The following is a 121,896-nucleotide window of genomic DNA, read 5'->3' on the forward strand; positions in this document are numbered from 1 at the left end:
TCCCCTTGGGTACTATCATGTGCCATTTACAACCCTTGAAGAGCGTCAACCGTGCGAAAACAGTTGCCTACACAATTTAAGTATGGGTTCTTAAGTAAGTGACTTAAGTGGAGGTGTGCTTAAAGGAAGCTGGTGACACCTACACTACCACCTTAAATAGAGAGCCAACTTAAGTGGTCACTTAAGGTACTAGTGTAGACCCAGAATAAGACTATACTCGCCCGACCCCTTCTTCAACGCACGAAACTCACACTGATAACTCATAGGCGCGCCTGCTACGTTAGGCAATCATCACTCTCCATTAGCGAGTTATTTGCCGTCAAAGTTCGCAAAAAATTCATCTCGGAGGTTTTCGGATTCGGCGAATGTTGTTCGGATCAAACGTGTTTGGATTAGTAGTACTCCACTGCAAATTCTTTTCTTAATGAGATATAAATTGAAAAGCTAGCGGTGTAGGAAGACTGCAAAAAATGTCGCATGCCCGCGAAAAATTAAAGAGCTACATGATGCGAATTGCCCTGAGCTAAAAAAATTTTCGGGCATCCTTCTCGGAAATGATTGCAAGGGAGAAGGCAAAAAAAAAGTTAAGGGACCCAAATGGGATCCCTGGAGAAGATTAATGTCGTGCACCCGAGAATGAGCAAACAAACTCGACGCCCTGCAATGTAAAAAAAATCCTTTTTTTATTACGCAAGCATATATATATTTTTTTTCGAGTTTCAAGGATATTTGCGCTCTCTAAACGATTCACTCACGGCACTGAGGAAAAGATTCCTCTTAAAAACGGGGCTAACTTGAGCAAATGACATGATAGTACATGTCTCGAAAGGCGAGAAAAGAATTGAGAGGACCAGTACCGCGAAAGCTACAGTTAAACAGACCCGTAACCAGTGGCGTAGCCAGAGGGGGGGATTCAAATTTTATAAACACATTTATAAACACAATTTATAAACAAAATCATTTTCCTTCATAAAAGAAAACAAAATATTGACAAAACAGGAATTTACAAAATATTGCTTTAACAAATGAAGTTATTTCGATTATGAAAAGTGTAAAATTAGTGTGAAACCCTCTACTCGTACCCATTTTCTCAAAATTTTCCCCCCTTGTTTTGGACCCCTCCCCAACGGAATTCCTGGCTACGCCACTGCCCGAAACATTTTCTAAAGCAAATTAACATTTGTATAGAGACGAAAAGGGGTTTGCACTCCAATGGCATCCTTGTAAAAAAATATTTGCGATATATTTATTTTACTTACACAGCTTTGTAAATTGGGAGATCACTTTAACAGCAAACGCAATCATTATTATACGAAACTAATATATTAGCTCGTCTTTTAAGAGAAATTGAAAATCTCTGAGGAAGCGGAACATTTACTGTAACTTTTCTGTATAAAATTTATCAAAATAACACATTCAAGGTGGTAGTACGTAAATACTTTAATTAGATATCACATAATTTAAGTAAAATGGCGAAAAGTAACGGAATTAAGGTACAAAATAAAAGATGGTTGATTGAAGAATGATATTATTCAAAATAAATTGACGAATTTAAATACGGTAAAATCTACATATATGGTCAAAGATTAATAATAAAGTACTCTATATTTTAAGGTGTATTGGTGTTGTATCATTGTAGGCATATTGGGTACATAAATTTAAAATTTTTTTATGTATTGAGTGTTGGAATTTGGCACTATGTACGTATACAAGATAGAAAATTTTGATAAAATTGATATATTTAAATGATTTCACCTGATGACAAGTCATTACCTACTTACATTCTACAGATTCCTTTTATTTTATTTGGCTGAATATTTTCTATTTTTTTGCACTAAGAAAGACATTATGATCAATTTTAAAAATTGATTACGGAATGTTTCTAATATTAGACAGTTAGTCTCAACCCCGAAGGAAAATCATTCGCAGATGGAATTTACCTTCCGGAAAACGGCCTTCCTCCCGTCAACATAATCCTTAAGTCAATCCCCCAACCCAGCTCTTCAAAGTGCCCTCGCAACACAGCCTCCAGCATCTCCTTGCTCCTGTACAAGGACCACGGAACGGTATTCCCCCAAGTCTAACGCGACGCTCACACTTTCCTTAATTAGAGTTCCAGGGAAGAAGATATTGGTACTTGGAGAATTGTGTATTAATCTTGGGAAGGCGATGGAGACTTCCCTTAAATAGTACCAATGCTCTCGTAGCCTAGTTCACCATTTTTTTAATGTACCTTAATAATAAGTCTTTGAAAAATAAAGAGCACCATATTTTTTCGTTTCCCTATCCTCTGCCTACTTCTCGAACTATTCGCCGCGACAGCATTAAACCTTTCTCAGATACAGATGACGTCACAAACTCATACGGTACCGAGTGTGCCGCTTCTTCTCCGCTTCTCTTCATCTTCGCGCATCGGCCTCACGAGGTTGATTGTTGACCACAGTATTGCGAGAGATCCATTGCCTCAACGGAGGTTTCTCCCTGAACGAGGAAATTACCCAGATCTCTAATGATATCACCAACTCATGAAAAACGGGCGGTTTCTAGTTTCGAGTTTTCTTATTTTACTCTTATAAACGAACGGCTGAGAGGAGAATTATGTTCCTTCGCCTGACTTATTTTCCTTCCATCAGCCTGGCAATTTTCATGAATAGCGATTTAGGATCTGAGTGAACTACCGCATATTTATATGAATAAAATGATTCATCATCATCTCCATACTGCCCAGCTAAATGTTTTTTAAGCTTATTTCTCTTGAAATAACATCAATATTTTTCTCCGTGTTGAACGAGGACACATAAAAATATGTTAAATTATGGACAGCCGTAACAATGAGGTAGCTCTATTTTGAAATCTCTCCTCGAAGAGTAATATTTTTTAATACTATATAATTCATTTAGTAAAATAATAAAATACCTGTGTGCCTATGATTCTCGTAAGCGACAGGTAAATATCAATTAATTCTTAAAGGTTTCATGACAATAATCAGCCAAACGGTACCATTTGGTTGAAGGATGTTTGTCCATAACTAGCGACGTAAAAAGAATAAAACTAAAGTAGAAGTAGAGATAGCTCAAGACCATGATCACTACGATTGTGCTCATCATGGATAACTGAGAGTAAATAATAGGACCCTAGAAGCTAAGGGGTACAAGAGCAATTTTCATAATTTCGGAAATAAGTGCGGATAATGGTTGATGGGGTACACAATATTGCTGAGGCAAAGGGATAGAAGTGAATCACTGTGAATCACTAGCATTCCTTTGCCACAAAAATATTGCGTACCCCCCCAACCATTAACTGTACTTATCTACAAACAAAAAAATTCACTTGTGTCCCAAGGCTCCTTGGTTCCTAATGTATTTCTAAGTTGTATGTAAAATATTTTACCGGGCGTGACCAGGTCAAGCAGCGAGCATTAAATTCAGAGGGAATTGCACTCACGGATATTCCGGGTGCTTTCACGCCAAGCGGTACGGAAGTCGGTGGCCGGAACGTATATTTACGTGGGCCGGCAGTACATGGGCGTGTTTGTATGTATGTACGTACATACACAACTTCCCCCGGCCTGTTATTCCCGACGGATCCGAGTTGCCTTCCTGCTTTCGTCTTCCCAGGCGGCGCTCCGATCCGGTGCGGAGCAAACCGCCGTGTTGGTCCCAGCACGCTTGAGATGAGAACGACAAAGGGAGAGAAGGAGAGATCCCTTCGCATCCAGCAGATGCAAACGGGGGAAACGAGTTCGCTACTCCTTCTTCCTCTTTTCTTGTGTCGCCTTCCTTTTCTTTTTGAGACGGAAAGAAGACGCCTTTCTCTCCCTGGAGAAGTTGTCTCAAACAAAAAATAAAATAGGATGGAGAAGGAGGCAGCAGAACAACTATACCTTACATTGTTGAGCACCACCGAGGAAGACGCAAACACTCACGGCAAAAAAGGAAGTGCACAGATGCACGCACTAGCACAAACAATAAACAAACATTCACGGACGAGGGAGCGTAACCACACGACAACAATAGTGTAAACACGACAACTGCAAATAGCTCCCATGCATAAGAAGATCGTAAAAATACTTTGACTCAAACTACATTCAGTAAAACAGGGCTTGCCAAACTACTAACACCAGGCTTTTCGGGAAAATCAGAATACGTGTCAGTGAATGTAGTAACTAGAGGTTACCAAGAGCCAAACAGGGCCGGATTTACCGTGCGGCAAAATAAGCACGTGCCTAGGGGTTTCGCAGTCCATGGGGGGGGGGGGGGGCTTTAAGGGCGGCAGTTCATTCAATTACAGCAATATGTAATGTTTTTATTTCCAAAGTTATTCTTCTTTTTTGTTGTATGAATTAAGGTTCGACATTATTTTAGGAAATGGCATTCATAAAGTCCTTTAGTTGCATAAAAGTGAAACTGTTTCATGTACTTTTATTCCAATCTGTTTTTCACTAATTGAATTGTCTACATTTTCCCTGCGTAAAAATTCAAGCATGAACTCATGCTGTCAGACATATATCTGTTTATTCCTTTTTTTTCCGAAACTTACCTCATGCGAGTGGCTATGCCTTATCATAAAAATCGGGGAGGGGGGGTTCAAGTGAGGAGGGGCGCTCATTGGAGAGGTACACATAGCGTAACTTTGGGTAAATCCGGCCCTGGAGACAAAAATTGTGCAAACACGCTCCCTAAACTTTGCGCGCCACGATTCCTCAAGCGAATCAAAAGACCAGCGGCAAATGTTGTGGCTAGAGACGTTAATTACCCCGCACTGGATATCAAAAGGAGCAAAACATAAGGAACTACTCTGACAAGCGTTTGGGTAAGCAGCAAGGAGGAAAATTGCACGTTTCCTTCCCGGCACGAGATAATTTTTTAAAACATCTTTCGAGAACACGTTGACGCTGGCATAAATTTAAAAAAATATATATATATCCACGTACCATGCTCCAGTAAAACGACCTCGTTCCTTCTTTGTTCACGGCTCTGAAAAACTCCACGACGATGCAATCATCATCACTCCCACGAAGACGGAGACTTGGAGACGGAGATGTGCGAAAAAAAAAAACAAACTGATTCACCACCGTCAGCGTAAGTACGTTACACTCACACTTGGCAAGACAAAAGTCGTAAACATTTCTCCTTTCAGGTAACGTACCGGTTCGGAGAAGGAGGTGAATGTTAAAAACTCCACAGATTTGTAAAAAAAATATACTTTGAAAAGTGTTTTTCACAAAATTTTCGTCGTGAAGACGTACTAAACGTTACTCCCCTGAGTCATTTATCTGGCTATCTTGATAAAAGTGTTGTTTTAGTCAGAGAAGAAGAGTGCTTACAGGTGGGGAAAAAGTTAAACATCAACCATAGGGAAAAACTTCAGTTTTTTTCGAAGAGTTTACGCGTTCACCAATAATGTTTTTGCACAACTTTCATCGTGGAAGACTTCCAATTTCCTTCGCCGGATATTTTGATAAAGTTCCGTTTCCGCTACAGTAAAAGATGCATAACTACTTAAGGAAATGTAGCAAACTGGAGGATAGTCGTAATAATTACAAAATGAACTAGTCTGGAAGAGTTTTCCCTGATATTATAAAGAAAAAATATTTCACCGACAATAAACTTTAAAAATCACAATTCCTCATCCAGCAGAGCTGACAACGAAAACATTTTCCCTCAAGCAATTTGCCATTCCAAAATTGGGGAAAACTTGAAAAACTTCGCGTTTTTTCGAGGAACCCACACGTTCACTTATGCTGCCTTTGGAAGATTTTCACCGAGGGGAACTACAAAAACGTTCATTAGCTAGATATTGCGATGGAGTACTGTTTTCTTACTAGAATACGATGCACAAACACGATGGGAAAATAAACATCCACCGGCGAAGGAGCGGCAACCACACTACAACAGTGGAGTGAACACAACCACTACAAAAAGGTCTCATACGAAATATAACACCATGAAAATGCTATAAATGTAGCTTAACTCACGAAAACAAATAGCAACACAGACTTCACCAAACTGAAAACACCGGTGTGTATCGGGCGAGTAAGAATACCAGCAAATTTGAAGGTTACCACGCGACAACAATAATGTAAACACGCTCCGTACGCCTAAACGTTCCTAAAAACAAATCAAAAATTCCTGTAGTATGCAACAATTGCCACTAAAGTTTGCTTCACGCACTTCCACCAGCACTATTTTCGTTGATTTCTGTCACTAAAACTAAGATGGAAAGACGAAAAATCCACTCGACGATCTATAATGGGTGGACCAGTTTTCCTTCCCGCAAGAACACCCAGCGGGGAGAGACCGCTAACTCCAGCGGTGTTCCCAGCCGGAGGGTTCTGAGCACACTGAAGCGAGGAGTAAAGAGCAAGGATCCTCCCCTTCTCTCCCTTCAACCCTGCTCAGAGTATGTAACCACCCCCACACCTTACCTTCACCCCCTCCCCCAGTACCACCCCTTATCCCTTTCATCCTACCTCCCCTCCTCACCCTCGCGTACACATATACACCCCTACCCACCCATCCCCTCAGCCTAACACTTCCCCTACCGCGCTGATGATAATCGATATCTTTCCCGAGGTGGGTAAGGGTTCCAGGGAAGAGGGGGAGGGAACAGAGAAGAGCAATAGGGATCTGGGGTTAGGGGAGGTAACAGGGATGACATATAAGGGTAGAGGTGGTGATTCAAGAGAAGATTCCTGTCCCTAATAAACGATATATCCTTTCCGGTATCGATGAAATATACGAAAAACATATGATCGAATATGAAGATTGAATCGAATTTCTATTTTTAAAATCACTAACTTCCAAAGGAACACCCGCATTTTCTAGTGACCATGGTTTTTTAAGCATGTTTAAAAGTAGCTAGTGAAATCGAGGGAACAGTTAATTCGGGGAAAAAGCATTTTAAAAGTATAAACAAATGTTTGTTTTGTAAAAACATTTTATGAATTAAATTTGTTCATAAAATATTTTAACGCCACATATGTTATCATTAACATGAGTTGTAACGTTTTACAATGTTACTATATTACAATGGTGAAACCTATGCACCACAGATGAAAGCAAGCGTTTGCGAAGGTTCACCGGAAAATTATAGATATTTCCCATAATTGTAAAAGACAAAATTGTATACGGAATAGGCAATGAACAAATAACAAAGTAATGAAAATAATAAATATATCAGAGATGATCAATATTCCACGATTTTGCATGCGTAATTGGTGACGAATAAGCACAATAAGTTACAATTTGTATCAAAATTAGTTAAAATTGGGGTAATTTGTTACATTTGACCAAATAGTTTGCTACGGTGGTATCACACGCACGAAAGTTAATAATTTTCATAGCTAAACCGTATGTTATATTTCCCGCGTTTTGGCACCAATAGTTTCCGGTGAAAATTCTACAGCAGAAGAGAGGAAAAGAAGTGAGTAGATAAAAGGTACTTGGGGTAAGGGAAGGTGTAAGAGGTGACATCGAGGTGGTGGTTCAAGGGAACATTCCTGCCCCTACGAAACGATATATCCTTCCCGGTGTCGATGAAATCAAAACATATGACCGAGGATGACAATTTAGTCGAGTTTTGATTTTTAGGAGGCTAATTTCCCGAGGAACATGTAAGTTAGGTCTGTGCATTGGTCTTCGATATGATTAAAAAATGTTGTGTAATCGATGATAGTTCGGCCAAAGGATTCCAATTGTTTAAACAATTTAAAATTTTATTCTAAATAAATCTTTATTCATAAGAAAAATCATTATCATAATTTCATTATATTTGAAATAAAAATAATTACATCCAGAATTCAGGAAATTTGGGGATGAATATTTAAAAGGTTTAATCAATTTTTTCTACCCTGCCCTACAATTGTTAAAATTAATTTGATAGATATAAAGACACGTTTTTGCGAATTTCCTCTAAAAATTATAAATGTTTCCCAAAATCATTTTTGATAAATCAATTTTTTTTATCCTACCAATTTTTATAACAACTTCAGATTTCAAATATGAAAACAGGCGTTCGCACAGACACGATGAGGCAATGGAATTGCGCGTCACCAAAGCTACACCTTCCGCGGCGAAGGAAAAAAATATGCTGCTCTCTTTTCTATCTCTACGCAAACACATCGCCGAAGATTGCAAAAAATTGTGAGTTTAAAAGACTCACTTGGAATAAAACGAGAATTCCTACGCATCATTTTTATTTTTATGAAGATATTCGTCTCTGAGGAGTTGCGAACTAGAATCGCCTCAAATTTGGAAAGCATACTAGGAATGGTTGATTTGAAAAAAAAGGATAAAATAGATGGCCAAAATATGTAACTTCCTAAACGTGTCCGCTTTTTCAAAGACGTAGTTATTAGTCTTAAATGAAATTTGTGGTGAAATTCTATACTTTCAACATAGGTTTCAATCGTTTAAATTATTTATTGATAGCCATGTATATTTATCATATTATATATTATATATAATATGATAAATATACATTATATATTATACAGCGTAATTAAAATCCACTTACTCATTTTTAACTGTCTGGTATTCCTTTTTAAGGTTTCTTGGTTGGAAATCTATTTCTTATACCACTCCTTTTAAAAGATGTGGTATAAGTAGTGGTTATCTAACCGAGAAACCTGGAAGGCGTAATGCCTTTCGATCAGCGCATGTGGTATTCAAATTTTGATCTTTTGTTACTAAAATGTTACCTTGACTCAAATGTAACGATCTTTAGTTTAGATCACAAGTAAAATATTTCTTTTGATGTATCGATTGTAAGTAAAAATAACCAAATATATAACCGTTTTCAGTAATTCGATTACTTTTACTCTGTCACATCGCATCACGGAATATCTCCATACATTTTGATAAACAATGGCGATGAACATGATTGAGATGCAACACAGTTATCTTTTGGGTGATTGGAAAGCGATTCTACCGAAAATGATAACATTCACTGGTGGCAAGCTAACTACTGAAAATTTTCGGGGAATGTACGGAAGAATTTTAAGTCACTGGGTCAGCTTTATTCAGACTGATACAACACACGCAAGCCTCAATAATGAAGTCGATACGGAGAATACAGGGAATTGAAAACCTATGCATAAAAGAGAGACGAAAATTTGATACCAGGAAGGGGAATATTATCGGAGAAAAATAAAATACGGAGTTGAAAAATTGGAAGGCTAAAATATCGGTCAAAAATGGCTATAATCATCACTCAGGCTGTCTTTCCCTGAAATCAATCCGGCAGCTCTTGCAATATGGTATAGGGTATTTTTTTGAAAATCGACATTACTGTATGTACTTATTTTTTTACCAACTTTAATCTAAAAAAAGAAAATTCTCCGTAGCTAGAATAGTACATTCTTAAACATTAAAAAATCCTTAGTTATTTATAACAGAGGCAGAACATGTTTAATTGAAAAAGTCAGATGATTTTATGAGTTATCATACATTCAAGCTATAAAAGTTGGAGCAGTGGAAGTTAGACCGTAATCACATCCATTAGGTACCGAGATCTGCTTAGTGATGACCAGTCAGACATTTTGCAAGGTGCGTAACCTTAGTAATATTTACAGCGAAAGATCCCACAGTCATGACGGTTACGTTCATAGATGCCATACTACGCGACATGAGTCAAAGTAGTGCACTGTAAATTTTGATTCGAGGCGTTGGGAACGCATGGCGAATTTTAAGGATGTAGGTTAGCGACTGCGAGGTACAAAAAATAATATCCGCATAAGTTAAAAAAAAAACAAGCTTTTCCATTGTTCAATACAACCATCGAGGTCTTAAAAAATCAATTTAATGATACAGAGAAGGAAGATGATATAATCGTTCAGTTTTTAACCGAACACTTCTTCCGGAAATTTAAGCCAATATTAGCGCCATTTTCATCATATGATCGCTATTTGACTGAACGAAGAACTGCACACGAAACTGCACGAATTTACATAGAAAAGCTTGGTAAAACGTCTGTTTTTCCTCAATTTCGAAGATAAATGAACCATGTATCGTAATGACTGCACATATTCATCCTTAACTCAGATCATACCCAAAAAATTAAGTCAATTTCACCATGGAAAAAGATTTATGACGAAATGGAAAATCCCGATGGTCAGCGGTAACGCATGTCCGGAAGGTACTGAGCCTCTTTACATGCTACATAATATCCCAGTAATAAGTCACAATTCACACCTCCCTTTTTTATTTCCATTCCTATCCTAAAAGCATTTTGCACATGCGTAGAGGATCAGAACGGAAAGGTATTGCTGCAGAAATTCTTCCCGGGTTCTCCATCGCGTCAGCTTTTCCATGGACGAAGATTCGATGTCGAAACCTCAATTAAATGCTCATCTGCCCTGATGAAGATGCGTGAGTCGGGAATCGAAACGTGGGCTAAAAAGAACGCGATGGAGAACCCGAGGATAATTCCTGCCGCTAAATCGCCGCAAAAGCCCACGATCCTTACTCGACTGCTTTCTCCTTTGAATCCGATCGGAAAGCAATGCTCGGCTAAGCTTGATTGTTACGTCATCGACAGGCGTCAGGAATGGCGAGGAAAATGGGATGAGTAAATACTTGAGGAACTGTTAATTTAGGCACAAAGTCGGATGACGTCAAATGTTTAGCGAAATACGGGAATTGTTTTCAAATTCAATTGGTGACCGCCTCCTGCGCCAGAGTATCGGCTCACTTCCAAGGGTTCACTTCCACAGGAACGGTTCATTTCTATCCATCTATCGTTGTTGCCTCAAGCAATGAATAGCTCAATGAACGATTCATTCGATGATCCAAAAGATATCCGAATACGATAATTTTATTCGGAAATACTATACATCCGCCATTAGGTAAATGGAATGGAAAAATTTAGGCCTTAAAGCCAGATTATAGAGAAAATCAACAAATATAATTAATAAAACGAACAACTTGATTCACATCATTAGAAGCATTAGGTTCAAAGATAACTTAGCTAGGACTGAACGCTAGGTATCATTCCTCTGAAGAAGTACGACAAACGGCTGCACATAATTGAAATTGAGTGGAACAGTTTCTTAGCCGCATCGATATTTACTTACCTCCCTATCATATGCACGCTTTTTTCATCCCAAGGAGTCTTCTTCCACTATCCACGATTACATCTAACAAAACACGGTTGCGAAGCGCAAGAAAAACAATTGATGCGACACTGCTCGTCCCAACGGTTGACGCTTTTTTTCGATGCGATTTTCTCGATTGTTAAAAATTCGACCAGACCTCACGCTAATTTCCGAGAAAACATATTCCATTCCAAACAGATTCCATTGATTATTCTATACAAACAATTTATTACTAGCAAGCAATTAAAATCTTTGGCCGACATTAAAAGAAAAGTGAAAGAATGGTTAATAAGTGAAACTGTAAACTTGTATTTTCCTTAATTTAATCTGAAATGTACAAATAATATTAAATTTTCATATTTTTGTTTCAAAGCTCCTAAAACGTTTTGTGCCATTTTATTGTTTTTTTATGTCAATGAAGTTGTAACTTGTACTGTTACTTTTGTAATAAATGCTATGCTTTCGATGTTGGCACTATGTAGGATAAATGGAACCTTCTGACAAGCCATATGGCTTAGAAGGAGCAAGTTTGTACATGCTAATAAAGCCAATCTAATATTTACCATTTTCCATGAAATCGGAGATTAGAGGGAGGAAAACTGGGGGAAAGCTTAGCGATAGCACCCTCTGGACCGCGGCGCTCGGCTACCTTACCCTCTCTGTCACCACTCCTCGGCGTGCGTCGAGTGTTTATTCCCATGGAGACCGTCATCCACCCCCACCTCCTCCCCTCTTCCGATCAGATCTTTCCTACACTTTTCTGATCCTTTCCCCAGGCAGGAAACGATCAAAGGATCAAGTTTGCTCCGGCATACTCATCGCGGGGAAAACTTAATTATCCCTGATAAATACGACCGTTCGAAGCGAAACCAGATAAGAGGTGGAGGACGTAATCCACTTCGAAACTGAGCATTTTATCATGTCTCAAGATATCTGGAGCGAAAAAAAACGAGGATGGAACTCGAGAGTTCTCCAAGATTAATCGGGAAACGAGAAAAACCTATCCAACGCAGCGGTGAAATGATATCATTCCGGAAATCTCGTTCAATTTTTTCCAGTTCTTTTCCGCAAAATTCAAACTGTTATCATTTCCAAATTCACCTTTTTATTGTCTAAAAATAAAAATAGTTTTTTTTTGTTTAATTTACCTCGAAATAATACGCTACGCCTCCATATTCGTATTCGCGAGATGGAAATTTTGAAGAAAAGAAATTCCTAACTAAAATGACCAACAGCCCGAGGACGTCAACTGCGCCCATTCTTTGTCGTCAGAGTAAACAACAACCATCCTAATAACTACGAGAAATATTTTTATCTCCTAGCATGACGTCGGGGTTGATGCAGGGAGCCGGTCATGTATGTAGGCTTCGGATGGCATTCGATCAAACTGGGTTGGATGTAACTGTTTTCTAGTAAAAGTATTGATGTGAAATTTCCCGTGCAACAAGGATATACAGGGTTTTTCTGGAGGAATCTGTAATACTTCAGGTGGTGGTCGGGTAAGCAATTTTAACACTAGCACGCCCGAACAATCCTTACACCCTATTGGGCCCGAGTGGGTCAATTTGACCCAATATGACCATGTTTGCAGGTTATACTCAAAATACTCAATTCATTCCCACTTTATTTATTAATATTGCTTATAAAGCATTCGGTAGGGTAGTAGAAAATTTAATTTGACATAAAATATTTAAATTTTAGTTGCTTAACAATCTCTATGGTGTTATGGAAACTAGCTTCCACAAATTTGTGAATACCTATCACTTTTCCTCCGATGGGTTTGGGAGGTACAAAGAATTTCAATGGCATCAGGTTAAAAAAAAATTACAGTAACAATTTGACAAAAAATCAGTCTAAAACACACCGTTATATTGAATACAATGGAAAATTAGAAAGGCTTCAAATGGATTTGATAGTCTGGGTCAAAATGAGCCATCCGGACACGGCAGGCACAAGTGATGAGAAAAAATAGAAAAAATAATAATATTAGGCCTAACTTTTGCACGGTGGTAAACCACATAAAATAATTAAAAGCCATGAAATATGAGTCTAAAATTTTTCTTTCTTTCAAAATAATCAACATAAATATTTCCTATTGGGTCAAATTGACCCAGTCGGGCATTCTAGTGTTAAGCATTTTTGTCCATAAACATAGGGCCTCGACCAGGCCCGAGCTGGATCCCTTCTTAGAGTAGAATAGAATAGAATAGAATTTTATTGTTCGAGGACTAGTGTCCAATGGAACAGGATTACAATTTAACTTTTTTTTTAGTTCTGGTGCTGCAAATGGACAAATGGATAGCTCTTCTCGACAAACTCTTAGGGAGGTGGAAGGCCATAGGCAGAGGGTGCCAGCACTATTCAGGGGTAGGACTACCGGGTGTGTGTCTGGGGGTGTGGAATATAATAAATAAATTCTCAAATTTTAATCCTTACCCTCTTGAGATTGAATCGAATCTCACCAGATTGAATTATATTAATTTTACTCATTACTATATTAACTCAAGGCGGTTGTGTGTGTATTCTGTTGAATGCCTCGCCGGAATTTCTGGTTTTATTGTGTTCACTAGTCCCAGCCTACTGGCTGTCTCCAGTGTGTTCCAGGAAAATTCGTTTCTGGTGTGTTTTTTCGTTGTATCATTTTAGTATTTCTAGTGGTGTGATTATTTAGGGGGAGGGGATATGATTTGGGAGGAATGCAGAGTTAGGAGTTCGGTGTTTAAAAGATGAATTTGGTGTATAGTTCCAGAGGTTGGCAATTTTTTCATTTTCTGTACGGCTGAGGAATTTCTTGAATTGTGTTAGATTTTCTTTTAAATCTTGGAGAATAGGTGTTATGTGAAGGTCCTTGCGTAAGTCCTTAATTCTTATAAGCCATGGAGCGCCAACTATTTTCCTTAGGAGGACGTTTTCACTTTTCTGGATTTTTGTGAGGTGTGTCTTCGAAGCCATCAGCCAGACCGGAGAAGGGTATGTCAGAAAAAGGTTTCAGCATGGTTTTATAACGCTGTTAAATGAGACATCATTGAAATAAAGTTAACCGCTTAATTTTGGTATTCTGACTGTAAAATTTGTCAGTTTCGGAACGAGAGGGCACCAAAGGTTTCCAGGCTTGAGGTCGCACCGGGATAGGTCCCGGCGGCCCAGCGAGGGCCTGCTATCAACTCCTTAGTTACAGAGCTATGGCAACCCAAAATTTGCTTTGGATGCGCTTTGCAGTTACCATGGAAATGGTTTTTCTTCGGTATCCAGCCTCTTCGACATTTACTCTAATACTTAGTATTTTTAAAGATATCAAATAATTAAGATCGGATGAAAATTCGCGATCATAATTTTCTGAAATAATTGATTTTTAAAAGGAATGAGATTGCGCATTCGCATCGCTGATACTCGCTCAAAGCTTTCTTTTAATTAAGCTCGAAGATAAACTTTTTCAGGCCAACTCTAATTATTTTACTTTCTTAAATATCCTAAGGGTTAAATAAAATGTTGAAAAGGCTGGATACCCAAAAAATCATTTTTTTATGGTAACTGCAAGGTGCATCCAAGGAAATGTTTGCGTTGCCGAAGTTCAGTAACTAAGGAATTTCGACCTCATGTTTGAGGACAAAAAATTCTTAAAAGTCCACCCCCCCCCCCTACAATCTCCTGAAGTATTGCAAATTCCTCCTGAAACATCCTGAATATTAAGCCTGAATGATACGATCATTTTTTTTGTCATTTTCGAGTAATCACTCGATCACATCGATCATTCGAATATGATCGTCGGGGACAATAGGGTAGTTTCCTTCATAAAAGAAAACGAAAGGCATTGATTGCGATTCGTTACCCACCATTACTGTATTCATAATATACAAATTATTTCGTTTTAGAAATACCGGTTTAGACGAATGGCAATGGTCCATTTTTATTCTCATTTGAAAAGGGCCAGATTGGCGCCCATGCGATTCCACTCCACGTGACGTCACAGGGACCTAGTTTCTATAGGAGAAGATAGGAGTTATACATCGTCTGAGGTTACCAATGCATGCATGAGGCGCAGAGCTCAGGGAAACATGTCTTAATAATCACTTATTAAAACTGGCTAAGGTCGGAAAGTTTTCTTCATTTGATAAGGTATTAATAATCCTTATTTAAGCCAAGCGCTACCAGCCAGCAGGGTACTCAGCTACCCGCTAGCAGCCTGCGTCGTATCAGCGCTCAATTCGCCTCAAGGTCACAGCGGGAACCAGAAATACGTCACACGGAGAGATTTCCCGGCATTCATACTTACGCGTCGCGTTTTCGCGCGCTTGAAAATTTTCACTTTTCATTTAAACGCGGAAAATAGATATCGTCATTTAAAAATCTAAAATCGTGAAATACGTACTCCATGAGTAATAATCTTTCGATTTAGGCAAAAAAGATTATAGGAAACCACTTTAAATCATTTTAAGTCATTTTAAGTCATTTAAAAATCTGAAAGCGTGAAATACGTACTCTGGGAGTAATAATCTTTCGATTTAGACAATAAAAAAAAATAATAGGAAACCACCCTATCAACGACCCTTACACTTGACAAATAGCAAAACTCGGCCGTTAAACGGTGATTGTGGGCAAGGTCGCTAAACACGGGCACCGTCTCCAGGTTAAACACAGAGTTCTCAGTTCCTTGAATATGGTGCCCGAGTCAGTTCCCGAAACTGTGGAGGCTATGGAGATATTTACCCGGCTGGTAGACCGAGGGCAGCTCCTGAAAACGATTCGCCGGGAAAGCACCGAATCATATTCTACTTTACATGAAGAAAACATCAAAAAATTTGACTTTCCACACATTATAAATGTTGAATTTTATAAGCATCTTCGATGGATTCCATGGGGACAAATTTACTTTTACTTAACTATTGTTTCATGCTTATACTGCTGACATCTACACCCACCTGAAAGTGAATTTCAATATTCAGGACTTTTGACTACATTCAAGCTCATTCGGAGGTCATAGTAGTAAATTAACCATATAAGTGAATTTCGATGAAAAGTGTAAAAAGTTTCGAAAAAGCGACCTATAGAAAGTATTTCGCATTCATTGTTTATAACTTATGAACATTCTTCGCAACTTCATTTTCTGAGGTTCATGAAACGTTTTATTCCAAAGATCTTGAGGGGAGATCATAAATCAAGAATTCTAAAATAAAAAAAAAGACCGTCCCTCAGAAATAAAGTATAACTTACATAATAACCAGAAAGAATCAGGCAATACTCAATACGTTTGATGGTTTCATTTCGATATCCAAGTAGATGTAAATGATAAAATTGATGGGATACTCAAATGAGGGACGGCAGCTTGAATTTATTCAGAGACTCTGAGAACAAATTTTACTTATTATGAATAGGGTGGTTTTCTATTATTTTTTATTTCCTCCTGGAGTACGTATTTCACGTTTTCAGATTTTTAAATGACGATATCTATTTTTCGCGATTAACTGAAAAGTGAAAATTTTCAAGCGCGCGAAAACGCGACGGCTAAGTATGAATGCTGGGAAAACTCCGCGTGACGTCGTTGTGGTTCCCGCTGCCGCAAGTGAAGTAACCTTGGGGCGAGGCTTTGAGCGCTGATACGACGCAGGATGCTAGCAGGTAGCAGAGTACCATTCTAGCTGGTAGCGCTTGGCTTAAATAAGGATTATTAATACCTTATCAAACGAGGAAAACTTTCCGACCTTAGGCAGTTTTAATAGGTGATTTAGAGCTCCGTGCCTCATGCATGCATTGGTAATCTCAGACGATGTAAAACTCCTATTTACTCGTATAGGAACTAGGTCCCTGTGACGTCACGTGGAGTGGCATCGCACAGGCGCCAATCTGGCCTTTTTCAAATGAGGATAAAATTGACCATTGCCATTCGTCTAAACCGTGATTTCTAAAACCAAATAAGTATTTTATGATGAATACACTAATGGTGAGTAACAATTCGCAATTAATGCCTTTCGTTTTCTTTGATGAAGGAAACTACCCTATTCCCTCGGGGGAGCGTGGTAGTCTAGTGTGTAGAGCGCTTGGCAGCTGATCGAGAGTTCAAATCCCGAGTGAAGCCTTCAGACGCTTTCAAATCAAATCCTCGAAGTACGAGGTGGCTCAGTGAAAGGAACTGCCCCCCCCCCCCCCCCCACCATCCTAAATGTGTGAAGGTCGCAAACTTGTGCCTTAGTTCTGGGTGAGCTCTACCCTCCCATATCAAACCCAACCTTCGGGTTGAATTAACGAGTAAGTATATCATCTCAAAAAAGTTCTATATTATCTTAAATGGTTAATAAGGTCATTGATATCATGCTCCACAAGACAGTTTGTCAACACTGATTTGAATAACGTTAAAACTCGGAAAAGTATTTTTTTTTTACTTTTAAAAACACAAATCGATATAACAAAAAAACACTTGTTTAAATTTGTACACAAGTCTGTACTTGATCGGAAAACAACCCAGCCAGCACGAGGTAGTGAAGTATCGAAGTTTGGATTCGTTGGGGATATCGCGGGAGGGCTTTCGGATGCATAAGTGAAAAGACGCTCTACTACGCACACTGGAGATCGAATCATGAAAAAGCGAAAAGGAACTGTGTTCCAGCGCAAAATAATAAAATCCGATAAATTTTTAAAATGTCCAAAGGTTAGCTGTGCGATTCGTCAAAAACTGCTAAAAGCGATCGGAGCTTTGTAAAGATTTCCCAGAAGCCAATGGACAATCGGAGGCTACGTGCTAGTCTAAGATTGTTTCAGTAATTAAGAATAAATTTTATTTTGTTTTTATTTTATTTTAATAAAGTGGTACACAAACAGCAAGACTCCCAATTTATAGTTCACTAATAACAACTAATATTAAATAATTAAATAAATAATTATAAATTACAAATTTAAATAAAACAAAAACGAAAACAACAAACATTTATCCAGCTATATAGTCTTTCATGAGTTAAATAAGTTGATGCCAGGTGAGTTAAATATTAAATTGTTAGAGAAAACGGATCAATATCACCCGGGAGATTATTTATTGGAAAATATTAGGAAAAATTCTATGGGATAGAGAGCGCTTAATTACACATAGCCTGGGTTTAGGAATGTGGAGTAAAGAGGTAGATCGGGTGTGGCGGGAAGGTACTCTGATGTTCAGGGCATTATATCATAAATATCTTTAAGAGCGACCAGGAGAACATCATTTTATAATCCTCCCTATATCTCTAGCTCCAAAAGAAACGATTAAGAAAGAGAGATATTTTTCACGACCAAAAGGTATAAGAATTGGTTTTTCCCCCTACAAAGAGGTTGAATGAATTCTTGGTGAGACTCAGTGGTTAAACATCTCCAACGGGTACCTTCTAGTCTTTAAAACAAAAAAAACACAGGCTAGTGTCCTTAAACCCCCTTCGCCTCTATTGAGGCGGCTTGAAGGGGCAAATGTAGATGTATTGATTGGCTCTGCTAAATGTAAATTTAACGTTCATATTCAGCAAGGCAAAATTCAGCCACCCAAGAAAAATATCTGCCAGGAAAATTCACTACTTGAGGATAAACTTCCACAGGTCTTGTGGTTTTTACCACACTTCCGGTGACCTGCATTCGGGAAGGAGCTAGGTACTCGTTAAAAAACCATTACCGAGTGTTCCCACCGCAAAGCTTTAGTCATAAGGGTATCTAGCCCTCTGGACTTAAAACCTATGCTTGAAAAGAAGTAAGCTCGTAAAATGAAAGGCACGAAGACAATTTTTGTTCAAAATTAGCGCACTTACAAAAAAATTATTCTTCTTCGAGTACTTACGACCACCGTTTCCATACTTCCAACGATTTTTATTCTCCGAGATGATATTTTTTCCTTTAACTTTCTACTCTTGTACTGCTTTTTAAAGCTTATAATTTCTCAGTATTATTTAACCCATGTTTCTTCGCGGTAAGCCCTTTGTTCAACACTAACCTTTTGTGCATGATTTATTCAGCAATATTAGCTTTCTTGTCTTGTTAACTTGAATGACAGTTTTGAGTTGCATTGAGCGACGTATGCTTGGTGGAAGAGAACACCGCCTGCACAAATATTTAAGAGTTATTATTTTATCGTTTATTTTTAAAGCCATCCGGACTACACTAGTGAGGGTAGCCGATGGAGAATCTGTAAGAGCATTTGCTGAGGTGTGAGGTAAGGTTGTCTACTATGACCGTTGCTTTTGAACGTGTCCGCTGAGGATATGGTAAGAGAGACCTGGGATGAGTTGGAAGCAGATAGGCTCAAGATAAAGTAGGCGTGCAAAAGTTGAATAGGTAGAGCAATTCAACTATTTGGGCAGCACGCTAGAGGAAAACCTATACATCAGTAAGGTTATGAGGAAGAGAATGCGTTAGAAAAGGAGGCGTTCATGAACAGGAATGAGATTGTGAGAGACAGTGGCGCAGCGAGGGGGGTTTTAGGGGTTAAAACCCCCCCAGATCTCAGAGAAATATTTAAATTTAAACCATTTTACTTAATTTGATTGATATTACTAATAGAATAGTGTAAGGATAAATAAAATATCCCTCAGAAAGCCGTAAAACTCACCATTTTGAACCGTTTATCTTAAAATTCCGCTACCTATTTATTAATCTCGCACCTACCGCTTATCCTGGTGGGTATTCCATACCCCCACACACCCCGGTAGTATTTTTTGCACCTCAACCCCCCCCCCCCCCCCTCCCAGCCTTAATTTCTGGCTGCGCTCCTGGTGAGAGAAATGTTATGCAACGGTTGAAAGAAAAGTCAAAGGAAGGGTGGAGTGTAGCATTTTACGGTGCGGGAAGGTGGGCACTTAGGAAGGTGGGTGAGAGACGACTGGAGGCGTTCCACATGTGGGTCTCGAGGAGAATGGAGGTGAAGGAGACGGTGAAGAGGAAGAGCGACGCAGTGCCGGACATGGTGAGTGAGGATAGGAAGCTTCTAGATGAGATACGGAGGAGACAGAAGATATGAATGGAGGAAGTATTTAGCGGGGAGGGGATGTTGAAGACAGTGTTAGAGGGTAGAATGTTGGGCAAACGAGGCAGAGAAAAGTGGATAATAGGAATTTTAGATAGAATGAGAGGGAGTAGGGCACATTGTGAATTGACGAGAATGGAGATTACCAGAATGCTTCTCATATAATAAACCATGAGGCCTACCTTAACCAGTAAAATGCATGTCCCGCGACTAGGCTTCCGCTTCCGCCCAAGCCGTACGGTAGTCTTGTGCGAATTCGCAGGAAACGATATTACTTTATTCACTGTATCCAAACTTATGACATTTGATGTTCAACGAGTCATCCCGGCCCCCCCCCCCCCCCCCATAGTTACGTCATTGATCCGGAGCATCATGCAAGTAAATGGCCCAGGTAAAGTTTAAACGCCACTTTTTTGTATTTGTGCCACTGTTTGGAACTCTGGAATCAGAAACACGAACATTATAGCATTTCGTTTTCTCAAGGAAATAATTTGCGCTACCGATTTCAAGGAATTTCCACTATTTGAAGGAAATGCAAGCGACAAATAAATCTGTATTACCAACAACAGTTTTAAAAAATTACCATAAAACAATAAATAGCACCATTTGAGGGTTAAAAAATATGATGTAGCAACAGATTGTGAATTTCAAGGAAATGGAAAACAAATTTTTCATGAAAACCTGTTATTCTTTGAACAAGTATTATGCGTATTTGTTCAACGTATAACAGGCTTCCATAGGCAAAAAAAATTGCTATAAGTATCTCCATTTCCTTATTCCTCTGTCTTACATATTCAACTGTCTTCAATTATTCGCAAAAATATCTGCATTGGGGACATTATTCCCCATTTTTTTCTGTCCCAGACCACCGTGCGGATATGGCGGAGATATGTCAGAGATTACCCGATATCTACTTGGGTGCTTTGTGGAGTGCACTTCAATTACAGCACTTTGTCTGTCGGATGGGACGTTAACCCGCTCAATAGGCCCTTTCCGTTAAAAGTAGGCTGATACCGACGCGTGTCTCTTCTTCCTTCCTCCCCAACGACTTAAAGTCTAAATCACACCATCACTTTTTACGTCCCTCAGAATGATAGCTCCAGCGATAGGTTTTCAGGGACCAAAAGAGTGATCGCTCGACCAAACATTTTTGAATCACACGGTCATTCCCACAGTCACTTAATTCATCGCTTTTTCCATCACTTTCCATAAATTACAACTGTTGTTCAATTAGGAACCAAGCGACGCGTTACAATCGCTGTCATCGGATGTCCGTTCTGATTGGTTGAAAGACGGTAACAGCCAAGGGGACTGCATAGAGGTGGTCCAATTCCATCCCATAGAAACGCGATCTGCTTTTTCTCAATATTATGCATTATTATGCTTTTAATAGTGAGGAATAGCATTTTCAAGTTATGAATTTGATAGATTACATCATCTTGTATATAAATTTTGGTTAAAACAGCTAATAATACCCATGGTACTAATATATTAGTATCATAAAATACCTTTATTCCCCGTGAAACTCGGATCACTTTGTCCATCAGCGACACGAGTGGCGAATTTTGTAAATACATTTGAATGCGCGGTGGCAGGCAACACATGTAGAAGCAGACTTGAGGAACCTCTTTTGTGGTATTCGTGGTACCAGCGATGATTTCAGCGACGGAAAAGGACGTGCCGAGAAATGGAAAAAGGGATCGCATCACTATCCCATTGGCCATAGCGAAAAATGTTTGCATGAGACGGTCATATTTTTCACGCCATCATTGGAGCAATAGCTAAAGCGTCCGGAAGGGACGGAAAAAATGATAGTGTGAATCAGGCTCAATCCGCGGTACCCTTGGCGCTTTTTGATTTAAGTTGACTATTACCGACGCCGATGGGCAACGAGGTTTTGGGATCCGTCGCAAAAAGTCTTCAATAATTGCAAGTCTGCAAGGATTGCAATAATATTTACTATTAGATGGAGGATATCGGTCTGAAAGAAGTGTTGCCTTGGATAACCTCGACGACTGTGGCATTACAAACAAAAAAACCCTTGCGGCAGTGTTGTCATGGTGCCGGAACGCCGCGACGTTCCGGCACTGGTCAACGAAAGACAATAGTCAAATTATAATTTCGTCAATTTTGTTGCCTCAAAATTTCTGGTTTATACATTACTAACCAAAAGCAAAAATTTAGTAATAAAATTAAAATAATGACTTGTAATCAAAAACGCACATAGTAATGTTTCACTTGTAAAGAAAGTTAAGAAGAGCGTTCCGGCATTGCAATTTTTGCCTTGACGTCACTGCCTTGCGGCCTTTACACATTCTAGAAAAAATAGAAGAGAACTACGTGGCGCTGATGACCGAATCAAATATCCATCACTCACAATCAGTATGTCTTTTACATAAACTGAAAAAAAAACAAGAATGCGATGTTTTAAAGAATAGTAACAACTTCATCGAATGTTGCCATGTTTCAAGTCAAGCTTAAATATAAACCTGCATTATTTCCACTCGATTGAAAGCGTAACTAAGTTTTCAGGCACAATAAGTGAAGCATCGTCTTTGTGTATATTAAAAGCTTGAAGTTCTTGTTCTACTCCTACAACACGAAATAATAATACAAAATCAAAGCGGTATGCTTTTGCAGGGGTGTAGTGGATAAGGAGCCCAGCCTGCATCATCAACTGGCAATTTGTAACACATATCTTTCGTTTTGAACGATCCGCCAAAAATCTCTCCTTTCTCATCATAGACCAGGTTACTCCGAATGTATTTCAACGATGAATGGTACGCTTCATCTTCCTTTCGCGGTAATACGAACACATCCTCAGCGGAGCAGTATTCTGTGAAAAAATACAATGATATATGTACACACTGAATCAAATGGCAATAAATAGGAAGAGCATGGTTTCTCTCCCTAGACCTTTAGAATCGTGTCAGCTAACTGCACTCTCATTACCAGAAAACCACAACACAAGATCGCATAGCAATCCCAACACAACCACAGAATACGATGAGAATCACTGAATCATCAACAAAACATTGAGATATCAACAACAACTGTGATGCGAATTTCGATTGATTTTCCTTCATTTTCCTTCGATATATGATGTCGATTCATGAAATAGGTATCAACTATGATATCGATTTCAATAAATACATCACGGAAATTACATTACAAGAGATTCGCCATGAGACAAATAAATCAATGTTGGAAAGAAAAGTTTATAGCCGCGCCCACGGTCCCTATGAACTACAAGAACATGGTCAAGCCCATAGAGTTTATATAATGATCACTCCCCTCGAACGACACTATATCGATACTCTACAACCATAGGGACTGTATACAGGATACCCCAATCTATCCCTTAAAGGTTGATGTCTGTTTCCACCTCGGTCGCATTTTCATCGCCTTTCAAAAATGTCCGCGGCGCAGTGATGAGTGCAGCGCGATCCGCTTTTTTTCCTATATTTTGCATTATTATGTCTTTAATTGTGAGAAATAGAATTGAAGAGTTATTGATGGATTTCATACATCGCTTTATGATGAATGAATGTAAATTTCGGTTCACATCCCTAATTTTACTTAAATTTCCCGTGAAATTCGGATCAATGTGTCCGTCAGCGACGCGAGTGGCGCCTACTGTAAACCCATTTAAATGCGCGGCGGGTGGCATCACATTTAGATGCCGTCTTGAGAATCCTCTTTTGTTATATTAGTGAATACGAATTTTAAGAAACGACGTTATTTTGAAGAGGGAAATTCTGGTGTAAAATGCAAATGGATTTAGGGACAAAATCACAAGGGTAATACTGAATAAGTTTTGTACTTTTTCCGTATAAAAAATGCTTTCTGAGAAAAAATGGCAAAACTAGGAACTCTATCCTTGAAGTAGTACATTCCACTCGCAAAAATAAAATTGATGCATGAATGTCACCAATATGATGGTTAATGGATTCCTCAGTAAATAAAGTCAGTATAAAAAGGTTCAAAGGTTAGTGAGTGATGGCTGGTTAAGCCTGGGAAAAACAGAAAAAGGATTGCAGTATATTGCCCACAGAACATCAATAAGGAGTGCTTCTTGTTAAACAATGAAGTCGGCATCAGAAAAATAATTCAATACAACGAGAGTAGCAATATTAATGTAGCTGAATAGTATTTTTTCAAATTTTTACTATTAAGCATATATATATATTATTTTCTTGCATGAATTCATTTATCATGTCCATCAAATACAGGATTTTCTACATGAAAGTTTGACACTAAAATGTTTTGAAATAAGCTCATGAGCTCTATATTATATTGGAATAAATTTGTTCATAATAATGCACGCAATATAGTTGCTCATTTGACCCGTGTTCCTCAACTTTTACTGAAAAAACTTGACTGAGTAGAGTATCAATCTGCACTGACCAAACTGGCCTTTTTGATGTAAAAAATTCAGTACAACAAAGCAGTCTGTATAATTCACTAGTACCAAAGTAAGTCAGTATTTATCACGCGTTTTCTCCTCAGTATTTTTGTCATACATAGTGAATACTGAATTCTAAGATCCACTCCAAGTGCCTTTCCACGCATGGTCATACCCAGAATCCAAACTAGGGAGGGGGGGGGGACTAGCTGTGGTCATTCAATTGGTAACTTTTTTGCACAGAAAAGGTTAATGAAACCGAAATTTTAAGGAAATTATGACAGCAATTTATTAGTTTCTATAATTATTTGCTTGAAAAAATAATTATTTTTATTTTAGTTCCATGTCTTACAATAAAATCATCTTTCTTCAAAAGGAAAATTTGTTCATAACTTTTGTTTTGTACTAAATTTAATTTTGCTTCTAGGGGGGGCAGTAGACTTTTAAATTTTGTTAACCTAACCTCACGGTGGGGAGAAAGAAATTATAGGGATGAAGGAGAAGATGGAAAAGGAGGCAAAATTTTGATTGTGGGTGTGCAAAAGCAATTTTTTATGCTATGGAGCTATTGAATGATAGTTTTTCACCAGCATCAGTCCCAGAAAATTTGAGCAAATAATCGTTCTCGAGGCATTGGAAAAATTTTGTGCAAAAGAGAGCCAGAGCATACGTTTAGCCTAACCAAGTGAACTTCCCACATTTGTCACAGCTCACAAAAATTCAGTGCCTCTTGGAATACTAATTATACTGAAATAATTTTGTATCTCTTGAATGATTTGAAACTATACAGCCCTATTATGGCATTCAACAGATCACCTGACAATCGGTCACTTGCACCCTCTCCTTCCAATAAAAACTCTTCATACCCACCTTGGTCTGGTTTCGTGGACAGCAGCTGTGTTTGGCCATACAAAATTTATGGATGAATCAGTTCCACTGCTTTGCTGGATTCAATTTCATTTTGGTTTCTTGCATCAGACCTTGGTCTTAATCAGGTGTATACTTTCCATTAAAATTATTATTTTTACTCTGATTATCATTGGATATAAGCCATAATTATGAATTTTTCTCTTAAGATTCATACAAAAATTGCCTACAACATCAAGGGAGCCCACAAGTGATTGGATCCACAATATCACATCACCTAAGTATGCAAAGAAAATTGTGCTCTAAAATTTCCAAATTCAATTTACGCAGGATATCTTGATACAGATTTTTTTTTTGCTTCGGTTTAGATTCTTAATTTTAAGCATCAAAAACAAGTGAAACCAGGAAAAAAAGAATGGAAAAAACAAAACACTCTAGTAACATTGTCATATTTACCCCACCCTGGTTTCCTAGCTGTAAGTAATCATGACTCTATGCTGATTGTGAGAAGTAAATGTGGTTTGAAAATGATGTGAAATCTCCAAGAAAAATCTTTGAAACATTATCTCATACAGCAATTATTAGTCTGGACATTCAAGAGTTGACAAGTTCATAGGTAATTTGGCCATTCAAATCCAATTTAGGCATTATATATGGATTGCAAATCCAGGAATCATTGTTTCCTTACTTTCACTTATGTCTTACTATGTATTCAGATATGTACTCGGTGAATACTTAAAAAAAAGACACAATGTTTACAAAATAGCATTTCTCTTTATAACTTTTTATAAGATAACAACAATAATGAATTACACCACTTAAATATACATCTTATGAACTAATAACAAATAGCATCACAATTGATGAAAATTGCCATCTGATAACAAACACAAGTCGATAAAATTAGACCCCAAGTAGGCTAGGTTGGGATATAAGGTACAAAAGAATAGTAAAAATGCATGAAGATCAACTTCATTCCACTCACAGAAACATAATTACACAAACCTAAGAAAAAGTTTACTGCATATAAGTAGAGAGGGCAATTTTTTTACGTGGAAAAAAACCTGCATAGAAAAATGAATATGCAATATATGGTAAGGTAATTTATACTTATTAAAAAAAAATCTCCTCCAAATTTATCTGTGGGAAAATATCTTAGCACTGGAGATGGATTCTCGATAGCACACTGGTATAAATAAAAGTTTTTTCAAACATCCAAAAAATAGCATCAGTGGCAAACACAAATCAACAAAAATCATAACCTTATACCTAAACACAGAAATATCATCAATATGGTCAGACACAATTAAGTCTTCTGGTCTACAGTTTCTCTTCCAAATCAAAAATTTGTTCCACTTGACAATCCGACCGTTTCTGAATCCAATTTTATAACACCCAGAAATCCCGGCAAAGGTTACGTACACCTCATGTCAAATTTATCCACCGATGCAAGACAGTTGTTTGCTCGTACATATGAAGGGCTCCACCTTCATCGCCACTCGAATAATGATGGGTATCAAGCAATGGCCACTTTCATGCACGTCGCATCTGTTATCTCGCCAGTGCACTCTGCGATTGACTAGCTCTTTCTAATCTCTCAAAATGCCTCCTTGCATTACGTATGTTGATCAGCGTGGCAGCTGAGGCTGAAATTAGAGAAAAATTGAAAACTCAATTTTCACATATAAACATAACATTTAAAAAAATGAAAACCAAATGGATTGATCGTTTGAGATATGCCGAAGTTATGAGAAGAGTAGAAGTCTCTCAAAACCTTTGAGAAGAGCAGTGTAAAACAGTTTCCATATTGGGCGACAATACTTCGGCTGCTAGTAAATCATCTCCCATTCCACGTTTTTGAAAGAAATATGGGCAAAGAGCCTGCACTATGGCGGAGTAATGCAAGGATTAGCAGAGTACATTTACGCTCGACAGAGAATACTCGAGTACACTTTCCAGTACGGCAACCGAGTACACTTTCCAGGCTGCCGTAAAATGTGTTAACAGATTCGAGCAAAGCAAATTTGTATGCATATGCTCAAGCAGCTGTGGCTTAGTCTGGGGAGAGCTCTACCCTCACCTACCCAAATGAGAGCCCTGATAAATGGGTTTCGTACTCGGTCGCCATTGGTGGGCTGCCGGTTAGTCATTTCCCATTCCACGTTTTCGACGTAAAAATGGGCAAAGAGCCCACACACTGGCAGAGTAATCGGAAACCTGTGACCAGTAAGGCTACACTCAACAACAAATCGTCGAGTACAGTCAACCTAGCCTCGGCACCCGAGAAATCGTGCCTCACATTTTGCAGCTCCTCAGAATGGTTCAACTGGTAATTATAGATTTTAGCTAAGCACATTTGTAAGCAAACATCCAAGCAGCTGCCAAATCGTCCAAATCCATTCATAGTCAACAGATGAGGATCCAGAGTGGGACCTTAGAAAGGATGCAACACACCACCACCTCGATTATGTAAATGTGACAGCGACGACGGCGATAGATGACCATCACATTCTCCTATCACGTTCCGCTGTATCGTGCGATCATGTAAGCCACCGTCATCGCGTGTATCATATAGGTACGAGTGCACGAGGTTGGTATCATTGAGAAATCTGAAGAGCCAATGAAATACTTCAACACATCTCTGTCCGCGAATGCGTCGTCTGCGGAGTCTTTGAAATAACAAAGCAAATTGAAAGCAAAAAGCAAATGCAGACTAGGGAGCCTGTGACAAGTACATATATGGTCAAGATACAGTGATGCATTTGGAAAAGTACCCAAAGTCACCATAGCAAACACTGTTGAAGCTGAAGTGGAAGCTTATTTATCAGAGATGAATGCACCACCAAATTCCATCCCTGGGAAATACCGGAAGACTTGTATCTCCTACACAAAGCTGAAAGTATTATCGAAGAGGTTTCTTGCCATACCGCCATTCCCTGTGTTCAGTGAAAGACATTTAGTTCTGTTGGAAAAATATGTGAAGTAAAATGCAACAGGCTTTATCCTGACAGAGTGAAGATGCTTTGCTTTCTGAGCAAAAATTTAAAGTCTGTAAAGGGAGACTAAATTTGTGAGGCATTATTGATAATGATAAGACATTATCAATAAAAGATAGATGTTAAAGAAGATAATTTTTTTTAATTTAAACATGAGTGCTAATATTCTTAAGTAATACCTATCATGTAACAACACTTTTCAGGTATGTTCCGTTTTAGCTATTATATTTTAATTACATAGTGATGATATGAAAGATGCTTTTGTCAACTCACTCTTTCACTGAGTAATATTTTTTAAGTGGTTTTCTTGTTGCCTGGAATTAAGTGATATTTTTCTTGGAGCCTATGGCATCAGAATCGATAGAATCGGTATCGGTAGAATCAGAATCGAAATGTCAGAATCGGGATCGATAAAATTTTGGAATCGACCCATCACTAATTATATGTAAAGTATTTTAGCATGTGGATTCTACAAGATCAGTGTTTTTTATTTTGCAATCTTATTTATCAATTAATGCTTTTATTTTGCAATATTGCGCCATTATTTTGTTTAGCTAAGCTTAATTATCCGCCACTGATCTGTCGGCATAAATGCGAAAAGCAAAAGGCTGCATAGAACAGGTCAAAAGAAACAGCTACTATGAGCACCAAGGATCTATGCTGCATGGTAACACGGAGAAATGAAAAAACACTCAGGCTGTGCCTGTCAGATCCATTGCGCCCAACGCAAGGTTAAATGTTTCAATGGAAAAGAAAGATTTTCCTATGGAGGAGAAAAACCCTATGATTTTCCGTAGATACTCATTAGAGTATCTACAAAAATATGACTGAGAGAATGAGAACCAAGGGGGGTCCTTAGAATGATACAACACATGGGAGTTGGGACCAAGTACTACCAGTGATACGCCCACGCACCCACCATGAACGTTATAAGGAATAAGTTAACAGGAATAAGGGGAAGAAAACAAACAAGATCAACAATATACATAAATATATTAGTTCATTTGATTTTCCACTCGCTGTCAGCACAGAACACAGACTGACTCGTACCCCTTAGTCACCAAGTTTTTGTACATTTCTTATATCATTTTCTGTACCTAACTCTGTTTAGAAAAGAAATCACTTGTACCCCTTGGCTTCTCACCCCCACATATGATATCATCATCATCATCATTAGTCAATAATCCTGAGATTGGTGTGATGCAACCCTCCATTCCTCTCCCCTATCCACCAGCCTTTTCATAGCAACGTATTTATTTTACTTCCTTTACAACGTGTCCTATGTAACTCATTCGGGGCAGTCTCTTGCCCTTCTTCCCTTCCACCTGTCCTTTTATGATTGTTTTCATCAGCCCATCATCACCATCATCATTAGTCAACATTCCTACGATCGGTGATATATTAGATTGGGTTTCATAATGGTAAGGCAGAGGTTTCAGAACAGTGCGAAAAAATCGCACAGCTTCCCTGCTGCATTTGCAGGTTTAAGACTCAACCTAGTGCTCATGTGATACAACGTAAGATTCAAAAGACCTTGAGAAATCAGAAAGGTTAGGAAATGGAAGGCAGATATCTTGAAGGGACTAAAAGACTGGAATACCAAGAAAGGTGGGAATCAACACTTGGGAAATCTGAGATATGCAGACAGTAAATGGAGGGTGGGGTATGATAACAATGGAAATAGTGAAGGTGGCAGAGAAGTCTTAATATATGCATAGAGAGCAGAAGGATAAAAATAAATCGGGAATCACTGAGGATATGATAAAGAAGATGGAGGAGAGAAGAAGAAAATTAAAGAGCTTGGACACAAACCTAGGAGGCAGAAAGTAAAGGGAAATATGTAAATAAAAGATTATAGCAGGAAACAAAGAAAGAGAGAGAGCTTTGGAGGAAAACAAATATGAAGAAATGACAAAGTTTCAGAAGGGAGAAAAGGCAAGCATGCTGTACACCAAGGTAAAGTCACTATTGGGCAGAAAAAGAATGCAGGCCTCATCCAAAATAGACTGAAGATGAAAAAAATGATAAAAGTGAAGACGAGGTAAAGAGTAGGTGTAAGGAATGTGTGGAGGATAGTGGTAACAGGCCAGAGATACATAATGAGCATTGAGGAGTAGAGTGAAAAGTAGGAGGATAATCTTAGACTGATGATTTTAGAGACAGAAATCTAGAGAGCCCTTCACGGTATGAAGGCAAGGAAAGTGGTGGGAGTTGAAAAAATTCCATTTCGGCTTATTAAGAATTTAATGAAGACTGGGAGGAAAAGATTTTTTGAACTAGTCTGTATGATCTATGAGAAGGGGTCCTGGCCTGAAGATTTTGTGAGGACAGTACTATATTCACTTTATGTCTGCGGGTGAGCATTCGTGAGAGCCCGGACACTCTCGGATGGCTTCGCTGATAGAGGAGGGGTAGTACCGAGAGAGAGAGGAGGAGCAAACTTAATGTTGCCAAATGTACATAGCCGCCATTGTCAGCTACCGTGCTGATTGAGGCACCATTGGTGAAAGGCATACTTTGTCACATACGAGGAGAATGCATGATGTTTGGCAACACTGTTCCACTAGGAAAGTCACAATGTTAACTCGACGGAGGTCTGATAGTGACTCACTGAGGCCACGCCTACTGTTTGCTGATTGGCAAAGGCAAAGTCTCATGTCGAGAAACTTTCCCTCCCCTCGTCTCCACTTCCTTTGAACACACCAGCTCACCCACAGAGATAAAATGAACAGAGTGTAATTCCACTAAAAAGAAAGAAGAAAGCTGTCAAAACGAGGAGACTTTAAGATTATTATGAAGCCTAAAATTACAAGTGGTAGAAGTGGGACTGAAGATTATGAATAGATGGATAGAGGCGAGGGCAAATTATTATTTGGGGTGATGACTAGTTTGGTTTCAACAAAGGAAAGTCAACCCATGAAGCAATAGTGGTAATGAAGATCCTAATGGAGAGGAACCTAGAATATAACCAGGATGTCTACGCTTGTTCCATGAATTTTGAAAATGTATCCCTTAGAGTGGACTGGGAGAAGTTAATGGATCTAAAAATAGGAACAGAATGGGGAAATAGACAACTCATTTGTAATCTTTACAAAGCCAGACTCAAAAAATGAGGGTAATCAAAGAAGAATTGAGGTAGGGAAAGATTGGGTGAGGTGTGAGGCAAGGCTGTCCTCAATCCCATTGCTTTTTAATGTGTATGCTGAAGAGATGGTAAGAGAAGCATGGGATGAATTGAAAGTTTTACGTGGTTTGTGAAGAGAGTACATGGGGGGATTGCTGTTTATATCAGTGAGGTTTGTGGATGCTCAGGCATTGATCAGCCAGTTGGCAAAAGGGTAGCTTGCACTGGTAGATGTGTTAGACAAAAATGTGAGGAATTCGGCAAAAGGAACACAAGAAGATAAGTTTTGTAAAGCATCAGGAGTTGTGAATGTCAAGCTCAATGTAAAAGTAGTAGGTCTCAAATGTCAGCAGGAGGAGCAGTTCAGCTATTTGGCTGCACTTGGGAAGAAAACATACACCACAGAAAGGACATCAGGAAGAGAACTGCATTGGATAAGGATGCATTTATGAATAGGAAAGAGCTGATGAGAGGATCGTTATCTAATAGTAAAAAGACAAGGCTAATGAAGAGTCTTGTACTCTTAAATCTCTTTCACAGAATTTTCCGACCTCGCCATCAACATTTCGACAAGTAAGGCATTTCCAAAAACACGTCAATTCCTCAAAAGTAACTATGAACCCATCAGATAAGTTTACACATGGTCATACACGAACTTGAGTTTACCGTAGATTTTTTTCGATGTTAATCTCCCATCCTTTTTCAGTATTTTTTAAATACAAATAAATTAGAGCTGCATAAAAATATATGCCATTAGCTGAGGCAGTCCATAGTGAATTCTCGCTGATGAAACTCCCTGAATTGCTCTCAACCATGGATTCCAACGGTAAAGTACTGTCCTTTAATCACATGAACTTAAGGAGACTGTCAGGTTTAAGGAAAAAACAACTTACATGCACTTTTAAATAGTTTCCATGGCTATAGTAAGAGCAGAAGAATGAAAGATGATGAAAAACACATTAAAATTGCTGAAACCTGTGATAAAAATGATATTTGCACCTTTGCGGGAAAACCTCTGAATTCATGTCAAAATTCACCTTAGCATACATTCAAATTTAGCATATCCTTAGCCATACGTATAAATCTGTATGCTTTTTCCTTTTCTCACCACATTCACTCATCAACCAACACTGGCATAGAGAGTGTTAACAGATACACTATGAACAGATGTTTGGATGTCTCAATGTTCTCATTTTACATTCAAAGCAGCTGACATAAGGGTGTCCCAAAAAAACCGAAAGTTTGAAAGTTGAGGGGGCATTTCCATTTTCCTATGCGAATGTATGAAAAAAAATCCCATAAAAATTTTCAGCTCAATCGGACAATATTTGACCCTGCCGAAACGCATTCAAAGTTTGAATTTTTGAGTTTTCCAGATTTCATGCAATGTTGCCTAGCTCTAAGGGTCTTGGGGGATTTAAAATTAGAAACCTCTGTAAGAAAATGCTCTCTTATTATTATACTGTCACAATGCGGATACAAATGCACTGTGAACAACAAGCAATATGAAAAACTAGAGTTTTTGCCACTTTTTTCATGCATTTTCCTATGCCGCTTAACAACTAGTAACAGATGTTGCCTCTGAGCCTCGTCATTTGTCAATTTTTTCTTGACTAGAAAATATTTTATTAATTGAACTCCTCTCTCTGCAGTATCATTAACAACCTTAAGGTGTTGAACTATAGATAGGCCCTTCTGATAGTCTACGTCACTTTCCCATGTGCACGGATCTCGCAACAAAAATGTCGGCGAAATACTAATAATTTTGAAAAACTTCACAGAATTTTTCGATGCGAAGTCAGCGAGAGTCAGCTCACTAATAGGTCGATTAGGCGGAAGAGTAGCCCGAGGTGCGTCATCATCAGACCCCTCATTGTCTCTGATTGCTTCCGCAATGTCTCTTTTCTCGTCGTCAGAAACCATTTCATCGAAGAGGGCCATACAATTCAAGTTTTCGAAAGTTTTAATCATAGATGGTTACAAAACTTGGCCAAAGCTGCTGCGTAGTGAGGGTCTTTCTTCCGACCAAGGACTTTAAGTAGCTCAACATCCATTCTCGGAGCGCTCACTGCCACGGGACAGGTGTGCCAATGTTTCATAAATGCAATTGCAATGAAGCAACGCAATTTGAATAAATTGTCACTGTCATGTGTCGACAAACGCAATTGCTTGCCAAAAATCCACGTTTTAAAAGCGTAGAGCTCCTTGTTCATCCGCCGTGATTAGTCAGTTGGGCCTGGGGGGCGAACTACATACTTCTCTTTCTTGGGAACCACACCACCTTACCACACTATACACAACTCCAAAAGTTCTTTGTAGTCGTCTCGAGGATGGTGGTTCTAAAATAATATGTGGCATAATTTTAAATACAAATCCTGAGGATGGACCTTAAATCACGCTGAACATTCTGACATTTACCATGTACGAACCTGCATCTGAAGAATACAAAATTTGATAATGTCATCTACATTTAAAATATCCTTCAAACAGCCTCTTGTCGTCTTCATTGCTTGGAAGTAATTTCCCATCCCAGTGCACTGCTAAAGGAACTTGAGGGTGAAAGTCTTGCTTGATAAGCCTTACTGTCTCGGTCCTTTTATTCACTCTCATTCTATGTAGATGAGATTTGGAAGATACTGAATGGATTTCATCCCCTTTAAAACCCAATGCAGATGCTGTCGCATTGGCGACAGCCTGGACTATCATACACCCAGCGGCAGAGGACATCTGAGTCCGATCTAGGGAAGCAGTCACAAGGCTGTCGGACATTATACTTACTCTACGGCGCTTTCCGGACCTTGTCCGCATTTCGAATTCTGTAAAAGTAACAAAATGTTATTTCTCCTTTTCTTCCGCCATATTGGTTACCCTTCCCACACCCGGAAAAAATTACCTTGTTCCGAATCCGACGAGCTTGTCGTACTCTCCGCAGACATCTGCCGAACGAGGTCCACTTTCTCATCCAATATTTCCTTTTCTTTCTCATGCCGTTTTTTCCTTAAAAAATCCTCTTCTTGAAGTCTCTTACGGTTTTCTAAACGCTTACACCACTTTATATCAATACCCGCCATATATCCTTTTCAATCAGTTTTCATAGATATGTAAAACAACTTGTCCTCCTCCACAGTAATGTTTGAAAGGGCGTCTTTGCAGCCGATGTCAAACAGACGGTCAAGCACTTTGCTGAATTCCTCTTTTGCGGACACTGACTTCTCACTAGTTTTATTTTTGTCTTTCCCATGGGCACGGTAGTTCTCGTAAGCTGTCAGGAGCTTCTTATTGGCTGCTCAAACCTCCTGCGTAGGAATATTAGACTTTTCCCACACAACAAGTAACTCTTTGATTGCAATCCTTGCTGCATCTGCCGCTGACATTGATCCTGGAGAACAGTGTAGGTTGTAAAAGAAAACTTTGAGAACTTCACGCAGCGTTGGGAGTTTACCATTGCCGGGCAAATTTTTGGACTCATTACCCACCAACCACGCACTTGTCGCACTTAGCACAACCGGCGTACCCTTCGACTTCACGCTCATTCTGGCCACCGCCGAAACAGCCTCGACCTCGAAACACACGACAATACCTCACGTTCTCAGTCAGTGCACAACACTAAACTCCACGAGTGACTGATAGACTAAGCCGGGATACTTTTAACATAAACAGAGCGATGTTCCGAAAGCGCATAACTCGAATCTCAACGCGACACGGCGGGGCAATATGCACTCGACTAGCGCCTGGCGGCCGAAACGGCGAGCGGGACTTGTAAACACACCGAGTTGTGGCTATGAAGCTCATTTTGACTCAAGTGTTGCTGTCAACGACTATAGAGCTAGAGGAGATGGTTTGAACTTAAAATTGGTTGTTTTTTTAACACTCGAGCCTCCTGCAGGGTAGGCAACATTGCATGAAATTTGGAATACTCAAAAATTCAAACTTTGAATGCGTTTCAGCAGGGTCAAATATTGTCCGATTGAGCTGAAAATTTTTATGGGATGTTTTTTCATGCATTCGCATAGGAAAATGGAAATGCCCCCTCAACTTTCAAACTTTCGGTTTTTTTGGGACACCTTAAGCTGACATGCATGAGTCATAAAAGAATGATGCTCAGGAGCTTGTGAATCAAAGAATCAGTTCAGGATTCTACGAAATTCAAGGAAAAGAAGAGTTTCAAGGAAGAGCTCAAGACAAGAATTCAAGGAAATGAGTTGGAGAAGTCTCAGCTTAGTATTTCAAACAATGAGTGAATCAGAGCTGCATTAATCAGTAAACTGGTCGCCTGATTAAAATGCATGACATATCAAATTGGTCAGAACTCATAAAGAATGTACAAGTTCTGCCCCAGAATTAGTTAAATTTTATTATGATACCATTATATAATTAGCATTGTAAATAATAATTTGAATGCAAGTAGTGACTGGAGTGGGCTCATAAAGTAACAACTTTTGCAGACATATCTGTTGCAAAGATAAGGTTTTATTTAAGCACAACACAAAAAGAGAGTTGAAAAAAGTAAGTAAACTTTTTCTTTGAGGACATCCATTTCAGGAAAACTTCACCCAACAAGTTAAGATAGTTTGAAGTTACCAATTCAAATGCCGTAACGAAAGTCCTAAGATTATGCTTCTCGTTGAATATCACCAAGCATTTATAATTTGAAATACAGTACACTACAGGATAAAATCCAATCAATTTTAGAAAAAAGTCAACTTACGTATTGATGGGTCAGACATGATGACCATAACATAGGTGTTAGATGTGAAGACATCAATAAAAGCTGCAAAATTTGAGTTTCTAACCTCCATACTTTGGAACTGGGCAGCCAGTTTGCTAGGGACAAAAAAAAAAGAGTCATAAAATCAAACATGTAGTATTCAACCGGTCTTTTCATCAGATGATACATTTCATTGGACATTTTAATGGTATGATTAAAAGCTTATATTGCAGTATCCTTCTACTACACTCCATTCACCACAAAATATATCAGACACATTATACCCAAAGAGGTGATGATACATTTACAATGAATAGTTTGCAGCATGACATAGTGATTGCTTTATGTTTTATAAAAAAAGAAAAATCATGCCAACTTCAATTGACCAGTTTCCTAGATGACTGAAACCATCTAGTAGAGATACAGGCCCACATCCTTCCGCCTCACTGACTCAGCATATTTATGGTGTTGCATTTCCTCTATGCCAAATGATGTCACTCATTAACGAAAACAGTGGATTGAAGTTACCCTTGTGATGCTCAAAATGTTTTTATTTTCAACAGATACCCATAAATGCAACATGAAAAAAGGTGAATGATATGATAAAATGGAAAACCAGGGTCAAATTCTAACACGAGGAAATGTAAAACTTCCCAAACAAAAATGTAAGGAAATAAACTATAAACTAACCACTCACACACAAAAGCATAAGCCACATTTTTTAATTACAGTGAATAATACATAGCTAATAACTGGCTATAGCCAGGGACACTACGCTTTACAAACTGTAGGGACCATACTGTATTTATTCAGCCTTCCATGTGAAATGGGTACAACAGAACCTTGCATTTACCTACCTGCAACTAAGCTTAAATTGCTTGATTATGTTGCTGACTTTTTCAAAACGATGTACATCTCTGTGGGCAAGGCGCTGGCAGTGAGAGATTACAAGGAAAGTAGCTCGCTCAAAAAGCAGCACTTCATCGGCATCGATTATATCTGCGAACTCTTGAAGGCTTTGCTCCAATTCTTTGACATTAGGAATTAACATATACACAATTGACGACCATGCCTATCAAATGAATAGAAAAATGGAACAAGAAATATTAACAATGACACAGATCACAATTTTACAAGAGAAAATGAAGAGAATGTTGGATCAAAAACAAGATATACGATACCCTGTACAAAGTCTCATCCCAAATGGATGTTCTAAAACAGGTACATTCTAGAGGTTTGGATAGTCTTTTGAGATCTTCTTCCCGTTCTCTAAATATCTACAAAAAAAATGAAAGACCATGTTATAAATATATGAAATAATTACACAATTCCCGTGAAGCAACTGACACACAATTTAACTCCAATAACACCAAAAGTTTTTTTCAACCGAGTTTTCAATTTTCAACGGCAACTTCATGAATGACTTAGTATGTGCATTATTGTAATCCCACCGAGGATATGTCAACAACAAGAATGTTTTTAAGGAAAATTACCAAATCTCTTTGGTCCTCTTGTACAAGATCCATTTTATGAACTAGGCAGAACACTTTGGCATCAGGGGAGTTTTGGAGAATTGCCTCCAAACAGCTTTGATAGTAATGCATGTCTTTATCTAACTCACGGCTCTCCACATCGAAAACATATATTAACACTTCTACATTTCTGAAGATGTTATCCCTTTGACTAGCAAAGTAATTTTCCATGAACGCTTCTTGCCTATATAATGAGACAAAAAATTGATGATTATACGGAATAGCAAGAAGCAGGTTTAGTTATAACTAATAAAGGCACGTAAACATAACTTACCCTCCACAGTCCCATAAATTGAGAACGAGATTCCCGAGAAACCGAACATGCGAGTGTTCAACATCAACTGCAAGAAAAACAGGCATATAAATCTATATGACAGTTTTTATTCATACATATTAAAGTTCAAGAAATGATACATACTAGTTGCTCCTAATCGACGGGTATCTCTAGCAATATAATTAGCAAAAATAATGGATCTCATACTGGTCTTGCCAGACCCACTCTTGCCCATAAGAAGAACCTGAAAGAAAATAAACGCCATAACTCAGAAAAATAACAAATATAGAGATGAAGTACAATTGATTCTCTTTTAAATCAATACTAAGGAATCAAATATAGCTTGAAAAGAAAATAAATAATAATAGTCTAGTAACAAAATACACTAGACTGCTAAACATCATTCGACACTTACAAGTTTAGCTGCACCTAAAAATTAGGTCTTACTAGGCTTACCTTTTTCTTCATGATTGCAGCTTGATATTCAGACTCAATAATGAGAAAATATTAGACAACCAGGGCGTAAGTTCACCATACAAAGCACGTGAGCGTGCGTAATCTTATGATAACCACCCCCGGACCCTGCCTATGCCAACAACTGCAGGCGACAATATAAAATTTTAATGGAAGGTAGATTTGAAATATCCTGAGACTGTCATACTAAAAAGTAAAAACGTTGATTATTTATGGCATAAGGTGCATTACCTTGCTTTCCGTCAAACGTCAAAACTCAAGTATAAAATAAAAGTTTATTACGAAAAAAAGAAGAGCAAAATGCGCATTTTAACATTCATTTTATGCGCAACTGGCCTGAAGGAAAATATTCGTGTCGTTGACGTTCGAGAAAAGCAAACCAAAAAAGGAAACCGAACTTTGGCTGCCTGCAGAGCCAAGATTGGAAGGGCTATACTTCCACACTATCTTTAGATGGTGCTCGTACGAAGTCATACGGCATCGTATTCCAGGATGGCCACGTAAAGATTGAAGACTGGAGTAGACGTCAATTGGGTGGATAATTGTTGTGGTATAGAGATTAATCCTTAGGTAAGTGAGAGGAAAACTTATCAATGTTATGCACCGCTCAAAAATACCAGCCAGTTAAAGCATTAATTTTAGTTAGTAATTTAATGTCTGTGCTCATCCATGCTTGAAGGAAAAACTCACTCGGAAATCGACTCTAGAATAGTCAAAGCTATATGCTTACTTGCTTCATTGTCGTTGTTGTTACTATGATGTTATTTAATCGGCTGATTCCATCTGCCCACAAGAAATATAGTTCTGAACGCTAGCTTAGGATTTGAATTTTTGTGATATCGCCGAATATATTCTTCTCCTTGAAGAACAACTGGTTGAGAATTATAATTATTGCAGAACGTCACAGAAAGTGACAGTGACATTGTCATCAATGTGACATTTGCTATCTCTCGTGATTTTAATGGCTAAACTCTTATTTTTTGAATACACATGTGCCCTTGGCAGGGAGACTAGTCTTCCACGACACACGAAGTCACCTTTGGGTATTTGCCAAATTTTTGTCTCTCCTAAAATGGCATTTTAATCGGGCATGAGATATGAATGGTCCGTTCAGTTTACCCTCTCTGTCAGTAGATTAAACATTTTCATTGTTTCCAATGTCAACCCATTTCGGTGTTATAATTTTTGATCTTGTATGTATTTTTATTGGCTTTCTTCATAATCGAATTGTGAATTATGAAGGTCATCTCAGGATATTGAGGTCCGCCTTATTGGAGGATCTGATTGTTATGTGACGTTCGTAGAATTTTTTGGTATTTATGATTTTCAATTTCTTCTTCTTCATGTTATTTTTTTCTTGAGAAGTGTGGTGTTTTTAGAAATAAGTTCCCTCTACGTAGAATAATTATGTTTCCTAAAACTTATTTGAGTTCAAAATAAGTGATACACAGCTCATGAGCATGTGATATCTTACGTGCTTTTTCAAAGCTAAGATTCACTTGTAGTGGATAGATTCGCATAGTGTATACAATTAATGTGATATTCTATCCACAGGTATGGCTGAAAGTGAAAATGTGCAATCACCATCTAAAGCAGAGCTTAAGAAGCGATTGACTGCAATGCAGTATCATGTCACTCAAGAAAAAGGCACAGAAAGGTATTTAATTCTTCTTCATGTCATATAGTAGAGCTTCAACAATCCACCTAAATGGACAGGAAATTCAAAATAAATTATCTATGGCGATGCATAATATCAGCATTATTTTTTGTAAGTGTTTACTTTGGTTTCTGCGTCAGCCTTTCTTCCATCTATCCATTGAATAGCTAGCTGTTTATGGGTGGGGAAGAGCAGAAAATGCAGAATAGGAGAACATTTGGGGGGACAAATGCAGTGATGAAAGTATTTGTGACTATTTATACTTAAAAAATTTCAGGATGGTGGTTAATTATGAAGTAGTCAAATAATTTTTAGGCAGTGAATTATTTACTGTTTTTAACTCTTACTCGAAGTTGATATCATGACGTAAACTTGGTCGGTATATTTTTTCATCTTTCTTTTTGCCGTCTTTAAGTTGCCTTGTGTGCTAGAAAAATGTACTGACCTGAGACTGTGAAGGACTTTGAATCTTATTACATATTTTGATTTTCATCTCGATTATCTGAGTACTTGAAATGGTTTAAGTCTTTTAGTTAAAATCCTGAGTCAGGTAATTATTACCTACTTTCTTTAGTTCTAATGGCTATGGCAGCTCAATTGATAATCATTTCTATCTTGTTTTCTGAGTCATCGCATATTGGACATCTTAGTTTAGGCTTTGAGCGCTCACTGGAATACTATGTTTTGTATTACCACCATTTTCTTTTATCTGATAAACCATGGTCCTTATATACTGGTTGCTAATCTCCCTACATATTCCGGCTCGGGAGTGTTGCCTGAGATTCCGCTTTCACCCCTCAAATGCCTCCCCTCAAACACAAATCTGGGCATAGTGCACTGCCACTAGGGGAAATATGGAACTAACTGCGCTGTCGGCGGCAGTATATGCTTTCGACAGCGCAGTTAGTTCCATATTTCCCCTAGTGGCAGCGCACTGTGCCCAGAGTTGTGTTTGAGGGGAGGGGTTTGAGGGGTAAAAGCAGAATCTCAGGCAACAATACCGAGCCGAAGATTAGCAACCAGTATATAAGGGACATGTGATACCATTGGTAGCTACCATGTGATAAACATTGGTAGTAAGTGCTTCTTATCCCTTTTGTTTAATTGGATCCATAAGAGGAAGGATTTGTGGAAGGCAGGTGACATCAGTACATTGGTCCCAACATAACTCGAGGGTCTCTGTTGTAGTGTGGGTATTGTGTTGCGTGACGTGCGTACGATTAGCAAATAATAGCCTTTTCTTGTGTATTTGGGTCCCAGAATAATTATTAAAGGGAAACCCATTGTCCTTTCATTGGTGAATGAGCATAAAATATTTCAATATCTTATATTTCATTTTGATATGAACCTAATTTTTCTTCCTGGGGGCATTGATGCTTAAGTTTCCTATGTCACCTGATACATATGATGGGAGTACATGTTAACCGAAGAGGTTGCTAGATACCTGCCCTCTGCTAATCCTTAGTTTAAGCTATACATAGATGCATTGCCTAGAGAAGCATTGCGTCGGGAAGGTTGAAAGAATTAATTTGGCAGTGGGATGGTGGATGAAATGTGTTGATGAGGAACTTCAATTTTCATCTAGTACATTACATTGCATGCAGTATTAGTGTATTAAAAACTGAAATACAAATAGACACTATCCTCACTTTAATTTTGAATCATTAAGTGAAATTATTAGGTGGGCGTGAGCATGAACAAATTCATGAAATTCAGCCAAAAAATTATATTACTGGTAAAAAAAATTTGGACCTTCACGCACATACCAGGTAAACACTTAAGTTAAAAATGAGGCGATGAATAGGTTTCTTATGTGAGGCTTTTGAACATAAGTGCATTATCTTTATAAAACCATTTTTAGCAAGTGTAGCCACTATAGAAATCTTACTTTTAGTTGATAAATAATATTTTAACAACAAATAATATGGTCATACGTTGGTCTCTGCATACCATGTATCTTTAATAAGGCTGGTTCGGGTCCACTCTATTGCTTCAGCTGTACCAGCCGTTCTACGTCTTGTTTTGTTCGTGAAGTTTGCCCCAAAGTCGAAAATGTGAAGCCACTTTTGAAAACGGGGGAAATTTAAGAATGCCTAGTCTACCCCAAAGTGGATTGGTATTTGACCTATTACTGCTTCTACTTACTTTATCTCACAATATACCTTGCCGAATTTTTCCCTAAAATCCCTATATACAACTGCTTTGCCATTGACATAAAGTCAGGGAAATTTTTAAGAACAGGGCTGCAAATCAGGAAATGTTGGGAAAATCGAATATGGAAGTTATTTAGGAACCTGATTGAATATTTAAACCGTGACGTTTCTATGGGAGCATGCTGATCTAGTGAGTAGACCAATTGGCTGCAGATCAGCAGTGGAACCGAAAGTCTTTTCAGATTGCAGGTTTTGCTTCAGAGGCCAGGTCTATAAGACATAGCTTTTTTTTACCGTGCACCGTCATGAGGAGATGTATTTTGAGAGGATATTAAGAAATTAGAGACCCTGCCGAGATACGAAAGATGCATCCCCAAGATAAGGATAGTTTTCCGAGGTTAGGTATGGGAGAGTCCTGTGCCACCATTAATGCAGTGAGAGCTGCTATAAACAAAACCCTTGGAAGTCGCTGATGCGAGAGAAATGATACTCATTTCCAGAGGGGAGTATCTTAGCTACCGGCAATGGCATGTTACTTTTCATTTAATTGTATGTGTAACTTGTTACATTTGAATGCCTTGTATGATGTGAGGCTCGACATGGTGAAAGTTTTTAATATTAGTAAAATTGGACATTGCAATATTTCCTCTGAGTAGCACGGTGGAAATATTACAATGTCTAATTTTACAAATGTTACATTTGACTTAACGTTACCTTCACGAGTCTGTATCTTTTACATCCTGCAATGCTAAGGGGAGAGGAAGGGAAGGAAGAAATGTAGGGAATACTGCAGCAGTAGTGACCAAGGTGGCTCTTCCAGGCTGAGGATTGGAGAGGATAGGAGAGGAATGTAAGAAAGTCATCAAGGCCACGTGAGCTACCTATAGCGAAACCAGATTCACTGTTCCTAGAGAAAGGAAAGATCATTCTGTTAGAAGGATGATTCAGAGATTTTCTCTTAAGTATATCATTCAGAAATTCTAGGGACTCTTTTTGAAATATTTTTGCTGTTGAACTGACGGGACACTGGATGATGCTAAAAACCATTTATGAAACCCCTCCCCTACTTCCCTGAATTAGTGAAATTTACATGCCTCTGGCTTACTATAAGTTGAACTCTACCCTTGCTTATTCTAACCGTGAGTTAAAGCTTTGAGGTGATGAGTTAGTGAATTAAGCTGCATTGACTGTTATAATGTCTGCAGTTGATATTTCTGCCTTTTGTGAAGGACATAACTATTAATGACACTATAAGAGGTAAATTATATGTAAAAGATCTCCTGATTCCTGGTCAGGGTGTGCTACCAGTTGCAACACCATTGGTTGATGGAAATTTCCAAGGAATTTTTGACTACCTAATTAGCTTTTTGGATTGTTTAGTCTGAAGGGAAGGATATACAGTACACTCCAGATTATCTGGGTTAATGATGGGGATAGGCAGCACAAATAATAGGAAAACATGGATAACCCAAAATTTCTCTTAAATGTCTTGCAATGTTCATAATTTACCTAAAACAAACAATATATTATTATTTATGCAGTTATTCTGTTATTTTAGAGTGCTTCCCGGACTCAATGAGAGCTTTTTTTTTTGTTCGTGATCTTTTTCGTGGCAATAACATGGTTGTACTCATATTATTAATGCTCGATGTAAGGCCTGGTTTCGAAAACCACACATTCGCGGCTGTGTGATTACGGTTACTGAAAAGTGGTTTGCACGAATGCTTCAAAACCAATGCTCCACGTTGGAAACTACACTGTCAGGCATTATGCCACGTAGTCGCGTCTCACACAAAGTGCCCGGGTTGCAACTGCTGAGGGATGTGTATCTGTGATCACGGAGCACGGTAGCACACTGCGAGGCTTGGAAAACAGGAACACACTGCTCCCGTGAATGGAACTAGTGTGCCATCGCTAATGTTTTACGAAGGTGATTCTAACGGAAGTAATAAGCCCGGTGTATCCTAGCATTAATACAGTAATTCCGATGATTTTTTTTTATTAAGATCAAGGAAAAAACTGAGCAAGAGGGTAAATTATGCCCGGATAAACCGTAGCCGGGTAATCAGGAGACTGCTGTATGTGAATAAATGTGATGCTAAGGTAACAAATGTTTATGGGTAAGCGAAGCAAAATGGAAAGTGAAACATTGTTTATACTACGAGGGAACCGAAATTCAAACATTATTTTTTGTCGAAGTTATTTCAGGCATGCACAATGAACATTCATAAAGCAGTCAATGAATTCCTTAAGGGGATAATTTTTTTACATTTTTCGGTGTTGGCTGTAATTAGGTTGAGTGTGATTACATACAGTGCAGAGCATATTTATTTGATGTAGTCCCATCCAAGCAGATCTATAGATCATGTCAGTCAACATACTCTTTTTTTCAGTTGGGTATTCTTTTGTTCGCACTTGTATTAAACTATGTATTTCCCTTTTTAAATGCTTTCGACCGTACATTTTACCTTCAGTTGGGTTATAACAACTGTGATGTGTGTTGTTTTTGGATAGTTGCTCTTCAGCCTTTTTGGTGTCGATCTTTTCTTCTTCTCCAGTTTCCAATCAAAAAAATCAATTCTGATGACTCCCCTCTAAATCAGTTCTGTGCTGAATGTGTTAAGGCCTATAGTAAACTTCTCAGATAAATCCTATCTTAGTTGAGTCTAACATGATTTTTAAAATTTCACTCATGTCTTAATCAAGTAATTTTAAGGAGATGCATACATTTTTATTGCCTCTGGAGGTAATCTATCAGTTACAATTGTTCTATATAGAACAAAAGTCTTTTTACTGATCATCTTTACTGATCATTTTTACTGATCATGCCAGCATGTATCCATTGCCACATTGAATGTCCTTCTTTAACTTGGCATAAGGCAAGCCTAAGACAATCTTGATTCTGACCATGATTCCTGTTCTTATCTTTCTCCTTCCTGTGCATACCCAACTGTCTTCCCTTTGTCATAAAGGTTTTTAGCGTGCAGTATCATGCTAGTTCAGTGGCCAAAATAATTCAAATGAATTTCTGAATTATGTACATAGTATCTCTTGTGTTTGATTGATTCTGTTGAGGGAGTAAGCTTTAAATCCTCACTTTAATGATCCAAATATTGAGGTCGAGAACTTCCTGGATGTGGCATTGACACATTTTCTGACAAGCATTTTGGCTTAATTTCCTGGTTTAACATTGGCTAGTGTGCCAAAGAAAGGGAATGGTGTTGCCAATTGTCTTGTTGGCCTCATGACAAGCTGTGTGACAGAAAAAAAAGCCTGCAGTTGTGTTCAATTTTTATTTTACCTGCCTCTTTTATATTTCATTTGGCTTACCCAATTCAATAACGTTTTTGTTTGATATGTACCATTCTCAGCAATTGAATTGCCAGGCTTTTTACTACAACCACTGTACTTCTTACAATTAGTTAATGTGACAAAGGTTTAACACAACATTTTATTATTATGTGAACCTTCTCGTATTATGCATGAAAAATTTTGCTAGGGTAAGATTGAAAATCGCTAATTTCACCAGTACCCAATTTAAGCATTATATTTAATGTATTTTGCTCAAAAAACTGTATTAAAGTCTCTGAAATTTTCATTTAATCCTCTTTGTCTTACTTTCTCAAAAACTGAAAGATTTTTATTGGTAACTGCTACCACAGTACAGTTTAATTAAAGCCGTTAAGCAAATGGAAAAGTGGATATAGCAAGTTACTATGAGCTTTTCTGGCACTCTATTGTTGGGCATGCTATAACAAGTGTCGTACATGAGCCAATGTTATATTATGAAATGACTTTGATGTTATATCAGGAAATGATTTTGAGAATGTCAGTATCAAGGAAAGAAAACATTTCCATTTTCATGAGACGGAATTGGAGAGAAAGAGGATGTCCATGGCCACAAGTCCTTATTTACGATTCCATTTATAGAAGATTAGAAGTAGATGGAAGGAGATAGTGAGGAGGAAATTGGCTTCCATTTAGTTTTCCATTACATTTCAGTTTAGCCTAATTTAAGGTCCTCTGCTTAAAAAAGATGGATATTCAATTCAATAGTGTATTTTTCGTCATCAAAGAAAACGAAAGTCATTGATTGTGATTCGTTACCCACCATTAGTGTATTCATGATATACCTACAAATTATTTGGTTTTAGAAATCCCAGTTTAGACGAATGGCAATGGCCAATTTTAACCACATTTGAAAAAGGACAGATTGCCACCCATGCGATGCCACTCCACGTAACGTCACAGGGACCTAGTTTCTATACGAGTAGATAGGAGCGACAGCGGGGACCAGAATGACATCACACGTGCTTTTCCCAGCATTCATACTTAGCCTACACGTTTTCGCACACCTGAAATTTTTCACTTTTCATTTGATCGTGAAAAATAGATATCGTCATTTAAAAATCTAAAAGCGTGGAATGCCTACTCCAGGAGTAATAATCTTTCGATTTAGGCAATAAAAAAATAATAGGAAACCACCCTATTATGCATTCAACTCAATTACTATGAGCCTTTCTGGCCATCACGACATGCTATAACAAGTGCCGTACATGAGCCAATTTTAAATCAGGAAATGAAACCTAAAAGCTTGCCAGGAAATGTGTCAATGTCAAGTCCATGAAGTGCTTGACCTCAATAGATGGCTTATTAAATTAAAGAGTTAAAGATTACCCCCTCAACTGCATCAATCAAATGCAAGAGTATAAGATAATAAGTCTGTAATAAATTCAGAAATTTAATTGACTACTTTCTGAATATTTTTGTTTTTTGAACTAGTACGATGCCAGGTGCTGAAAACCATGGTAGAGTGAAGAATGTTGGGAAGTCATCAAGTAACCATTGTTCTTTCCAACTTCTGCTTTAGTTTATGTCGGGGTAGATAAAATTTGGGATGGAAATGTAATTATGTTTTAGCATAATGAAAGTGTAATTCTGAACGATATGGCTAGCTGTTACATCATTACACTCAAGTGTGACTCTTTTTCTAGGTTCTGAGTTTGGTTTTTGTGGACAAAATTTAGGGGTTACATAATCAATTCTTGTAATTCAGTGACAATCGTTAAAATTAAAGATGTGTAGGGGTGCTTTTTGATTACGAAAGTATGGAGATTTAATTCTACAGTAATATGGTTATTGGGACAGATGGAGAGAAGATTGTGGGATAGAAGTATCAGTTGCACTTATTGTAGATATGTGCATTTTAATTATGTATTACATATTTTATGTTACATTCATGTAAACGGTGTTGAATTTTTAGCAATTTGTTTTTGGCTAAAAAAGAGTACTACAATTTTTGGTGGGCAAAATAAATGTGTAACCTGCATGCTGTAGCATAGTCATCTACTGAATCTTCATGGAAAACCTTCCGAGCCATACATCAAAACCAGAAATATATGTTTTAGTACTCAGTCAACCCTTTTGAGGTGGTGGAGTTCTCTCCTTAGGATAACTGCTGGACTGAGCCCCAAGAGATTCATCCGTCCCCTCCGTAGGGAGAATTTTTGTAGGTCATTCGTTAAGAAAGGTCTCGCGGATAATCACACACTCTCAGCACCAACCTTTTTCGACCCTTCCTAGCGAGGACTTTGCATTATCTCGGACTCCGAGGGTAGTTGGGGTCCCTCCTTTCAGGGTTTATAACCCTACCAGCGGCATTGGTTCGCGGTCAATCATGCTATGTTTATATGAATTAGCTGCATGGGTGATTGTTGCTTGCACGTAAATGTCAGAATTGGAATTGAATTCCTCGATTAATTCTGAGAATTGTTAAATTTTGAACAAAGCTGATGTCGTCAATATTGATGCATTTAATGCAGCAACAATTTCCATGTTGATTGTTATACTGAAATCGAGATTTAAGTTAATATTTATCGCAGAATTTTGGTTAAAAATTATAAACGCTGCTCAAACGACAAAGAAATTAATTCTTAGTTTATACTTTTAGAGAGAGGAACAAATATTTATTTCGAAAACTGACTGAAGGAACAATTTAATGACCGCGATCCCTTACCACAAAGAGGATAATATAAGACGAGGGGCCTGGGTACCGGCTCCCAGGTAACGAGGGTATGGCCGAAGTTCTGCATTGTTGGGTCCCAAAACTAAGACCCGCGACCGTCATAAAAGGGGGAGAGGATGGAAATGTATATTTTTGGCATTCTTTTTCCTGCGAAGAATAATCTCCAATGAAAATTTGCTTATTTCTTCTCCCTAGGTTAAGAAACGTCCCGCCGCATATTTTCGTTGTTAGTAGCGAAAGGGTTTACCCTGGGACTCAAATGATTCAAGTCCTTGTGTAACCTGGGCAACAAGTGATGTTCAATCCTAGTTTTTGATTCTGATAAATGGTTGGATGCTACTCATACTACATAATCAATCATGGAAAATTGCTTGTACCAGATAGTCCTCTGCCATTTTACCTCTTCTCACACTCCTATAAATCCAAGGCAAATCTGGGGAGCTGTGTACCTTTAAAAAATTGGAGCGGATATATTGAATGCAGAATAGTCTTATCCTTCCTCTTGGGTTTCATTGAATGGGTTTTCTGTGGCACTGAGCCAAGGTCTCATTGCTGTTGCCAAGAGTGAAGCTTTAAGTCTAGTAACCTTCAGCTTTGTGGTAGTTTTAGCTTGCAGTAGTAGTCCTTGGCTGTCCTAGTTGTACAGTGCTAAAGAATTCTAGCATTATCAAATAACTAAAAGGTATATGTCAAGTACGTGGAACCACCTATCTAATATGCGAATAACTTTTATTTTTCTGACCCAGGGTTTTGACTGGAATATAGGAAGTCAATATCAAGGTGACCATATTCTAGTCGAAACCCTGGGTCAGAGCAATAAAAGTTTTTGTGGAACATTACTAAGTGATTTATTTCACATGTTAATTAAAAGGTATTCTGCCAGTTAGGTTCATTAATTTACCTGAGGTGATTTTGGCAATTTTTAGACTCCCGCGTTAGTGAGATATCATGAGATTTGGTTGGACCCCCTCCTTCTAATCTCATGTGAGATTGTTCAAAATGCGTATTTTCAGTGTAAACACTTTAATCTATGCATCATTGTGTTGGATTTATTATAAAAAACAATTTGTGTAATTATTTTTATTTAAGATTAGTTAAGACAAGTATTAAAGATTGCTAAGATCGTAGTCTAGAATTACATCAGAAAAAAGTTACATTATACTTTCCAGGACCCCCCTACTTCACCCCACGTGAGATTAGTTGAGAATTGGTTTGAACCCCTCTCCCTCTATTAGCCTCACATAATTAAGGGATGGCCACTTAGGGTAGGTTTAGTGGCAAGTATTTTGCAAATCGACCCTATAATCCACACAAGTGAGATCTATCACTTTTTATTCTATCTATAAATCCTAATCTCCTCTTCCTCCATCCTTGGTCACCTGTCATTCTTTCCTATATCGCAGCTTTTAATAACCTCTCAAATTCTGATTAAGTTCTGATTTCAAATCCTGAAGGTGGTGGAGATTTTTCAGAGACAGCGCTATCCTTGTGTGAGTACATTGTCGGGGGTAATTAATGCGCAGCACTATGTCTGTCAGATGAGACCTTAAGCCGTGGTCTCCCTGGCACCTTAGGTTTAAGAGCAAGCAAATGTCAATGCTGGGTTTCTCTCTCCATCCCTCTTTCCCCACCATTCCCGTATGATATGAATGCCCTTTGCTGTCGGTCACCTCCCCCACATACCTATCGTGTCAATAGTGGTCAATCTGAGAGACTGAGAATACCCCAATTTATTTCATTGAAACAATTATTGTTTTAGAAGCTTATTCATTTATTTTATGTGTACGGTAAAACACTCTTATAATGATCACACATGTAACGAAATCCCGCCCATAAAGAGGTGAGTTCCCAGTACCATGGACATTCCTACGATTGCCAGTGTTAATATCCCTGCATGTTAAGAGTACGGATGGAACGGAATACCCACTATTATAAACCATTCTTTGGTCCCTTGGGGAATTGTTACAGACCTGTTGCCAGTAACAGATACGGAAAAAATTCAAGGGGGGGCCCAAATGGTATTTATTGAGCTACCTATGTATACTTTTATCGTAATAAAAAAGAATCAAGTTACGTGCAAAGTTTAAGATAGTTTTGTTTAAACTGTTTATACGCATATGCAAGACAGTGCTATCGTATGATATAAAAAAAGGTACAATTGTGGTTCTGATATGTTCGGCAATGCTGGCAGTTCTGCAAGGGGGGGTGCACACAACCCTGTGCCCTGCCTCCCACCATATGTATTGTATCTATGTATCTGCCACTGTCTGTTGCTTGAAGAAAGAAGATTTACGGAATTTTATGTATCACGTGCGTGCTGTGCGCGCTCCTAGCGGGCTTCCCCCGCTCTTTTCAATGCAGGTCCACAGGGGGATAGGCTGGTTTCTAATTTTAAAATGTAAAAAAAAGGCAGGGTCTTATGTACAAATTTAATTGGAATGTTCATGTACAAATTGAGGTCAGAGGACCTCTTTTAAACACAACATTGGAAGTAATTACACTATCCTCTGTTACACGCACATGATGACTCATACTTACGTATCAACAGGAGACTTGAATGTGGAATCAGCCGCATTTTGATAAAAGTCATTTAAAGAATGCAAGATATTGTTGCAAATGAACAAATGTATCAGTTTGTGCGCCGTTAACGTCAGGAATATTTACCGGTTTTTGTTTTTTTTTTTAATTATTTAAAAATCAATTTTAGGAAACAATAGCAATATTTAGGAAGTAAGATATGCTGTTGCATGTTCTCTGATAAATTCTGTGCATTTTGGTATCTCATTTTTAGAGTTTGGTTGCGCATAAGTTGAGAAAAAGGTATCTATACAGTAGAAATAATATGGAAGATGAATATAACAAAATCCCGTTAATAGCAAAATAGAAAAATGGTCCCCTGAATTTCATTATAAGTGAGTTTTAGTGTTTTTGTATAGGGGAAAATGATATTTTACCTAAATTTCCTTGGAGTGGGTTGTGTTGAAATATTTTGATGACTTGGGAGTCTGGAGACCTGTAGATTCCCAAATGACTGGATGATGCATGAGTGAATTGTCATCTGCCACCACCTACTTGTTTCGTACCCAATATGATTTTTGAGTGCGGAGAGACTTATCCTATTGAATGCTTCTGAGTCTCAACAATGATCTAAAGAGGGAGAGACAATGCAAGGAAATAAATAGAGGCTTTTGCAAAACTTATAAAAAGAAGTATTGCTAATGGTGAGCAGATACATATGTACCATAGCTAATCATTTCAAGGATATGTAGTTTTTCTTTTAGGCATGTCCTCACGCAGTATTCTGATCAATTTGTCAGATTCCATGGCCTGCTCCAATTCCTTCACTGTGCCAGTGGCAGAAAAATAGATGTTTTTGTACTGTAGTCCTCTGTATTCTTACTGTTGTAGCATTATATCGTAAAATCTTGGAGATTGTCCACGTAAGCCCAGACATAGGGAACTCCAATCGTCGGTCACAAGCTGGTTCAGGGAAAAACTCCACAAACAAGAAATCAGCACTCAAGAAATAATTGTCAAAATATTCACGAGTTACTTTCAATCAATTTGAAGTAGAAGTATTCAAAATCAGAATTATTACAGAAAACAACGATGATAACTAATGATCCCATAGGAAACATCACCAAACTAAGTACCAGCTGTATAATTTTTCTAAAATCACCCATGTCAGTCAAGCCATCCGTCCACCTCGGGCGCCCGTGGATCCCATCCAGCATCCCGCTAAGGACTTTTCACGCTAAGTTCTGCGGATAAGTTCGGAGGAATTTCTGGGGGGGGGGGGTACACTAAAAAATGCCACACTGTTATTTCAATAGTGTGACAAAAAGCGTGTGATGTTGCAGTTGTCACTTCAGAATATCTGATGTAATATGTCAAGATAGTCAAAATGTCATAGTTTGCTTTTGCTAATCAGGAGTTCTTTTGTTTGAATAAAAATAGCAATAATGATATTTATATTGCTTGTAATTTTAGGATTCATTCAGGATGTAATTTTACAGATATTTTTTGGGTATTTTTCTATACATTCTTTGTTTTTAGAAGTCGTTCTCTCAGTGTGTGTTATTCTATCATCATTTCTTTTATTTCAATGTGTTAATTCTTAGACAGATTTAATATATGACTTTGTGGAACTCATGGGACAATTTGATTTTCAGGGCATACACCGGTAAATACTACAAGTGCACAGATGCTGGCGTTTACAGCTGTATAGTATGCAAGCAGGAGCTTTTTTCCTCGGATGCAAAATATGATTCAGGATGTGGATGGCCGGCCTTCTCCAAAGTTCTTCAGCAAGGGTTGGTGAAGCTTTCGAAGGACACTACACATGGTGAGTGGGTGTACTCTGTTTGGATTTTTAGGAATGTCTGGTAAGAATAAAAGTGCCTAAGGACTGCGTTCTTCAGGTGAAATTTATGATGGCATACTTTATTTTTTATCGAACAAATTTCTTGCAGAAGGAATTGTCATTTTGTGGGGGGTCCCAGTAAGGTAATTGTGCACTAGAGGGACAGGATGAGTCATCTAGACCCATGCATCATGTTCCAAATCAAATTTTGCTCCTTGTTTTAAATTCCTTATCAGAGATCTCCAACCTATGGCCCACTGGCCATATCCGGCCTGACACATTATTTCATCCCGCCCGCCAAACAAATCCCTGTGTGTTTAGTGTAGAGAAAGAAATCTGATTGAGTTTTATAATAGGGTAGTTACCTTCAGCAAAGAAAACGAAAGGCATTGATTGCGATTCGTTACCCACCATTAGTGCATTCATAATAAACAAATTATTTGGTTTTAGAAATACCAGTTTAGACGAATGGCAAGGGTCAGTTTTATCCTCATTTAATAAAGGCCAGATTGGCGCCCATGCGATGCCACTCCACGTGACGTCACAGGGACCTAGATTCTACACGAGAAGATAGGAGTTATACGTTGTCTGAGATTACCAATGCATGCATGAGGTTGAGCTCAGGGAAACATGTCTTAATAATCACCTATTAAAACTGACTAAGGTCGGAAAGTTTTCTTCATTTGATAAAGTATTAATAATCCTTATTTAAGCCAAGCTCTACCTGCTAGCATGGTACTCAGCTACCTGATAGCATCCTGCGTCCTATTAGCGCTCAGAGCCTCGATCAAGGTCACCTTACAAGGCGGGAGGGGGAAATGCGTCGCACGGACTTCTTCCCATCATTCCTACTTACGCGTCGCGTTTTCGCGCGCTTGAAATTTTTCACTTTTCATTTAATCGCGAAAAATAGATATCGTCATTTAAAAATCTAAAAGCGTGAAATACGTACTCCAGGAGTAATAATCTTTCGATTTAGGCAATAAATAAATAATAGGAAACCACCCTATTGCCTGCAGCAGGATCAGTTTCCAAATTTGATAAATTTTGCATTTAGTTTTGTGTTTGTTTTTGTTAAAACATACGTGTGTGAACTAACGTTTTCCAAAATGAAGTATGTGGAATGTAACTATCGGGAAAATTTGTCTGATGATCACTTAGAATCAATTCTTACAATGTAACCTGGAAACTGATTTTAATGTAATTTTGAAGTCAAAAGACGGTATCATTCGCACACTAATTTGGTTGCTTGAAACTAAAGGCAGGAATCCAATTAGTTTTCACTGATTTTTTCAAACAAGTTATTTTTTTAATTTTTCAACGTTTGTAATCTAATTTTTGAGAAATTTAAATTGCTGGCATTGATTTCCTTAAATCCTTTGGTCTGCGTAAATGTAGGAAATATATAATGTGGCCCTTAAATTGAAAAGTTTGGAGATCCCTGTTATATTCAGTCAGAAATGTTACGATTTTGTGTATTTTAGAAAGAAAATTTCATGAATTTTTTATATGGAAGCCATACATGTCAGTTTTGGCTCACTTTGACCCACTACTCCTCTGTGCATTGAGGTCAGATCTTCTCTCTATTTTCGTTTCAGTCAGACACTGGATATTAATTTACAGATATTGTAAGGTATCAGAATTCGTTTAGATCGGAAGCCTTTTAATTTCATTTGAATGTTATTCTGTCGTAAACAAGCATCTCATTATTTGCTGGTTTCCTAAATAACAAATATTTTTGCATTTCTTCGATTTCAAATAAAAATTGCATTTGTGAGAAGAATATGAGTTATTTTATTTCTATCATAATGGGCGTCACTGTGCATTATCAGAATATATTGCATAGTAGGATATCTTGATGACGTAAGTGGGCATGAAGGTGGAAAAGTTACATAAACAGTCAAAATGATTCATGCCTGTCCTTCTAGATTGTGGTAGAGTCCTCTCCTACTATTAATGACACACTCATGGTTGTGAGGTGAACTCAGTTAAAGTTGATTATTCACCATTTAGCCAGAAACTAGGTTTTCTTCCTCTGATAATTTGCCTTGGTTTGTGAAGCATCTTTTAGATAATTGATTCGCTTTCATGCATTTGCTTAAGAAACATGACCCAGCTTGTCTTGAGAGTATAAACATGTACTTGTTTCACTCGTGCTTCCATTATAATTTTTGCATTTTCCCAATCTCGGCCATTTGTGTTGCTAGAGACAACTTTATTGCAATCCAATATTTTTTGTGAATGATTGCTGATTTGTTTCTTATTGACTTGTTAGTTTCCTCGTTTTTTGATCATTGCCTACTCGCCAAATAGTGCTGAATGCCTACCCCTCCTCCAATGTACATCGTTTACTTAATTAGTGACAACTTTCCTTTTTTTTAGGGGTAATGTTATTGTTTTTATTTTTCCCTGTATTCCTTCAAATGTGGTGATGATGAACAAAAGGGAATTATTAATTTTCCATTGGTGGTCATTATCTTTTGTGTATTCACTTAGGCTTTTGCTATTTGATACTGTGATAACATCTTGGACATCCTAATTTCATGGTATTGCTTAGTAGAAAATAATTTTTTTTTCTCCGTTGAAGTATATCCCTTAGTTTTTGCCAAGAGTTTTCATAATGCTTGGAAATATTAAAGGAAAAAGTACTCCTCTTTAAGGTCCACATTATCCATAATTCTGTGTGCAGCAGAGCATGTATTTGTCCTTTTTTGGGAAACTGTGATACAGGGATGCAAAAAAAATGTATGAAATTGTGATTGCAGTGAAACACACGACCACCATGTCGTACGATGTGCATTTGAAATCAGCTTGCACTCCAAGTTTGTGAGAGGGAACTGCTCCAAAAATATGTTTTTGCTCATTCCATGCATCAAAAAAATAATGTTTGGATTTCATCACAATTCATAAGGAAGCACATTTGTGAATCAGTTTATGTCTCATCTGCTTTCACTGGCAATGCCAGGGCTCTCTACTGAAGTTCTCCATTCAAACTTAATTGGGGCATATTTATCATTATCATCTCTAACTGCGAGTTCTGAGGCATGAGAATCCTTATCATGTTTCACTGAATTTTTTTAATTTTTATGTGAAGTTTTATTTTTTTATGATTATTTTCAAGTTTCTTATGTTTGAGTTAAGCCCATTGTCCTCCCTCCAATGATGGAATCCGTGATTCGGGTGAGAATGCCTTGTTGAATTAATCAATTAAAAAAAACAAAACCTTCTTCTTAATTGGTGAAGGGATTACCAAACTTTGAACTATTCAATGCACATCCATTAGTTGAGGTGATGATGTTGCATCTGTTTCCTGCAAATGCAAAGGGAAAATATCCTCACACTGTTTTAGCATGCAGTACTCAGTTTTGGAGAAATCTATTGTTTTAGCATGTAGTACTCAAGGGGGGAGACCACGTACCTTGCTATGCCTTTTTCAGTGGCATATTATTTCATCCATTTCAGTGGCACATTCAAAATGGCGAATGCATCTTGGAACTGGTAGTGGTTCCTTTAAAAGGGCCTTCGTTTGGCTGTAATTAATTATTTTTCATGTGGTACAGTTGTTGCAGTGATTACCGTCGTTGACTCCCACTGTGGGATCCAGGGTTCATGGTACCATTTACTATGAAGGTGTATTGAAAAGTAAGGTCTCCTGTGACACTATTTCCGAACGCGAGTCGCTAGGTGAAATATAACTACTGCACTGCATTCCGTGGTTCCTCCGCCAAAGTGTGGAACCGCTCACATGACCTTGGGCCACTCAGTCGCTGCATAGCAGTGGGTTAGGATGGAGCTCCCGCTTGGCTCGCCCGCTAGGTTCGAACTACGCTCTGTCATTCGATTTTTGAAAGCAAAAATTTTTCTCCGATAGAAATTCGTCACCAGTGAGTGGAAGTGTATGGTGAGAAGTATATGCGCATCAAAACGTTGGGGAAATGGTGCCAGGAGTATTCTGATGGACTGGAAAACGTCCATGTTGATCAGCAGTTGGCTAGGATGAGTTTGCAGGAATTAACAGCAGCTTGAACTGACAAGATGGTGAGCAATGGCTAGAGAATAACCTGCATAAGGTGAAAGAAGATCTTAAAAAAGAATGGGGCTACCTCTCTGTACAGAATAATGTGTCAAAGGTCCTTGGTTACTATTATGTCGAAGGAAGCTGTCTACAAGAAGAACAATCTTACTCTTTGGCTTTTAGACTTTATTTCACTTTGGGTCTCACAGACATGAGTAACGAAAGACTGCGACCTCTCTCAACTCGTCAACCGCCCGAACAGCACTCTGCCCGGACGTAACACTCGGCAGCGCGCAGGCTGCCCACATGACTCACAGCGCGCAGGCTGCCAACATAACACTACTCACAGCGCGCAGGCTGCCAACATAACAGTTACAACAAGATATCCACCTGGCAGATCCCTAAGCAACTCACCAATGACCACAAGAAAAAGCATGTCCACATGTGTCACATCAAACGATCACCCTACTCAATGAATTCGGTTGGAATATTATCGACCAAACTCCTTATAGCCCGATAGTTGCCCCGAGCAACTACCACTGTTTCCCGCTTTCAAAAACTTCCTTGGGGACAGAAATTCTAGTCAGATGAGGGAGTGCAAGATGTAGTCACCAGTTGGCTTCACAATGTGGTGGGAGAGTGGTATGATGCCGGTAGTATTAAGGTGCTGGTTACAAGGATGAAAAAAATAATTGATCATCGAGGCGATTACTTTGTAGAAAAATAGCTAAATTCTTAGGCTTTCCAATGACGCAGGTAAAGTTTAAAATAAATTGATTTTCCATTTTTTAAGTAATAGGAGACCTTTCTTTTCAATACGCCCTCATATTAACTAGTCACAGAATGATGACGATGAAGACGAAGATAAAATATACTGCCATGATGGAGCCACGAACCCTGGACCCCACTGTTGGAGTCAACTATGCTAACCACTACACCAACTGTGCTACATGGAAGAGGAGAGCCATTTTAGAATAATGTAACACATGTTAAAAGTACTGCATGAAAAATAATTAATTACAGCCAAACTAAGGCCCATTCAATGGAACCACCACCAATTCCAGATGCATTCGCCATTCCGAATGCCATAAAAAATATGGCAACGAAAAAGGCTTAGCAAGATACGTGATCTCCCCTTTGCCAGTTGGGAGAAATCAAAAATGGAGTTGGGAGTCTCAAGGTCACACTTCTTTAACATTGCATGGTCATCACAATATTTCAGTCAGTGTATTCATTTTCCCATACATCTTTCAGATTTGTCTCCTTAATGTTGCTTGGCAGCAAGTACTCTAGTGTGGTAGGTTTTTAGCCCAATTTTGAGGAAATTTGCCAAAAAAATTAGTGCCACTAAATTTCAAATCTTACACCCATAGTACAGGTCGTTAATGTATCAGTAATTATCAAAACTTACAAATAGAGATACAATCAGTTCAGAACATTTGTCCTCACTACACGGTAGCGAAAGTTGTAAGCCAAAATAAGATCAAGTGACTATCAACCGACATCAAGATGACAAGTTTATTACTCTTTTACTCATCGTTCATGGTAATAAGGTGGTAGTACTCACCTTTGTTTACGAACGGTGTATTGGCATTAGAATATTCATTTGTATTCATACAAATGAATGAGTAGCAGGGAAATTGTTGATGTATAGGAGAAAATAACTCTCGGAACCCTGGAAATTGGTCATAGTCTCTTGATCTTATGTTGGCTCACTGTGCAGTGACCAAAAAGCACACCTCCTAATCCTATTTCTATGCACAACATGGACTTTGTTGTTTGGCATAAGTTAGTTTATTTCTTCTTAGTGTTGTTCTCATGGAGGCATCAGCATTTTATTTATTTTAGTGCTTGCTTTTAATGATAAGTTTTCATAAAAATAGTTAAAGAATTGAACGAACCAAATGATCAAATCTTCATGTAAGACTCAACCATTTTCTGCGAATTTAAAGAGAATCATGGACGATCTGTGCTGTGTATTCGAAATTTGAATAATTGATATCTCTTCTGTCATCGAATATCGAATAGTGTAAAAGCTCATTATTTAAAGTATTCAGTGATTTAACTATTCGAACATCTCATCCCTAGTTTTTACTCAACTTAATTCCTGAATGTGTAAAATTTTGTGAAATTTGACTTACTCATTTATTCCGTGTATATATATAGTGGATGTGGCCCTTCACTCACTAAAACTGTCTAGCTGCCACTGAGTATGTACTGCCGTCAGTAAACTTAGGGTGAACCTAAACATAAGATAGTGGGCATTCAGTTAACATTCGCAGTAGTCATCAGTTATAGGCATCAGATTTTGGCTGAATACTGTGTGATGTCACCTCTTCTTCCCCATTAATATTCCTACTCAATGTTTTATTTTCACATATTTTTTTAATTCATTTGGTTTTAGTCTCAGATTTTAGTCGCTTCAATTGTTGAAAGCCAGTGTAGCATTGTTTAGGTGTATTAAGTCCGCAAAGATATTCAATTGCTGATACCTTGTTATTTTTCTCTTTCTCTTCCCTCTTCTCGGGCTTCTTTTTCAAACCATGTCATTTTTCCCCTCATGAATTGTGACTAATACTATCTTGTGATGCCTCCTTGTGTTTCCAATTTTTGCTCTCGTGTGCATATTTGTTATCTTTGCCGAAAATCTCATTTGTGTGGTTTCCTATTAAATGTATTTCTTTATTCTGGTCAAAAATATTATTGGCTTGATTGTTGATTCTGACCTGTCGTTCTATGTTCTGATCTGTTGGGGCTGATGTGAATCTATTGTGTGTGCACCATTTTAAATCATTTCACAACCTAACTCTCAAATAATTGATTTGTTTTTATTTTATAATCAAAATATTTCACCTAAATTTATTTTATTACCCCATTCCCAATGATGAATTTAACTTGTGCAAAAACATATATATTTATGTTGAAAACTCACAATGTGGTTGATGATAACTTGGCCTAATACTGACTTGCTTATTTGTAATTACTCTTCATAATTTTTTAATGTGTTAATTTTTTGGCGAATCTTTATTTGTACCACCCATGTTTAATTTGAAATCACACTATTTGGTTGATGGTTTCTCGATCTAATTCTTACTTGCTTTTCACCACTTCGGTATTTTAAAAAATTTTAATTCGCATTAATTTTTAATCCACTCTTTGATGAATTTAACGCGCACCACCCATTTTTAATTTTGAAATCACTCTTATTTGGTTTCTTGGTCTAATACGATAACTTGCTCATGCCTTTTTGCTTTGTCTTTTTTTTCCGTCTCTCTTCATCTCTTGCTTGTGGCTTTTGGTCATGTCTCGCATGCTCTTTAACTGTCTCAATTAATGTCTCTAATTCGTATTAAAACAATACCAATCCTCTCCCGACTCACACGGCTGTCCTCCCCCACTCTGCTCTTCGCTTTGCAATCCCCCTGGGCCCATCGTGTTTTTTGCCGCGTTGCGCTCGTTGCGTGCCCCAGTGGGTGCTAACCTGCTCCTGCTGCTGACTGACCGATCGGCAGGGATGGTGCGCACGGAGGTCAGCTGCTCGCAGTGCGGTGCTCACCTCGGCCACGTCTTCAACGACGGACCCCTCCCGACCAGGACGCGCTTCTGCATCAACAGCTCAGCCTTGCACTTCGAGCCCCTCCAGCAGCCCGAACAACAGACGAATGGGACCAAGGAGTAAACAGAAGAAAAACAGTGCTGAGCTGCTGCTACATCCTTGTATACACTTTCTTCACGCAGGCCGAGAGTGAATCACTACTGAGAATTATTTACACCGAGCAAAGGGCATAGATGAGAGTAATTTTTGGGGTGTCAAATGATATTTCTCCTGAAAATGGTTTGACTTCAACATGTGAGGAGTATTGTCACCTAAACATTAGTCTTGCTGGCTTGCTGTGGTGAATGTGCTTCCGGTATTCGATGACTCCTTTTCATTTCATTTTTTTGTTACCATTACAATGACAAAATAGCGATCATGTTATGTTGTTGATTACCTATCAAGAGCTTACATAACCAAGGAAAACCTAAGCATGGGTTTTAAAAATGCTGGTAATGCAGAAATTAGGTGTCTCCCCCAAGGATACCTCCATATCAGTGTAATTTGAGATGCAGATGGTATTATATATTTCTGAAGCTAAGCTTTCAGTGTCAGCTAGCCATAGACATATAGGAGTGATGATGATATTTCATTATTCATCATACCTGATCGCCCTAAAACTAGGATCTTACAGCACTTGGCTCAGAAAAGAAGGTGTAATTTATCAAGGTGCATGTCTGTTGAACTAACAGTAGGAGTGTATTATGAAACTTAAAAAATATCCTGTGTTCGAGTCTTTCTTAAATTCATTGTGTTCTTTTGGTTCCAAAATGTGTTTGGTGTTAGCAGTTCCATTTCCTATCCCAGTAATTAACAAATTTCAAATTTCTGGGCATAAGTCACCTGGAAGTTTCGTAATTGGTCATGCATGGATATGGAATTGGTTATTTTTTTACATATTTAGCACAACTTTACTTTTGATTATTCCTTAAAAAGGTATTCTCTAGTGGGGAGATTTTGGTTTCTTTTAAATATATTTTAAAATAATATTTTGGTGGAAAGGTATGCAAAAAATAAAAGGGCTCTTTTGACTGGATGCTCATTGTACAATCCTCAACGTAGTCTAAAATATGATGCACATGGAAGTGAGACTCGGTATGTTTATTTAACTGTGTGCTGTGTGGATTAATGTGATTAACCCATGAATACGTGATGTGTGCAAGTCCACAAGTGCACATCTGAAAGTTGATGACTTTGAAACAAATATTTTTTTACATCGAAGGATAAATGTAAACTCATTGCATATGTTTAGGGAAATATTTTCATTTTTCTGTGCCATTGTGGCAAACGTCAAAGCTTTTCTCGCAAGAATCTTTACAAATTGTACATAATCAGCATTAACCCAATGTAAATTGTACAAATTGAACTCTTAGCTTTAAACATTTCTCTCCCTATTGCATTCATTCATCCATGAATTCTTTCTGCACCAATTATCATTAGTCGGTATCATCATAACTTTGGTATTGATTGGCCTAAGGAATGGAATTTGGGCAAATAATTTGTCTAAGTACTTCTATTTAAAGTTAAACTCATCGTTTACTTTTATCTCCTCAAATGAGGGTGAGAACTCGATAACTTTGTGGTGCATTTTTTTTGTTTAGTTTGGTGGCTAAGTTTTAAATTATTGCCTTCCCTTTAAATTCTTTTACTCTTGCTGCATAATAAGATTTTATTTGTGCAGTGGTTTCAGCTTTCATGGTTGAAAGTGTGAGCTTGTAGTTTTTATGAAGAAGGCCAGTACTAGTTTGATTTATGTTGAGTATTAATATTATTAAGGAACAAACCTATGATGTAGGAAATTAAATTAATATATATACTTGCATGTACTTGTACAATTTTTTATGAAAAGTTTTTGGGGGTTGGCCCGTGGAATTTGTACTCACTTCGATCATTATATATTTTTATTGGTGGCTGTACTTGTGTCCATTTAGTCTTGATCGTAGTATAAGATTGATTTGATATCAATTTAGTGCATGAAATGCTATTTAGTCAGCTGTAACCACCAAACTCTTTATTTTTGTAAATTCCTTCCGTTAATGGCCCTCCTGACTCGATTTAATACACTTCTTTCTGCTTTCCTTAAAATATTTTTGCTAAAACTATTTAATTTATTCTTGTGGGTCAAATTTGAAACTTATTTATGTATGTACCTGATGCTTCAGGGAAAAATGTGTTATGACAAATGCTCTTATTATGCTCATTGGTCATTCTTGATGGATAAATTTTATTAATATTCTTGTTTACATTGAAGAGGTATCAATGTAAATTTATGGATGAGAAAGTAAATCAAAACAGTGTTGTCTCTTGAATATTTTGAATACAAGGGCAGACCAACATTCATTTTTGAAATTGGCAATGCTCGAAACGGAATGAGATTCTAAACAAAAGTGAAAATTTTCAAATTATCGGGAGAAATTATTTTATTTATATGCTCTCTGGGCCTTAATCTAAGTATTTTGAATGGTGAAAAATTTTGTGCTTCACTATCAAAGGTAATTTATTACAAGTGACTACTTTTATAAACAGTTTTTCTGCTTTTTAAGCCTAGAATTATACAATTGTGAAAAAGTGAAGAGGTGATAATGTGCTCTCAACTCAGATTAACTTATTTTTTTACTGTAGTGGGTAACAATTGTATTCTAAGTTTACTAATTGCTAGTCATGAGCTTCTTATTTTATGTGCTTGTGCATTGTATTTATATTTAACTGTGATTGAGTGATGTATAAAATAATTGACTTTTGTGTGAAATTGTTGTATATTTATTTTGGAACGATTTTGTTTTGTTATTAATACTGATTGTTATTATTTATGTATTTTAATTGTGACCAAATTTTAATAATAGACTGCCTTAAACAACTAATTAATTTGTTTTATTTGTACTCCTGTTGTTTGAGCCCTGGATGGTGGTGTTTACCCTTGTAGGGAAGGATTTTGCCTATACAACTGTGGGATTAATGCTATCATAATAGGATGAAGTCTGTGTTGCTTTGAAAGGCCTCTAGAAACTTAATTTTATTCAAACTATTTTCCTACATTAGACAACATAATAGTAGTAGACAGTAAGAGTCGTATTGCATCGAGTGTTAAAGTGGAATAGTTATTTTGAAAGTGAAGTTGAATTTTAAGTGAAAGTAGTTGATTTTTGATCAGACGAAGGTGCTGCAATTTCAATTTGGGAAGTACTTTTTTGTTTTTGGTGGTTGTTAACATAGGTGTTCTTAAAACTATAAAAACAACATTCAATTCTTAAAAGGAGGCAAAAATAAATCATGGAATACTACATATTTCAAGTGTCTCTTTATTTTCCTGAGGTAACATAATACATAGTAACATAATGAAAGTCACTACAGATTATGTCTTCATTATAGATTATTTTAGCTGTAAAGGTAAAAATTGGCTTCCTCCTCCGTATGAATATCTTATGCTGTACCATAAATCATTAAAGCAACTAATTATTATGTATACATAATTTTCCTTACATCTCTTAAGGGGTTATCTGCTCAAGCTGAATGAGAAATTAACTTGGTATTGAATCGAAAACAATTTTACTCCCTTTGTCAAGCTGGTCTTGGTAAGGCAGAATAAAGTCCTCTCCTGTCAATCTATGCAAGGATTAACAAAAGCTAACCTGTGAGCCTTGATTGTAGAATTCAATGGGGACGATGTCCAGAGGTAATATTTGTCACGTGAGTAGGAACGCTGGCTTTCTTACTGTAAAGCCTCTTGGTGGGTGATGGGCTCTTTAACACGTTGCGTACCGAGGTAAGCTAATGTTTAGAATACAACTTCACCCAATCAAATGTTATGATGCATCAATTCATTATGAATAACGAACAACAACTGAAAACATACTAACGAATACGTATTGTACGCTTTAAAATTATGTTGGTTGATGTGCCTAAATGACGAGAATCTTCGTCATCCGTCCGGAACGTTCGGGAAGAAAATGATGAGAATTCTCGCCATCCATACGCAATGTGTTAAGGGAAAGAAAATTTTAAAAAAAACAGGGTACTAAGTAGAGGGTTTTAAACTAATTTTAACACTTTTCATAATCGAGAAAACTTCATTTGTTGAAGAAATATTTTGTAAATTCATAATTTTTCGATATATTTTTTTACATGAGGGAAAATAATTGTGTTTTTATATTTCGGGGGGGGGGAGGAGGGAGTCCAGACCCTCCCCCTGGCAACGCCAATGCCCTTATCCCCCCACGTGCACTGCTTTATATTGCCAAGGGTTCCCCTTCACTCTAAATAGTCAACAGTCAGTTTGTGGCTAAACAGTCTCTGATAGTAAACAAAAATGGTTCCAAAATTTCCGCCCAGAAAGACTCTTAACCCATTAGTGCCCAAATGATTTTTTTTACAAAAATTTCAATTTTTTAACCTGAATTACTTTATATGAACTCATTGATACTAAATAAATGATTTTTTAAATTTTTTGCATTTTTCAATGTAGAAATATTTACATGCAACTCAAGTTGCTCGTGGGCACTTGAGTGAACTAAATTCAGGATCTTCATTAGTATTGTAATGAGAAAGATACTTTTTTTTAAATGTTACATGTTAGTCATTTTATTCTTTTATATCACTAATTCGGATGCATCATAGATACAATGAGCATAAAATATTAGAGTTACATTTTTTTAAACAGTTTTTACCGGGTGTTTCCACCATGTACAAAATATTTCGTCATTTCTCATGAAATGCAAGAAAACATTCTGGGTGTAAAGAAATATTACATTTTTTGCAAATGTAAACTGTTCTTTTTTTACACTGAGCACATACTTTATACTTCGATGACCCTTTAGTTATCAAATGGTCTAAGTGATCAGTCCTGATTTCCTCAGCCCCCGTATGTGATTGTCTAAAACCACGTCCAGCAGATGGAGATCCAAAATGCCTCATCATGTACAGAGCGCATTCTCGTCGAAACTGTAAATAGTCCATTGTACTCCCCACATGTCGGTGTAACAACCAGCCCTGAACACATGACACGTCTACTGCCCAGGCGAAAAATGGCCACCACCACTTTTTTGTCCTGATGTTCACCCTATACATGGCCAATAGTTGGTCACATAAATCTACTCCTCCCATGAATTTGTTGTACTCTGCAATGGCAAGAGGAATAGGAACAGTAACATTTTTTTTCTCTTTCCTTGAGTAACGGTTTACAACCTTATTTCCTCCCTGGATACAATTTGTCATCATTGTTACCACTGCATTATCGTTCCAGCGAGTAACAAGTATGTCACCATTGGTTCTTTCCTCCATCGTTCCTCTAGCTTCTTTTTTGAATTTATTTTTTTCTGTTAACTCATTTTCTGCATACTTCACTCGATTTTCACGTAGTGTGCCAGTCCCTCCAATTTGCATATCCTTTAAAGTGTACAGTAACTTTTCAGATGTGAAAAGGTTATCGAAGAACAACCTTGAACCTTTTTCTAGTTGACTCTTTTCCAATAAGCCCACAACTACATCACCTCCTTGACCAAGATCAGACTTCGGGATTCGAGTACACAATCCTCCATAGGGCTCTGCGTGAATTATATGGCCATTTGATTCTGCCAGACACCATAGTTTGAACCCAAACCTAATTGGTTTTCCTTTTATAAACTGCTTTGCGCCATGTTTTCCACAATATGGAATTATAGTTTCATCAACACAGCAGTTCATCCTGGGAGGTAATAGCTTAAAATTTCTGTTTAAAAATTGAAATATTGGCCGTATTTTATATAATCTATCAGAAGTATCAAGGTTTGTGTTGTCTGCTAAGTGTAAGTAGCGGAGAATATCATCAAATCTATTCCTTCTCATTGTTTCTCTGACAATAGTGACATTGCAGTCATCATCTGTGTTCCAAAAGAGGCGTTTTCTGGGTAAAAAGTGGTATCCAGAGAATAGCAATATGCCAAGAAATGCATATATCTCTTCACTAGCTACGCTGAATCCATGATTCCCTCTCAAGTTCGCATACATATTTGTTTGTTCTACTATGTGCAACACGAAATCCTCAGAAAAGAAAACCCTAAAGGAATCAAAGGGTGACTGATTGATCGAGAATCTACTCGGAGTTAGAGGGGGGATAAACTCAGGTAATTTAAAATTTAACTCAGTTAAATCGCGCGACCATTTTTTTGTTGAATCTTTTAACTTGCGTTTTTTGGCCATCCTTTTGCACCCTTTGTATGTCGACGGTTGCTCTGACTGCGATTCTTCAGGCAGAGTTTCCCTCGAATGAAGCTGTCCTTCTGCATCCAAAACACGTCGTGGTAGATGCGTTGGATCTCCAGTCACTTCCGCATCTGATTCATCGGAATCTTCATCCGTAATAGCCTCAGCACCTTCCTCCGGTCCAGTTATAATTATTGTCTGCGGCCTGTGTTCGTCACCCTCTTCCTCAAGTATATTTATTATTTCATTTACGGTCAGACGCTGTCGAGACCTGAAAATACATCATTTAAGTTTATATTTACACGGGAAATCGTAAATTCATATGATATAAATAACTTGTTAAATGAACTTACATTTTAAAAGAATGTCTCAATAGACGAACAGTCTCAGCAAGAACAGCCCTCACTGCAAATCACTCGGCACCTACAAATGCTAATAGCAAAAAAGCTAGTTCATAAATGTTATAGACGTTTAAAGCATGGAAATGATCAATATTATGTAAGGTAATGTGGGGAGTATGCGACCCCTAAATAGCATACATCAATTTTAACTAGCTTAGGAAAATTTTCTAGGCTTGCTAAAACATGAGATTCAATGTATAATATGTAGGTGAATCACTGAAAAAATTCTCTCTCTATACGGCGGGGAAAGTGCGCCCCCCCATCTAAACTAAATATAATACCCGAGTTCCAAAATTTAGAGTAAAGCAAGGAAAACCATTCCATAAAGAAGAGGAAACAAGATACAGTTCTTACCTTACACCTCCGATGCGTTTATTCTTAGAGAACTGCGGTGTCGCCTCTCATCAAAACCAACTAAGACTACGAGATGAATGGACGGGTATATTTTCTAAGCATGTGAAACGAGAACTAAAGGGATAATTATTACAAAGTTGTTGGCTCTGGTTCCATTACAATGTATGGAATATGTTGCACTACCGCCACCTGCTTTGAGAACAGAAATACGATCTTCCTCAAGGGAGGTCGCACTTATCCCGCAGTCGCACTTACTCCACCTCACCTTAACATTTAGTAAGTAATACATAAGAAAAACCTTTTTACACCTTGTTGAATGCATGGGAAGAACTGAAACTGGTATTCAATCTTTCAAGGCAAAGGAGACAAATTCTAAGGGAAAGGCAAAAATTAGTACTACTATGTGCCCACGAGCAACTTCAGTTGCATCAAAAGTTTGACCATCAATAAAAAAATTATTTTCTAGCCAAATCACGAAATATTTTACTCAAAGAGAATTACATATTTACTTACCATTTTGGAGTATTCAAATCCAATATGCATTCCGCTGGACAGATGGTATATATTCCCGAGCAGCACAGAGTCAGAAGCACAATTGGCGGCGACGGACCCTAAAAGGGTCGGCGCAGCAAAGCACCGTTATCTCTTTGCTTGGACGCTTTTAAAAAATAACCTAGTTAGAAGAAGGAATAACCCTTAAATAGGGTATTCTCCTGCATATTTGTGAGCTTCCAGGAGGGAAGGAGAATTTTTTTTCCTTGATGCAACTTAAGTTGCTCGTGGGCTTTAATGGGTTAAGGAGACATCCAGTAATTACGTGAGGCGTTCAGGGGAGGGAGGGGGCGGGGTCAAGCCGATTCTCCCCTAATCTCACTTTGGGTAGAGTGGGGGTCCTGGCAAGTATCGCGTAATTTTTTCCCCAAGAAACAGTGTAGCAGTCACTCTTGAGAGCGTGTATGAGTTCCCGTGGACCGAATTAGAATGAGTATTCTTTTATCGACTTCAGTATTTCGCATTTTATTGTTTAATTTTTTCACTCTGATTCTAGACTACGATCTTAATTATCTTAAACACTAGTCTTAACTACTTTGAAATGAAGATAATTCAATATTGTATTTTTTCAATAATTCCAACGCATAGAAGCATAGATTAACGTAGGTATTGACACCGAAAATACGCATTTTGAACAACCGCACGTCGGATTAGAGGGGGAGAGGGTCGAGCCAAATCTCACGATATGTCACTGAGGGGGGAGGTAGGGGTCCAAAAATCGCCAAAATCACCTCGCGTAATTTATGGACAACTATCTCGGCAACATCTATTGATAATGACCACAAAATAACGCATTTTAGATTTTCAACCCCCACAGAATGTCATGGTGTAAGGGTTGATATAGATTTTTTAAATGTTTTGGATCTTATTTTGAGTCATATATGACTCCTTGGCGCAGGTGTTAAATCATTACGTTTACACTGACGCTGATCCACCCTTCACTGGCGCCTTGAGAGCAGGTTTTAAGTGTGAAGAAAGCCGGCGCGGCGTCGCCTTTATCCTGCTTTAAACGAAAGGTTCCTATGAGACAATAGCTTAACCTCCCATACGACGGACGGTAGGGAACAGGCTTTAATTGGAAAACCTCCGGAATCACCGGTGTTTGAACCCAGACACTTTGAATGAGCTGTCAATATACTTACCAACACTAGACCCGATAAGGCTAGACACTTCAGCTGTATACATGGCGTACTACCCACTAGCCCACTAATTCACCCTGATCGACAACGACAGATGATAATCTTTTGTAGAAGGCCAAATGCTATGTCTTAAAACTTATTCACGGAAAAAATATCGATTAAAAAGTCATTCTTGAAAAGTATACGTCAATCCTTTCATCATCCCTAATTTGTATGTAACTAATTACCATTAAAAAGGTATATAAATCGATTGCAGCGAATTTTGCAACGAGTAGAAAACTGCAAATGAATAAAATATGACTAGACGAGCTTATTAGATACCTACATTATACTACAGAAAACATTTAAAACCAACAGAAACCGATTATCGTATTTGCAATAGTGAAATGGTAATGAGTACCTATGTCTCCTTGGCGCCGGTGTTAAATCAGTAGGTTCGTTTTCACTGTCACTGGGTTTTTTTCCGCCCTTCACCGTCGGGTTACCCTCTTGGGCAAATCCCGAACCTTTAAAATTGTAGCCATTCTTAAAACAAGTACGGTAATTCCTTATTTGTGCATGACTCATTATCATTGAAAAGGTATATTAATGAATTGATGCTAATTTAATAGTAGAAAACTGTATTGAATAAAAAAACGATTGAACGAGCTGAAGAAAAAAATTAGATAGAATTATGCTCCAATGGGGACCCAATCATGCATTTCTCACATCAAATTTACCAGAAGTGTTTGTTCACACGTAATATACAAATCAGAAGGGAAAACCGGGGCAAGTACATACTAGTAAATACTCACGGAATAATCATTACATATATCGAAAAAGAATGATGAATTTGCAATAATGAAGTAACTTATCTAATCGAGAACATATGTTTTCCCGCACAAACGAAATATTTGCGGTGCGTGACCAAGGAGTGCAGAAGGAGTTAGGATGGTGGCGATATGTATGGGGGGTCACGGAGGGCGACCCCCCCCCCTTGCTGGACCGTCCACATTATGCCGAATATTACAGAATCACAATTCTAACTTCTTTGTATCATAAGAAGTTAGGTCTTGTATGTGTGTATAAACAGTTTTTTTAAACTTTTCTTTAACTTCGCTCTTGACTTGATTTTTATTTTATTACGATAAAAGTAAAGGTAGGTATCTCTAGATATCTTTTGCGCACCCTTGAAATTTTCGTGAGAAGTAGAAGGCGCCACACACTTTATCCTAAAACTTTTGAAAGTAACTGCACCTTAAGTGGTAGAATACTTTAGTGAAAAAAATATTTCCCCCCGTGCATAGGGAAATACCGCCGCGTGATGAGTCAATGGGAATGATAATGCCTCTTTGATAGCCTTAAATCCTATAGGGCAGATTTTTCCGAGAAATGGAAAGTGGAGGACACAATAGCCGTGGAAGGAGGACTGTACGGCAAAAGTAGAAACTTCATTTTAGGGAGGCCCTGAGGCGATATTGCGTTCATCCTCGTTCTGCTTTACGGCCACATGTCCCGCTGAAATTGAAGGGAGAAAGTGCAGGCGATAAATAGAGACGTCCTTGGCCTACGACGCCTCCAGCGAAGCTATTCTGGTGTTGTCGGCCGTAAGCGTGAAAGCTCACGACACCTTAGCTGCTATCTTTAGGGGTGGATTTTTGGGTGTGGGCGGTATCGAAAATGCATTCATCCGAAGCGCATATTTTTGTGCTTATCATCAGTCAGTAATCAGAAGATTAGTTTGAAGCAGCTCTCCACTCAATTCTCATTTCAACTGATACTTTAACTCTTACATAATCCTTCCGCTTAATATTCTTCATCGCCTTAGATGTCACCTGCTATCACAATTTCTGAAAGTATTTTGTAACTAAAATACTTTTAAGAAGTATTTTGTATGTCTTCAGAATACAGATGAAATCAAAATGCTTATTGATCTAGTCAGCATTTGTCCGCGTATGTTGGTTTTTATACATTATCCTGGCAGACTCTACGGACGGGCAGGAGGGAAGAGGGGCGACCTCAAATGAGTAACTTAGGACAGGTTATAAAGAATGTAAAAGGAAAGAAAAATGGGCGTACCCAGCGAGGGGCAGGGGGTGGGGGGGCAGCTGCCCCCACTACAAGCAAAAATCGCAAGTCTTTAGGAAAAATCAGTACTGAATTGAAACGCAAGTATTCAACAAATTTTCTTTAAACCCACGAAAAATTATTTGTATTAGTATAAGATATGTAACTAAAATAAAACTATTTTTTTCAAGGAAATAATCTCATTAACTAATAAAGCGCTGTATTAATTTTCTTAAAATGCTGCTTTTATTCACCTTTTCCATGCTAAAATGTCACAACTTGGTTCGCCTCCCCCCCCTAGACCATTGCTTGCCTACCCCTCGACAATGGCTTGCCCCCCCCCACCCCCAACCCTAGTTTTGATCCTAGGTACGCCCTTGGAAAGAAATACCTCGTTATGAAAAGGCTTGAGTATAGGAGAGTGGAATTGAAAGCTGCATTAATCAATTAAATGTGCTTAGAATTGTTTACTTATGATGATGATATCGAAATAAAACGTCCGAAGATATTTTGTAATTAAAATGCAATTACGAATTATTTTTTAATTTCAGAATACAATTAATATAAAAAAAAGTTGATCTAGTCCGGTTGTGATGAATGAGCCCGCGTCTGTTGATTTTTTTAGGCCTTATCCCAAAAAGTAAAAGAGAGGTGCTATTTCCCTCTCGTCAGGCCACACCCTGAATATTCAGCGAGCGTACGGTATCCGGTGTAAAAAGACTTAATTTTATACAAAAGAAAGCCGAGTGATTCGTCAAAAACTGCTGCGGGCGAACATAAAGTGTCAGGCAGACGTTGAACGAATTATGCTGGGAGCCGCTAGAGACTCGGATGCTACCCACTAGGCTTAGCTTGCTTGAGTAATTGAGAATAGATATCTTTCAGAGCGACACGTAGAACATCATATTAGAACCCCACTGTACTTCCAGGTCCGACCGAAACGATAAATTAAGAGAGATATTTTCCCGAATGGATCGGTATGGGAATTTGTTTTCTCCCCGATCATTATAGGGATTTAACCCTTCCGTGACTGTGCGGGGTAACTCAGTTACCCCAAATTATGTTAATGTTGAATATTTTTTATTTTTGTTCCTTTGATATTTTTTGTATTTGAGCTGAACCACTATTTTTCTATTTGGGAGACGATTTTATTTTTTTACTTTTAAATTGCTTTTGAAAGCTTCAATTTTTATTGTTGGGGTAGTAACTGAGTTACCCCGCATAGCTGTTGGCGGGAAGAAAAAATACTTGTTTGTTATGTGAGTGCGTGGATAAAAGTTGAATGCAATAAATTTTATTACATTATAACCTCAATAACGACAATATTCTGGATGATTACACCTTTTGTACTATTTTTAATTGTAATTTATGTGCTACTTATTATTTTTATTTTCTTATGAAGTATCCAGGTTCACAATACAATAAATTAATCAATCAACAAATTTTATATTATTACTACAGTAACTTAGGTACCAATAACATATTTCTTTTGTTAATACTGTAATGGTTCAACGTCGGTTGCCCGGATGAAAACCGCGAAAACCACCCATAAATGATAAACCTCATTAAGTTGCCAGTCAGGACGATTTATCGAAAGATTTAATTTAGCATTACAATAAATGCGGGGGATTCCCGTTCGCAGCTTGTTTCGTGGTGAAGAGATCCAAATTGTAGTAAGACGCGTGACGACTCGGCGGCAGGTGAAGGTAGTTAAATAGGTTTCGTAGAAATACCCAAAGAAATGCAAGGACCTTTTCATTCAGCATTCGCACAAATATATTCAAAAATAAGAAACATCTTACATGAAATTTTTAACCTGATGAGTGAAAATGATTGGGTTAGTGATGAATGGATGAAATAATAAATGATTTATGCAATGGGCATTTGAAATTACCATGAAACAATTTTTTAAAAATATCTAACAAAAGCCAAAATGTATGCCGTTAAGAGGACTTATTTCAATTATTAGACTTCGTTACACTTTTTATATCTGGGAAGTAATAAAGTCTGTCCCAATTACACATTTAAGTTCCGTTGCTGACTAAGTCTGAGCATAATGAGAAAAATCACTGAGGCGTCGATGAATTGCACAAGGTACCTTAACAGTGGCGTATTGCTGCATACGGGGACAAGTACTCGGACACAGGGGTGGTATCACTGGGGTCAGGGCAATATAACTTTACGTGACCTGGATGACCACCGGATGACTCCATTCCTTAGTGCCGTGGTTCGGGCTGGACGCAGGCTCGTCTATCTTTGTGCGGCCTCCTATTTTCTCGGAGACGGCAATTTGCGCGGCCTGGCTGCCCCTGGAACCTCCATGGCGACCACCTTTGGATTCCGAAGTTGATCGTCCGAATTGGTTTCCCGTCTTACACCGCTCGCTGCCTTATTTCTTCTGCCTCGTAATTTCACTTTTTCTCTTAGTGCAACCACTTTCTGGATATCGCACAGTCAGTAACACAATTAAGGATTCTCTTTTTTCTTGCGGTGCATTAGGCTTATATACATCTCCGAGGGAAAAGAGGGGGTTCCGACGCACACGCATACACACAAAAAAAATGAAAATAGGGGGATACCTTGGGCATTCGTCATAGCTGACCTTCACTCACACGGACTCGCTCACATCCACTCCACCTTGCATACTTGGGTGAAAAAAGGGAGGGGGAAGATAGGAAACGGGTGAGGATGGTGAACGAGGGGGTGAAGGCCAGGGTTGGGACGGCCGCTACCGTCACAATGCACATATGAGAAATTTAGAGAGACGCGCAGCTGGGAATTAAGGCTTGGGGGGGGGGGTGGTTTAGGCGCAACTAATACTGGGGGTATAGGAGGTATGGAATACCCGCCAGGATAAGCGGGAGATGCTGGGTGCCCTTCCCCACACACTTTTTAAGATAAATGGTGCAAAATTGTGATTTTTACGGCTTTGTGGATGATATTTTAATAATCCTAACACTATTCTATAAGAAATATTAATCCAATTTAGTAAAATGGATTAAACTTGAAACTTTCCCTGAGCTCTCGGGGGTGGGGGGGGGGTTATCCCCCAAACCTCCCCCCTCGCTGCGCCACTGTACAGTTACTATAGAAAAATTTGAAAGATTCCTGCCATTTCGCATAAAATAAATGTAAAAACCTAAATGTTGGCTACAATTTAATTATAAAACAAGATTATATCATTAAAGAAAGAGTCATCGTGTTGAATTACAGGTAAGACTAAATTGCAACACATAATTTATGAATAATAAATGGAGTAATTGAGATACCCCACGCAGTCGTTCGCGTAATTTTTCTAAGCACAGTCACGGAAGGGTTAATAAAACCTTGGCGGAACTTTGTTCGAGCATTACTTTTTTATTTGTTAGCGGCTTGTGTTACCGCCACCCGCCGATTGAGGCAGCTTGCGGGGTTGTAACATATATAGATGCATGGGCGTAACCAGCGAGCGGCAGGAAAGGGCAGTCCCCCCCCCTTGAAGCAAAAATCGCAAATGTCCATAAGTTAAATAATTTTTTTTCTAGCAAATAATTTTTAAACCTAATAAAGAGCTGTGAAAGTTTCCTTAAAATGTTGATTTCATTCACCTTCTCCATGCCTAAATCTTACCTAAAACTTTGTTTTGATCCACCCCCTAGTTTTGATCCTGGGTACGCCCTTGTATAGATGTAGATGCATTAACCCGTTCAAGTGCGTGGCTGAAAAAATGCTCAGATTGATGCACCAACGAAATTAGAACAGGGGCTATTTCCTGGGCGTGCATTCATTTGCGCACTTTTGAGTGTTAGCACGGTATAATTTTGATGGTGAATGTGTTCACACATCTACTCGCGCGGATACACGCAGCGCGTGAACGTTTTTAGAGCCAGGCAGAGCAAACACACACTACGTGGAAATAAAAATTGCGTGGCGTATTGAAAAATATTTATGGCACTGTCCAAAAATAGATAATGTTTTATGAAAGTAGATATTGTAAAATTGTATTTGCATTTCGCATTGAAATGCCTATTTTCCTCAGTATACTTGGCCGTTTTTGAACTGAGATAAAATTTTCAGGAGTGATCCCTATTTTGTATTTAAAATAAAATCGAAATTGATTTTGTGCAGCTCTGGGATTGGGAAAGAAATACCTCCAAAGTGGAGGATATTATAAGTTTTCTCCTTTTTTTGCAGTGGGAATACGCGTCATCTTTCTGGTAATAAGGGTAGGTAGGTATATATTTTGGAGGATACTAACTACAGGTGAGATCACTTGTTCACAGCAATTAGGGTAGAATATCATAATATTTGAATTGCCACCACCTGCAAACATAGATGTGGACTGGCAAAAATTAAATCATAATCCTAATAAATACCCAAGCTATGAAGATATTAAAAAAATATATAATTTTACACTAGAAGCTGTATAAATGATGAAGCATATTCAGTTGTAAGAACTAAAAAAATTGAACCAATAATAATTATAAGTTATTTTTCAATTAATTGTACTCCATTATAGATAGATATCCTGGACAACCCCAGAGGGTAAGTCTGTATCAAGAAAGTTATATAATTTTGATGAAAATTGAACCATCTTAAGGAAAGTGCTAAAATATATTCTTACGTAAGGTTTTGTTAAACTTGAGGTCTATCTAGCTACTTGTAAACTGTGGCAAACTTTTAAAGTTATATTAGCTCTAATTCCATTCTATAATCAAACAAATGATTGTTCGTAGACATTGCTCTGGAGAGTTTTTGTGGACGTTCGAAGGTCATTCTTGTTTTCCAAGCGCAAAGGTTACCTGACGGGTCGTTCATCCTCTGCTTACTGTCACCACGGGCTGTTATCTAGGCTGTAAGAATGATTCCTATCACCTAGGACTTATGCTTGATAATACACATCACGCAAGGTCGTGATGTCGCTGTCTTACCATCTTATGTTCCGTATCTCCTGATGGCCGTCACTTCATACCCTTGAGAGGATATCGGTCAAGCCCCATTCCTTGGGTGAAGTTCTTTTAAAAGGCGATTCCAGGGAATTGCCTCACTGCAGTCAAATATGATCGGAAGCGAGTCCCCATTTATGCGTCCTACTAAGGATTTAAGCCTCAAGAAGACGAAGAAAAAGGGAAGGCACTTCGACCGTCCAGCCAAGGTTAAGACGGGTAGGAAACCTGGAGTCTTTGGTTCGATCCTCCGCCAAGCCGGTCAATACTGCAAATTTACTTCTATTCATGGATTGAAATACATAGTGATGGCTGCCAAGAGAAGGAAATTTGCAGAAAGGTGAGTAATAGTCTTTATCGCAATAAGTACGCCATTAGGCCTGATAACTTTGGTGTTGGTCATTTCTGGCTATTTATTTGTTATTTCTTGTCTCTTGAGTTTGAGTTGAACTATTAATAAAAAAAGCATGTCACTTGAGCGTATTTTACCACACTATCATTCTGTGTGACTTTTTTCTCCAATGTTTAACACTGCATATTAGCATGATTAAATAACAATTCTGATTCATGTTTGTGCAAATAATGGGTAAAATATGCTTGGCAAGTAATCTTTTGAATGCAAAATAAAATTAATACAATGCTGACTTTACCGGCTCGGCACCACTTTCATTTGATATTGAATCGATGGATTATACAGATTAATTATCTAATGCCTATTTTATTAGGGTAAATCCGAGTTAGATTGCGCTGCAGGACAACTAGTTAATCAATCTGGTCTCAAAAAGTCACTCAGACGTCACCTACGCTCACTCAACTATAAATAATTAAATACTGATACCCATTTCTAAAGTGAAGCGAATAAATTGCGTATCTGACCATGAGTTGAACCTGTAGAATTAAGCTCCGTTTACGTACAAAGGAAATGGCGAAGCTTTGAATTTTTTTCTCAGCTCATTCATTTTAGGATGAGATAGCGACTTGGAAGATAAGGTATTTGGATCGAATAAGAGAGTTTATGCACCTCAAAATGCAATATTCATTCATTCATAGTTTTGCGCTTTCCTGATTAAAATACATGGGAGTCAGCAAAATCTGTGGGGCCAGTTATTTCTCAGAGAACCAAAAGAAGTATTCTAATATTCATAGGCGGTATTAACTTAGTTAATTAAACTCACGCATATAATCAAGCGGAGGGCATGCATATTTCAAATTTCAATCTTATTAAAACTGTGAAGTGTTGCGATAGTGTTGGAAATCCTGTAAGAAATTTCAGTTCGTGTTTATGCCATTTTTAAATCTTTCTTGTGATAAATTCAAATTAGAAGTATATTAGTGGACCTAAGTGGGTACAAATGCTTATATTTAAGTCCTAAACGACGTCATTTGAGATGTGACCAGGTGTGTGTACTTTAAAATATGGCTGATGGTGATCACGAAAAAAATCATATTTTTGGCGTAATAGTACGGAAAATAGATGTAGGTACTAGCAGTAATTTGCCATCGCATCCATTGCTACTTTGCTACTCCTGGGGAAATTAATTGGGAAAATGGCACGAAAAGGCAGTATTTTTCTATCATTTTCGCGAAGTTTCAATGAATAAATGGAACTGTGGCTTGAGGTTGATACAACTTAAATTTTAATGTTACGAATAGATGCAAATTGGGTTGTAAACATTCGAAAATTAACAATTAAACCAAACCTCAATTATGTGATTTTCGGTCACAATTGCCGTGAATTTTTATCGTGCATTCGTGCGAATTTCGTGTGTTCTGTTGTGTTATTCATTAATTAATTAAATTTTTTGTTCTCTAAAAACTATGAAAACGACGCAAGGTGGCGTTAATTTTTTTGCCGCTTTGTTACCTTTGTGGTGGGGATCAATATTTTCGCTAGTAACGTATCTATTGTTTACAATATCGAATGCATCGGTCTTTCATTATTGCAGATATTTACTAACTGTTAACAATATCGAATGGATTTGTTTTTCTTTGTTGCTAATATTTATCAACTGATAACAATCAAGGGCGTACCCAGGACCAAGACTAGAGGAGGCAAGCCGTTGTCAATCAAGTTATAACACAGAAAAGTTTAAAGAAACTAACATTTCAAGAAAGTTATGACGGCGCTTTATTAGTTTGTTAAATTTTTTGTTCAAAAATCAAATATTTTTATGCTAATTAAATGCTCTATACTAATATCATTCTTCTTAGGTTTAAAGGAAATTTGTTCAAAACTTTCACTCTGAGCTACATTTACTTTTGCTTCTATGGGGGTGGGGGGGGCAGCTGCCCCCTCATGCCCCCCGCTGGATACGCCCATGAAAACAATGTCGAATTCATTTTGTTTTTCTTTGTTGCGGATATTTATCTACTGATAACGATTTCGAATGTATTTATTTTTGTTTATAATACACGGTCTCAGGCGTTATTTTGTGGAATTGCTTCATTATGGAATAAAATAAAATAACTTTGTTTTATTCCACACTTTATTTTAAATAGCACGACCCGGGTTTCAGCATCTAGTGATATCATCAGGTGATCAATGCTATCATCAGGTGATCAGTGCTATCATCAGGTGATCAGTGCTATCATCAGGTGATCAGCTATCACCTGATGATAGCACTAGATGCTGAAACCCGGGTCGTGCTATTAAATAAAGTATGGAATAAAACAAAGTTATTTTATTCTATTATTTTTGTTTGTTGCGGATTTATCCTGTCTGGTAATACCTGATGATAGCTTTAGATACTGAAACCCGGGTCGTGCTATTTAAAATTAAGTGTGGAATAAAATAAAGGTATTTTATTTTATTCTACAATTTTTGTTTGTCGCGGATTTATCCTGTCGGCAGCACCCTGTGGGCCGTGACGTGCTCGGCGTGCGTGGCTTCCACCGTGATTCTGTCGTTCACGTCGTGGCAGCGCTACAGCAGCAGCCCCACGCTCGTCTCGCTGGAGAGCACCAGCCACCCCGTGTGGAGCGTCCCCTTCCCTGCCGTCACGCTCTGCAATGTCAACAAGGTCCACAAACCGGCAGCCATCGCACTTGCGCAATCCGTCTGGTAATACCTATCTCAGATCATGAAAAAGAATCCTCAGAAGCAAACAACTCCTTCAACTGTTAATCGACCTGATATTTTTAGCATATTGACTCTGCTTCTCACACACTGAAAATAAAAATAATCGTAAATAATAGAAAAACTAATATTCAAGCCAAGAAATTGCGCATCTGGCCATCTTGATCTCCCGGGTTGCGCTCCATTTAAATCTTAAGGCCTGTTTTCACAGTACATTAACACGTACAGGTTAATGTCTAAATGTATGAACGCGAGAATGAACGCCAAAATGCACTGTGTTACCACCCAACTTGTGCGAATGCATGCACAGAAAATAGAACCTGTTCTAATTTGGTTCATGCATTCGTACATGTTCCGTTCCGGTCCACAAAAATCATTCACGCAAACAGACATTAACTCGTACGTGTTAATGTATCGTGTAAACAGGCCTTTAGAGCTAGGATTAGTAGAGGGCGGGTAGCCAATTCAATTTCTAGCAGTGATTGTGATTGAAAGGAAACATCTTCAGGGATAGCATATTTTTGGAAGAAGGAAAGTTAATTAGTGTATACAATGCTGCTCCCTGTCTAACTTTTAAGATAACTGCAATTAATTCACAGATACTTGGCGTTCATATTGAACTTCCGTTTCGCACTTATCTCTTTCCATAAGTAGGCTTAATTTGACCAACTTCAAATATAAATTAATAAATGGATTAAGTTATTGCAAGGTAACAAGGGCGGATTCAGGATTTTGGGGGGGCCACCAGAGTCTGACAGCCAAACGGTTCTTAATTCTAATATAAAAGTTATTGATATGTAAATATTTATAAATTTTATATTAAAATGTACACTTTATCAATAGTTGTATTAAAAATACCGTCTATTTTTTTAACGTCTGGGAGGTGGGCACGTGCCCCCGTTCCCCCTCTCCCCCTAAATATGATAATGCAAAATGCAAGGTTCAATAGCATATTTGTGGTAATAGGGTAGTTTCCTTCATCAAAGAAAACGAAAGGCATTGATTGCGATTCGTTACCAATAATTAGTATTCATAATATACAAATTATTTGGTTTTATAAATCCCAGTTCAGACGAATGGCAATGGTCATTTTTAATCGCATTTGAAAAAGGTCAGATTGGCGCCCATGTGATGCCACTCCACATGACGTCGCAGGGACCTAGTTTCTACACGAGTAAATAGGAGTTTTACATCGTCTGAGATTACCAATGCATGCATGAGGCACAGAGATCAGGGAAACATGTCTTAATAATCACCTATTAAAACTGGCTGTGGTCGGAAAGTTTCCTTCGTTTGATAAGGTATTAATAGTACATAATTAAGCCAAGCGCTACCTGCTAGCAGGGTAGTCTGCTACCTGCTAGCAGCCTGCATCCCAGCAAAGCACATACCCTCGCCCAAGGTCACCTCACTTTGCGGCAGCGGGAACCAGAATGACGTCACACGGGCTTTTCCCGGCATTCATACTTAGCCGTCGCGTTTTCGCGCGCTTGAAATTTTTCACTTTTCATTTCATCGAGAAAAATAGATATCGTCATTTAAAAATCTAAAAATGTGAAATGTGTACTCCAGGAGTAATAATCTATCGATTTAGGCAACAAAAAATAAAAGGAAACCACCCTATTCGATAGCAAAAACGAGTGTGGGTTTTCTTCATGAGCCTCATATGCTAGGAATGGTAGGATGTAGGAATATGGCTATGGTGGGCGGAGATGGGTTAAAAACTAGTATTCCTGGAGTGCAATCTCGCACGTGGAGCTATTTTTAGGAGAGATATTTCATTTAAAAACGTGAGGCGAAGACGTCAGATATCTTGAAACCTAGCGACTCAACAACTTAATAAACTACTCAGGGAAAAATTTTTTCTTTCCAACTGTTTTTGAACCCTTTTGAAACTGTTTTGTAACACCAAAATCTATCATAGAGCTTCTGTGGAACTCATTTCCACTCACTTGTACCAACAATTGGAAATATGAAGACGTTTCTAACTCATTTGTAATCCCCTTACGAACTCCTTTGTAAAGAGTGCGTTCGTGTGGAACTGCTTTCTACACATTTGGAACTCCTTTTGAACGATTCGACTGGATTTCCAGACGTCATCATTCATATTGTAATTGCTGTGTACGGAGAAGATTCATGTGTTACTGCTTTCTACACATTTGGAACTACTTTTGAACGATTCGACAGGATTTCCAGACGTCATCATTCGTATTGTAACTGCTGCGTACGGAGAAGATTCATGTGTAACTGCTTTCCATACGTTTGCATTTCTTGTTGAACGACTCCATGCGATTTAGAGACGTTATCATTTGTTTTGGAACTGTCTTCTACGCGCCAACATACCATGGCCAGGTTCAGTCTGATTCGTTTGGTCGAGAAAACCAAAATTCTTTAATATATGTATATGCAATAGAAATGCATGAGCGGTTTCAGAAATAATAGTAAGTAGGTTAATAAAAACGGAGCTCCCAAATATTCACTCGAATGAGGTTAAATAATAATTATTCTATTTTCCTTGTTGCTTAAATCGTATTTTTGGGGCCGTTTTGAAATGCGACACGGTTATCTTCACTACGTACCGAGAATCTTGGTTGCGTAAATTAAGGTATTCAATAGCAACATCATGGCAAACGTCGTAAATAATGTCGTTTTTTGGCGTTTCCAAGTCTTTCAGACTCCTGTGAGGCGTAATACCAATAGAAACCTGGTCGATCGTTTGAGTCAGGATCACGACTTGAGTAAATTTCTAGAATACGCCCCTCAGTCTGTGTATTATTTATTTTCAGGGACAAACTTGGACTCAACATGGAACACACTTTGCATTACCTGAAGCAGCTACCCCTACTCATTCGGCCGGATAGAGTTAACTTAACCAACGCCCATGAAGTTGCCAAAGCACTTCGCGAAATGGGATACGGACCCGAAGCCCTCATGATGAAAGTACGTATCAACACATTCTCATAAACTTTCACTTTGATTAGTGGTTATTTCTTCGAATAAATTTTTCATTTGAGGTAATACAATAACATTCTTATCAGCGTGCATCATCAACATCTGTTAAGAGTCCTAAGATTGATTTGACGCATCTCTATATTCCTCTCTCATATCCGCTAGCCTTTTTATAACTACGTATTTCTTCTATTTTACATCTTTTATAACCTATGATATGTAACTTATTCGGTGGCGTCCCTTGCCCTTCTTCCCTTCGGCCTGATTTTCTAAGAATTTTTTCATCAGGCCATCATGCCTCATAATATAGCCAGGTTAGTTGTTCCGTCTTCTCATCTAACGATCTGATCGTTGGATCATTCTTCCTCATAGGACGATCCTCCAAGATCGTTAGAAAATAATGGCTTGCCTGGTTTCGCTTATAATAGGCCCCTCTTCGCTTCTATAGCGCTGAGGTGTTTTTCCCCGTCCCGTTCCTTCCGCACCTTTCCTCTCCAAGAGGCGTTGTCGGGCTCCTATCGCGGCGGCGCCTCTTTCCTTTTCCCTTCCTCTCCTCCCCCTCCCCGGGTGATCGGGCGTAGAAGCCACTGGCTTGGTTCCCGGCCCCGGTGCGTTGTACCCTCGAAGGGTTCGCCCTGAACCCTCATACTCTTTGTTAGTTCCGTCTTCTCATTAAGGTTTTTAGGAGACTTCCCTTTGTTCGGTAGCACCGCATTTAGAATGCTTCAACTCTTGACTTCTCTGCACAAGTTGACTTTCAGGCCTCGTTCCCATAGGGAATCGTGTTCCATATGTAGCATCTGATGAATTGCTTCTTCTCTTCTATACTTCTACTCTCAGCTGTAACTAGATTATTCTTTTTGTAGTGTACCCAGTGTAAAAAATATTTTAAAATGCCGTTTAGGAAGTAAGAAAGTACAAAAGAAAATGCAAGGGAAATGAATAGTTAGAAAATCTCATTACAAACTGGTGTCCTTTTATCGCAATTGCAAATTCGCATTTCATTACCAGAATTCGGTAGATGGAAAGAAAAGTTACGAATATGAACAGCTTCCCCATTAAGCCTTTTTCTCGTAAGTTTTAATGGGCAAGTGTGAAAGTTGCCAAAAAGAGAAGTTTTCCCCATCCCCAAATAAAACCACCTCTTAGCGTAGGGCAATCATTCAAAATATGTTACTTCAGATTACCCCAGCTTCTTGAGAGGGTTGGAAGCCCACTTTCTTCTGAGCGAAGTAAACAAGCCTACGATAGCTTTGAATGGAAAATTACTAAGTCGCTATTACTCCCAATAAAGCGACTATATTACGCAAAGTTGAACCAGCAACGAGCGAATCCCGGCGAAAAGTTTTATGACAGTGTTTAATTTTATTGTGCGGATAATATTCAATAAACAATAGAAAAGAGACAAGTTTGAAACAAAAACAAACGAAATAAAATAGATTAACTATTTTATAATCATGACATTATTTGAAACCTACAATTTTTAACAATCGTAGGTCAACGTACAAATATTTATGTACCTACGAGTTGTGTTCAGAAAGTACGGGAATTTTCGTAAAAAATGTTTATTCGTCTACATTTATGTTGTTGCCCTCAAAGCAGTCCCCATTTCATAGCCATTTATTTCACGTTTTGCACATTTTCATCGGTTGTTTATAAGCCTTGGCGTCCGCCATCTTCAACGTCTTCACGGCCATCTTGGAAACGTTTACACCACTCGAATATTCATGTTTTGCTCATTGCATACTTACCTTTCAGCCTTTTTCGGCATTTGAAACACTTTGGTACACTTAATTTCATTTTTATGCATAATTGGATGCAAATCCTTTTATCCATTTCTTTAACAAATGAACATCGCCGACCTCATAAAAATGCATGAAACCTTAGCGGCTGCCACGTACAAAGTAAAAAATGAATACGATACATATCATATATCTGGGGCACGTATGTCAACATAATTAAAAAATAATTTTAACATCGGACATCCAAACCCGATAAATTAAAATGTTCCCGTTATTTTCTGAACACACCTTGTATGCTTATTTTTATATGATTGACGGTCATTCTTCGATGGAGATCTTGCGCTCGTTGCATTCCAGTTGAACCCTCCATGTGAGAGCCTGCTGGTCCGCTGCAGATGGCTTGGAGAAGAGAGAAATTGTACGGATCTGTTCAAGACAATAAAGGCCATGGAAGGATTCTGCTGTTCCTTCAACTACCATGGAGCCAAAGAGCAGCTGCCTTTAAGGTGATTAGGGCTTAATCTCTTAACCATGGTCCTTATATGCTCTTAACACAAATAATTAGCTCCAGCAACGCTCATTTTCTTTTTGTGTCTTCTGTTAAATAAGGTTAAGTTGAGGACATTGCCTAAGAGGCCTAATTGTTAATTTTACTCATGATACCTATTTTATAATATTTTAAGACCATTTGCAATCATACACGGAAAAAAAGATTTGATTAAAACTATCAACTTGGTGTGATAGGGAGTATTTTTGTTAAATATACTTAAACTTTGATGTAAATTATTAAGCACTTGATTTATTTTACCAAACGCTCTTGGTATATTTCATCAAACATTTTGATATTTCATAATTTGATCAATTGTACGAAAGAGTCTGGTAAAAATATCTTAATTAATTCAATACGATTCAGAGTTTGGTACCTTTTATCGAAGTTATGATTAATTTTACGAAGGTGCTTGCTTGTTTGGTAAAAATTGTCAAACTCTGCATTGTTATGTAAATTTGGTTTGATAGAATTTACTAAGTGTTTTGTAACCTATCGAACGGTCTGTCGTTCCTCTTTTGTTTATACCAATACACATTTACAGTTTAAAGATTGTTAAACAGGCCTTACATAAAAGATAGGTTTGTATAAATGAATTTGTTTTCATTATTTGTGATGGCGATAACGTTTTAAATTGTTAACGTTCATTTTTCTGTTTCTTTCTGCTTTAAATTGCAATGTTATCCGTAAGCTGGTGCATCAAAGATAATGATTGAATAGCGTATTATCATGGATATTAGAGCTGTAGGGAGATGTTTGTGTATTTTGACACATTAAAACTTTAATTAGAGGTATTCCTGAAGTATAATCATTCGCGATCATGTTCAATAACATGTGATAAAAGTCATCATATTAGACCCAATTTATGCTAAGGATATCACCCAGCACGTTAAAATCATCTCTACATCGATGTAAAAAGCTTGCAAATAAAGTTTCCTTTCGCATCTGCCCTAGATATTGATAAGGAGTTCCTACGTAATGCAATTGTGTGCATCCAGTATTCCTCTTATGCTTTCAAAGGGAAACTGTACCCCTGTATACAATTGTATAAAAATATAAAACTTTTATACAGGTTAATACAATTTTTTCATTGGGGTAGTCACACCTTATTCACATTTCAAAAAAACGATAACTATTTACAATAATAGTATATTACGACGTTTGTATGAGCTATTGTTATGGCAACCGATTTAGCATTGTTGATAAAGTCCGTTTCTACCACGCGGGGGGCCCACATTCAATGCTTCGTGCAGGCTTTTTTTCTCCACTTTTTTTATTTCTTTTGCAGAAACTTACGTTATACTCTTAATTTTATGATTTTTAATCAGAACAATGTTTTTCTGGGTGTAAAATCTTTCATATGTGCACATTACGTCGGTTTTATTACCCTTTTGATTTTGATAGTTTTTATCGGACTGCTGTGGCCAGTGCGGTAACAATTACCAAACCAGTTTGATAGAATTTTTCTGTGTGCCATATGAACCGAAAAGTTGGATACATTCCATCAGAATTTGATAGTTCTAACTAAACTTTTTTTCCGTTTGTTTGGCAAAATTGAGTTTCTTATTTACTATCTTAACCCTTCTGGCCCACTGTTGAAAGTAGCCAACATCGAATTTGCATGTATTTTCAGCTCTATTGAGTTGAAATTTGAACAGCGTGTCGTTTTATGCTATACATTTAACAAGCCAAAAATGTAGCTGCCGGAATAACTATGGTGAACTTGAAAACACGCATTTTTTTAAATGACGATTTTCAGGTTCGATTTTTCTCAGAGGCAATTATGGATCGGAAAGGAAAATGCCTGTTTTATCATTTGAAATTTACTTTTAAAATTTCGTTATCGAAATTTACTACGGGTTTACAATAAGCGTTTCACAGATGCTAACAAAGTGGACGGTGAGCCGTTAGAGACTCGGAGGCTGTGCGCTAGACTTGCATTACTTGAGCGATTGAGAATAGCTATTTCAGTGAGACACGGAGAAGATCATATTAGAACTTCACTGCACAAAGTGTTTCAAAAAGAATATACTAATTACAAAGTGTTATTTTTTCCAAACTATCGATCTTTTCGCCTCGGCACGGATGATGGAGAAACGAATGCATAGTATGGTTCACATTAAAAGCCGCTAGATGTTAATTGCCTTCTGTTTTGCTTGGTAATAGTCATAAATGCAAAGGAAGGCTGCGCGGTTCTTCAAAACTGCTATCGGCGTACAGAAAGCGTTACCCAGATATTAAGCAAATTAGGCTGGGATCCGCTGGTGACTCGGAGGCTGCGCGCTAGGCTTAGATTGCTTGAACAATTGAAAATGGATATCTTTAAGACCGACACGGAGAACATAATATTAGAGCCCCATTATTTTTCCAGGTGCGACAGAAGTGATAAATTAGGAGAGATATTTTGTCGAAGGGATAGATATTCTAATTCCTTTTTCCCCCGAACCATGAAATACTTTAATAAATGCCAGTCGTAATTTCGTTGGAGCATTACCTTTTTATGTGCAAATGGATGGTGTCCTAACACCCCCTGACTCACGCCTTTCAGGCGGCCTGCGGGGTAGATGTAGACATGCTTGAAATAGCTAATCCGCAGCAGAAATCATTTTGTGTCCTCGAGTTTGCAAAGTTTATGTACCAGTCCAGTGGTGGACCCAGGATAGGGGCAAAGGGGTAAAGTTAGGGTAAACTCCCAGCAGTAGTGGTGGTCCGAAAAAAATTACCATTGTATCTAGTGCAAATTGCATACCAAGGGGTGGGGGGCTGTATCCCCCGTAACCCCCCCATATATCCCCCACTGTGACCACTACTCCCTCCGCATCTCGAAAAGGTGAAGAATCGGATCCGTACTGCCATATTTTTAGTATCCCAAGTAATAATCGTTGCACTATAGCATTAGGAAAACTTACGAAGAATAATAGCACGTACACAAGTGACCATGATCGGCTAAATCCTCCCTCAAAACAATGTTTACAGCATGCGCTCAGTGTATTTCCCGACTCCCGATGACAGTTTAGGCACATATGACGTCACGCTTTGCTTCGGCAAGGCTCGGGTGTCTTCGCGCAGTGGTCGCCTCAGATAAATATTTTTCCATTTTTAAGTCAATTTTTTCATTTCTTTTGATTATGAATGGAGAAACCTGGTTATTTTTGCGAGCAAATGTATCTATTTTACCTCCTCAAAATAGTTTTTACAGCATTCGACGACCCATACAAGTTCCCCATTTGAGTATGGATGTGGTACTGTTCATGTCGATGATGGAGGACATATTGAATATGTGTAATCTGAACTTGAGATGTTCGAAAATATGTATGAATTTTCATATTCGTATATCTTAAAGGTTAATAAATATATACATGCTTTTTGAGACACCCTGTATTTCCAGGCCCGACATAAACAATAAATTAAGGGAGACATTTTGCCGAATGGACCCACAAAAATGCTCCCACAAAATTTTGTGTGGGAAATACCGACAGTACTTGTATCCTGTCGCTTGATATGGTTTAAAAACCTTTTCCGTTTTTCCTCCGAATAATAAAGGACGTTAGGAAAAGGTGGCGAAACTTCTTTAGAGCATTTTCTTTTTATATTTTATGTCCTGACACCCTCTGCCACTTACTGATCGAGGCTGCTAGCAGAGTTTTATATAGATGTACCTCAAGAATCGTTTTCCTACAGCTGGGGTTAGGGGTACACCTCTGCTCGTATCCTGATGTATATGCAATTAGATGCCCGGTGAGTATTGTTGGTGCAGGGTCATCAGGATCTAGGGTATCTGAATGAGCATTCTTGGCGAAGGGACTTCGTAGAATTGTAAAAATATGACACCGTTGACCCGTTCATCTATTAATTTTTCATGAAATATCAGGGCTTCGTGAGGTTTTCCGTTGAATTTACCTGTCTGGACCACATATCACTCGTCAAATACTCCTGCATAAGAGCTATCACTCATACCGCATGTAATTAATCACTCTTTGGGAAGGAAAGATTTCGTGCCTTAAATCAAAGATAAATGACCACCATCAATGTATTTTACAAGTTTTTTTCAATTGACTACGATTATTGAGGTCATCGTGTTTCTCATCAGTTGTATGATTTTTAGTAAATTTTTTATGATTGTACTATGGGAAAGATATTGCTTGCAATAGCGTAAATAAATAATTACCAAAGTAAGTATTATGTTTATGAACACACCGAATGAAATATTGCCTGTTATATTAATGAATTTAGTATTTTTTATGTATACTAGAACCTAATAATAAAGAAAAATATCAACATTATGTGTAGGTAACACCGACAGTACTTGTATCCAGTTGCTTGATATGGTTTAAAAACCCTCAAATGTATGGTAGCATTTACCAATCTTAGAATTGTAGAGCCATAAATGGTATTACATACGTATATCTGAAGAAGTGTCTTCTAGCAGCTGAGATAATAGCAATACCGCTACGTGTATCCTGATATATGTGCAATTTAGGAATATTGACGCTTTCATTGATGCGTCCGGGATCCATTGTGGAACTGATATGGGATGTATGGAATTTATATAAAAACCTGATCAGATCTCCGCCGGAGATAGTGCTACCACCATCGGTCATTATATTCTTGAATAAGATACAGTGGAACTCCGCTAATCCGAACAGCTCCGACACGAACTTTAATTCGAAGAAAATAAACTTTTGTTATTTACAGTACAGTTCTTTTCTTCAGTATTTCGTCCTTAAACACAACACAATGTTTCTTTTATGTTCAAAGTTAAAAATATAGTACACAATATAAATTATAAACTTCGCACTATATTAAATCCGGTATTTAAAATAAAATACAGATTTTGGGAGTGGTGACAGCCGAAAATACGTCGAAGAAGGGTTAGGGCGAGTACAGTCTTGTTCAGTTACGTGGTCTTATGCACCGCATACGCTTGTGACTAGCTCTTCCTTTGCAAACAGGTTTTTTTTACTATTACTATGGCTAATTCGAAAACATCAATTAATTCGAACTGGGTTTGGTCCCTGTTACTTCGAACTGGCGGGAATCCACTGTATTAGCGTCTTTCGTTTCTTGAAGTGACTTAGTTTACGAAATAATAGATAATAGGGTAGTTTCCTTCATCAAAGAAAACGAAAGGCATTGATTGCGATTCGTTAGACACCATTAGTGTATTCAAAATGTACAAATTATTTGGTTTTAGAAATCCCAGTTTATACGAATGTTAACGGTCAATTTTAACCTCATTTGAAAAAGACCAGATTAGCGCCCATGCGATGACACTCAACGTGACGTCACTGGGACCTAGATGCTGTACGAGTAGATAGGAGTTTTACATCGTGTGAGATTACCAATGCATGCATGAGACACAGAGCTCAGGGAAATATTTCTTAATAATCACCTATTAAAATTATGGTCGTAAAGTTTCCTTCGTTTGATAAGGTATTAATAATCCTTATTTAAGCCAAGCGCTACCAGCTAGCAGGGTAGTCTGCTAACTGCTAGCAGGGTACTCTGCTACCTGCTAGCAGCCTGCATCGTAGCGGCGCTCATAGCCTCGCACCAAGGTGGTCTCACACGGTTACAGGCGGAACAAGAATGATGTCACACGGGCTTTTCCCAGCATTCACTCTTAGTCGTCTCGTTTTCGCGCTTGAAAATTTTCACTTCTGATTTAACGCGAGAAATAGATATCGTCGTTTAAAAATCTAAAAGCGTGGAATACGTACTCCAGGAGTAATAATCTTTCGATTTAGGCAATAAAAAAATAGGAAACCACCCTATTGGGAGTACCTGGGTCAAATACAGGGTCTACAGCCAATCAAAGCAGAAAAACTTATGCATAATTCCCAGTTTTCCAGGGAAATTTGACAAAATTCTATGTTAATCTTACATGATTGCTACGATGGATAAGAATTTTAAAACACCCAACATTACTTTAATTCTTTTAAATAATTGAATATTTATGCATGTACAAGGAATAGGTTTGCTAACAGTTAATGTAAAATTAAAATTTAATCAATGCAAGCCACGAAGCTCCTTCGACCTCCTAAGTAGATGTTCACATCACCTGGAATCAATCGCGAAAAATAGATGTCGTCTTTAAAAAATCTTAAAGCGTGAAATAGGTACTCCAGGAGTAATAATCTTACGATTTCGGCAATAGGCTGGTTTCTTATTATTTTTTTATTGCCTAAATCGAAAGATTATTACTCCTGGAGTACCCATTTCACGCTCTTAGATTTTCGAATGACGATATCTATTTTTCGCGATTAAACGAAAAGTGAAAATTTCCAAGCGCGCGAAAACGCGTACGGCTTAGTAGGAATGATGGGAAAAGTCCGTGTGACTTATTTCTGGTTCTCGCTGCCGCCCTGTGAGGTGACCTTGAGGCGAGGCTTGAGCGCTGATACGACGCAGGCTGCTAGCAGCTAGGAGAGATCCCTGCTAGCAGATAGCGCTTGGCTTAAATATGGATTATTTCTACCTTATCAAACGAAAGAAACTTTCCGACCTTACACAATTTTAATAAGTTATTATTAAGACATGTTTCCCTTAGCTCTGTGACTTATGCTTGCATAAGTAATCTCAGACGATGCAAATCCTCTCGTGTAGAAACTAGGCCCCTGTGACGTCACATGGAGTGGAATCGCATGGGCGCCAATCTGGCTTTTTGCAAATGAGGTTAAAATTGACCGTTTAAACTGGGATTTCGAAAAATCAAATAATTTGTATATTATGAAAACCCTAATAGTTGGTAACGAATCGCAATCAATGCATTTCGTTTTCTTTGATCAAAGAAACTACCCTTAAAAAAATGGGAAACCTCCTTATTCGTTGAAACATTTTGAGAAATACTTTTCCTTCGACTCAGCTCAATGATGTCATCACCAACGGAGGGCAGTTTAATGGACGAGGAACCAGAGGACATGGAAGATGACGTCGAATATGACGTCAGTGACGAGCGTCATGGCGGTCATCACAAGTCGTCTCCTCACACAAAGCATGGCATCCGTCGCGTCAGCGGGGCAGGGCAAGACCTTGGGCTATCTGTCATGTTGGATTGCCAACCTCAAAACTACTTCGCCTCAGCTCATTCATTCTACGGAACCAAGGTAATAATGTAACCATGGGATCTGAGTTATGTATTGTTTTGTATATGAACAATGAAAGTCGGCTTTAGATGCACTGGTAATGCAGTGTAAAATATCGCGACCCCATCCTTCGTAATCTTACGATATATTTCTTTACATCTTGACCTCTTGTTTATAAAATATTTTAATATGAACTCTTGGGCTTTCGGTCATTTATAAAAAAACATGTTCCTAGTAGTTAAAATGTTTTTTAAATATTTTTTGCGTAGAAAAATTAAATTTTAATACTTGACCACTTTTGAATTCATTGCACCTCTCATTTTTTAATATGATTAGCCTTGAAAATAAAAAAATATCCGTAGCGTTGGCAAATATGTGTTGCATAAGTGATCTAAACCTCAAGTGTTCATATTAAAATACAACTTCCAATCCCCTCTCCGAAGTTCAAATGGTTCTATTTCAAAGAGAGCGTATTCTAAGTAATCCCAGAATTTTCAATCGAATAATGAATGGCTGCTTCATCTCTAGCAACACTCTCCCGAAGTTCACCCTTCGTTTACCTTCCCGTAAAACTTAGTACTTATGGAACAGGCTTTATAATGTATCAATTGACAATCCGAATCACCCAGATCTTTCGGGCCAATCAGGCGTAGCCTGATTATTGGAACTGTTTATAATTAAATCTCAACATTTTTGTTCTGTGAAACTTATTCATTCATCTGATGACGATGGATGAGTCGCCCGCTGAAATATTGGTGATATTAAACGCATTAAACCAGTGGAAATACCGAAAAGACTTCACGCTAATGTTCAAGTCCTCAACATTTAAGTCTTAAATGTTTGAGTCTTTACTTACACAAATGCATTGCCCCTCAAATTTATCTAGAATTCCCCAAGGAAATGGCACGAATTGGGTGAGAACTCAATTTTCTCGGAAAAGTGAGAGCCTGGCTGTTTTTTTCAGGGTAATTTTGAAAGTGTTTTTAATACTATTGATGGGGATTGATTTGATAAGCCATTTAAGTACCTAACCATTGAATTTTTTGTTGTAATGATTTCTACTTTGCTGTTAATGTACTCTGATTTGAATATTTTTGCAATTATGGACACTTTTCTGTGTAAAACCTTGCCTTGATGCTTAAATATTTTTGTTTGTCTTTGCTGTCAAAATAAATATTGGATAGCAACCCCACTGGAAGAGTGCTCACCTCGGGTTTCTAAATTCATTCTATTTTAGCTGATGCTTATTGTATGCCATGAATTATGTAAATGAATGAAACATTATCATATATTATTATAATCATAATAGAGAGTATGGTGGAAGCTTCGAAGTTTTCAGGGAATATTCTTGTATTATAAGATTGCCGTTGGTATAGAGACTGGGAAATTGTTTTGCTGGTGTGATGTGAGATATCTATTTTTTTAAACAGTTTTCCCGAGGCCGATCATTGTTTTAAAGTGAGAGGACTCATACAAATACAATGCTCCTCGGGATTGATTTGATAACCAATTTAAGTAACCATTTCATTTTTTGTTATAATGATTTCTATTTTGTTTTTACTATGCTCTGATTTGAATATTTTTACAATTATGGACACTTTTCTGAGTGCAAACTAGCCTTGATGCTTAAATATTTTTTATTCATATCTTACCCGCGCGGAAATTCGAGAAAAGTTTAAATATTCTGTTCGCCGGGAAAGTGTAATATCTTACATGAGAAGAGTCTGATTGGGTCTTAGGTTCTCGTTCACGACCCGACTGACTTCCCGGAGACGACGGCCACGGCTGCTTTGGTGTTTTCCCGCCAGGAGGCGTGGATCAGCGTGGCGCCCTCCGTGGTGGAGAGCACAGGCGCCGTGCGAGGCATCGAAGTGTCCCGCAGGCAGTGCCTCTTCGAGGACGAGCTGCAGCTCTCTTCTGCGGAGGCCTACAGCTACCAGACGTGCATCACGGAGTGCAGGGCCAGGAACCTAGCCAAACTCTGCAACTGCCTCCCTTTCTACTATCCACTACTCTGTGAGTTGTGGATAATAGAAATAAATCTATGCATGCATAGTGAGACGCAGTGGCGCAGCAAGGGGGGGCAGTTTTGGGGGATATTTGGGGGGGGAGTGATTTTTAAGTGTTTTTCAAGCATTTTAGATGAGTCATATGATCAACATTAGAACCCCGATAACTCTAATATCGATATATGGACACTCCGGGGAAAATCGACAAGCCTGACACATTTTTACCTCACACCCATAACGAATTTTTTAGGGGGCTCGGGCTCACTCAGGCCCCATGGAGTCGACACCACTGGCAGGTACTAGAATTCCGCATGTGTCTCACCAGGGGCGCGGCTAGGTATTAAGGGGGGGTTTTAAGCGCAATCCAGAAAAAGTTTCAGATAAATGGTTCAAAATGGTAAGTTTTACGACTTTCTGAGGGAAATTTTATTACACCTTACACTATTCCATTAATACTATTAATCCAATTAAGTAAAATGGATTAAACTTTTTCTGACCTCTGGGGGGGTTTTATTAAAAATTTCTCTGACCTCTGGGGGGGTTTATCCCCCAAACCCCCCCCCTCGCTGCGCCACTGCTAGGCAGAACTTCGTTGGAGCATCTCCATTTTATTTGTTCACGGCTGGTGTCCTAACACCCCCAGCCATACGCCTATTGATCTGACTTTGCAGGGTAGTATGTAGAATTGATCATCAGTATCTATTTTTATGTTTCTCAAAAACAACTACATGAATACTCTTTGGTCAACATGAAACTAGCTGTCATGAGCTTGGCAAGCGTTTCGAAAATTCTTGGGTAGCTTTCATTAAAATAAATTTCTGACATTTAAAATTCAGCTTATGATTCATAAAATAATAGTGTCGCCTGTGATGAAATTATATCCGTTAAATAATGGGTTTAAAAGCATTTTTCCCGTATTTGGGCACTCAGGTTTTTATTCGAGGAAGTCTGGCATAATTTTGGTATAAAATAATGGCACCTCTTTTATTTAAGAGATAATACCCATGCTAGTATCTCGTACAAAAGGCTTATGGAGTAAAAATTCTTTTTTTACTAACTATCAACGCATTATAGTTGTTATGGAGACTTAAGTCTTAAGATTTAAGCCATTATAATGAAAGTCTTGTTTCTCTTTCAGATAACCTGAGCACTTGCACTTTGCTAGATGTTCCATGCTTGAGAAAATACAAACGTAAGTATTTTTTATGCTCAAGTCTCATATAATAAATATCGCTATTATCGCTACGCTAAATGTAGCTGCAAAGTTATGACTGATGGACTGAGTAACATGAATTTCCAGCCAAAACTGTGATAGGTGTGTTTATGTGGGTTATGGGACGTAAAAGTAAAAATAAATTCATCGTGACAAAAAATCCGAAAACTCGAAAAAGTCGATTATTTTTCGAAGTATATCGACTTGAACATGGAAGCTTTGTGGGACTCATTTTTTTCGCTATAATCGTTATTTATAAATGTCTCAGGAAAATCATATACCAGTGACGTAAACTAGATTTTTTGCTGATTTTTTAATGTGATTATTCCTTCGACGTATTGCTATTTAGTGTTTATTTTATTTTATTTTTTTATTTCTGATGCTTTTCTTATGGCACTAACTTTGAAAATTTTTTGACCAACTCGCAATAATCGAAGGATAAATTCCTTGAGACGCAAAATAGGTAGTACTAGATTTTTTGCTTGATTTTTTTGCTATCTTGGAATTTCAATACGTTGGTTCAATGCCGAGGAATGAACTATTTTAGATTTTCCATTGTCGAGATAGGCGATTTTTCAATTTAGGATTTCGTGCTTAGTCATATGAATATTTATAATCCGCAGGAAACCTATTGCAACCAATTCGTGTGTTAAGGACGTTTGACACGGGGCACGGAATTGCGCAGGTTAGAGCTGCATTAATTTCTAAAATGGCGTGGAATTGCGCGAATGCATGAACGAAATTAGAACAGGGGCTATTTTGCCGTCTCGCATCCACGCATTCTCGCATGTGTTCTAGCAATTCACCGCTTTACACGACGCAATTTTGATTGCGCCTTCGCATATACGTCAGATTGCGCAATTCCGTGTACCTACCGTGTAAAACGGCCTTTAGTAACATCGCATGGACAGGTGGCGCCGCCCCGCAGCCGGCTTCAGGAAAGGTAACTAACTGTAAGTGCAAAGTCTGCCATCCTGTGATTTTAATGTTCATGAAAGAACGGCTAATAATTTCAAACAGATTACAGATTAATTCGAATGTTGTCTGTACATGTCGCAGGCTCCGAAAAGGAGGCATGATGGCGTATGTGTTTTTTTTTAAGATGTGGTTGCGAGCACGCGTCCTCCTGTCGGCACCCCTGGCTTCGAGAGCGGCTGGGACCAGGGGATGGAGTGCAGCGAGTGCATGCCCGCCTGCACCGAGAGGGCATACGCCATTTCGTCCTCCTTGGTGGCCCCCATTGTGGCCCAGAGGTCCAAATTCGCATCCTCCGACTCCGCATTCACGTAAGTCTCTTACGTGATATTTAGAGTAGATCCAACGGTGTCAGACGAGGTGTCGTGGAACATGTTACGATGGTTAATGAAGCAGGGCCGGCCTTAAGGCGGGGCGACCGGGGCGACCGCCCCGGGCCCCGCGCTTTGGGGGGCCCCGCGTTCGTGAAAAAATTTTATTTTACGTTATAATTTTATGAATAAATATAATTATAAATTTTATTTGTATTATACTATTTTGAACTCAACTGCGTGATGGTATCATAACGGCGTAATTACGAAGTCTGAATTTGGGAGGGGAACACATACTTAGCCAGAGAGTGGTAGGGATTCAAAATTCTCGAGTTTTTGGATGGGGTATAGAGTTTAATATTTTAAGTGAAGGGCCCCGCACTGAAGGTTCGCCCCTAGCCCCGCACCTGCTAGGGCCGGCCCTGTAATGAAGGAAAGATTTTGCATTGTCCACTTAGACATTAAAGTAAGTGCGATGCGTTTCAGCGATACGGCGTCATCATCAGGTACATTCTCCTGATAACCGACCCAAGTTTCGACAATACATTATGTCATTTGCAAAGGTGTCACCTTTGAAAATGACGTAGGATATTGTCGAAACCTGTGTCGGTTATTAAAACTTCTGTGGAACATACAACAGTGTATTTTTTTAATCAATGTTGGTGGTTGTTTTAGGGAATTGCTGCGTAGGTAACATTTTCTTACTCGACGTTTCACTCCTCCCACTGGGAGCGTTTTCAAGAGAATGGGAGGGAAACCGTTCTCGTTCCGAGCTTATATAGGTTTCGTTAACCCATTGTTGACCCGATTTTGAATTTTCACGGATTTTTTTTCCGAATTTTCATTAAGTTACATCACCTGTTAGGCATTGTGATTATGCAATATGTGATTGACTTGAAATAAATATTTCAAATTGTGATCTGGTAAATTTTTCATTTTAAATGTTCGTTCAGAAATCCCCCCTCACCACCTTCCCCTCTTCCCCTTTCTTCCACTCCCCTCTTCCTCCTCCCCACAACACAAAAACGCTTGGCTGAATCGCCCTGTGCGAGCGGCTCTCTGGAGTGTGTTATGAGCGGTGAGGCAGCTCAACAAAAAGACTCGTTTATGTCATCACTAGATGATGACGCAGTAGTTGGTATGGTATGGTATTTGGAGGAGGCGACCGACAGCTGAGGTCATTTGCGCCATGAGGGTAGGGTATGGAAGGAAGGGTGGAGAGAAACCCGGCGTCGGCATTAGGCTGCTCTTAAAGAAAGGCGCCAAGGGGACCACGGCTTAACGTCCCATCCGACGGACGGAGTGTTGCGCTTGAAATGTCCTCCACACAACACTGAAGCAGGGATCGGGCATTCTCTGAAAATTCTCTGCCACTGCCGGGATTTGAACCCGAACCCGCCGGGTGGGAAGCCAACACTCTAGCCACCACACCAACCCGATCCCCCGACGCAGTTGCTGTGACACGCGTGGTACTCGATTAGAAGTCTAAGTAGACATTGCAAAATCTCAATATTAATAATATATACATTTCTTCCAAACATATATACAGTAAATACAGTAAATTATTTACATTCATGGAAGTAAGTTAGTCTATAAGGCATGAAAGCCTGTTGTTAGGCTAACTTCAAAAAACTCTTAAATGCGGAAATAAAAACATGAAGCCAGAAGCAATAATTACCCAATGAAAACATGTCAGATATTTTGTACGAGTAAAAAAATTTCAAAATTTTGTGAATGTACAGTGGCGGAAAAAATTAACGCAAAGCTCGTTGGCGTCTGAGAGCGGCCAGTTCAGGAACCACTTGTCTTCCAAAATTTTGCCCTCGTAATGCTCTCATACAACCGGGAATTTTAAAATCTATGTGCACCCCATACCGGGGAAATCATCATATCCGTCGCATCATGGCAAGGCGCAAAAGATCCAGCTACGAATTCTTCGCCATATTCTCCGAAGTATGCTTCGCCCTCGACTCACCTACAAGGGAATCTACTCTCGTCGGGACATAGAGGACACAGCTGACATATTGGGCATTGAGACTGCCTTAGAACCCAATCGTTCCGGTGTTGTAGTGGGTAAAGTATCATGCTTCGAATCAGAGGTTCCACGGATCAAGTCCCAGTGACGGATAACTTGATGCTGCACACACACACACACACTGTAAACATTTTTCTGATCTTAAAACTTCGCAATACCTACCGATAGGTCCATAGGACGTTGTTATGGGTATTAAATTCTTACGCGCTTATTTATTTGTTGAAATTCAACCACCATATTGCATAACCATTTGGGCAGTTGACAGTGGAGTGAATTTGTGTACAATGTAATGTGTAGTATGAGTGTACAATGAGTAATAATTTGTAATGAACAACACACATTAAATTTAAGCATAATATACAAAATGCACATGCAGACCCTTCATAATAACGATTCAGTATCATCAAAATTTCGTACCCATTTTTTATCAGCCATAAGAATTAACCCTAACAAATAGTTCTGTGAATAAATAACCCAATGACTTCTTTAATTTTATTGGGTGTAGATTAAACAATTTTGCTCCCATATGCGAGAAACAATTTATATACGTAGGTTTCGGCATGGGGATCCAGAAACCTCTACGAAAATTAACAAACTTTTTACTCTCATATAATTGTGGGCTGTATTCACCACGTAAGAAGAACATTATCAGCAATTTATACATAGTACATATATATATCAATGAAATAATGTTTAGTCCAATGAATAAAGGATCTATATTTATCCTTTTCGCTTGAGATTTTGCGTGCGAGAGGTATTTCCATCAAATTCATTGAACTGGCTATATATTGCTTCAAAAGGTCTAAGATTATATTTCCTCGTAACTTTCCCGGCTTATGTGGCTGAATGTCAAATTAAGGAGAATATACCTGCTTGGCTCGTTTGGTTATGGTATCTTTAAAAAAAATTGAACCGGCATATTTTTGTGTTTGTTCCCCATTCTTGATTTAAAAAAAAGCTACTGTTAGCTCTAGAATTGGTCACGTTTATCAATCCACCCTCAACATGGGACAACCTCTTAGGAAAGGTCTTTTTGTGTGAATGGCATAAGGTTATTGAATAGTATTCCCTACGAAATCAGGGATTCATCTTCCTTACTCATATTAAGAAGAAGATATTTTCATTATCTTTGAGCGATTGAGGGTAGATAATTATTTTTAATTTATGTATTATACATAAATTAATGTAATTTTTTGTTGTAATGCATTCACCCGCTTTATGGTACTGTCTTTACTTTGTTCGATTGTTCGAGCTCTGGATACAATGTATTGGTGTTTTTGTTCTTCAATTTGAGTTTGAGTCCAAGAAAAATTGATTCTTCTCTATTCTATTCTAAATTAAGTTGAGCTTCAACATTTGCCTGTACCTCAACACTGGCTATGTTACAATTGATGTTTGAATAACTTACCCAATTACTTCTTTGTAACTCTTTTACGTTGCAGAAAACTGTACAACATGACCAACCGGAGCGTGGTTCACGTCTACTTCAACGACTTCTACTGTATCAAGTACAGGAGAGACGCTGTTATGACCTGGGATGGTTTACTTGGTGGGTAATTGGTAAACTTTTTGCGTGCCACTATGACTATTCATTAGTTAAATAAGACCTTTCAGTATTTTCAGTGAAATTTCAAGTTATATTAAAATCATTATTCCCACTGAAATTCAGTGGAAATATATCGTCTTGTTTGATTAATATGAATAACTTCCACTTCATCGTGCTACATGCTATACCAAGGTATGACTATTTATTTTGCTTACAAAGCATTAAATACGTCTTGTTGCGTAAAAGATCAAGCCATTTATACCGGCGGTTCTATTTTTAGGGATCAGATATTCAAATAGCCTGGGAGGAGGATTATTGAGTTTGTCAATGTCTGTTTCAATTTTCTGGTCGTGTTTTGGACGTGGTACATATAATAGGTAAACGTGTTTACGGAAATGTTCAAGCTAACCGTACTCAACTGATCCTTACTCTTAAGGTATTGTCTATTGTTATCCGCGTGTTATTAACAGTAGGATTTCTAGCTTATAGGATTCACATCTCCTAATAAGAGAGGTTTACCCTCTAGTGTAGTGAAAGAAAGTTGTTTGCGTCAGCTATTTATCTCCGTAATGAAATTACGATTGATTTTTTTAAGTGGGTTAAATTTTTCCAGTGAATTTTGAAGCTTGTGCCTCTCAGATTATTCCTACGATATAATTAGCCATTCCGAGGATAATTCGAGGCTTGAAACCTTGTCCTTGCTATCGATCCATACCCCGTCGTAAAATCTTCAAAAAACAAATGATTTATTTCCTTCTCTCTGAAGAAACGACGCGAGGCACGAAAGCCTGAAACGCGACACGCAGAGCTTCTTTCGAAAGAGGAATATTTCATTTCCAACGAGTTAACAGAAATCTAGAGTGATGATACAACAAATGTAGACAGTGTACTAGTGTTACCTCAATGAGGTAGACAATTTCTCCAAATTATCAAGATAGCCTTTAATAGAAAATGTTAATGATCTCACGCTTCATAAATTTCACTTTACATGCCACCTTCCCTCAGGAACACATCAAATATCTACTGAAGTTAGAACTCTACGAATTATAATACAACAAAATTTAATAAATGAACATTTAATAACTTATTTAAGCTAGATTAATAAGCTTTTAAGAAGTTATTCAACCATTTTTCCATAGAGGGTCCAAAATTTTAATAAGCTCACGCTTCAAAAAATTTCACCAAGCATACATCCTTCCCGCGCAAATACACAAAATTTGCAACTAATTTAGAATTTTTCCTTTTATATAAATACCAAATTAAATTTATTAGCACGCTATTCCTTATAAGTTACTCGAACATTGTAAATTTTGATTTTTTCCCAGCGTATGGATTAAAGGAATTCTCGGGTGTCCCACCGGGTTTGGTTTTTTGTAATTGGTCCCAACGTTTCGACGGCTGAGTCTACCCTTAAAGACGATCGCAGACTCAGCCGCCGAAGCGTTGGGAACAAAAACCACACCCGATAGAAAACCCGAGAATTACTCGAACAATCTTCCCGTAGAGATCCAAATTTTAAAATCCAAGTTATCTCACATTTCAAAATTTTCACTCGATATAAACCTTCTCACGGAAACACTCGAAATTTTAAACGAAATTAAGATTCTTCAAATTTTATATAAACGCCAAATTTAATTGATGAGCACCTATATGAGCACCCAAAAAAATTACTAAAATATTCTTCCCGTAGAGAATCTAAATTTTAATAATCTCACCCTTCATAAATTTCACTTTTTAACAAACCTATCCACGGAAACACACGAAATTCGCACCGAAGTTAGAACTCTCAGAGAAGTTAGAGGTGTCTTCCTTCTCCACCCTCATAACCCTTGTATTAATATCTTGCATACTACCCTGCAAGCCGCCTCAAAGGGCGGGGGATGGTATGACACTGGCCGTTGACAAATAAAAAGGAAATTCTTTTATAAAGTTCCACCTGGCATTTACTAAATTCCTGTAGTCTCTCCGAAAATTGTTTTATCGCCAGCATTTTTAATACTTCTTATTCTTTCTCCTGCAAACCTTTATCCTTCTTTCCTTCATTAGAGCCGTTTCTATTAATTTTTCTATGTGAAGGTTGTACAACACCACTGACAAGAAGCAACGTTGCCTATTTCGCTTTCCAATCCTCATTTCTTATTTTTCCTCGTCTTATAATTACAATAGCAGTAAATATCATGGTGAAATAGCTGTATTCTGCTGTACGAAAATTCTCTTTGATCACTGCCTGTGGAATTTTTCAAGGCAAACAAATAGATCGGCTGTGAGAATAGATTTGCTTTTTTTTTAAGCAATCAAGAAAAATTTTGCTTCCTTTTAAATTCCCATTGTGCCCTCCATTGAGTTTTCATACTAGTTTCCGTAATTTCGTTCCATCGCCGTCAAGATCATAAGTCAGTAATCATTAGATTGGTTTGACACAGCTCTCCGTCACAAACACAATTTTCAGTCGTTTCACAATGCTCTACGCAAAATTTAAAAAAATCGACGGGTTGACGCAGAAAACATAACAGAACGAGAAATAAAAATTACTTCATCTTACTCGAAATAAAAATTAATTTATATGTCAATTAGGTTTGCCGGATAAATTTACTTATTAGCAAACACTGGTGTTTGATTCATCCCATCGAAGACAAGCCCTATGATCCCTACCAATCGCGATTCTCGCCTGTTTCTCCATGACATCTGGAGGGTTTTCAATTGCCAATGACACATGGCTTTCTAACGCAGCACTATTTTCGCCGAGACATTTTCATATGAATAAAATCCTCAATCCGCCCGTGTGTTTGTATACTCAATTATGCTTCATAAAAGTCTCTGCAGCACATTTCTTAAATAAAATAATAGAAATAAATTTTATTCCTAACTACAGTATAATAACTGTGGACAAATAAGTTTTAAGTTAAGTTTAAAAAAATTGCTGAGCTAATGTTTAGAAAAATTTTTTAGTTATTTTTTTAAGAAAAGTAATTGAAAAAGAATATCTGTAGAAAGATGTACACTATCTACGACCCTTGAAGGGAAAACAATGCCAAAAAAAACTCCATCATCAGAAGTCGGCAATCGTTAGATTGGTTTGACATAGCTTTCCTTTCCGCTCCTATTTGCTGGTATTTTCACAGCGACGTCTTTCTTCTCTTTTACATCTTTGAGTTTATGTCTTATGTAACTCATTTATAGCTTTCCTTAGCCTTTCTTCCCTTCCACCTGTCCTCCTGTTGTTCTCATTAGGCCATCATGCCTTATAATGTGGCCAAGTCAGTTGTCCAGTCCTCTCCTCAAGGTTTTTCGAAGTTTTCTACTTTCTCCCAATCTTATTAGCGCTTCTCCATTCCTCTGGATTCGTCTTATCTTCATCATTCTTCGGTAGTACCACATTTCGAATACTTCCACTCTTGACTTCTCTGCTGCTGTCAACGACCACCTACATATCGACCTATTTGTTTACTACGTTTGCTTGGCAAATCTACTCATCAGCAGACGTTGGTAATTGATTTATGCCATCAAAGACAAGTCCTATGCTCCCTACGAAGTGCAAATCTGACCTATTTCTCCATTATATCTACAAGGTTATCACATGCCAACGGCACGTGGCTTTGTTACGGGTCAATAGTTTCTCCCAGACATTTCCATGTAAACAAAATTCAAACACAATAATGCGTCATAAAAATAATGTTTTGTAAGAATGAGGATTGGTTACATGGATTAAAAGAATTCTCTTTAAAATATTGGCCCAGAAGGTTTCACCACTTTTATCTTAAGGCTGAAGTTCTCGGTGTAAAAGGTTTCTACCACAAAAAAAGCATTTCTCAGGTTCTTGGTAAAAGCCGTATTGGCACTCAATGCCTACCGATAATATCTACCTTAACGTTCTCTATGGAAAATGCTGGTCTATTTTTGCAAACCAGCACTTTGAATAGTTCTCTGATTCAGTGGCGTAACTATGGGGGGGTTCAGGGGGATAGATCCCCCCCAAATCCTCAGAGAAATAGAAATAATTCAAAACAATTCCAAATCCCGAGATACATTCAGTGCTCATATTCGCATGGAAAGTCAATGTGCTCACAATTGTAACTTTTTTATATCATAAAATGGCATTGTATTGTATTTTTTACATAATCACTTTCATTAAAAACTTCTTAAACTTGCATTTGACTTGGTTATATTTAAATACGACAAAATTAAAGGTAACTGAAGGTATCTTTTGCGCCCCCCCCCCCTCTTGAGTTTTTTCTGTATTCGCCACTTCAAATGGGAAGACAAGAAGGTGCTCTGTGACGCCCAAGGCTATTGGGACAGTTTGGTTAAAGGAGCAATTCTATACCTCCATTGCACCAACGCTCACCAATCGCCCACCGAGTCAAATCCGCTCATCTGGTAGCCCAGTAGCCGGAGCACAAACGCTCACCTCCGAAGCTTGGAGAATTGGGCATGAGCGTTAATATGCTCCGGCTACTTCCAGCTGAGCGGATTCGTACCGTTGGGCTAGATGAGCGGATTTGATTCGGTGAGCGATTGGTGAGCGTTTGTGCAGTGGAGGTATCGAATTGAAATTCGACTGACAAAAAGAAAAAGTTGTAACCAAGACCAAGGGTTCCTCAGCTAATCATGATACCCTATTACAAGACGCATCCAGTAATCACATCCGGCTTGACCCCTGGGCAAACGTATATAAGCCCGGTTGTTCTATACCTACATCGGACTGCCCTGAAGACGATGAGCAAGGATGTAGCCCTTTGAAACGTTGGCGACGATGTAGTTTTTAACCCGAGTGAAATCTTGAGAAACATTCAGTGCTCATATTCGCATGGAAAGTCTCTTCTCACATATTATCTTCATCCACACACATTATTTCTTCTTTTATGAAAATTTCAACAACCTCCTCTTCAACATTCTTGGTATCAGAGTCAGGTTCATCTGTACTCATATTATCATGCTTGTTCAGGCATCTTAATTTTTGTCCATTATACTTTTCAAACCTCTTCTGCCTGTATTCCTAGATCTACTTCACTGGCTTTCCTCGCCTCTTTTCCTCCAATTTTTTCATGTGACATCATATCACAGAATAATAGTTCACCCTATTTGAAAAAATATTGACAGCGATCACATAATCTACAGGAACAAATTAAAAAATTCATTTACAACTCCTGATTAATTTTTCAAAGAGTAATTTTTTAGATTTGATCAATTGCAAATTTGACAGTTTAATTTTAAATTAGCCCCGTTACATTTTTTTCAATACTTTGATCATCCCTGTTAATCGTCATATGAATCTAAAGATCTGCGGTTCTGTTGCGTAATTAAAGGCCTTCGTTTGAAGGGCTTTTATTTTACTGAAATTAAGTTTACAAATCATTTTTTTACCATGTTTGGGTTGTGGTGAAATACATTGCAAATTTATTTTCAAAATGTTCCCTAAAGGATTCAGGAGAATCAAAAGTAATAGTAATTTTAATCCTACCAATTAATTTTTCAATGAGTGACTTATAATTGAGTGGGTGATAAGCCAAGAGGTACAAGTGATTTCTTTACAGAATCAAGTACAGGAATCAGGTAAACAAAACAAACGAGATCAACGTGATATTTGGCAGTGCATTTATTCATATGTGGCAGTGCATATATTCCACTCGATGTCAGTACACAACAGAGATCACTCGCATCCCTTGGCAACCATGTTTTTGTGTATTTCTTTTAACAATTAACTGTACCAAACTCTGTTTAGAAAAAAATCACTTGTATCCCTTGGCTTCTCACCCCCTCAATTGTAATTGATTACAATTTTGACATTGTTATTTTAATTGAGACCGATTACGTTTTTAAAATACTTTATCAAAACACTAACTATCGGAAGTCGTGACCAAGCTCTGACAAGAGATTGACGCCATTGACTGAAGGAGACTATCTTTTAACGCCACGGAAATGTCTCTTTCTTTTTTATCTTTTCGGCCGGTGTGGCGCTGGTCATTAGCTGCCATTGGCGGGATCTTCGGCCTTTGCCTGGGCGGAAGCGCCATTAGCATCGTGGAACTGCTGTATTTCTTCACGGTGGGCCTGTGGGGGCGACTGGCGGCCCTGGGGGACCCCAGCAAGAGGAAGAAGGCCTCATTGAAGGCGAACGCTGTGGCCCCGTGGGGCTCACACTTCCTAGAATGAATGACCCAACCAACTCCGATGCCCTACACCCTGAGCGTTTTATTATTTCTTACCTCTCGTAGCTATGCAGTAATAGGAGAAAATCTACCGACGAATGTCGGTATCTAAAATGCGAGATTTAACCCGGTTGGACAACCGAGAAGAATTAACCCGAACCATTCGCTGGGTGAGCCTTTGATCCTACATCACGTAAAAAGATATATTTAGCTAAGGTAGAAATCATAATGCGTTGTGGAACAGAAAAATGGTCGATAATGTTGGAGCAACTTAACATAAGCAAATAATGCAATGCGCGCAAAGCAGTATCATCCCTCATTTGTTTCAAAAAATATCTAAAATACATATCCTTTTTCTTGGTAAGTAATCACAGAAAAGAAGTTGAGGTTATTGTTGAATATAAGAAAGTTTAAAGTGACGGGTTGGGATTTATTTTCTAATTGAAGTAATTTATAAAATAAAGTATAGAGAGAAATACAAATTTAGATCTTCAGAAATGGACTTTTGGCGAAGAATAGAATGAGTAAGGAATGTAGAAAAGAGAAAAATTATGAATGAAAAAAGGATGTGTTCGAGAATCTCGAAGATAGAAGAAGACAGCAATGGTTTAGACTCTTGCAAAGGAAAAAGAAGAATTCCGACAGCTGTTCTCAAATGTTAGTTAAATAATACATTGCAATATTTCCTCTGAATTTATTTTTGCACGACGCGTTCCGCTGCTGCTTCATTTTTTTGAAAAAACAAAAGGTGTCATGCCAGAAAAAAATCCGTGAATGTTTTAGTCTTATTTAACTAAAGCCCGTATGACACTACCCAAGTTATTTGCCAATCCATTGGATATTGGATGGTGGCCCAACTGACACACACCAATTTCTAGTCCAATATCCTTTTCAAAATATTGGACACAACTTCTCACCCAATTTAGAATTTAGAACAGGTTCTATTTTCTCGCGGCCAATCTCCAATCAGAAGCCAGTTTTGGTGACTCCTATTGGCCAAAACAAGAAGCTCTTTGCAAAACGTCCGGTTTGGCTATAAAACATTGGTTTTGTTGCGAGAATTCGCTTGAATTTATAAAATGTGGGCGAAAGAAGTTATTTTACTATTGAAGTGTACAAATCATACGAATGCTTAATACAACATAAATTCATCAAAATACAATGGCGTTCTCTAGCGGGACATTAGAACACTATTATGACCAATATTGGTGTAAATATTGATACGTGTCAAACGGTACGTTACGCCCAATATTTTAAACAATATTGCGCGATTTATTGGCCAATAAATTGGAAAGTGTCACACGGACTTAACTTAATAACTTCTGCTGATCGCGTCACATATCATGCAAGATGTTCTTAAATAGATATCGGAAGGCAGAAGGAAAAGAGGAAGACGCATAAAGTTATAGTATGAGGAAGAAAGAAAGGAAATGGATAGGGGAGGGACATGGATGTGGAGGGAATTGGATAATGATGACTAGGTATTTGATAGTGACGCGATGGTTGGAGAATGGGGATTGGGTTATGAACTTAAGGGGAATATCAATGACCCAATTATGGAAGATAGATGTGTTGTTTCGTCAGAAAAAACTACTGTGAAGTGGAATGTCCCAATAAAAAATTTAGCAGTGTTGTACAGGAACTTGTGCAGAAATATTTATTGAGAATATGAATCAGCACGATCAAAGTTGAACTATGCAAGCAATCCCAGACAATCAATGAACGATTCTGTAAATTATGTACTCCAGTAAAAAATAAACATACCAAATTATCCATTTATATTAGCATTGCTGTCCTTATGTTATCATCAAGATGAGACACTTAACTCTAGACCAGGGGCGCAGCTAGGAATTAAGGCTCAGGGGGGTCTCAGGCGCAACTAATACTGGGGTGTCTGGGGGTATGCCATACCTGCCAGGGTAAGCGGGAGGTGCGAGGGCCCTCCGCCGGAAAAAAATTAAGATAAATGGTTAAAAATGGTGAGTGTTACAGCTTTCTGAGGGATATTTTATTAATCATTACTCTATTCTATAAGTAATGTTAATCTAAATAAATAAAATAGATTAAACTTAAAAAATTGTTTAAGCTCTGGGGGGGGGGGGGTTTATCCCCCAAACCCCCCTCCTCGCTGCGCCACTGCTCTAGACTACTTGAAAACTTATTGATTGTGTATCTATTGATTTTTGCATGATCCTTAATGCCTAAAATGGTGAAATTTAATAAATTACGTCGAGTGTATAGTGGTGGAAGGGGACTATAAAAAAAAGATTTTGACCCACCTGCAGCTGAAATGGCCTTTTCTTTTCAATTCCACGAGTGAGATCGACCCGGAACCGCGGCGATTTTAATATTCTTGAAGACAGCTGCGCAGAATTTTCGACTGTTCGTAGATTCTTATTCCGACATGTACTCTGTCATTATTAGATTTGCGATAGGTTTTAATGATGTTTCATGATAAAACGGCGTTGCTTCTCGCGATAAAAATGCTCCTGCGAAATCAAATGGTGTATGTCAACCTGCCCAAGATATTAGGTTAAACTGAACTTGTGGGAAGAAAATAGGACGAGGAATAACTGTTTTATATTCTATGAATTCATCATCCTCATCTTCGGCACTGCAGCTCATGAAGGGCCTTGGCCTATTTATTGTTGGCTTCTGCTAGAATCTTCAATCACAATTCAAGCAAATAAGGTCAAGAAATTAAAGCAAAGAAGTTTGCAGTGTATGCACCGTTTGTGTCCATATTTGTAGACAACGGTTTCGCCGGCATTGCAGCTAGCTTCTTCAGGTCGATGAAGTGCGGAGAGGTGGTAATGACCGTCTTCTTTGATACACATCCGTTGGAGTGAGGCGTCTCCTCATTGGTCCACATAGGAGACAGGAGATCTCTCATTGGTCCATTTTCCCTGGCACTTTCATTTTATCCCGAGTTAGTTTGAGTAATCTTTTCCATTAGTTGGATCAGTGGCTCAGCGAGGGGGGTTTTGGGGGACAACCCTCCCCCCAGAACTCAGAGAAATTTTAAAATATCATCCATCTTCTATATTATTTCTACTGTATAGATACCTTTTCTCAACTAATACGCAATCAAACTCTACACATGAGGTACCAAAATGAACAGAATTTATCAGAGAACATGCGACGGCATATCTTACTTCCTAAATATTGCTATTGTTTCTAAAAATGGTTTTTAAATAATTTAAAAAAAAAACAAAAAAACAAAAACTGGTAAATATTCCTGACGTTAACGGCGCACAAACTGATACTTTGTTCATTTGCAACATTATCTCACATTCTTTAAATAACTTTTATCAAAATGCGGCTGATTCCACATTCAAGTCTCCTGTTGATACGTAAGTATGAGTCATCATGTGCGTTTAACAAAGGATAGTGTAATTACTTCCAAAGTTGTGTTTAAAGAGGTCCTATGACCTCATTTGTACACGAACATTCCAATTATATTTGTACATAACACCCTGTCTTTTTTTCTACATTTTAAAATTAGAAACGCGCCTTTCCCTCTGTGGACCTGCATTGAAAAGAGCGGGGGAATCCCGCTGGGAGCGGGCGCAGCACGCTCGTTTTACATAAATTGATAAATGCAACTCAAAGCATAGTGTTATTATTAATAAAATATCCCTCAGAAAGCCGTAAAACTCACCATTTTGAACCATTTATCTTAAAAATTTTCTGGAAGAGGGCACACTCGCACCTCCCGCATTCCATATCCCCCAATAGTAGTTGCTCCTAAAACCCACCTGGCGTTAAATTCACAATTTCTATCGCTTCCCGAACGGTAATTAGAGAGGGTCTCTCCTGCCCGGTAATTATTTTTGCGTTTTCACAGTCAGTTGTGCAATTCCGGCGAAAGTATTGCCTACAAAGATAGACAAACATGGTATACATATCCAGTAAAACTCTCCGCTGAATCTTCATCACATCACGAAAGCCTACACGAGGTTCAAGGAAAATTTTGGGGCACTTTACAATTGCTGTGGCATTGAGAGCAATTTTGTAAAAGCGGCGCTTTGAAAATTATATTAAAGTGATTTAATTGGGAGTGTTTATCATTTTGGTCGCTATCCACCCTTGAGCATCTCGATATTTCAATACATGGACTCAAAAAATATCGACAAGGAATCCAGAAATTCTCTACCGCACATCCGCATTACTGTGCATGGTAGATCGGTGTACATATTCTTCTTATGGTATGTGGAATGGCATTTAAGTTGAAAAATACAATATGAACTCTACAAATATGAACCTATTTAAGAAGCAGCTCATAAGTTACCCGATCAAATACCACCAAATTGAAAATTATTATATAATAAAATTTATTGTGTTAACATTTAATGTATACAAAAAATCATTCCGTTTTGCGTCTATTTCATAATTGTAAGAATAAATTTATATTTCAATATAAAAACTATTTGAAAACGGTTTGGATTTTGTTGTTTTGCTTGTAATAACCCTATTGAATATTACTATCTTTCATGCGAGCAGAATTTTCGTTATGTCATGCATATATGTTTTCACGTAAGCATGACTTAGTGTACTTAAGTTCATTTTTTGATAGCTGTTCTTTATTTTAATGGTAGTAACTTTAATGTTGCACTGTCATCATTTAGTTGTTAAATTGCCACCTAAATTGCATTTTTATTCTTCGGTAATACTAAGCCAATGTCCCAAGGAGCATCATATCCTACAACTTCAATCAGCATGTGGATATGCATGTGATTTCTAAATGACTGCAAAAATTTGACACATGGATCTATAATGAGAGTTTTTCCCTTAAAACCAAGCACAGCTTGCGAAATTCTTTTAGCAAATTCATGAGACCAATTTTGAAATATGGAATCATCAATACATGGAAATGAGGTATAATATTGATGGGATTTAGGATTTACACGAGGCGAGACGGAGTCAATTTTTACCTCGTTGCGCATGCTACATATGTGATCAAGTTTACTCGCAAAATGATAGCCTAAAATGATATGCGCAATTACTCCTATACATGCAGCTAGGAATTATGGCTAAGGGGGGGTTTAGGAGCAACTTATCCTGGGGGGTATGGATAAGGGAGGTGCGGGTGCTCTCCCCTAGAAATTTTTTGAGATAAATGGTTCAAAATGGTGAGTTTTACGCCTTTATAAGGGATATTTTAATAACCCTTACGCTATTCTATGAGTAATATTAATCTAATTAAGTAAAATGGAAAATGAAAAAGAATAGACATTGTGCTTTCACATAAAGTTTCTTCTTTTTCCTCTTCAAAGTTTCTCCTTTTGTTTCTTCTTTTTCATTTTTCGTAATAAATCGCTTTCACAAAGTTACCTACGCCTCAAACCATATTTTTTAAGTAAAATGGATTAAATTTTAAAACTTCTCTGAGCTCTGGAGGCGGGGTCATCCCCCAAAACACCCTCTCGCTACACCACTGCTCCTCTAGATGCAGAGAATTACTTGAAAAACATCTAATCTCCATCAGAATTGAGCTTCTAATTTATCAATCGAATTTATTTATGATAAAAATTATTTTTTTAACGATCAACAGAAGGAAATTGGTGATCAATGGGAAACTTTCGTGCGGAATTGGGGAATCTTTCGTAAAATATATAAATTCAGTCATTTCCATAAATTTACAATATATAAAAGGGCTTAACCCTTGAGCTCCCCTTGGCAACGTCACAGAAGTTCACAATTTTCTAGGAAGCGTCTCGGTTTTCTACCTCCCGAGTTTTTAGGAGTTCGTTCAGCTCAAATATCTCCTTATATCAACGCCGCTCGAAGCAATGCCTGTGGAAGCCAAAATGGTATCGTTTGAACAAGCATAAACAATGATCGGCAGGACACCACCATGACTTAATGTTCGGCGGAATATCTCGGGTCATTACAGCTAACGAGCTTCCTTGTCTCCTCGCTCAAGAGGCTATCCTGGCTGGAGAGTTTCGTATTCCTTTTATCAGTTGAGATGCGGAAGCTACATAAGTGGCCACTTTTGGGGAGCGATTGCCCATTTTCCCGCCAGAGTTTGTCTTCGTGTCGGCCGCCCTCGCGATGCTGGCCGAGTTGTTGGTCGCGGGCATCTGCCTAGCCGCCTCGTCCAGGGCAGACAGGGAAGTGCCATTGTCTTCGGTCATCGACAACAACAGAGCCATCCCCTTTGACGTCGACCCCCTGCTATGTGCCACGAGTGAGTATGAAAAATTGTGCGGACAGATTTATCTTAGATGCGCAGCACTTTTGACTCAATGTTCTCATACAAGATACGTGGAATCAGTAATGTAAGGTTGTCCGATTCATATCGATAAATGATCATGATGAATTATATCATAGTGATAAGGAGTCCTATTGTACTAACGGAATCATTGCATGATCAAATGACTCGAAATGAATATACACATTTAATGGCACAGGTGCAACGTTAGATGTGTACAAAAGAATGAATTCTACAGTTTTACTTGCCCTGGATTCGAACTCAGATCTCTCAATTTCCGGTTGGATTAATTACTAGATAGGCATAATTTATTGGTGACTAGGAATTCCGATCTTGAATCTCAGTCAAGAGAAATAAATGTATCCATAGTTATTATGATTTTTATACAGTCTTTTCAAATTAGAAAAATGTTTTAATTTAGGAGTGTATAATCCATCAAAAAAACTCCGCAAAAAGAATTTTTTCAGGATTTAGAATTCTTCACAGTCCTATAGCAACATTATTTTGTATATTGGCAGGGTTTACTTTAGCGGGACGATTTATTCAACCTTTGCTAAATAACTCAATGTTCAGAAATAGCTAAGAAGTATAAAAAAGCAAGGTATCGTGGGATTTTTTCGGGGTCAACTTCTTGAATCGACGGTTATTTTTTACAATAAGGCTCGACAGAAAAATCACAACTATCGTTCTATGAGGCGTAATACAATACCTTCCTACCCGACCTTTTCATTTATAAATCCAATAAAAAATGTCGCGTATAAGCTGTCAGTTTGGATGATTCAAAAAATCGATATTCTTTAACAACATTTCGGAATGTAATGAGTACCAACTTCGGGGCTAAATAGAAAGAATCACATGATTGTACCCTTTTATGAGTGACGACATAGACTCGATATTTTTAATGGATGTTTAAGAGGTGCAAATGATAATATTACGTTTTAACCTTTAACAAAGTCGAAAATCGTGTTAGTTACACCATTTATAACTCAAGATGAAGGCTCTACCGATTTTAATGAGATTGGGTTTTTTGGATTCGTCTCAGCCCCGGATAACATAATAAACATTAAAAAATAGTAAAAGTCTACAAAAAATTTACCTTGATCATAGGAGTATTTCTTTAGGAGTTGGTAACACTGCAAAAGTATAATATACATGGTATGCAATTCCACTGCGTAAAACTCCTTCATCATTAATGTATGTACATTTAACTTGTCGAGTAAATTACACTAGTAATACAATTTGGTGCCTGTAAAAACAGAAATAAGACGAGTCACAATACCGAGGTTTTCGTTATAACGATCGCTCTTATCACTCAAACGTGTTTTTATCAATAGTAGATAAATCATTTCACATGGCCAGGATACGAACTACTCTTCCAATTAACGGTCGGATATGCATCATGCTATGCTGACCTTGCTCCATACCCACATATGCGATCGGAAATCGGGAGTTACGATCTATTCACTTATTTTATTCTATATGGCTCTTTACTAAGTATGAATAAAACCATTTGATTTATGTTATATGAACCGCAGTTGTATGCATTTTTATGGTGTGCTGATCTAGGGCTCTAGGAAATGTAATATATATTTACATTGAAGGTCATCATCAGTCTCATGATAATTGGTATTAAATGACCGAAGTCTACTTAAAGATACCTTATACATGGAATCAGTAGGTCAAGGTTGTCCGTATAAATGGTGCCTATAAGTAACACATGGAAAATTTCTCGTATGCTGTTCTCGAATTGATTTATTTTTGTTACTTTTTCCTCCAACCATTACTTTACCAGAGTTTGCTCAGGAGAACTTAATGAAAGATGAAATTTCATATTATTATCACATCCAGACCAATTCATCAGTTCAAATTATTGAGGTTAAGGTTATTACTAAGATTACATTTAATGTCGCAATTAGTTATTAATTTAGAATGAATGTCACAAATTTTCCTGAATTTCATTTTCCACCTGCTTTTTCAGGGACTATCCATGACTACATGTACCCAGGAAGTCACGGGTACTTCTTCTCGTGGGAAGAGCCCGGGACAGCGAAGTTAGAGCTCGACTGGTCGGAGGCCAGGGAGTTCTGTCGTGCACGTTGCATGGAACTGGTTTCCTTGGAGACCAAGAGAGAAAACAAGTTCATCAAAGACAGGCTCGTCAAAGGTAATACCACTAGTGATTTCTATGCATGCATCACTGAACTCAAAACGCAGGAATAATCCCCTACTAATATCAAACGCTTAGACACATTCCAAAATAAAATTACGCGCTACCTCACAAACCAGCGCAAACTCATTCCAATGCAAGTAATCAGACGCGCGCATGAAGTACGCACAATACGCGAGTTTCTGAAGCAAGCTATGCGCCTTCAAAAATCCTTTCCTCGCAAGATACCTGTACCTACAGAAAAACTATGGGATTGTCCAGTTCACCGTAAAAGCTTCAAAAGCTACAGATTTCCAAAATAAAAATTCGGTAACAACGAATTCTGTCCTATGGGTATGATTTTAAAAATATTTTTCTATTTTTTTATAAATATATCAGAATATTAATTAAATATTCTGATATAATTCCAACTAATCTGATATTAAATTTAGATTTTTGAGTGATCTGATTTAAATCCCAATTAAAATTTGATTATGTCTGATCCTGATCGGACAGGTAACCTGATCAGTATCCAAATCAGCTCATTCTCATTATAGTATTCCTCCGGTGAAGTTAGGTTCGCATGAAGAATATTCGAATACTTCTAGCCGTCTCTGCTCTCATACTCGGGCTGAACATTAATTAATAAAATTCCCGAAAATACCAGCTTCTCAGAAGAAATCGATGCCTGCAAAACATATTAATTGATAATAGTGATTTTGAAGGTGTCTAGAAGTTTACCTACCTAGAAGTCAAGCTTAATAATGACTAGGAGTCAGGCTTAATGACCATAGGGTAATGAAAGGTAATTAGGCATATTTTGCAAACATAACTCTCCTAAAATCATCTCAATTATCAAGGAATAGAAAGATGAAGAACCTAATAAACTCATATTAGATCAGTTGTAACTTATGGAGCTGAGACATGGTCATTATCGATTCGGGATGAAGAAACTGATAGAAAATTTGAAAGAAAGATCATTAGGAGGATCTACGACCCAATTAAGAAAAGGAGATAATTACAAGGAGAATTAGAATGAACATGGAGATAAATGAAATACTGGAAGGGAAGGATATAATTAAATTTGCCGGCCTCGGTGGCGGCGGGGTACAATTCTCTCCTGCCACACTAAAGGTCGCGGGTTCGAATCCTGCCTGGATGGTTAACCCCTAACCAGGGCATGGTTGTTTGTGATTTTCCTATATCTAACGATTTTATCGTTGGATCTTTCTTCCTCATAGAATGATCCTCTAAGGTCGTTAGAATATTGATTGCGTATCCTTGGTTTCGCTAATAGTAGGGCCCGCCCGCCTTGTGACGGTGCGGGACTCCTCGTCCCTTCCCATCCTTCCCTATCCCCTCCCAGGAGGCGTCGTCGGGCTCTCATCGCGGCGGCGCCTCCTTCCTTGTTCCTTCCCGTCCTTCCCCTTCTGGGTGCAGAGGAGAAAAGCTCGCGCTTATAGTCCCTGCCCTAGGAGTGTATCCCCGCGAACCCGCCCTAGGTTTTCGTTCCTATTGTGATTTTCCTATGTTGATTGTTGAATACCCTCGATATAAATGACAAATAGTGATGTTTTCGGGGTGACGGAAACAAATATAAAAAATAAAATTTGCCATGTCACTTCTGCTGGCATGGTTGGGACCATAGGCGGATCTAGGGGGAGCACGGTGGAAGTGCCCCCCCCCCCCCCCGACCCTTAAAAAATATGCAAGATTTTCAATTTGGTCCCATTGTCATTGCGTTTGTTTCGTATTACGAGGTATCCTTGAGCCCTCCCAGAAAAAAATTCCTGGATACGGCCTTGCTTGTGCCCCCCCAGAAATAAATCCTGAATACGGCCTTGCTAATGTCCCCCCCCCCCCCCCCTAGAAAGAAATACTGGATCCGTCCGTGGCTGGGACATGTAGGGAAAGGACATGTAGGGAAAGGACATGTAGGGACGAACGGAAGGGGTCAGAATATGAGGTAGTGCATGGAAGAGATGGCTTCAGGATGTGGAGGATGATTTGAGAGCAATGGGAGCCACAAGATAAAAGGATAAAGCAAGAAAATAATTGTGGAGGCTTCAAATAGAGGAAGCCAAGGCTCACACCGGGCTGTAGTGCTGCATATGATGACGATATCTCTAATGTCAATTTGGACTTTACCTCTACAATACTCAATGAGGTCTAACCCCCCCTTCTACATTCTGTCTAGAAGTTCTATTCTCTTCCTCCCCCTCCCTCGTTTACCTAACATTCTGCTCATTGGCAGTGGCGCCGACTCCATAGGGCGTGAGGGGGCCCGAGCCCCATCAAAACTTTTTTATGGGGGTGAGGAAAAAATGTGTCAGTCTTGTTGATTTTCTCCTGAGTGTCCAGTTATCGAGAGTTGAGTTAACAGGTTTCAACTTTTGATCGTATGACTCTTCTAAAATACTTTCAAAATTTTTAAAACTCACTATTCATAGAATTTCCCGGATAAAGACCCCCGGTATGGGCACCCCCATTAATTTTTATTGGTATTAGACTTAATTTTTAACTGCGCTCAGGGGCGCAGCTAAAAATTAAGGCTACGGGAGAGGGGGGTTTAGACGCAACTAATACTGGGAGTTGAGGGGGATGTAGTACCCGACGGGGTAAGCAGGAGGTGCGAGGTCCCTCCCATAGAACACTTTAAGATGAGTGGTTCAAAATTGTGGGTTTTACGGCTTTCTGAGGAATATTTTATTAATCCTTACACTATTCTACAAGTTATATTAATCCAATTACGTAAGATGGATTCCACTAAAAAATTTCTCTGAGCTCTGGGGTGGGTGTGGGTTAATCCCCCCCCCTCGCTGCGCCACTGAATTTCTGCTCATTAACATTGTATTCAACATCCCCTCCTCGCTAAGTACTCCCTCCATTCATACATTTTGTCTCCTCCGTATCTTCATCTTGAAGCTGCCTCTCCTCACCCACCATGTCCAGCACTTAGTCATTCCACTTCCTCAAGATTAATTCTTGATGAAAATTCATTGGTCAATTTTTGGAAAAGTCAGGGGTCTGAGCCTTTCATTCTTTCAGTGGCCATTCCGATAGACATAATATCGTCAAATCGTAAAATTTTGCAAGCGCTCCTACCAATCAACACGGATATTAAATTCATTCGCGAATACTACAATAAAATGTCTCGCTCAAGTAAAAGTTCAAGCGGAACCATTTTGATAGCCTTTCGATTTTTCTAATATTAGTTATCAGCAGAGCTTTTCTACAATCCCCCCAGCTATTCCTAGTAAGTACAACTGAAATAACTTCCCCACTTACATAAGATGGCGCAAGATAATTTAACCTGGCACCATAATTACTAACTACGACTGCGACTAAGATTTTCCGGGAATTGGAACTTTACGAGACTCGAAAGGTAAAAAAAAAAAGAGATAAAGTTAGAAATAAGCTGATATTACACTGCTTCTTGGCTTTGGTGAAATCAAGACAAGTTTTTCAAAACTTACTGGGAACCATTGAATTGACTACGAAAGAATCATTATCAATAATAACACATCAGTTAAGGTGGGTTTTCGCTGAAGCGATCAGAATGGCGTATCTACAAAAGATTCTTCACATAGGAATACAACCGAATTCTTTGAATCCGGTCTATAAACCTCGCCTATTATTTCAGCCTTATCGAACTCCCAGTCTCTTCCCTTTTTTTACAATTTTAACATTACTTAGCTCACTAATACTTGCGCAACCCGCTTCATCTGTCTTATCTTTATGTATTTCAACATCGACAGAATGTTTACGAATATACGCGGAATTTTCAAAGCTAAATTACTTCCGCGTAAAATTTACGAAAATGGCTAATTTCCTCAATTTAAATTACATTTTGGAGTCAATTCTTCAAACCTTTTAGCGAAATGTCTATCCCTATTCTCCAAATACCGAGTAAACCGATTTTCGGCGTTTGTGATTACTCTTGTCGGCGCAGCAGGGGTTATGTTAGCAATTTCTTTTTGGGTCTCGGACTTCAAAGGTTGAAGGGCCTCTGCACGGTTTTAATAAACACAGGATTTCAAAGAAAAAAAACATAGAATAAAATCACAAGGGGCCAAATCGGAAGAGCGTGTCGGCCACTCCAAATTACCCCTATTTGGGATGTGGTAATTGGGGAAGTGTTCCCTTCAGCCAGCTGTAACAGCCATCGATGCTCTAAAATTGTGAGCCGATGCACAGTCTTGTCATAACCATATGTCCCCTCATCTAGCAGTGGAAAAAATTCTGTAAAATGCTTATCTGAAACTTCTATTTTTCGCTCCTAAGGTCGCCAGAAATACATGTGGACGAGCGGGCGCAAATGTACATTTTCCGGCTGTGATCGTCCTGATTTGAAACCTGTCAACGTTTTCGGATGGTTCTGGACAGGCAGTTTGCAGAAGATGGCCCCCACCACCAACAGAGTTGACACTGATTGGAGTGACCGTGGAGGGTAAGAAATTGACTTCGGTCTTTTCTAGAATATCTCAGGTGGAGCTCAGAATATTACTATAGATAATATTACTTTGAATAACTCCATCTTATAGTGATGGTTAAAAACTTTGCATTCCACTGTGAATGGGGAACTTGCATGAAATTTGTTCATCATGCTAGTAAGTCTCACTGAATAGACAATTTTCTCACGAGTCCAAATATATAAGCCAAAACTCTCCTAGTATTCCACAAACGTCATTAAACGCTTATTAAAAGTGATATAATATGGATTGATGTCACGTGACCTGAAACGACTTCTGACGTCATCACACGGCACACCATTCACTTCGCTAAGAGAGTAGATGGGCAGAGTCTTGATTGCAATATATCGAAGTAAAAATCATCAACGAGCTTTGTAGTAGTTCCTCAAAGGACAAGTTGACTTTATGGGAGGGATTTAAGAAAGCACAATACGACAGTTTACTTTTGGTCGACTCCCTTATGGCGGCTGATTTTCTGAAAAATAGTGATTGCTTCCAAATCTCACCAAACAATCCCCTTCATTTGTTTCAATAACGCCTTGGCGACCCAACATATTCACAATCTGCTGATTGACGTTAAAACAGCAATTATTTTCGCCATATTTGCATTTGAGCCCCTGAATAGGCTTATTTTCTCTTCACTTCCTCATCCTGTCATCAGTGGATACCGTGCCGTGACGTCACGCTCCGATGACGTCTTGTTTTCAATCAGTCGATGAAGATTAATTTTCAAAGACTCATAACTTAGCTAAAAAACATAATTCAACCGCGAAATTTTCGGCGAGTACATTTGATGAAGGCTCCTTCTTATTCTAGTACCTAGAACAAATTGTTGCATGTTCCTTATTGTTAAAAAAAATACAGTCCCGTTGATTGATGATCTTGGTTTACGAGTCCAAGTGGATTTAAAGTTATTCATTATTTTTACTTTTTTTAATCGCACAAAAACGACCGCTCGCCATTATTATCAACCTTAGAGTAAATATGTATTGGAGTGGAGCTCAGAATATTATTATAGATAAGATTACTTTGAATAACTCCAACTTATAGTGATGGTTAAAAACTTTGCATTCCACGATAGTATTTTTTTATTCAAGGCTAGTTTCGACACATTATAGCACTATCAAGTAGTGAAAATACTATGCGTTTACTAAAAAGTATCTGAATTATATGTTGTATTTTTACAACTTGAAAATGCTTCAGTTTAAAAAAAATGGTATCAGATAAATACTATGAGCATTTCAATAGAATCCAAACTTTTTGTTCATCAGCTTCAGAGTAAGAAATTATTAAAGCGCTTAAGGTCTTTGCCCTGAACCAAAATAAATCTACGCTGTACTTTGCAAAGGCAAATGTCGAAAAATATATTACAGAATTGATACTTTGTGGTAATTTATTTTATGAATTGATGATTCGAAACTTGGTATTCTAATTAAGCATTGATGTTATTTATTCAATACTAGTTTCCGTACGATGCAGCAATCTCAAGTGATAAAAATTCTATCAATTAACCAATAAAATTTTCATTACTCCTGCATAAATTACTCGAATTTTCGATGTATCGAAAATTATTAAAAGAATTATCCGTCACAAAAAATAACGGTCCATCGGAATGTTTGGGTTCTCGTAACCGTTATTTAATAACTCTAACATAAACCATAGTTTATAGTATAGTAAATAGTAGTTTATAGTATAGTAAACTATAGTTTGGGAAAGTTATAGTTCTAAAGAATTGCCCCAACTCTTAGAATTGCACTATACGCTGCTTTTTTTGTTTGATGTAAAAATAACTTCACATGACTGTTCGAATTATTATTCTAGGTTTGGACGACCACAACCCGACAACCGCGAGAAGCTTCAAGGAGGTCCCGAAGAGGAGTGCCTGGCGATCCTGAATAACTTTTTCGGCGACGGCCCGAGGTGGCATGACATTGCCTGCAAGCACCGTAAACCATTTGCGTGTGAAGAAAGTGATACGCTCTTAGCGTCCGTGTCTCAGGCGAATAAATATATGATCCAACCATAGAACTTTGAGAGGGTGACGAAAATGATTTGTGGAATTTTTTTCTGAGATGACCCAAAATTACTCCGTCTCTTGTACTTTCGTTTTATAAACTAAATATTGATTATTCTATAGGAAAACTTACCTGTTATCATTACTAAACCCCTTTTCAGGTCCTAGTGGATTTTAAAAAGATTTTTAGGGCAGAAGATTCACACTTAAATGCCATAATTTTTCGTCTAAATCAATGTTTTTCCTACTTGTGGTTGAGTGAATGTAGTGATTGTGTTGTGTAGCTTAAATGGTTCTCCGACTTTAGACTTTTACACATTCTAGTGAAAAATAGGTAAGATTTTTACTGATTTTTTCGTGGTTTTCAACAAAAAATTTCTTATTTTTTTGCACAGCTTCATTTCAAAGAAAAAGAGCCTCCTATATTGATAATTAGGACGGTAGGTACTTCCCAAATCCGCCAATACTTTCAGGTTTTTAAAGATATCAAATATCTATAATTCTATTCCAATCTGTTGTTACATCTCGCTTTTACATTTAGTTTTTTTAAGAACTCATATGAATACTTTATTGTTAGTTACTCATTGATCGAATTCAAAGGTTTCAGTTACATGTGAAAAATTAATTAATGGACAGAATATGCTTGATAATTTAATTTAAATATTTAAACATACTTCATTAATCCTTTAAAAAGAACAGACATGAAGTCATTTCTTTTGTTCAATCAATGCATCACAATCATCGATAAATGAAAATAATCTCGTGACTTTGGCGTACAAATTCATGCATGACATCGTGATTAAAGCCATCAAGAGCCGATAAAAGACAAGCGAATGGTAACTGTGACATAAATTTACGCTTAATTACAATAGAGTCGAGGTCTATGCGGAGAATGCATGATGTTATTAATCAATTGAGATAAGTTGATGAGTGGGCTACCATCCGACTAATATATATACATCTAACTAAGCTAACTCAGGAGTAACACAATATTGGGGTGCGAAAAATCCACAGAGAGTAAATCATTCGCCTTGAACAGGATTCGAACCGGATCCCCCGATTTCCGGTCGATGCTTTAGCCAGTTCAGCTACCGAGGCGTTATTCCTCGCTGTAGATATTTGTGGAAATGGGGGTATCCGGGTTCGAATCCTGAACAAGGCGAATGATATTTTCTCTGTGGATTTTCCGCACACTTTGTGCATTGCGGGTCACTCCCATAAAAGTTATCACCTTGGCTAATCCCGGCATAATCAAAACAATATTGGGGAACTTTCCATCTTCCTTTGACTTTTCGGCTACTATTTCTCTTTTCCGCCTACCGTCATAAAAAAAATGTTGTCCACAAAATATTATCGGCACTGTGGACTTCACTCAACTAGTGACGCATAATTTGTCACAAGCGACTTAGGTACCTGTTGCAATAACTACGCCTTAATGACTCTCGGAGGTTGGTTTATTTGACTTACTTTTGGTAAGTACTCTAGGTTTTCCTACTTATTCCCTACCTAATTTTAGATGCATGCCTATCTATTACGATATATCGCATTAAATTTTTTTAAAT

The 121,896-nt window shown here is 38.1% G+C and overlaps 5 protein-coding genes across 8 annotated transcripts; 3 read left to right on the plus strand and 2 right to left on the minus strand.

Moving 5' to 3' along the window:
* Positions 1–26,092: 26,092 nt before the first annotated feature.
* On the minus strand, positions 26,093–38,746 carry LOC124161238 (ras-related GTP-binding protein A). Of its 2 annotated transcripts, XM_046537512.1 has the most exons (9): positions 38,678–38,746; positions 38,429–38,570; positions 38,117–38,216; positions 37,973–38,039; positions 37,660–37,882; positions 37,348–37,443; positions 37,024–37,238; positions 36,167–36,282; positions 26,093–26,984 (listed from the first exon to the last, which is right to left on the minus strand). In XM_046537512.1, exons 2-9 carry the CDS (start codon positions 38,438–38,440, stop codon positions 26,890–26,892), a joined length of 924 nt encoding a protein of 307 aa, XP_046393468.1. In that variant the 5' UTR covers positions 38,441–38,570; positions 38,678–38,746; the 3' UTR covers positions 26,093–26,889. The 2 variants fall into 2 exon arrangements, with proteins under 2 accessions (XP_046393468.1, XP_046393467.1); XM_046537511.1 differs by lacking the exon at positions 38,678–38,746 and having other exon boundaries at positions 38,429–38,669.
* A 62-nt stretch (positions 38,747–38,808) lies between these two features.
* Positions 38,809–63,539, plus strand: LOC124161239 (peptide methionine sulfoxide reductase MsrB). Of its 3 annotated transcripts, none has more exons than XM_046537515.1 (4): positions 38,809–39,016; positions 40,001–40,103; positions 52,454–52,626; positions 60,172–63,539. In XM_046537515.1, the coding sequence occupies exons 2-4, from the start codon at positions 40,003–40,005 to the stop codon at positions 60,336–60,338; spliced, it is 441 nt and encodes a 146-aa protein (XP_046393471.1). In that variant the 5' UTR covers positions 38,809–39,016; positions 40,001–40,002; the 3' UTR covers positions 60,339–63,539. The 3 variants fall into 3 exon arrangements, with proteins under 3 accessions (XP_046393471.1, XP_046393469.1, XP_046393470.1); XM_046537513.1 differs by having other exon boundaries at positions 38,814–39,016; positions 60,130–63,539; XM_046537514.1 differs by lacking the exon at positions 38,809–39,016 and adding an exon at positions 39,564–39,759 and having other exon boundaries at positions 60,130–63,539.
* Positions 63,540–64,718: 1,179 nt separating this feature from the next.
* LOC124160368 (piggyBac transposable element-derived protein 3-like) lies at positions 64,719–67,975 on the minus strand. Its single transcript, XM_046536207.1, has 2 exons — positions 66,785–67,975; positions 64,719–66,702 (listed from the first exon to the last, which is right to left on the minus strand). Coding segments are annotated over exons 1-2 (1,755 nt in total). The 5' UTR covers positions 66,787–67,975; the 3' UTR covers positions 64,719–64,949.
* A 7,438-nt stretch (positions 67,976–75,413) lies between these two features.
* LOC124160346 (sodium channel protein Nach-like) lies at positions 75,414–106,688 on the plus strand. Its single transcript, XM_046536188.1, has 10 exons — positions 75,414–76,188; positions 78,700–78,909; positions 81,711–81,864; positions 83,973–84,121; positions 91,028–91,268; positions 92,987–93,263; positions 94,395–94,448; positions 95,572–95,755; positions 99,233–99,339; positions 105,305–106,688. The coding sequence occupies exons 1-10, from the start codon at positions 75,962–75,964 to the stop codon at positions 105,487–105,489; spliced, it is 1,788 nt and encodes a 595-aa protein (XP_046392144.1). The 5' UTR covers positions 75,414–75,961; the 3' UTR covers positions 105,490–106,688.
* A 4,694-nt stretch (positions 106,689–111,382) lies between these two features.
* Positions 111,383–120,450, plus strand: LOC124160403. Its single transcript, XM_046536238.1, has 4 exons — positions 111,383–111,678; positions 113,681–113,866; positions 118,133–118,298; positions 120,142–120,450. The coding sequence occupies exons 1-4, from the start codon at positions 111,543–111,545 to the stop codon at positions 120,344–120,346; spliced, it is 693 nt and encodes a 230-aa protein (XP_046392194.1). The 5' UTR covers positions 111,383–111,542; the 3' UTR covers positions 120,347–120,450.
* Positions 120,451–121,896: the final 1,446 nt, after the last annotated feature.

Source organism: Ischnura elegans, chromosome 6 (genome assembly GCF_921293095.1).
Source record: "Ischnura elegans chromosome 6, ioIscEleg1.1, whole genome shotgun sequence".
NCBI lineage: Eukaryota > Metazoa > Arthropoda > Insecta > Odonata > Coenagrionidae > Ischnura > Ischnura elegans.

What these genes read in the sequence shown, in the direction of transcription:
- LOC124161239 (XM_046537513.1), top strand. Translation starts at nt 40,003, where the DNA reads ATGGCTGAAAGTGAAAATGTGCAATCACCATCTAAAGCAGAGCTTAAG. An exon ending in CAAGAAAAAGGCACAGAAAG is followed by an intron (nt 40,104 to 52,453) that starts GTATTTAATTCT and finishes TTTGATTTTCAG; the next exon opens with GGCATACACCGGTAAATACT. An exon ending in TTCGAAGGACACTACACATG is followed by an intron (nt 52,627 to 60,129) that starts GTGAGTGGGTGT and finishes TGCGTGCCCCAG; the next exon opens with TGGGTGCTAACCTGCTCCTG.
- LOC124160403 (XM_046536238.1), top strand. Translation starts at nt 111,543, where the DNA reads ATGCTGGCCGAGTTGTTGGTCGCGGGCATCTGCCTAGCCGCCTCGTCC. An exon ending in CCCCCTGCTATGTGCCACGA is followed by an intron (nt 111,679 to 113,680) that starts GTGAGTATGAAA and finishes CTGCTTTTTCAG; the next exon opens with GGACTATCCATGACTACATG. An exon ending in GATTGGAGTGACCGTGGAGG is followed by an intron (nt 118,299 to 120,141) that starts GTAAGAAATTGA and finishes TTATTATTCTAG; the next exon opens with GTTTGGACGACCACAACCCG.
- LOC124160346 (XM_046536188.1), top strand. Translation starts at nt 75,962, where the DNA reads ATGATCGGAAGCGAGTCCCCATTTATGCGTCCTACTAAGGATTTAAGC. An exon ending in AGAAGGAAATTTGCAGAAAG is followed by an intron (nt 76,189 to 78,699) that starts GTGAGTAATAGT and finishes TCCTGTCGGCAG; the next exon opens with CACCCTGTGGGCCGTGACGT. An exon ending in TCCTCCGACTCCGCATTCAC is followed by an intron (nt 95,756 to 99,232) that starts GTAAGTCTCTTA and finishes TTTACGTTGCAG; the next exon opens with AAAACTGTACAACATGACCA.
- LOC124161238 (XM_046537512.1), bottom strand. An exon ending in AAGAGGACCAAAGAGATTTG is followed by an intron (nt 37,444 to 37,659) that starts GTAATTTTCCTT and finishes TTTTTTTTGTAG; the next exon opens with ATATTTAGAGAACGGGAAGA. An exon ending in GGGATGAGACTTTGTACAGG is followed by an intron (nt 37,239 to 37,347) that starts GTATCGTATATC and finishes TTCATTTGATAG; the next exon opens with GCATGGTCGTCAATTGTGTA.